Here is a 144179-nt window from a genome sequence, read left to right on the forward strand (position 1 = left end):
CTGTAATAAATGTCCGCCAACTCCTTCTGCAAGAGCATCCTGCCCAACTCCTCCTCCCATCTCAACTGTCTGGGGGATTTATCTGTCCCTGGGGTGCATTTGAAGAATCTATAGAGTTCTGTTGTCAAGTACGAGTCCGTGTGTTCCGTCACCAACCATTTCTCTGTGCTCCGTCCCGAACTTCTGACTGCATAACCCGATGCCAGATTTGAGGGTAGCAGAAGCGTTCCTTCTCTGAGAGGTTCTGTTGTATACGGAAGTTTGCAAATGATAAGTGCCCCTCAACATCAAAGAAATGTCCTGTGGACCGTCAGCCCTCTTTTGTCCATGGAGAAAATGCTCTTGTGTTGAGACCCGGGGGGCAGGCAGGATTTTGCACTATAGGCGTGAGCGGAGGCGGAAACGTTGTAAGCCCATGGAATGTGGCCACTCTGTCCCAAGCTGTTAGGGTAGCGTGCGTGACTTTCGATAGGTATAAGTTGAGTGGCCTTGATGCCTTTGTAAGAAAGGGGCTCCCCACAGAGGCTGTCTAGCTAAGGCTCTGTCCATAAACAACCAGTGCTTCTCGGACTCTGGTCTTGACCACTCCACCAGGGGACTCAATTGCAACGCCCAATAATAGTCCTGTAAGTTTGCAATAGCTAATCCACCTTTAATTGGGGGCCTGTAACATAGCTCTCTATGTAATATGGGTCTTTGGTCACGCCAAATAAAGCGCTCCAAATTACGCTGCATAGAGTGCAGCACTCCTGAAGGCGGGGCCAGTAGGAGGGTCTGGAAAAAGAATATTATCTTTGGTAAAATTGTCATTTTTATCACGGCTATGTGGCCCAACCAATACAGTGAGTGTGGTCTCCATCTACGAAGGCAGTCCCGTATATGTTGCAATAACATTGTGTAATTCAATGAGGTGGTGCATTGCATTGACGCCTCAGGGCAGCAGTGCGCTTTACAAGACACATACATACACATATGCTGGCTGCTAGTTGAATGACTAAGTAGGGGATGGTCTCTTGGGCCCATTGAATGTGGTGTGTGCGTTTGAGTACCTCTGTTGTGTCTGGGAAGAGGGACAGGTTAAGAGCTTGTGACTTGTGGCCATTGACCTTGAATCCCGACATTTGCGCGAAGCGTTCCAGCTTGGTCATAAGGGCAGGCAGAGAGACCCTAGGGTTTTCCAAAGTGGAAACTACGTCATCCGCATATAAACCAATCTTGTGTTCTTCACCCCTAAACACCACCCCAGATATCAAGATATCATTACACACTCTTTCGGCCATAAGCTTCATGTAAAGGGCGAATAAGAGTGGTGAGAGTGGACAGCCCTGTCATGTTCCCTGTTGGATAGGAAAGGGGTCTGAGGTGAGGCCGTTCACTTGGACGGAGGGGATAGTGTTGGTATAACTGCTTAGGACACAGCTTATAAATCTCTCTAGCAGGCCAAAAATGGCGCATGGTCCCTGTAAGATAGGGCGAGTGCACTCTATCGAACGCCTTCTCAGCGTCAATAGAGAGAATCATGCGTTCAATATCAAAACGCTCTGCCTTATCTATAATGTGCAAGAGGCGCTTGGTCTTATCAGAGCACTGAAATTTTGGCACAAAACCCGATTGGTCAAGGTCTATCAACCCCCGAAGACGGGGGGAGAATCGATGCACTAGGATTCCCGTGAACAATTTAAGGTCCACGTTGAGGAAGGAGACAGGCCGATAAGACGCGCAGTGCTGCTTGTCCTTCCTAGGTTTGGGTATGACTGTCACTAAAGCATAGAGCATCGTGGATGGGATGGAAGAGGAAAGCCCAATTGTGTTGAACACCCTCACAAGTATCAGGGCCAACGTGGTGCACAAGGTTTTATAAAAAAGGGATGAAAACCCATCCGGGCCTGGGGACTTGAGCAGATTTTGTTTAGAGATGGCCGAGATCATCTCCTCTACTTTGAGCTGGTATTCAAGGTCTTCAGTCTGGTTAGGTGTTAATTTGGCAGTGTTTACGCCATATAGATATTGGGAAGGGCCTTCACCAGGGTGTTTCTGAGCCTCCCCATAGGGTCACGTAGTACTGCGGGAATGTTTCTGCAATGTCCTGGTCGGAGGTCTGCTCCCGACCAGAGTGATTGATAATTGTGGGTATATTGGAGGCCTGCCGATGTGCCCTCAACCTATTAGCCAGGAGTCTCCCACTTCTATCCCCCCAGTGTAGAAAGAGTGCCTAAGACTCTGCCCTATCAATGTCCAGTTCTGCTAATTGGGTTCGCGCCACTTTAAGCTCCCTCCAGACCCTAGGAGAGCCCGTTCTCTGGTGTATACGTTCTAACTCCTTCACCTCAGGGGAGAGTTGCTCCCTTTTTTCCTGCCAGATTTTGTTTTCGAATGCAGTGATAGTAATAAACTCTCCCCTGACCACTGCTTTCAGGGCATCCCAAAGTGTTGCAAAGGAGGTGTCGGGCGTATCATTCACTTCTAAATAGTCCACTATTGCTTTTGTGACCCACTGCACTACTGTGGGGCGTTAGACCTTTGTTTCTTTGAACCGCCATGAAGATTATTTCTTGAAGAGAGAACAAAACAGAGTGTCTTGAACATAACAGGATTTGCTGCTTAAAAGAAAACCATCAGGTCCCGGCAGAATTGTATGTTTGTCTCTGGTTCTGAAGAAACAGGTTGAGATGGGTTTCTCCCACAGGAACCTCTGCCTGGTCTCTTATGAACTATCCATGACAAACTGTGATCTTGGGGCCATCACCGAAGGCATTATATTTACTTTCAACATCATATTTTAAAGCATCGACTCCTTCTGTAATTGGGTAAAATGATGTTTTCAGGACAGAAGTAATTTTCCTAAAAAGTGAACTGCTCTAAAAAACGTTTCTGGGAAGTTTTCTTGGTTACAGGAAAAAGTCATTTTTACCCTCAGTGTTCCCTTTTCAAAGGCCATCCGAGTCATAGTTGCATTGAAAGTCACACAATAGAAGATGCTTTTAATGGGAATACATTTTGAATCCTTCTGTAGCATCACTACATCATATGTCCCTCATTGTTGCGCTATTCGGATAAATAAAGTGATCTTTATTTAACAAAATTATTTTTGGGCCTTTTATCATACGTATTTCATAACTTTAATATTGTGTTATATGACCTGGCAGACCAGGATATATAGGGCCAAGGGTAAATTTGGGATTCCTCACAGAAATATGCTTTACTTTTAAGAGCTGGATTGTATAAGTTTGTGGAAGTTCTGCTACCGATCTAACCTTGTAAACCATACAAGCTAGCTTCTTACAGACGGCAAATGAGAAATTATGATTTGTTGGTGTATATTCTCTAACCTGTATGACAGTTAAGGTACTGCAAATTTCATGTGAATATACTATACTGAATTGAAAACTTTTGCTACTTTGTATGTGTGCTGTACAGTGCAGCATGCATACAAAAGGCCCGATTCCGATCTCGTTTGGAAAGCATTCTGACCGAATCGGTTCGGGAATGCTTTCCGGACGACTCAAATCAGGGGAGTCCAACCGAGAGATTTGGATGCATCCTGATGCTTCTGGATACGATTTGGTTGGACTCCCATTGTCTTCAATGGGTGCCTGTGTTCCGAACGAGAGCACAGGCTCCCATTGAAGAAAGGGGTGGTTGGGGAAAACCTTGCATCCTGTGGCGGGAACCTCATGGTGCCTGCCGCAATGTGCATGGTTGGAAACGGGGGTCATTTGGGTACCCCCACGGACCTGATTCAGAAGGCCCTGGGTGAAGGAGAGCATGCTAGGGACTCCCAAAGACATATTCTGGCAGCCAATTTGTTCCAGAGAAACTGAATCGGAACGGCTGTCCGATTCAGTCATCATATTTGCTCGCTCCGAAACCAAGTCCATAGAGCTGTACGATTCGGCTCCGAAAGACACGACCAGTCCGAATGCCTCTCAGAACCGATTCGGACAACCCTACCGGTTTCCAAGCATCGTACTCGGTCGTTGAGAAGTGTGTGATTTGGTCGGAAACTAGAGTTTCGGATCGGATCGGATTCGGCAAACCCAAATCCGATACAGAGCCCTTCCGAACAACATCGGAATCGGCCCCAAAGTCAGAAAAGAAATGGAGAAATGAAAGTATTTCTCCTTTTAACACCTGTTTTAAGGGCTGTTACTTTTTGGATTAAAACCCTGCCTACTATTGTTAGTAGATAGGGTTTTGCGCAAAAAAACATGGGTGGTAGCATGGGAACACCCTTGTACCATCCATGGATCGCCCTCTTGAGACACCCTGGATGCAGAGCAACTCAAAGCAGCGCTCTGCTCTGGTTTGCGTAAAATTTTCCTACAAACCAACACAAATACAAATTTGCGTTGGGTCATAAACCCCCCAAAATATTGCTTTGGATCTGTGTTAAAAAGTAATGCACACCGACGCAAAACCTTTCTAAATCTGGGCCTTAACTTCTTGGACTTTTGTAGGTAAATAACCAATGAAACAAAAGAGAGGGTCCCCACAATCCAAGAGGACGGCGCACAGTATTAAACAGAAAAATAAAAGATATCCCCTTGGGAAATCAAAGTTTTACACTCATGTTCTACAAACACTTATTCAAGCACTATTCTGGATTACACCACACCGCAGCCTTTTCAAGGTAAGTCATTACCACAACAATATATATTGTGGTACTGGTTTTGTGTGAAAAGCCTGTGGTGTGGTGTAAGTTTGAATTGAGCTTGAATAAGCGTTTGTAGAACATGAGTGAAAAACTTAGATTTCCCAAGGGGAGATTATATTTTACTGATAAATAACGAATTCCATTTTACAGATGGAGTGACATTATAGTATATTAATTCAAACACAAGAGATCCTGAACTCTTGTGTTTGACGTTTTTCTCATGTGATAATGAAGACGCGGATGCTCAGAGATGGCGCATGAGATTAGACTGTGGATGGTAGACAGAAGTCACATGAAAGCTCGTCTGGTTTTGGAGTAGAAGGTCCAAGAGAATCACGAGCCAAGCCAGAGCTCGTCTTTTGGCCAAGCTCAATTGCCCATTAGCTCGCTCCCCTCTGATCGTATACACCAAACTGTTGTGCTTCTTTCAACTTTACAATCTTTGAACTTTCACACTTTTAGCACTTTTCATTTTATGTTATGCATGCTTGGTTGTATTGTATTATAATGCACAATGCTACATTATTTGAGCAAACTTGCAGCAAGCTCAGGCCCTTCTCTCTGAGAAGGATTGGATACATTCATGAGGTCTCCATTATTTCTGTCTCCCTCTATAAAACCAAAGAAGGTAAATATCAAATAGGGATTCCTGGTGATTTATTAGCTCCAAGTTGTAATTTTCTTTAGTGAGTTTTGTCACCACGAATGAAGGCATCCTACCATGCTGCATGTGTGTCCCATTTTACTCATAAAATGAGAACTATTTCATTCGCAATGTAACACAGGACCACACTTTTACGAAAATGCCGCCCCCTCCCTTTTACTACCATAACTCTCTCCCTCTGTCATCCAGGCTAGAGAGGCACACCCTCTACTACCGAACACTTCTACGTTATTCTCATTTACTATCAGGAAACACAATCACAACAGTCAGTCCTGCAAACGACCTCAACAAAAGGCCCAGGCCAGACCGTTACGGTAGCCATACATTAACAGAACTATGTACATGAATGCCCAATAGAGCCTTGTGTTTAACTACCACTGAGGCGTCAAGTGCAACCCGTTTTCAAAACCATAAACAACAAAAATAGTAACTTGCATTGCTCACTCACCCAGAACCTGTCCTCAGGACCCATCAGTGAACACAGTCTTCTGTGCTCACTCGGCCAGTACCTGTCCTCGGTACCCCTCGATGAACACAGTTTTCAGAATCACTGTCAGTACCTGTCCTCAATACCTCTCAGTGAACACAGTTTTCAATGCTCACTCGGCCAGTACCTGTCCTAAATACCCCTCAGTAAACACAGTTTTCAATGCTCACTCTGTCAGTGCCTGTCTTCAGCCCCCTCAGTGAACACAGTCGTCAATGCTCCCTCGGAAGGTATCGGTCTTTAGTACCCCTCAGTGAAAACAGTCTTCAATGTTCGCTCGGTCAGTACCTGCTCTCAGTACCCCACAGTGAACACATGTTGTCAATGCTCCCTCGGTAGGTACCTATCTTCAGTACCCATCAGTGAACACAGCCTTCAATGCTCACTCGGTCAGTACCTGCCCTCAGTACCTCTTAGTGAACACAGTCTTCAGGGCTCACTCGGGCAGTACCTGCCCTCAGTACTCCACAGTAAACACAGTCTTCAGGGTCACTTGGTCAGTAGCTGTCCTCTGTACCCCCCACTCAACACAGTCTTCAATGCTCAATTGGTCTGTATCAGTCCTGAGAGACCCTCGGTGAGTACCAATTCTCAGTGCCAGTCCTTAATACCCCTCCCTAGTGTGCCAGGCCTCAGTGTTCCTCGCTCAATGCCAGCCTCAGTTCCCCTCAGTGCCAGTCCTCAATGACCTTCACAAATACTAGTCCTTGGACCCCCTACCCTCTCCCCTCATTAATAGTAGTCTTCAGTACTTCTTGTTGAGAGTCAGTCCTCTTTAAGCACCAGTCCTCAGAACTGTTCGCTCAGTAACAGTCCTCAATGGCCCTGCGTGAGTACCAATCCTCAGTGCCCTTCGCTCAGTGCCAGCCCGCATAATCCCTCTCCAGTGACAGTCCCCAGAGCCCCTCTGTTAGTAGCAGTCCTCAGCGTCAGTCTTCGGTACACCTAGCTCAGTAACAGTCCTCAGTGCCCCTCTGTGAGTACCAATCATCAAGACAGTCTGTGAGTACCAATCCTCGGTGTCAGTCCTCAGTGCCCTTCACCATCATTCAATCAGTGCCAGTCCTCAGTGCCTCTCCATGGGTAGCACCCCTCAGCACCTCTTGTTCAGTGACAGTCCTCAGTAATGTACTTGCTCTCACGTCACTGGTACCCCTTCCCTCTTGCAAGGATCACTGAACTCTCTGTCCTCGTGCCCTTCTCATCCCACATGCCGATGCCGGCACTCCCACCTTCACCCGGCAGCTCTCGCTTCTCCCACGACGCCTCCCGCTTACACTGGAGCACTCCCTGCTTCCTCCTTCTACCTTTCACTTCTTCTCCTGTGCTCCTTTCTTATCCCTGCAACCTTGGTGTTCGACGCCTCTCTTCCAGGAGGCCTCCTTCCGGATCCCCTCTCTCCTCTGCAGGGCTCTTTGCACCAGTCACTGCCACTCGGGTATGGCTCCCTGTGACCCTCACATGTCACCCCATGCGCCTCTCCTCCCGCGGGTCTTTCTCTTCACCCCTCGTGTCTTCTTCTGCACGTTTCCCTCAGCTCTTCTCATGCCTCAGTTTGCAGTTGTTCCTCTGCACCTCTCTCTCCCTTTGGTCCTCCTCTGCACCTCTCCTCTCTCAACTCCCCAGTCTTATCACCTCCTCTCCCGGATCAGATCTCTCCTCATTAAACTCCGCAGTGAATAGTTGCAGGGCCGGGACGAGCAGTCTGGTGGAGCTCAACAACGTGCAGCACTGATATGCGGGACAGAAAAATCATGCAGAACACACAGGGCACGACGTAGGAAGCCGTCGTGCAAAAAAATCTACAGGCCAGGCAAAAACGCATAAAGAGGAATGACGGCACCACAGCCTGTCCCTGGGGATATGAACAGTGAAAACGAGAGCTGTTCGCTGCAGCTCACCCACTTCTTCATGGAAAAATTACAGACAAGACACTTCCAGGAAATCTATCTACACGTTGACGCACCTGGTGGCTGGTCTCTCTACCCCTTATTTGTGTTCCTTCTTACAGAGCGTTAGTCCTTCCAGTGCAGTGAAAGGACTCTACTCTAGGTCAGGCCTGGAATCAACCGTGCTGGTGAGTCAGTTGTGGTGCACATACTCACCCTAAGCCCTTAAGACTGGATGGAAATTCATAGTTTTCCATAGTTTTGAGGGTTCTGGCGATGCAACAGGTTCTTCTTCTTTTTAATTTAGGAAGCGGAGGGGTTATTTTTGTTCAAAAGTCGGCGTATTTGAGTACGTATCCACTTTGCGGTTGGATTACCGAAATACATTTTGTTTAGATGCGAAATGTGCGTGTTTGTGAGATGTCTTGTATCACCAGTACTTTTTTCGAGTTTATCAATTGAGCGTGCTAAAGCACACTTCCTCTTCCGAAGCATTGGGTAGTGGTAGTCAGCAGCGTGCAGGCAGGACCGTTTCTACCATTAGGCAAGATTAAGCGGCTGCCAAGCTTTACTTTCGTAGGTTCAAATTAAAACAAATTCCCCCCTTTTGTCACCCTAGCCATTTTGCCGCCCTAGGTGGCTGCCTAGTCTTGCCTAATGGTAGAAACGACCCTGGGCCTGGAAGGATGCTCGTCCCGAGGAGGGTTTTCTCTCGCTCTTTTTTGTTGTTTTATATAGCGCAAACCCAACCCAAAGGTATCAGAGCGCTTTACATGAGCACCAATTGTTGCCATCACTCATTTAGTAATGCAATCATTTATCAAAACCCCTGCCATTCTACAGAATTGTCACCACTGGAGGGCACTCTATCTTGAAACAAGCAGCACCACTGCTCATAACTGATCTAAATATTGACTTAAGTGAGATTGGGACCCTGTCTACACCAACTGGCTTCTAACATCTTCCCTGACCTCTCTGGCGGGTATATTCTGGCACATCATCAGAGCTCTGAGGTAACTAAATGTGAGTTGCAGTGCTCTATCAAGCACCTTTACTATTAAATATTCATATAAAACATCCCTATTGCAAAAAGTATCTCAAAATGTGTTTTTCCCTCGTCATCATTTGCGAAAATGGAAGGCCTGTCATCGAACAGTATGCAGAAGACTCGTTTTTGAGCCCTCTCATATTCCGTACATCTCAGGTAATCTAACATTTTCTCGAATAGCATTCTCTGAAGCAATAAACTAAAATCAAACACCAGATGAGGAGACTGCACTGAGCCGGTAAACAGTGCAGCTGAAAATACACAATGAATATGCATGCAAATCACTGATGAGCAATGCCAGCAGGTGCCCGAGACAACAATGAAGGAAGGTGACTCACATACCATGAAAAGAACTGGGATGTACTGCCGACGTGAAGATTAAAAGGTGTGTGCAGATGACATATAAAAACCCCTAGAACACCCCACCGGAGCATCTTAGCTTTGGCATCTTCACTTTGGAGGAAGTGTTTGTGAGATAGTCACATAATTACAACACACCATTTACATCTGTAAAGATGGCATCAGGGCTGAGTGTGAAGGAGCTTTATGAGAATCATTTTGACCCAAAACCCGTTCTATCGCAATATTTCGCGCCGGAAGCTGAGTTAAAGCAGGATGTAGTCATTGAGCGAGATAAACGATTAGCCAGCTTCTTCAGTTCGGGTAAGTGCAGTGTTTTCACATTTTTACTGCTTGCGATCAATGATATGATGTGTATAGCAAGTACCTACACCTTTTGAAATTAAATGATCAGTATTGAAAAATATATGAATTGATAACGTCAATAACTATCAGATATTAAAGCCACAAGTGCTTCTGTTTTTTTTTTTACACCTCAGAATTTTGCAGACCACGCGTCTTGTCTATCACCACTCGCTTTCATTTTTACAACTTTCACAGCTGACAACAACCCAAGAGTCCTTCTGTGGGCCATCTCAGATTATCTGTTTCCAGCCTCACTCAACCCGTCTTCTGCACATGTGAGCCTTCGTATGACACTGAGCTCCCCTTTTCTGGTTGCCATAGCTTTTTTACCTCCTTTGCTAGCCATTAACAATTTTTACTGAGTTCCCAAACCCTTTTTTGCATCCTTAACAGACAGCACTCCTTGTCACCCATTCAGCTTCCAACCTATCTATCAATTTCCAGTCCCTCACCATCTGTTCCACTGTCAGACTACTGTGCCAGCATCAGACAGCATCTACTATCAATCAAACGCTAAGGTATAACAGTCCTGGCTTTTTATTAAATTTGCATGTACAGATTTTTCAGCAAATACTGACTAGTTCTATAATTTGAAAAAGGGGAAGGTTTCTAGGGGTTGTCAGCATAAAAATCATGAATAAGAACAATTTACAAAAGTGATATTCTTATGCATGTGACCTAGAATCATATGGGTGCCTTCCTGGTCTTTATCCTTCTCCTCCTCATCCTTCTATGCATTATGGTGCTTGTCTTACTCATGGTTCTGTTTCTTGTCTAGGTTGCTTTGGTCCTCTTGGCCTTGATCCCTGCTCTGGTCCAACTAGCTCTGTTCACCCTGGTGTGGTTTCATGAATCTGGTACTCCTGGTTCTAATCCTTCCATGTTCTAGGTCTGGCATTCACAGTCCTCTTGATTTGGATCATCATGACCATCCTCACCCTGATCGTCTCCTCTTTTTCCACCTTGTACTGCTTCCACTGGTCCTGGTCCTCCTTACTAGGTCCACTTGGGCTGCGCCTGGTCATTTTTGTCCTGCCTGGTCCAATTGGTTCTCGTGGTTCTGGATGTCATGACATCCCTGGTCCTCATAAACGTGCCACCTCAATTCCTAGTCCTCCTGCTTCACTTGCTATTTCATGTTCCGGTTACTTTCCATCTTGACCCCCTGGACCTCCTAGCCGTGTTCCTGCTTATCTTAATCCTTTAGTGCACCTAATCCTTCTCTATCTGGTTCTAATTACTCTCGTTCAGATTCTCCTCATCTGACTAGTTCTTCTGGTCCTCCTCCATTTTGTCATACTCTTTGCCCACCTGCTCCTTTCATACTGGTTCTGCAGTGACGTTTCCACTTAGCCCTGGTCTTCCGTGTTACGGTAATCCTCTTCTTAGCTACCCAGCTGGATGAACCCTTCTCCTGTCATCCTGCCCCCTCCATGTCTGATCTCCCTTTTTCTCCCCATCCTCATTTTCTGTGCTTTGGTATGTCAGATCTTTATCCTCCTGGTCTCTATGATTTGATCTTCCAGGTCCATTGGTTTTGGTCCTATTGGTTCCCCGTGAACTGGTCCTCTTAGTTTTAGTTCTCCTGACTGTGGTTGCCTAGGCATCTGCTCCCAAGCCTCAGAGTCCTAGTCCTAGATCCCGATCGTCATGGCCACTTAGTCCTGTTTCCAGTCCAGTAGTCATGATCCTTTTAGTATAACTGGTCCTTGTTGCTCTGGTCCTCTGGGTACCCTTGGTCCTGTTCCTCCTAGTCCCTTGCCGGCTTATCCTGGTCTTTTGGTGCTATTTGCCATTGCTCTCTTGCTCTTGATCTTCATAGTCCTCTTCAATCTGGTCCTGATCCTCGTGGCCCTAGTCCTCCAGCACATTGGTCTCATGGCTCTGCAAAAACATGTCTTGGCCCACCACAGATATTCCAAGCCTTTCCTAGTTCTGTTGATGCAGGACCTCCAGTTCATGCTAGCTTTAGAACTTCCTGGTCCTGTACATCCTGATATGTCTAGTCATAATTTTCATCTACTCCTGTCACTGGTCCTCTGGATCCTGAGCCTCCTGTTTCACAGGCTCCTAGTCCTAGACCTTTTCATCCTCCTCACCCTAAATCTGGTTCGTAATCCTTCTGCTTCTGGTCTACTGGTCCATGTAATCCTAATTATAGTTCTGGTGCTCCCTTGTCTGGCCCTCATGTATCGAGTTTTCTTGTGTTGGTCCCAATGGCCTTGGATCCTAGCCCTCCTAGTCCCTTGGTCCTCCTGCTGCAGTCTACTTTAACTGGTCCTCCTGGTCTCCTAGTTTGTCTGTTACACCTTGTTCTTGTCCATCTGAACCTGGTCCCCTCTGTTATGGTCCTCCTGGGTCTTGGATTCCATATCCCTATGGCACTGGTCCTCCTAGTTCCCTTGTTGTGAGTCAACCAGATTCATGTATTCCTAGTCACCATGGCTTCTTCCTGTCCCACAAATTAAGTGTGACCCTCAGGGACATTCTGATCCGGGTCTCACTTCGCCTTGACTTCCAGGTCCTTTATATTCCTCCTTGTCCTGCTGATCCAAGGTCTCCTGGTCCTGCAAGCCCTGGTCCTTTCTGGTTGTGGTCTTCCTGGTCATTTGTTTCTGAGCCCTTGGTGCTTCCTGATCTTATCTCTGTGATCATTGTTCTCCTGCCTCTGGTCATTTGTTCCATTGTTCACCTGATACTGGTTCTCTCTGGTCTGTCGCCCTAGGTCAGCTACTCCTGCCCCCGATCTTCATTCCTTTGGCCCTATTTGGTGCAATTGGGCTCCCCTAACCCTCCTCATCATACTGGTCCAGGGCCTTCTGTTCCTTCCACTCCTGTTCATTCTGTTCCCCAAGTCCTCACCCACTGTGTACTGATCTGCCTGATCCATATTCTCCTGGCCCTCTTGAACCTTCTCAACCTGGTCCTCCTACCCCAAATCCTTTTTTTCCTTCTCGTTTTCCACTTCAACTGTTTGTTCTTGGTCCCCTCTGGTCTTGGTAACATTGGTCCCCATGAATTAGGTGTTCTTCATCCTCATGGCTCTGCTCATTCTAACCTCCTTGTGGTCCACCTAGTGGTCCTTATCCTACCTCTGGTCATCATCCTCTTCCTACAAGTCCACTGCCTTTTAACCACCAGCTTCCCCCCACAATGACATGAGTCAGGTAAAGGTTAGCAGCCTGTCAAATTTTCTTTTGGCTTCCAGATTCCTTTTACTGAGACAACACTGTTAAGAACATAAATGAGGGAACTGCAGAGACAGGACCTTACACACTTACAAACACTGCTTAGCATGTTAAAAACGAAACTGCCATTTCCAAGATACATTGGGTGAGTGACTAAAATAGCAGTGTGGCTGAAGGAGCCACTCATGACATGGGACCAATAAGCATCTATGTTTAAAACCCACTCTACTGGGTGAATTGCATTAAAAAAGTGTTGTTATTAAGCTGGCAGCTGAGTGAATCCACACTCCTCTCAATTATCCAGATGCATTGCATTCCTGTCTCCTGCCTTTACTTTCCTTGTTCCACAGAAGCCCCATTACTGTCTCTCACTCAATTTAAGTCCTGTTAGTGCCCCTAATCACTGTGCACCCAAGCACCAGTTGCTTGCAATAAGTGTCCCTCCCTCTGTGGCCCAGAGACCACCTATCTCTGCCTTTACTGTTTGCTGTTGCTTGTCGATTGCTGCTGTGCTGCCAGGTCTGAAATATTAAGCAATTACAAGGAAGATTGTGACCATTAAAAAGACCAATTTATTCACATATGTGAAGACAACATTTATGTAACATGCTTAAAAATCATACTCAGTATTCTTTGCCTAAAGTTGAATACTCTTGTACGTCATCCCAAAGTATTTGTGTGCAATATCCTAAACCTTTGGAAACAGAAGTTGTATTTGTACATTTCTTATTTTAATATTATTGTAAATGTATTTATTCAAAATTAATTCTACTGTTCTTTCATCTGTAAAACATGTACCTTAATTCATGCACATACCTTTGTACATACTTTTGTACACTTATATACATATTAACTTTCAAATGCTTTGGATATGTTGCAACTGCATGGAGTCCCTTTTCTCTCCATGTGTAACTAAATAATGACCTCCTTCACTCTAATAATCTGGACACCAAACAAATAGTACATGATTTCTACTTTTTAGCCTGTGCCAGATAAAAGTAACCCTGGGCGGAGCATGCATAGTGGCAACCCGCGGAGTTCCATGGAGTTAAAAAAAAAACTCTGTGGAACTCCGCTCCACCCCAGTCCCACCAATGTTTTTTACAAAAGGTAAAAAAAACCACTTACCTCCTCTCTGGCGTCTGCAGGCTGCCTTCCTCCTTGCTGTGGGGGCTCCTCCTTGTCGTCGTCCTCCTCTTTGCTGCTTGCAACCCTCTACATTTTACGTCTTGCGTGCTCTCTTTCTCTCTGGCGTCTGCGGGCCTCCCTTCTCCTCGCGGTAGTGCCTCCTCCTTGCTGCGGTCCTCCTCCTCGTTGCCGGTTGCAACCCCCTACATTTTACGTTTTGCGTGGACTGCGCAGTCCCAGCGGAGCGGGGAGTTGGTAAAACTCCACAAACTCAACTGGCGTAGTGAAGTACGCCACCCGGGCTTAATAAAAAGTGAAGATTCAGATATTTAGCTGGCCTCTGGCTAAATAGCACAGATTATGTACTATTTTGCTGGATGCTGGGAAAATAGCAGAGATTATGTACTATTTGGCCATTGGTCTGAGACATAACCACAGCACAGACACTAGCATGATGTATAACAACTTGTAATGCGCACTCATTAGCTACCTTTAAAAGCAAACATCAGCACCAAAATTACAGAATTAGAATACCAACATAGCCCATATATGAACCCTCAGATGTATCATAGATTACAGCACTCTATGACAGTGTTATAAACATGAAGTCACAAGTTACATTGCAATGATTGTTTTAAAATATGCACATTGATGTTATCCTGAGCTTAAATCCTTATAAAGATGGCAGTCGAGATGACAATATACCCTTCATGGCTCTCAGTAGTTTCACAAGATCCAGAAATTAATATATAAATACATTGATCGAATTAAGTATTCATACATGTCAACAAACGAGAAAGATTTTGAAAAATGGAATGGAATGGAATTTCTCAATCAGCTTAAATTGAGGCAAAAGCTGTTTTATGCATGAGACACCTGAAATAAAGCCTTTTTTTGTAAAAATAAATCCGGAGTATACCGTCTGAATCGGGTATATTGGTATATATGAGTATTTCCAAAATCCTTGAATGAAAGCCAAAGTTTAAAATGAATTTCCTTTTTTTCCATTTCATTTGATTGAAGCATTGACAATGGTCCCTACTATGTAAGCATCCAGGGATATTTTTCTGGCCGTGGTCACATTAAATCACTACTATAAACTAAATATTAAAGACAAAAATGCAACATATTAAATCTGTTGTGATTTACTTTTAATCAGGTAACGTGAAAGGGGATATCCTGATCAAGTATGGTGGATCATTCGTACTTTCTTCACTTTTACCAGCCTGTGAATCCTTCAACGAAATCCTCATAATTGATTTTGTGCCCAGTAGTCTAAAAGTTATTGATCAATGGTTGAAACAGGAGCCTGGATCTTTCATTCCAAGTGAACTTGAAAAGAACAGGTATGATTACTGTGTGAAACCTATTTGTGTCTTACTTTCTTTTGGGTTTACTTTACTTAGTTGCAGAATGCAGAGGTCTGCCATGAGTCCAACGTAGTATTAATGCTGGTTACTATTTATACTTTTTCTCATGAACTTCCTGTATTTTTGGAGGAAATACAAAAAAAAAAACAAAGGCTGCACAGCTTTTTTCCCAAGGTGGGCTTTCACATGATAATCAGGACTTTCAGAAGCAATTTGTAAGGAAAGTGTTAATTATGATGGGTTACTCACTACTAAAGTATAAGGAAGTTATGTACTCACATGCAAACTGTTTGAGATCATAAAGCGCCAACTATTGCTCACAGAAGCAAATATTACAACAGCACGTGAGCATAGTAAAAATGGAAAGCTCCATTAACTATGGGTATGCCAATAATTTTGAAATACATGGTAATATGTTTACATAACAAAAACATTGCACGTCCAAATACACGAACAATAATGGTAAATAATAAAGCAGAAGTTTTTTGGAAAATGTTCTCAAAATAATCTTAACCCCTTAAGTGTGACCAGTCTGCACATGAGGTTGCATTTCTGTGTTGTAGAGTTATTTAGCCCTTTGGTTTGCTTAATTGACTCGAATAGGGTACCTTGGAGGAAGAGAACCTCAAGACTTTTTACTAAATATGAACTGGTTAGGCCTGGTTACATGATTGCTGACATGTTCATAGGGGACCCATAACTGATGTACTGCTTTAATATAACCAGTCAGACATTTTAAACCTCACTGCAAATCTCCTGCAAGATATAAAAATCATCATTCCTAAGCCTGAATTCTTAAGAGTTATTTCACGATCAGTCAAATAAAATGTAAAAACATCATCAATAGAATGAAGGAAGAAACAATTTGAAATGAAGTCAGGATAGGGGAATGCAGCAGAGAGGTTCAGTGAGTATATTTTCAATATGAATCTTGTGATTTCATGTCTTCCCATTGGGTAGGTGTACTATTTTTCTTGTACATATCACATCTCCTTCGTGTTTTTAAGCTGGCCTGTCCTGTTTCTTTGCTTCCCATTTCTCTTTCACATTGTTATGTGTTAGAAAAGACCATCAATTGTGTGAATTTCCCCTTGATTTTTGCCTGGGCAGGTTTTATTGGGCATACAACTCTGTGCACTTTACCCCTGCAAACACATGGTAAAGTGCTGTGTATCCCCTTTAACCCCTTCCATGCTGTGCAAATTCCGCCGCTGTGCTGACGGTTTCTTGCGCGGGCGTGGTCATGACGGAACGGTTCCGTCATGAGCACAGCTCAACCGTGGCTCATGACGGAACCGTTCCGTCATGAGCACCGAAGGGGTTAAACATAATGACATTGGCATACACCTGATTGGTATATTTGACTTAGCTATAAGCCCCATGTATTTGGTACTGTAAGTTAAATGTCACATAGGGTTATCCTTGGGAACCTTTACTCCACTGGTTAGAGAATCCCCAGAGCTCTGTCACAACCTACAATGTAGCTTGTGTACATAGCGCCAAACCCCATCATGTTCCTGGAGATTGGAATACAAAGACACATGCCTGGAAAAACTATGTACGTAAAAGAACACTATATTCACCTAGAAGCATAGATGTGTAGTAGATTTTTGGTGCACTACATCTGTTGGAGCAAAGTGCTTTGTGTGCCACATCTTTTATAAGAGGAGCTTCATTCTCCACTTAAAGAAAGCCCAGAGAGAGCCCAAAGACACACAGAAAGCCCAATCATTCAGGAAGCCGCCATTTTGGAACCAACTCTATAAAGGCCATGCTGGGTGGACTGCGTCTTGCTTGTCAATAGTCTCCATTCCTTCAGCAGCTGCCAGCCAGATCTTCTATGCTTACTTCTGAGTATCGAAGGAATCCAGGTTCTGGTTCTTCATCTGTGGCTTCAGCACTCCCCAGTACAGACCAGACTCTCTTCCCAACGCATCCATCTAATCTTCAACAACCTAGAAGACAAAATAAGAAAAAACATAATCAGATGAGTACAACTTTGGGCGATTGGCACACAGTTATTTCATTTAAAGACACATAGCAAAAAGAGCATGTGGCTCGAAGAGAAAGACGAGCTCAGTGCTTAGGAACTTAAAGAGAATTTGAACTGTGCGAAGTTGACTCTGAGTGTTAGAGAGCTATTGAGCTGGAGTCTAAGCCAAAGGTTGTCCAAAACAACTGCCAAAAACAATCCCACTTGCAAGGCAACAAGCTTCCTACACAAAGGAATATTTTTGACATAGTTGGATGTTACATTTAGCCCTGGGAGAAATATTAGTTATGCCGGAGTAATTGGAGTAATTACAGTAATTAAGCAATACTCTTCTGATGAAAAATTGCACAAGTACTCCAGCTTGATTAATTATGTGTAATTTGGGGCAAAAATCCCACAGCATGAGCAGAGGAACTGCAAACTAAAAGAGAGCAAGTGGCTCCTGGCTACTGCTGTACGTGTATTGTAGCATTAAGTGCAATTTTCTTAGCACAAAAGGCATCCTCAGGCCCATTTTGGACACACAGATGCATTTTGCACTAGGCAAATATTGCTAAATGCTGGATTACACTTTTCACACAATTATGCATAATTAGATGTAACTTTGCAGCAATGAGATGTTCCCAAATGAAGTTGCACTGTTTGGAAACGCGTGAAGAAACAATCCAGCTTCCTTAGTCCTCCCGAGGAAAACCAGTATGGAAGTTGTCTTTTTTCTTTCTCATCCCATTCCCCTCTTTCCCTTTATACCTTTCTTTGAGCAAGTGTATCAATATTCACCTGCTCGCAGAAGTGCTTAGGGGGATTGGTGGCCTATTGTCATCCATCGCTCTTGCTGTGCCAGAAACTTAAGGTTAGTGGCATTGTTTCCTTCTTAGTCTGAAAGGCTCATTCCCACCTATTGTAAGGTTTAACAGGGGCTGCGCTAGAGTCTCCATTTTAGCTAAAAGTTTAACTTGACATTTTTTTCTAATGGTAACTTTGTATATCTTTTGCACAGTACAAAATAATGTACTTAGAAATAATTCTGCATAAAGCACATTTCATAGTAAGCTTTTTTAACAAGTTGCATGTACACTCTGTCCAAGGCTAAGAACATTGTACGCAGTGCCCTTGCATTTGGATGTCTAATTGGAGACAGCTCTAAGGCTCAAGACTAACCATCGCATCAGCTCTGCACCTAAGAAACAGTGTGATTAGAACAGTGTTTTCATTATATAAACTGCCTCTGAGCCAAATGTAGCAGAGAAACACTTTTGCTGGGATTATCCTGTGCACTGTGACGGAGATGTGACGTAGATGCAGCCCTGCTGGCTCTTACTTTCTTACTGCAAAGGATGATAGCCTACTCTATACCAGATCGACTTTGTGACACATCATACACAGGTAAGTGGGGTTGGGCTGTCCCAAAGGATCTGGCAGAGGGTACTCCCACTATTCTCTCACTAGTGTAGGTAATATTATTTAGCACTATAGGTATAATCATAATCACCCAGTAATGTTATAATTGTTGAACTGTGTATCTTTTTCACTATTCTTGTGATGCTAGTTACAATGCTTTGTTTAATCCTACTCATAATTGCAGCTCACACTTTTAATACAAGAACATTATTGTTTCAATAAATGTTTGAAAAGCCTATGCATATCTTTCTTGTGTTTCCCTTGGGCATGCACAAGTAAACAAGGAAAGGGTAGATCTGTGTTCAACCTGTCACCCTTAAGGTGGCCTTCCCCCAAACATTTTGCCTGCTTACCGACTTTTTTGCTGATTTTTTTTGTTGGCCTTAGGACTCTGAGCCCTTTACCACTGCTGACCTGTGCATGTGTTTCACCCCTAAGTATGAAAACATTGCTATGTACACAATTGGCATTTTTAATTTACTTGTGAGTCCTTTGTCAAGTGATATACCATATACCCAGGGTATGTAAATTAAATGCTACTAGTGGGCCTGCTTATTCTGCAACAACAAGGGAACCCAAGAAAAGTCAACCAGGGACCTTGGGAGACAATTGTTTTCAACAACAGTGGTCACCAGAAAGTGAAATGGAAACCAAAGGAATGAATATAGACTCAATCATAGCTATATTTAGTGGACTTGTCCAGCCGGACAGAGGTCTGATATTTACTTGTAGGTTTAGGATATACTCATACAAAACAATACATAAAATGGGACACATTCCTGTGTTCTACTTAGTCAGTAGAGTACATAAACAAGGGAAAAAACAAACAACAGGGGGTTCAGGCAAAGCTTTTCCGGTTTGTTACACAAGGAGGATGTACAGTGTTACAAGAACAAATCACTACAAAACACCTTTACAGCGGAATGAACGAAAGGTTTTTTGCGTATAAGGTGTATTAGGGTGTCGACGGCGTTTCAATCCGTTTGAAGGATGAGCGGATCATCATCAGGACTTAAATAACATGCCTGTTAAATATGTTATGTTATGTTATGTTATGTTATTTGCTTTTGTATAGCGCACAGATGCCGCAGCAAAGAGGCGTCCTGGCGCTTTGGAGATAGGGACACACAACACCGCAGAGATGACCAGAGGGGACGAGACTAGGCTGTGGAGAATAGGAAGGTTTTTAACGATTTCCTAAAAAGGAGCAAGTCCGGAATAGCACGAAGAGAAGCAGGCAGCGAGTTCCAGAGGGTGGCTGCCAACACCGAAAAGGAACGACCACCTATTTGCGCTTTCTTAAAACGCGGAACAATAGCTAAATTGGACCCTGCAGATCGGAGGGATCTAGAAGGAACATAATGGAGAATAGTCTGGGTGAGAATAGGAGGGGAGGCTAACTTAAGAATTTTAAAAGTTACACAGAGTGCTTTAAATTTAATTCTCTGGCCTACTGGTAACCAGTGAAGGTCTTGGATGGTACGACGAACAGAAACAAACTTAGGAAGACCGACCAGAATTCTGGCCGCAGCATTTTGAACCCGCTGAAGGCGAGCTAGTTCTGCCTGATTAACACCCAGAAGTAGAGAGCTGGCATAGTCGAGTCTAGTAAGAACCAGAGCTTGCACAATAATCTGTCTGGTGTCTGCGTCAAAAAATTTAAAAATGGGCCGAAGGCACTGCAAGGCACCAAAACAGGTGCCAGCTACACGTTTGGTATGGGGGGTGAAGGAGAGTTTATCGTCAATCCATACACCCAAGTTTCTGACTTCAACTACAGGAGTGGGAACAGGACCCAACTCCAATGGCCACCAATTGTCTCCCCAGAGCCCAGTTTCCTTACCAAAGATGATAACCTCGGTCTTGGAGGCGTTAAGTTGGAGTCTATTTTCCGCCATCCAGCCTGCCACTGCCTTAAGAGCTGACTGAAAGGTGGAGGCGTCCATAGTGGAATCACCATTGAGTGCCACCGCCAGCTGCGTGTCATCGGCGTATGACACCATGGTGAGACCAAAACTACGGGCTACCTCCGCCAATGGCTGAACATATAAATTGAATAAGGTAGGGCTGAGAGCTGAACTCTGCGGAACACCCTGGGGAATGGGGCGAGGGGCAGAGACATAGGGCGATAAGGAAACCTTGAAGGTTCGATCCATAAGAAAGGAGCGAAACCATTCAAGAGCCAACTCTCCAACTCCTGCCTCCCCAAGACGCTGCAAAAGAATGTGATGGGAGACCGTGTCAAAGGCGGCACTGAGATCCAATAGGATCAGTGCCGCCGTCTAACCCCGGTCCAGCAGTTTCCTAATATACTCCACCACCACCAGAAGAGCAGTCTCGGTACTGTGGCCCGCGCGAAAACCATTCTGGGATTTGTCCAGTATATTAGCTTCCTGCAAATAGAGCCTCATTAGCCGCAATTCCAGAATGGGGGAGCTTGGGCGGGGAGACGAGGGCTGATATAATGGTGGCTCCAGTTAAGATGAAATCCAGCTCGGATACGGGGGGGAGTCGCCTTCACGTACTCTAACGGCTCGGTCGCCAGTATGGTGCAGGGAAGTTGCTGAGTAGCAGGATTCTTCCGGGTGTGATGAATCACCATTTCACTTTCTGGGGACCACTGTTGTTAAAAACACTAGTGGGCCTGCAGTACTGTTTACGCCACCCACACAAGTAGCAGTGAAGTTGCTGAGTAGCAGGATTCTTCCGTGTGTGATGAATCACCATTTCACTTTCTGGGGACCACTGTTGTTGAAAACACTAGTGGGCCTGCAGCACTGTTTACGCCACCCACACAAGTAGCCTTTTAAACTTGTCTCAGGCCTGCCACTGCAAAGCCTGTGTGTGCAGTTAAACCTCTACTTCAACTTGGCATTTAAAACCCTTTGCCAAGCCTTAAACTCCTGTTTTATTACACATACACCCCCCCCCCATGTAAGCCCTTAGTAGCGCATAGGACAGAGTGCTTAGTGAGCAAAAGGTAGGACATACACTTTTAAGTTTTGCATGTCCTAGTAGCGAAAAACACCTACATTTGTTTCTTACTACTGTGAGGCCTACTACTCTCATAGGATAACATTGGCAATTCTTCAATACACTTTTAAGCTGCCTTTCCTGCTTAGAAAGAAGTAGCTGTGTCATGTTTCATATCTTTGGAATGGTAATGATAAATCCTCTTACCTGGTAAAGTTGAATTTAACATTGCTATTTTAGAAATGCCACTCTTAGAAAGTGGTCATTTTTCTGCTTTTATAGCTCTGTGTACCTGCAGCCTGTCTCCAATACATGCCTGGGTTGGGTGACAGCTACACTTAGTGCGTTCCCTCTAGACAGCCACAAACACAGGAAGGTTAGGTGTGTTTGAGTACTCATCTGCATTCTGATGACTCTTCCTGAGGACAAAGGGAGGGAGGGTCTGGAACTTATACCTGAGAATGGAGTGCCCTATCCCCACTCAAAGGGCTGATTACTCCCTACTGATAGTCTGGAGCCAGGGCTGGGACGAAAGGACCTTTGTGCACTTCAAATGCCCTTCTTTGAAGTCACCCCCACTTCAAAGTCAGAGCTGGGCAGAAGTACTGGGTTTCTGACCCCACCAAATCAGACACTTCTGGACCTGTAACTCAGATGAACTGTTTTGCTGCATCAAGGTTTGGCACTCTGCTGGTCTGCTGATCTGGAAACCTTCTTTTCTGTTGTACAGTCCTACTGCCTGCTGCTCTCTAACCCTGCTGCGGAAGAGCTGGAATCTGCCTTGCAACTGAAGGGTACTCTAAGGGTTTGTCGGCTTGCCACCTGTTGCTTGAGACTCAGGGCTATGAAAAGTCTCTACCCCTGCTTCTGTGCCTGCTTAACTGGAAGTGGACCCAGATACTTTCACCAGATAAATCAACACATCTCCAGTCTGGATGTAGCAGAACCAGTGCATCGACTGTGTTGCATGAGTAGAATTGGGGAATTCACTCAGTACCGCTGCATCACATCTGTGGCCACTGCATGGGGAAGATCAACGCATTGCCCCTTCAGCATGGATTGCACTGGCACATCCGAACCGCCGTACTTGAAACTGTTGCTTCACTCAACAGATCCGATACATCGCCACCACTGCAGGAAAAAAATTGACTCATCATCTCAACTGTGGGCGTGACATGGATGCATCACTCATCTGCACCCTGTATTTTGCTGTTGTGACCCAGGATCAAGGTACTCTGTTCACTGGGCCAGCCTGGCTCTTGTCCCTGGCCCATGCTCTATTGTGGTCTGCTTGAACTGTTGACCTTGTCCCCATCCAGTATGACTAGATAGCCTCCTTAGGTGTTTATTGCTTCTAAGCACTAGCGCTTTCATTCTTTAAGAATTCATAACCCCGGTTCAACTTATTGGATTTTTGTTGTTTTGGTGTTGTATTATTTATAAAATCATGTTCTATTTTTCTAACCTGGTATGGAGTCTTTTTGTAGTGTTTTCATTGCATTACTGTGTGTGTGTGTGTGCTGTACAAATACTCCACACATTGCCTCTTAACTTTTGCCTGACGACTGCTCTATGCAAAGCTACCAGAGGGGGAACATAGGTTAAATTTTAGTGTGCATCTTAATTACCCTGATTAGAATTGTTGTTCCTGCTTGGGCAGGGTGCATACCTCTGCCAACCAGAAATCCAATTTCTAACAATCTATTTCGACCATGTCCCTGGGGAATTTGAGTTGTCATGTTCTGAAGTTGCAGATACCATCTGGTAGCCTAGAAATATCAGGGATTCATATGGGGCACTGTGAGCTATCTATGAATTGGGCCACCAACGTTCTAGGTACTTATTTATTGGGTCTACTCCGTGGTGTTAGGGATTAATCCTCCTCAGCTTAATAGAAAACCCTATTTTTGTCTGAAGGTTGTTCAAGCTTGAACCTTTAAAAGGATCACACTACTAAAGTACTTGAAATATGCATATAGCGGCAATTATTCCTATTAATTGCAGACATGATGCAACAGCACTATTGCAACAACAAGGGTTTTCTAAGAAAGGAGGAGATGGGACCTTCGTGGTTGAGGCCCACAAAGCATACAAAACAGAGCAATTCTATTTATATATCACTTTTTCTACAGTCGAAGCTAATGCACAAACATTCTACCAACATTCTACAATACACTCCAGCAGCCCTACCAGCTCAATAGAAGGCTTCTGAATATTTTTAAATATCATTAACATAGCAGGAACATCAGAACTGGTTCGAAGGTGCCCTCCCACAAACATTAAACAATGTAAGGAACAACTTGACCGGTCCTAATCGGCTCTACACCATACAAACACAGTTTGTTATGCAAACAATAATAGCAACCCCAGTAGGGGCTGTTCAAGCTGCTGTGCTACAGTTAGCTGTATCTACAATTAGTCCAGTAACTATCAATGCAATAATGAGTACAGTTCCTTCCAGATGGGTGGAAATTCCATTCTGGATTTCATAAAAAACATACCAGCCTGAAACAGTGTCTACTTATACGGGACCCCAAGACAAACATAGAATTCTCACAATGTGCCTACCACTTGGTATGGTTCCCAAGTAAATAATTGTGTCACCTGGAGCACAGACACTGCTGCCATATAAACCATAAGACATGGTACACGATTAATTGTTGTTTTGCCTAAAGTGCAATGGGCCGAGATAATTTGGGAGCCAGTCCAAATAAGACACACCTTAAAGGTAAATCTGATAAAGAAAACACCAAACATGCACCTTTGTCTTCTAAAAAGGAAAGTTGGGACCAACAGAAGAATAGAGGGAAATCAAAAACATGGGGTGGATCTCTATAAATGGAGTCCGCTGAAAAATGTTATAATTTGCTTAACTGGGATACACTTAGCCTGGTAGGTGTCAGTATACTGATACATGTCCTTCTTGTTCCTTTAGGACACACCGACAAACACTCAGAGAGAGGGGGATGATCAGAGTGCAGACAACTGTAGTATGTGAAACCGAGAAAGGACTCACAACGCTCATCTGACAAAATCATAAAAAAGGAAGAGTGGCTGGTATTTCCACTAAAAGAGAGTGGCTGGTGTTTCCACTAACAATGCTACACATATTGAAAACAATTCTGCTGAACAAGATGTGGGCATTGACACTGGTAGACAGCGCAACAGAGGTCACGATAGTTTGCTAGAATCTTCAAGAGTTTCTGGTTGCAAGAGCAACTAATCAATTTATTCAAGTTGAAAAACTTTGGGCTAGCCTTTCCAACAGTCAGTGTGATTTGGACATCCAAACTGAGGGTGACAAACACCGTACTATTAAGGTAATTTTATAGGAAAATTTAACCAACACTTATGACATTCTCTTGGTTGAAGTAGATTGGCCACCTGAGTTTGTTACAAAAGTCCCACAAAGGGAAGATAGGATACTACCTTCTTTCTCCGTTTTTGTTTCTGAAGTTGTAAAACAAGCATTTGCCACAGAAAGGGCTCTTGCACAAGCCCTGGCATTATACTGCAATCATGTAGGCTAGTATAAAGTCTCATCTTATCATGTTATACCTATAAAGTCTAGCCTGCAAGTGCAACCAAAATAACCAATTAAGCATGAAGCAAAATCCCCAGTTAGAAAAATTCTGACACACCTAGAATATCAAAGTGTATTTGAACCTTGTATCTCTCCTATGAACAATTTGTTTTTATAGTAAAACCAGATCATTCCTATCATCTAGTCTTAGACTACAGACATTTAAACAGTCATACATGAACCCTTGCAATTCAAAATTTACACAGCACAGCACTAATGAAGAACATAGTATGCAAAAAATAGAAAACTACTTTGGACATTTCAAATGACTTTTCCTGCCAAAGCTTGGCACCTGAAAGCTGGGACATAATGGCATTTACTGCTTTAGGGGTCTATAAAAGCTTCTGCTGACTTCCTCAGGGGTAGAAGGACAGCCCAGGTCTGTTGTCTGCCCGAGTAACATCAATTTTACAGGAAACTGACTCACATGCATTGTCCTAAGTTGATTACATATATCTTACGTATGATAACTTAGGCACACATTGAGCCATGGTAGATTACATAGTTTGGGGATTTGCTGAACATGACTACAAATTCAACTTTCAAAAAAGAAAAAAAAAATTCTCAGTGTCCCGGTTTTGTCAAATGGAGGCAAAAGCCTTCCACCACATTTCCTGGAGAAATGCGCCATTTTGTAACCACCAAACACCATAAAAAAGCTACAATCACTTTTAGGCTTTTCTCAATTTTAGTAGAACATGCATACTAGAATTTACACAAAGGGTAAAACCCTTTTATGGTTTAACTTCTCCTGACTTTTCCAGTACACATTGAACATCAGAACACACATAGACTCTAAGAACACTGAAAACAGCTTGCGTCCAGACACTTATGCACTCATTCAACTCAACAAATTTGGTGATCAGTTTAGTAGCGGGATGCACTAGCTGTACATACGTCTCTTTCAACAAAGGTATTACTGTACTGATTGTTTATAAATCACATTCATATTGATAATGAAGTCCTGAAATGCATTTTGTATCTTCCAAAAAATACTAACTGCAATTCAGATAGCTGTTATAAAGGTAAGACCGTTGGGTCAGGTGAAACGCATAATTGTGGTTACTCTCATTCCAGCCTTAGAGGCTGTCACTAGGAAAGCATTCCTAATGTGAAAGCCTCACATCCTAGATGGAAACAGTGGGCAGCCTCCTTAACAGCTACTGATATTGACTTTGTCTTTGACCCAACCTTGCAAACACAAGAATTTCTCCAATATGAACAAGAATTCTTCCTGATCAGTATGATTATATCATATATACTGATGGCTCAGCCCAGCCCACTGTTGTAACTAAACAGAAATATTCTGCTGCATGTGCAGCAGTATGTGGTATCATGAGGATTAAAGAATTCCATCCTCAAAAAACCTTTACACAATCCTTAGGGGTTTGTACCGCTGAGCTGGTTGTATTCAAAGCTTTAATTCTGGCACTAGAGAATACCGATCCTGAATTCCCACACTCATTGTGTGTGATTCCTATTATGTTGTCTGGTCTTTTAATGATCATTTACATTATTTGCACTTGAATTGATTCAGAGATTCCAAAGGAAACACTGTCAAGCATAAATTGCTTTGCAGAAAAGTCACATATCTTAAAGAATGCTTGCCATGAGCTCATGTAATTCATACATTGAGTCATGAGTGTGTCGGAATACACATTACAGCAAATTCACTGGGTGTTGAAGCCGCAAAAGCAGCAGTGCAGACTGCTGTAGTAGCTGCAATTGCTCATTCACATACAAGGGTGAATGGTGACATCATGGTTGCTATCAATGTTTCACTCACTGGCACACCATTATCTAAACAATTTCCAGCAAAATACTAATATATACTGAGTGCCCAAAACATAACCTTTTGCTCGCATTCCCAGATTGGGGATCGAATTATACCAAATAAAGACTATAGGCTAGAATTAATCATAGTTGCTCATGAGGGTTTAGCATCTGCTCATGCAGGCGGCTGTAACATTTGTCAGAAAATGTAAAGTTCTGCCACAGCTCGCGTCCTGCAGAGAGCACTCTTGGTCTCATGGAAACCTCTAAATTATATCTATCTGGATCACTGCGGACCTCTAAATTCAGAAGGTTCATTTAAATGTATTTTATTTCCATTTGATTATTTTCTAGATTTCTATGGGTGCGGCCACAGCAATCAGCTGACCTTGAACTTTTATAAAAAATGTGCAAGTCTTTATCAAGTCATATGCAGTAGCTACATTCCAATTAGACCAGGGCCCAGCGTTTGCCTCTAATGTTTACCGTGATATCATGGGAACTCTGGGTGTTGTGCATTATTCCTCCCACTATCATTCTGAGGGAAATTCAATAGTGGAATGGCAAAACTGTGAATTAAAGCAGCCCTTTACAGCTACAGTATTAAGTTCAGGTTGTGTATGGGTCCATCACTTATTAGGAGTCCAGAGAGCTTTAAATAATCTGCCTAGACAATCCTTGGGTGGCCAGACCCCCTACCAGGTCCAGTTTGTCATCGAGATGTACGTTCTAGGTGTCAAAAATCCAAGCACAGAGGCGGCAGACACTCTTTTTGACAGCAATGAATGCTTTGCTGTTTTACCGTAATTACAAGACCTCCCAAATGTGCGCTCAATTGGAACTACTAAACGTTCCACCACTGATGAAGTGAAGGTGCAGCCAGCAACTTCTGGCTGGATTCCTGAAGTTGGGGATCTAGTTTGAGAGAAGATTACTGATGAGAAGGAGTTTGGCCCATCATACAGAGCACCAGTGCCAGTCCTTGTTATTCAAGTAGCAGAACTGTGATTTTTCTACCGCTTGCTAGTTATAGAAACAAACTGTTTATTTCCATAGAGCTCATCAAACCAATGTGGCCAGTTCTACACAGTGGGCCACGAGGACTCTTGGGTAGTTACCTGTCACCTTTCTTACCATTAAGGAAATTTCTCTGCAAGCATTAAATAAGAAAGAAATTGTTCAAGAGTGAGATGCTGATGTTTTACTACTTCATTTTACTACTACAAACACAGAATGCATACCAACTGTGAGTTTACAGTCTTTTACTGCTACTCCTAACAATGAAATTGTTTATTATCAACCACTTTTGGAGATGTCTACAAGTTCTACTTTACCATGTGAGGTTCTTATTTTTTCACAGACTGCCTCTGGCTACTTTGCAGACATTGATGATTTCTCTTCAGATTTGTCACATACGTTACTGCATGGGATACATGCATTTATTTTCTGGCTGTTGTATCTGATTCCACCAAGGTCCAATATTTTGATTTCTCTTTCACTACTTTTCCCATTAATTTGGATTGGATTTATTACAGTATTCTTTTTGCACCTAAATGGACATTATTTTCCAGTACGATATGCTATTGAACTGGTAGCTGAGGTACTGAAGCCTCATCCTTCTCCACATAAAGTGCAAAAAGACATGTCCCTTGTGAACATTTCTGCATTACCTGTCCCTGATGGAATTGTTTTGGATAAGGTCCTATTTGATATTTTTGGTCCTACAGAAACATTACAAATTCCTTACGTGTATTACGTATCTATGGATGACATCATCTATTCTGGTAGTATTTCTGATGACTGTGCAGTTACCACTGTCAAAAGCATGCTTTCTAAATTAGTATTTTATACAATATTGCAAAACTGAAGATTTGTATTTAAATTCTGATAACTATGGTGAAATGTTTTAATGTTGTCTCTATGCACACCATTAGCTACACAGAGCTATTACTCCACGTGCAGTTTTCAATTGCACACGGTGGGAACACAAACACAGTGGGAACATTGCCCAACACCACCTGTGGGTAGTTCAAAAAACATACTTGAAAAAGTTTGCATATTTTTTGGGTAATGAATCTTTAGAGTTAGTGTCCTATTATTATAAGCTTACCCCTTCCCCAGCAAAGAAAAATCTAGCAACAAAACAAAATGAATCTATTTGAAGCCATTTAATTCACAACTGGCCACACAAGGCTATGAATATTGGAAGGACAACATTGAGTTAAAATCAATTTGAGTAACCTGACTCTAGGTAGTCCAGGGCAATGATGCTTTATTTAGAGCTTGTCTAATCCCTAGACAAATGATTTTTCTGAACAAGACAGTGAAGCATACTACATCCTTGGGTTTAGCTCAAATTAAAGACATGAATACACCTAACATTCCTTCTTTTGCACGTTTTGCCAAATGGTAAACTTTACAGAAGAACAGCTAATTATTATGGTACAGAATGGTACATATAATTCTTCACTTTCAGGTTCAGTTGGGTGGTTAGTGTGCCCAGTTGACATTAATCGCTGTCATGCACGCTTTTTACACACCTCAATGTGTTTTAAAGCCAGCAGATCAGACCCCCGATATCTGCAGACATAACATTCAGGAGCGTTTACTACCTACTGCATTAAGAAAGTTATGCTAGCAATGGTTACAGCATTAATCTTTATCTGCAGTTAAGGGACATATGTCTCTCCTTTCTGATAACATGGATTTACAAGATTTCTTTCTGGGTGTTAGGTCACCATGTTCTAAATGTTTCATATACAACATATACAATGGACTTTGAAAATCTTCTCAGCAGGAACCTGCAGAACTCTTGACAGCAAATGACAGGGCAAATTTGGAAAAAACATTGGTTGTTGTAGATAACACTACATTGTCAACACAAATTTATTCTTTGACTAATATTGTATCAGTTGCATTCAACCTCCAGCATGGGCAAAGTTAGCTGAGATTGATTATGCAATTGAGCTGGACATTGCAGGTTTTAAATTCAAACAATGAGTCATGGAGATAGCTAAATGCAACTGAGTTGTTTTTGCCTTTTAATTTAACACACAAATACTAATGGCAAACAATCTTGCGATTTACATAATGTTGAATGTAGAATATGAAGAAGAATTGCCCTTTACAGTAGCAGAAACGCCATCAGCTGTATGGCTGATCCTGGGTTTATTTCTTTGTCCATATCAACGTTTCATTTTACATCTTGTTTGAAACATTTTCAACTATGCAGATATGAAGCTTTAAGGGAAAGTTTTTACATGAGACATGGTTTTTGCTTTTTAATTACAGGTGTCTGAGTGGGGAAACCAAAGTCTTGTTTAAGCAGAAAAGAATGTGAAACTTTGATTGGCCATTCATTAGTATGAAAAGAGGTGACACTTCATGGGTTATGCAATGCATCCATGGTCAATCTGGCATGTTATCTGATTTGGCCAGTGTTCCGATTGCTTGGAATTTATTTGTTCCTGAATGACCAAGATTGTTGTGAAAGGAAACCAGGAGCGCCATTTGTGGTGACAGTTTCCAGGGTTGTGACCTTTTAAAATAATGTGTAATTATTCCCCACACACAACTAGGGACATTACCTTGTGGCCTTCAATTCCTAATTTTAACATTAACTTTGATAAGTTAAGCAGACTAAAAGCCTTATTATTTCAAAAGGACGCAGCATTAACATCAGCCCATGAAACCTTTGATCTTTAAGTTGCAAGGTCTTTCACTGAAATACAAACGCTCCGGTGCACAAACCTCCTGCAGCATTTTGGTGAACTTGTGCACCAAATATTTAATGCTTCAAATGCCCCAGGAGTGGTACACTTTTTAAAGCGATTTGGTCTGGTTTTGTTAGGACATGTTAGACTGTATTCAGAGTGATTCCATCCTTTATTATTCTTTGGTTTTCAACTAGTTTGAAGGCATACCGCAGGTACTATTCCTTATTGTTGGAATATTGGTACTATTTTTGCTGCTCCACAATGGATGTTCCACCTCGAGGCCGAATGGTGATGGAATCACCACATGTCCTGCTATGTTCTGAATGTATGATACAGTACTTTGGAGTGCCTTTAATACAGGAACTGAATGACAACTTGTCTTTGTCCTTTAGACTGACATGGTTATAATGTGTGCAACCCATGTTCCACTTGTCTGCTGTGTCCTTTTGAATATGCACTGGACATATGTCTTGCGATGCAACTAGTTTAATCTATGGATATGGTTCTGTAGGTGCACCCGCTCAGGGCTCATCTTCAGTGCTGCCTTATGAGACTACCAGTTCTACTAGATGCTTAGTATGAGCTGTTCCTGGATTCTTTATCTCCTGGATTCCTGGATTTTGGCTTTTCCACTGTGATTACACTGCCGGCTGACATGCCATTGGCATCTGCTGATTGGGCTGGATATGACCATGTTTGTTCTTTGGAACTTGCTTTCCAGGCTAATGTGGAAACATTGTCTGGGGATGCTGATTCCTTCCTGGATCCCACTGACTCTCTGAACATGGGTAACATTTAACGAGCCTTCTAAACTTTGAATTCAACCCCTTATTTTTACATCAAAATAACGTGCATTTGTTTTATTAGTGGCGTGTTTTAATTTTATTTCTTATTGGCATAATGGCTATCATTCACTTTTGGTATTAAAGTGCATTTTACAGTAATTTATTTAGACAACTTTAGGCAATTTTTATGCTTTTAGTTGAGAAAAAGTCTTCTTCGGCCAAGGACAGGGTGTTATAAGGTTTAAAAGGGTCCACGTTAGAGTCTCCATTTTAGCTACATGTTTAGCTTGACATCTTTTTCTAAAGGTGACCTTCCACATATTTTGCACATTACCTGATAATTTTGCAAGAAGGACATTTTTTAGTAAGTGTTATTATCACGTTGCCTGTACACTGTGTCAAGGCTAGGGACATTGAACTTGATGCTCTTGCATTTGGTTTTCTGGTTGGAAAGAGCACTACGGCTCCAGGCTGACAGTCATATCAACTCTTCAAATTTGACACAGTGTGATTAAAACAGTGCTTTTCTTCTATAAACTGCCTCTGAACTAAAAGCTGCAGAGAAGGAGTTTTGCTGGGATTATCCTGGTACCCTGTGCACTGTGACAGAGATGAAGCCCTGCTGACTCTAACCTTCATCCTGCAAAGGATGATAGCCTAGTCTACAACAGATCGGTTTCCTGACACATCATACATAGGTATGGGGGTTGGGCTATCTCCAAGTATCTGGCAGAAGGTACTCCCACTATGCTCTCATTGTAGGTAGTATTAGAAAGCAGTAGAAGTATAATCATAATTACGCAGTAATGTTATAATGGTTGAACAGTTTATCTTGTTCATCATTCTTGTAATGCTGGCTACAAATGCTTTGTTTCATCCTACTCTCTTTTGGCCATATCCTTAGGGAATTAGAATAGTCATATTCTGAGATTTCAGATACCCTGGTAGGGTTAGGGGTTCAGATAGGGCACTGTGAACTAGCTAGGAATTGGGCCAACATACTTTGGTGATATGTGAGGACTTAAACCCCAAATTCTGATAGTTATGTTGTATAGATACACAGCCCTCCTTCATTTGTTTAAAACATCTGACACACCCACTAGCTCCTTCCGGGCATAATGTAGCATCTCCAGACACCCACTTGATAAGACTCCTGGATCAGTGGAAGATCAGAAGAGGACTGAACCTGCTGTCTGAGATATGAGAAGACCCTAATAACTGGACATCCTCTCTATCTTGATCCCAGGACAAAGAGGTTGACTCTAAGGGCAATAAGGCTGACCTTCTGTTTAAGGTACAAGAACACACCAATCTACAAGAGGCTTTTTACGCAACTGTCTAGCTGATCATTGGCAAGTGGACTTGGATTGGATCCTACTGTTGGCTTATGCCAGACACATTGGGCCCGATTCACTGAACTAATCTAAGACAAGATCCTAAACTTACTACTTTTGGTATTCACAGAAGGCATTTAGTAGTAGTAAAGTTAGGATTTTGTCTTAAGTTTGACTTGAGACAAACTTAAGACAGACTTAAGACAGACTTAAGACAGACCTAAGACAGACCTAAGACAAAATCCTAACTTTACTACTACTCAATGCCTTCTGTGAATACCAAAAGTAGTAAGTTTAGGATTTTGTCTCAGATTAGTTCTGTGAACCGGTACCCTTATGAGTAAGTGCATTCCCAGAGGTACTGAGAGGCTTTAAAAGTCTACAACTTTGGTGGATTGGGATTTAAAGGACTAAAGTCAGATGATAAAATCTTTGAGTAGGATGGACCTGGTTAGTGTATCCGACCCACTCTCCATCACGGTCAATGTCATATTAGATTAGGCCTTATTCTACAGTGACTATCGGCTATCATTCATAGTTTGTGCTTCTTGGCGCTATTCTTACTTAAAACTTTTAAAGTTCATATCGCTAGCTCCTCTTATTGTATATTTATCATTTTGGTGTCATATTGTGAATTTAATTATATGCTACATTTCCAGTTAATGTACAGATTTGTATTGTTTTGCATTTCAATGTTATTTTTGTTTTAGTACTGCATAAATACTTTACACACAGCCTCTAATTTGCACCTGTATGGTCTGTGCAATATCTAACTCAGGACTGAGCTCCAGAATCATTTAGTGGGTTTAAGTGGGTTTACCCTGAGAAAGATTTTGGTTATTATTTGAGATAAAACCGATTTCTTACATTATATAATTTACAGGACACAACCTTTTATGGATGTCTTCTCTGAACTCACGCTCAGAACCTTGAGTGTTAATCATCCAGATTAGATGGTTGGTGATGGCATCTGGTGGCTACGGTTTTACTTCAGGAGGTGTGTCATCTAATCAGAGGTCCTTTTTGGTTTACTGGCTAATTGCTTTATACAATTGTTATATTTAAAATCTAAGTGATTTTAAGGATATCATCTTGCCTCTTTATGATCCCCAAAGTAATGGACTGGCAAAGCTTTATTCACTGTCTTCATGAGAGTTTCCACATTAAAAAATAAGAAAAGGCTAAGGGAAAGTATAATGCTATTGGAAAGTTAAGAAATTCTCACTTTGGGATAGGTGATTGGGTCAGCCTCCGTATCAAAGTTTCAGGATTTGCTGACAAGTATGGCTTTAACTTCAGTAAATCCAAAAAGGTGATTGGTTTTAATTAGGGAATTGTCCTCACAGTGAATGGTAAATGTTGAAATGTAAGGAGAGTTGGAAACTGCCCTGTATTAAGGAAGAAGAATGTAACAGAAAGAGTTAATGGTAATGATGATTGCCACATCTTTGTAGCTGTTACCTGAATTCTGCTTGTGCCAGTGATAGAAGCTTGATGCCTCTTCAATCAGACTCAAATGTGGGGGAACACTACTCTTTCTCACAGGTTTTCTGGAGCAATACACTAGAGGATACAATCAGTGAGTAAGCAGAAGGCTTTCACAGGGAGCATGATTGTGCACAGTAATTTTATTAAAGTTTTATGTAATGTCCAAGAGGCAAACTCGATCTCTACTATTGCAGATAAGGCAATACTTTCGTATTGGATGCTTATCATAGAGTGAAATTCTAAATGGTTAATTTTGTATTCACAGGTTGAAATAAAAAAAGTTAATTCCTTGCATCTAATCTGTGTATGTCAGCAGGCAAGCTTAATGTATTTAGAAATTTAGTAGCATTCAATTTAATGTTTTCAATGAATTGATCTTCTGTGGAGCTAGAAGTGGCTGTTCACCTAAACACTCCAGAGGTAGGACCATCTATAGAATTATTTTTGTGGTAGTAGCCACAGACATGTGCAGGAGGGCTATAAGTAACATAAAACTGATGGGGCAACTAGTAGTCTCTCTCTCTCCCTCTCTCTCTCTCTCACACTCTCTCTTTCTTCCTCACTCTCTCTCTACATCAGCTCCTTACTGGAAAAGTTTTATGTCATCCATCAAGCAGGCACTGAGAATAAAGAGGGGTCCCTAAATGCAATTTCCCCATTAATTTTTTCGTAGGTAAATTGAACAACGATTCAGGAAAAACGGCTAAATGAATTTACACCTAAATTGGCAGAAAGCTAGATCTTGGTCCAGAAATCCAGAAAGCATGATTTGATGTACATATGTTGAGATGTTTTTGAGAAATTTAGGTTTAATAACTTTGTATATCTGGATCTGAGTGACTGCACTTTTTTGGGCTATTTGGGGTAGTTCACGCTTAGGCCCCTGTAACTTTTTGACCACATAAGGTATCCACACCAAATTTGTGTCTTTTTTTTATAACATCATGAAGATTCTATAGGTACCTAGGGTTTGTGGATTCCCCTGGAGGGGACCCAGAAATGAGCCAAAATACAGCTAAATGTTGCTTAATAAATGGGAAAAAAGGGCCACAGATGAAAGCATCTGTTTTTTTCCATGCAAATGGTATCAAAAAAGGGGTTGTGGTGCTGAAATCACAATCTTCCCAGCTTTCAGGGACAAGCAGACTTTTGTCAGAAAACCAAAAATTGTTGCTATTTTTTGTGCTTTCAACCTCCTTCCAGTTAATGGTAGAAATCGGTATGAAAGTAATAATGGATCCTGGACAGCTATACATTTTATAGAAGTAGACAAAATTCTGAATTCGGCAAGGGGTATTTTGTGTAGATCCTTCAAGGTTTCTTTATAGAAACTAACAGTTAAATATAAGAAAAATTGAAAATTAGTTGGAAAAAACAGCAATTTGTGTCAACGTTTTCACCTGTCACTTCATCTCATTATGACAGCTATTTGAAAGCAATATACCGTTACATCCGCTGGACCTTTATGGTTGTGGGGATATATAGGACCTGTAGGTTCACCAAGAACCCGACGAACCCAGAGCCAATAACTGAACAGCAACTTGCAATGTTTTTTTAATATGTACCGGGTATATAGCAATTATTTTGGGAAAATGTATACATGGAAAAATTGGTATGAAAGACACCTATGTATTTCTGAAATGGGAACAAAATATAGAGTTTTGAAACAGTAGATATTTGCACATTTCCGAAATTGGGAGTACCCATACTAGCATGAGAATTATAGGTCATTTTTCAAAAAGACTCTTTTTCTTTTTTTACACATTGTCTTTCATTTGGAAGGCAGAAAAGCATCAAAAGTCAATAGGTAATAACAGTTGTTCTACAATTCTGTGTTACCCTAAGTCTTCTGATAAAATGGTACCTCACTTGTGTGAGTAGGCCTAGTGCCCACGACAGGAAATGGCTCAAAACACAACGTGGGCACACCACATTTTCACAATGAAAAATGACCCTTTTTTTGCAAAGTGCCTAGCTGTAGCTTTTGAACCCTAGCTCTGCTGGCACCGAGGGAAACCTAGCAAACCTATACATGTTTGAAAACTAGACACCCAGGGGAATTCAGGATGGGGTGACTTGACTGGCTCTCACCAGGTTCTGTTACCCAGAATCCCTAGCAAACCTAAACAATTGTAAAAACAAAAACACACTTTCCCCACATTTCTGTGGTGGAAAGTTCTGGAATCTGCGTGGATCCACAAAATTCCACCCACTCTGCATTCCCCAAAGTCTTCTGAGAAAAATTATACGTCACTTGTGTGGGTAGGTTTAATGCCCGTGACATGAAACGGCCCAAAACGCAACGTGGACACACCACATTTCCGCTGGGAAAAATGACCCTTTTTTTGCAAAGTGCCTAGCTATAGTTTTTGAACTCTAGCTCTGCCGGCACCTAGGGAAACCTAGCAAACCTATACATTTTTTGAAAACTAGACACCCAGAGAAATCTAGGATGGGGTGACTTAACTGGCTCTCACCAGGTTCTAATACCCAGAATCCCTTGCAAACCTAAATATTTGTCCCAAAAAAACAAATTTTTTGTGGTGGAAAGTTCTTGAATCTGCGTGGATCCACAAATTTCTGCCCAACCCGTATTACCCAAAGTCTTCCAAGACAAATGGTACCTCACTTGTGTGGGTAAGCCTAGTGTCTTGAACAGGAAAAGGCCCAAAACGCAACGTGAACACACCATCTTTTCACAGTGAAAACGAACCCTTTTTTTGCAAAGTGCCTAGCTGTCGTTTTTTAACCCTAGCTCTGCCGGCACCTAGGGAAACCTAGCAAATCTATATATTTTTTAAAACAAGACACGCAGGTAAATACAGGATGGGGTGACTTGACTGGCTCCCACCAGGTTGTGTTACCCAGAATCCTTTGCAAACCTAAAAGTTTGTCCACAAAAACACTTTTTCCTCACATTTCTCTGGTGGAAAGTTCTGGAGTCTGCATGGATCCACAAAATTCCACCCACCCCGCGTTCCCCAAAGTCTTCAGAGAACAATGATACCACACTTGTGTGGGTAGGACTAGTACCCGCGACAGGAAACCGCCCTAAACACAACTTTGACATACCACATTTTCACAATGAAAAATGACACTTTTTTTGCCAAGTGCCTAGCTGTAGTTTTTTAACCTTAGCACTGCCGGCACCTTGGGAAACCTAGCAAACCAATACATTTTTTAAAAATAGACACCCACGGGAATCCAGGATGGGATGACTTGACTGGCTTTCACCAGGTTCTGTTACCCAGAATCCCTTGCAAACCTAAAAATATGTCCAAAAAACTAATTTTCCTCATATTTCTGTGGTGCAAAGTTCTGGAATCTGCGTGGATATACAAAATTCCACCCACCCTGTGTTCCCCAAAGTCTTTTGAGAAAAATGGTACCTTACTTGTGTGGTTGGGTCAAGTACCCGCGACAGGCAAGGGCCCAAAAGCTATTGAGGGGACATTTAACAAACCAACCTGCTTTTGCAAGGGGAGTCCCATTTGTTTTTGGCCCGGGGCTCGACGGACATCTAGGGAAACCTACCAAACCCACACATTTCTGGAAACTAGACACCCGGGGGAGTCCAGCAAGGTATGGCTTGCATGGGTTCTCCAATATTCTACTACCCAGAATCCCCTGCAAACCTCAAATTTAGCTGAAAAAAATCACATTTTTCTAAAATTTCGGTGAGGAAAAGTTCTGGAATCAGCGTGGATCCACAAATTTCCTCCCACCCAATATTCCCCCAGGTCGCCCGATAAAAATGGTACCTCACTTGTGTGGGTAGGCATAGTGGCTGCAACAGGAAATGGCCCAAATCGTACTGTGGAAACTTCAAAATTACCTACAACAAAACAACCTGGTATTGGGGGGGGCACCTGGGGTTTTGGCCCCGTGTTTGGCAGCCATCAATGGAAACTACCGAACCCAAACATTTCTGAAAAATAGACACCCGGGGGAGTCCAATGAGGTATGGCTTGCGTGGATCCCCCAATGTTTTCCTACCCAGAATGCCATGCAAACCTCAAATTTAGCTGAAAAAAACACATTTTCCACATATTTTTGTGTGGAATCACTGTGCTGGCACAAATGTCCTACCCCACAGCGTTTTCCTTATTGTCCCGAGTAAAATGATACCTCACTTGTGTGGGTGTCCAATGCAGAATTGGCTAAAAACGTTTTGTTTTTTAAATGTAGCGCTTAGAATTTTTGATAGGGAAACCTACCAAACCCACCCATTTCGGTAAACTAGGAACCCGGGAGGAGTCCAGCGAGGTATGGCTTGTGTGGGTCCCCCAACGTTTTCCTACCCAGAATGCCCTGCAAACCTCAAATTTAGCTGAAAAAAAACACTCTTTTCTCAAATTTCTGCGTAGGAAAGTTCTGGGGTATGGCTTGCGTGGGTCCTTCAACGTTTTCAAAAATGTATAGGTTTACTAGGTTTCACTAGATTCCGACAGAGCTAGGGTTAAAAATCTACAGCTAGGCACTTTGCAAAAAAAGGGTCCGTTTTCACTGTGAAAATGTGGTGTGTCCATGTTGCGTTTTGGGCCGTTTCCTGTCACGGGCACTAGGCCTACCCACACAAGTGAGGTACCCTTTTTCACAGAAGACTTTGGGGAACTCGGGGTGGGTAGAATTTTGTGGATCTACGCAGATTCCAGAACTTTCCACCAAATAAATGTGGGGAAAATGTTTTTACAAAGTTTGAGGTATGCAAGGGCTTCTGGGTAACAGAACCTGGTGAGAGCCAGACAAGTCACCCCATCCTGGATTCCCCTTGGTGTCTAGTTTTCAAAAATGTACAGGTTTGATAGGGTTCCCTATGTGCCAGCTGCACTAGGGCCCAATATCCACAGGTAGGCACATTGCTAAAAAAAGTCTGTGCCTAGTGGCCTTTCTGCCGCCCTGGGAGGAATCGGGGAGGGGGGGGTTTGCCCCGATATGTCCCTAAGGGGGGCAGAAAGACTGTGGCTATTTTTTGAGGGGTGGGGCATTAGTATTCCTTCACGCATAAAAAAGCCAGCGAAAATGCTGGTGCCTAGTGTGCTTTCTGCCCGGGGGGGGTGGGGCAGAAAGACTGGAATTTCTCTGGGTGGGGGTATTGTCATGCCCAATTTGAGCAGCCCCCACCCCTACATGAATACAAAAATAAATTCCTGGTTTCTAGTGGGCTTTCTGCCCCTGGGGGGGCAGATTGGGGGCTTCTGCCTCCATATGCCCCCCAGGGGGGCAGAAAGCCTGGAATGTTTGCAGGCGAGGGGTGGGGGCATTGGCATGTCCGTGTTGGGCAGCCTCCACCCCTAATTCAAATTGGCAAAAAATATCCCTGGCATCTAGTGGGCTTTTTGCCCCCCCGGGGGTCAGAAAGGCTGTAATTTTGGTGGGGGGGTAGGGGCATTGGCATGACCGTTTTGGGCAGCCATCCCACGCCATATGAAAATTGCCTCCAAAAAATCCCTGGTTTCTAGTGGGCTGTCTGCCCCCCCTGGGGGGCAGATTGGGGGCTATTGTCTCCATCTACCTCCGGGGGGGGCAGAAAGGCTGTAATTGTGGCAAGGGTGGGGGCATTGGCATGCCCATTTTGGGCAGCCCCCACCCTAATTAAAATTACCCCATAAAACATCCCTGGTGTCTAGTGGGCTTTCTACCCCCCCCCCCCGGGGGCAGATTGGGGGCTGCTGCCCCCATCTGCCCCCCAGGAGGGGCAGCAAGACTGTAGTTGTGGCGGGGAAGGGGCATTGACATGCCCGTTTTGGGCAGCCCCCACCCTCATTGAATGTGCCCCAAAAAAAATTCCTGGTGTCCAGTTTGCTTTCTGCCCCCCAGGGGGGAAAGAAAGACTGAATTTGGCCAATATATCTTTTGGGGGGAGCAAAAGCCCTTGCCCAAGCGGCCGCCCCCCCCCCGGTGTCTAGTGGTGGATCCCTGCTTGGGGATCACCCTCCTGGGGCAATCCCCAAGCAATTATACCTCTCCAATAATGAGCTGTCCCGTCTTTCTATGTGCTCAGAGGGCCTAAAGGCTCATTTCAGTTTCTGGTTTCCATGAAATGATGACAGTGCGACGTGCGCGGTGATCGTCATTTCATAGAAACCACGGGGGGCATCGAGAGCTGGGCCCCGAAGCTTTGGGGAAGGATTTCCGGTGCCATGTGCCAGGACAGTCGGGACCTGTCCTGTGCACACGAGCACAGTTGCGCACGACAGCTCCCGGCCGTCGAGCGCACGAAAGGCTTAATGTAGCTGCCCTGACAGTCAAATATTCTTGTAATTTGTCCACACAGATTGATTTCGATATGATTATTGAATCCATTCGACTTAACAACATGTTTGGGGATATATCCAGATTAAAAGTTCACAATTTTAAGGTTCTTCAGGACATTTACAATACACCAAACTGACTATTTAAATAGAGCCAATAGGAAAGCTCGGAATGCTTCCGGTGTGGTGAATCAATGGCCGATACAGTACATATTTTTTCAACCTGTAGTGAGTTTGCCCTTTACTGGAAAAGTGTATTTGAGGAAATTTCCAGGGTAATCTAAGGGTCAATATATCCTAGTCCACAATTAAATATTTTGGACATTTAAGGGCCAGTTCCCATAGTGGTTAGGAGGTATTGCGTTTTTCATGATGATCAATGCCAGGATACAGGAAGCACGGTTCTGACTTGAACCAAATTCTCCATGGGCAGTTAAGTGGTAGAAGCAGTTTATAGATATTAGTGCGTATGGGCCATATCTTCTTTTGGGAAATATGGGGAAAAAACTATATTTGTGACAAATGTGGAGTTCAGTTTTGTAGGATAGGGCCTTATGTCTTTGAATGGTTGCTGGATTGGTTTATGGGGTTGCCTTACTTTCCTTTCTTATATTTTCTGTGTGCTACAGTGTTCTTGATTGTATTAACAGATTATTATTTTTTACTACTATTCTCATGCACCATTCATGTCTTGAAGAAAATAAAACTATGTTTAAAAGAGACATGTTTGGTGACATCATTAATAACATTACTGATCACAACTGAACGGGTATTATTGACAACACTATTGAGCATGGTGGGGGTGCGAGTTATAGTTTTTGAAATCCACCAGCCTTCACCATTATCCATTTAAAAAGAAAAATAATAAAGAAAGATAAACAATAAATAAAGTTTCTAATTCGAATCAGTGTCTCCTTTTAGCTGTAGTTTGAAAAAATATGTGGTAACACGTATTATGGTCCTGTATTGCCATCGCGTTTTTATGTATTTAACAGCGTAAATGTATATGCTTCTATATTGTATATATTTATCAGTTTTTAGGTTTATGCTTATATCCATTTTATGTAATTTAATAATTATTCTGAGTGTTATGTATTATTTTCCTGTATTGCCATCTTAGTTTTCTGGTGACCTTAATAGACCACTTGGTCTTCAGTCCTGTGTTTACTCATATCAAAAGAATTCAGAAAGAAAGATAGATAGATAGATAGATAGATAGATAGATAGATAGATAGATAGATAGATAGATAGATAGATAGATAGATAGATAGATAGATAGATAGATAGATAGATAGATAGATAGATAGATAGATAGATAGATAGATAGATAGATAGATAGATAGATAGATAGATAGATAGATAGATTTCCCCACAGATGACTACTTTGCAACCTTGAGGCTTCATGATCAAGATGAATACAATTCCAAGCTCTGACGATGGTGCTTCTTCCACAACAATGTTTGGAAGCTTGTGTATGAATGCAAGCATTCAGCAGGAAAAATTGTTTGCTTCAGAATTGTGCATGACTGAAGACAAATTTCTCCTCATGAAGGTAAATTTTTAACAGTAGGGTTCCTCAAACCAGTGCTACGTAACCTGAAAGCAGCCAGGGTTTAAAAGCCTGTGAATATAGCCTTACAGCCCGTGAGGTAGGCTATACCAGCCATTAATGGCCCGCGTCAGAATTACAAAGCCTAAGCCGAGGGCAAGGGCCTTTAACAAGGGGGCAGGCCTTTACTGGTCAGTATAGCTCAGCTGCGATGGGCTATAAAGCTTTTATAACATGACGCCACTAGAGGACAGAATGTTCTAACAAGTGAAACAAGGGCCTCAGTAAACCCGAGGGGATCAGTGGCATAATGAAGGTTGAGGGGACCCCCCTGCCACGTACACGGAGGGGCCCCCACTCCGGGTTTTATCCGGAATTCTTGGGCCTGATTATCATGCTGAGGGGGCCCCCTGCAGCTCGAGGGCCCCCCTGCACCGGGGCCTGTGTTACGCCCCTGGAGGGGATTTGAATCCTCCTGGGCTCCCTGAGGCCTTTGTTCACAGCAACGGCTATGAACTACAAACATTGGAATGCTGGAAGTTCCGGGCTTTTACCGGCCATTAGAAGCCTGGAGCAAATCATTGTCTTCTATGGAGCTCCCAACATTCCAGTGTTCTAATTTATTTAAAAGCCGGTGCAATTGGCGTGGCTTAGCGAGCCGACATGGCGGACGTGTGCTAGCCAGCTCCGTCCAGCCCAACATAAATCCGACAATTATCCTGGCTCCCTCAGACCCTCGATGAGTCCTGGAGGGAGCGTGGCGGCACCGGACATTGGAGAGGGCGATTGGTGGACGGTGGCGGCGACCGGTGTAGCGAAACACGGAAGCCGGCACACGCGCGAGGTGCGGCCTGGTGTTGGGAGGCAGAGCCGGGGACTCGATTCTGGTGCACCCGGGCCCCGACGCGAGCCACGCGGCGGCTCCTGTGAGCCTGCGGCGGTGAAGTGCAGAGCAGACGGCCCGGTGGCGGCCGTGATTTTCGAGGGGCATGTCGGCCCCGGGGACTACATAGATGTCATAGGAGGCACCGGTGAGGAGCTAGGGGGAGGGGCGGCGTCCCGGCCAGCAGAGAGCCTTTGCTGTGTTTGAACATTACGCCCGGAAGCGAGGCCAGTCCCTGAAGCCCTGGGTGCGGGGGGCCCCCCTCCCGGACATTTGGCAGCGTAAGTGCGGAGGTGGCAACGGTAAGAGTGAGCGCCCCTTCCCGCCCCCTCTGGGACTGATACTGGTACTGGGGGATCGGCGGCTGCATCGGGCCGCAGCGGTAGGGCTAGGGTGGCCTCACAGGAACTACCTAGTTGCTCCTTGCTCCTCGGGGTCCCGGGGCGTGGTCTGAGATCGGGCCCTGTGGTACCTTGGCCTGGGGGAGCCCTGGGCTGCCGCTGAGATTCGCCGGGCAGGGAGTGTGCGCCATCGGGGGCGCCCCGTGACGGGCCAGTGGCACAAGAAGGACCAGGAGGGACAGCGCGGCCGCAGGGAGTGGACGGCGGATCTTGAGGGACCTTCGCTGCTGTGTAAGCCCTGGGCGTGAATGCAGGTTGGTTGGCCTGTATTGGTGTATGTTCACCTGCGTTGATTGTGGCGGCGGGGCCTGTGCTCGGCGGCTGCATCGAGCCACGCCCCTTGAGACCGCGGGCGAGCGGTTGGGGTTTGGAGGACGGAGTGACGGGGGGGCCACACAGCCAGGGTGCTTGACGACTTTGATGGGCAGATTGGTGTGAGGTCGGTGTGTGGACTGAGGCTTGCACCGGTGGATTTCCGGGCCCCGGGCCGGGGGTGCTTTCCCGCCTCTCTACCTTCCTTCCCTCCATTCCTTGGGCGCAGGATGGGCAACGGCTCTGCCTATGGTGTGCCGGCACAGGGGAGGCGCTGGTGCAGGTGTCCAGTCCACCTTGGCTTGAAGGTGTGGAGAGTCCGCCGCAAGCTGCCATGACGAGAGACAAGGGTGGTGGTGGATCCACGAAGCATGGGCCTATAGACAAGTTCACTGGCCCGGGGGCGACGGGTGGGGCCGCCGGGGCTTCTCAGGATGCCGTACCAGACAACGCGGCCCTGTTGGCGGCGATCACCCAGTCCTGGGATATGCTTGATGCAAAAATTGGCGCAGTGGGTGCGGATGTTATGTTGCTGTGCCAAGATCTTCGGAACGCGGTGTCTCGCATCATGGAGGCAGAAGCCCGCATATCAGGGGTGGAAGATGATGTCGGGGTTTTTAAGCAGAAAGTGGCAGGTATGGAGAGTATCCAGAAGGGTTTGGCGCTTCGGCTCGAGGATGCGGAAGGGCGGGCCCGGAGGAACAACCTGCGTTTTGTTGGCTTCCCGGAGGGGTGTGAGAATGGCAACATGGAGCGTTTCCTTATGCAGTGGTTGGAGAGTTGGCTTCCGCCTGATGCGCTGTCCCGGTGCTTCGTCGTGGAGCGGGCTCACAGAGCACTTCTACAGAAACCCCCGGTGGGGGCTCGCCCAAGACCGGTGATTGCAAGACTATTGAATTACCTTGACCGAGACACTGTGCTGAAGCAGGCCCGCGCCAAAGAACCCTTGCTCTATAATAATCAACGTATCCTGGTGTTCCCGGATTATACACGACTTGTGCAGCAGCAACGCCAATCGTTCATGGCGGCGAAGGCCAGACTGAGAGACCTTAATCTCCCGTATGCTCTCCTATTCCCTGCCCGCTTGCAAGTGGTCTTTCAATCCCACACCCACTTCTTTGATTCTCCGGAAGAGGTCTTCAAGTGGACCGACGAAACTGTCCGAGTGCGGGTGCGTACGCCGCCTGGGCTGCAGTCAGACTCATCCTTAAGTGAGGGGCGGTCAAGGAATGCTCGTGGACAGCGGCGGAGAGGGCATGGACGATCGCGATCCCAGAGGCGCTCTGTTTCCCGTGGAGCCCCGGCCCAGGAGGACCCTGCCTCCCAGCCCCTGACATTGGATCCTTGATGCCTGTGAAGAGGGTGGTGCCGGGGTGCTTCCTTAATTGGACTATGTGACTGTTTGCCTACATGGGTCTGGAGGGAGCCCCTAGGAGGGCTGTATCCCCACCTGTTCAGGGTTTGTGGGGGGTGGGCCTGGGTGACATGGGCTGTAAGTTGGGGATCCATTGGTGGGTGCGGACCGTGCCCCCCTGTTAGGGGCCTGGAGTCAACCCCGCCGCGACAGGTACTTCAGTGTTTTTGAGGTATGGGAGGGGGTTTGTTATGGGGAAGGGGTTTGGTTAGGGGGACGAGTTGCGCTTTTACATTGTGCCCATCTGGTCATACACACCCGCGGTTGGGACCTCATATCCGTGCTACATCAAGGCTGGTCGCCCCATGGCTATTGGGAACGTAGAGGTTGCGATGTCCCCGGGCACCCTCGGCATTGTTAGTTGGAATGTGCATGGGGTTCTGGACAAAATTAAGCGAGGTGCTGTCCTGCGTCAGGCGAAAAGGGTCGGAGCTGACATTCTCCTTTTACAGGAAACTCATCTGATGGGCTCTAAGGCCCTGTGCCTGCAGCGTTATGGCTTCCAGCAGGTCTTTCACGCGGGATTCATGCAGGGTTCTAGGGGAATGGCGGTCTTGATACATCGTAGGGTCCCATACGTGCATGCGCAACAGTGGCTTGACCCGCAGGGGCGGTACCTGTTTCTTCGGGGCAAGATTGGGAAGGATTCTATTGTAATTGGCTGTGTCTACGCCCCTCCCCCCCTGCAATGGTCCCTGGTGGAGCGGTTGCTCTCCTTGTGGGCGGCCATGCCGGACGTGGCTGCAGTGGTGGGTGGCGATTGGAATGATGTTATGGATATGGGTTGGGACAGGGACAGGGCAGGAGGGGGTCTGGGTGGCACCCATCCCACGAAATTGCATTCTTTGGTTAGGAGCCTCAATTGGGTCAACACCTGGTGACACGTACATGGAGATCGGAGGGAATATACATACCTCTCAGCGGTTCATAAGTCTTTCTCTCGTTTGGATTATGTCTTCGTACCCTGGGCGATCGCAACGTGATTAATGTCTGCGGGGATCCTCCCTAGGGGGTTGTCGGACCACTCCCCGGTATTCGTGGCGCTGCAGTTGGGTCGGGGGCGGCAACCAATTCGCTGGCGACTAGCAGTGTGGAACTTGCAGAATGCTGACTATGAGAGGTGTATGAGGGAGGTGATTCCGGACTACTTTGTCACTAATGCGGGGTCGGCCCCCAGTGCAGTAATACTTTGGGAGGTGTTGAAGCCCACTCTACGAGGGGTGGACATTTCATGTTGCGTGGCGGCCCGTAGAAAGCGCCGAGATGAGTTGGTTAGGGCCGAGGCCAAGGTGGAAGGGCTTGAGCGTCGGAGCCGGGGGGCAGGTGGCAGACCGGAGGTGCGACAGCTACTGCTGGCGCGGCAGTCCTATGCCTCTCTCCTTATGGATGAGGCTCGCCAAGTATGGCTTGCGACGCGCAGCAGAATTTATCAATGGGGCGACATGTAGAGCAAGTTGCTGCATCGGCTCTGCCAGGGTATTTTTTCTCCCCAGGTCCTCCCGGGGGTGCTGGATGAGAAGGGAGCGCCGATCATTGACCCTATGACCATAGCGGAGAGTTTTGCCGCCTACTACGCAGATTTATACGCCCCTAGGGAGTGCCTATCGGAGGCAACGGTGGTCAAGTTTATTGAGGATATCCCGCCCAGAGCAGTGTCCGACGAGACAAGCCAACAGCTGGAACTCCCCCTCTCAGTGGAGGGACTGAGTATGGCCCTAAGTGGGCTTAATTCGGGGAAGGCACCGGGACCCAATGGGTTCCCCAGCGAGTTCCATCGTCTTGTACAATTTACAACTAGCATCCTATTATTGGGCGGTGGTGGAGGAGACCAGGGAGGCCGGTCGTATCCCACAGGACTGGCGACATGCAGAGGTGGTGGTGTTCCATAAGCCGGGTTGGCCTCCGGAACAACATGCTTCATACCGCCCTATTTCCCTCTTCAATGTTGAGGCCAAGGTTTTGGCCAAGGCCCTGGCTAATCGCCTCCTGCCTCATATTTCGGCTTTGGTCCACCCGGACCAGGCCGGGTTCATGCCCCAATGGATGACGCTAGACAACATAAGGAGGGCACACATAGCACTGGCGGCGGTCTGACAGACGGGGGAGCCGGCGGCGCTCCTACTGGCGGACATGGACAGGGCATTTGATTCTCTGAGCTGTGTTTATTTGTTTGCCCTCCTTCGCCGGATCAATCTCGGCCCTCGGTTCCTGTCATATGTGATGCTCTTGTATACCGAACTGACAGCCTCAGTCCGCGTGGCGGGAGCGATCTCGTCCAGCTTCCCCATTCGACGGGGTACTAGACAGGAGTGCCCCCTGTCGCCCTATCTCTTCGCCCTTGCCATGGAGCCGTTGGCGGCTTGGGTGTGTATAGATGCACAGCTGAAGGGCTTTGAGTGGGCCCCTTGCCTATCGGACAGGATAGCATTATATGCTGATGATGTCCTCTTCTTTTAAACAGCATTGGACAGGTCGGGGCTGCGCATCCAGGAGATAATGAAAATCTTTGGGGAAACGTCCTGGCGAAATATATGAACCCCCGCAAGTCCACACTGTGGGTCTTGGGTACTCGGGTGAGAGTGGGCGCGTGGGCATCTGTGCTTCAGGTAGCGGAAGGAGGACTTTAATACCTGGGAGTATTCCAGTAGGAAGTGCCGGAGATATCGTGGGAGTGGAACTTGGCACCAGTGTGGGAGCGCGTCCGTGCAGATATCACGACTTGGTCCCGTATGCCGCTGACTATATATGGTAGATCGGCGATCATTAAGATGGTTGCGCTCCCCCGCTTGCTCTATCAATTACAGAATCATCCGTATCCGATCGCGCCTCGCTGGTTCCGACTGGTGAATTCGGTTCTAGGCCGGCTTCTTTGGGGGCAGGGGGCGGTGCGTGTGGCATTACGCACATGCTTTCTTTCCACCTATTGTGGAGGTCTGGCGACCTCATATATGCTTTCATACTACCAGGCCTCACACCTGTTGGTCCTCAACGAATGGTGGTATGGAGACCGGGGGGACCCGGCTTATGCATTGGAGAGGCACCTAATGGGGCGTTCCACTCTCCACCCAATCCTCTACTCGGCGACGCTGCGGAGTGCGCTGCCGCCGGTGTCCAAGGTAGTCTTCCAGATCTGGCGACAGTCTCTAAGAAGAAATGGGTGGTGGAACACACTGACGGGGGAGACTCCTTTGTGGCACAATGGACGCCTGCCAGAATTGGCGGCACTACAAGGTTTTTGCGGATGGGATGCCATCGTCATTTCCACCCTGGGCGACGTGATGCGGAATGGGTCCCTTAAATCGTTCCGGGATCTGCAGGAAGAATTTTGCCTGCCTCGGACACAGTTCTAACGGTACCTCCAGCTCCGTCATGCGCTTTCCCCCAGCCTGGAGGGTCTCGCCACCATTCCCGAGTTTAGCACATTGGAGGCGAAGGTCTTCATGGGTGATCTTGTAACCAAAAAGATTTTGCGGATATATCAGTCCCTGGTCACCCACAGTGTGCCTCTATTGGACAAGCTACAGAGGGTGTGGGAGGAGGACGTGGGTACGTTGGAGAAGGAGGATTGGAGGGAGGCCCTGGCTGCCCCTCGGGGAGCAGCCATAGCGATGCGCCTCCGCCTCATCCAACTCAAGTACCTTCACCGGGTTTATTATACTCGGGTTCGACTGTATCGGGCGGGCCTGGTTGCCTCCCCGGAATACCTCAGGTGTGGTGGGGCAGAGGGCACATTCCTGAATACGGACTGGCAATGTTCATCGCTGGAGCGTTTCTGGAGGGGAGTCTTCTCTTTTCTGTCTGAGGTCCTGGGGTGGTGGCTCCCGCGCACGCCACAGCTCGCACTGCTGCATGTAATGGATGGTATCGGGGGCAACATCTATAAACGGCATCTTATGCAGCTGGGTCTTACGTTGGCGAAACGTGATGTTGCCAAGATGTGGAAGGATACGTGGGCTCCCTCGGTGGCCACCAGGAAAAATGGCCTGGACTTCTGCATGGGGCTGGAACAGCCCATCTTTGTGGCCCGGGGCTGTCCGCGTAAACATTATAAAATATGGAAGTGGTGGGCGGACTATAGGGGCCTGTGGCTGGAGCCTCCAACTGCGACGGAGGATCTCCTAGTGGGATAGGGTGGTTGGGTCTGATACCTGGGGGGTTGCCTCGGGTGTGTGTGCTCAAGGTGGGATGGTCCTCCACTAGATCGGGTAGATCGTCTGTTTCTTTCCCCTTTTTGGTTCATGATTATTAGTGGGTGGGCGGTCATCAGTGGGAATTTCGCAACTTAGGGGGGGAAGTTGGGGGGAGTGGGGTAGTTATCCAGGACGACATTCAAGGTCAAAGATTGTGTTTGTTTTGTTTATAAAAAAAAAGGCAATTGCGGTCCTATCAATGTATAACCTGATGCTGCAGTGACCTCTGGGGTACAGAGCCCTGCGTATAATGTGCAACTACAATAAAAATCTGTTTTTAAAAAAAAGCCGGTGCAATTGTAAGCAAGGATTGTATTTACTAACCGTCAGCCATTGTGATGGGGCAGACTGGGGAAGGAGGAGGAGGAATGAAGCTGAAGCCCAGGGTCCAAAAGCCCCATCTGGTAACATCATAGTGGGATGTAGACCGTGGTCAGTACATGGCGACTCTGCTGAGTGGCCTTAATGAGAAAAATAATAAATCAGGTGTAAATTATTCATTCAAAATGACATGACTATATTGATGGCATGTATCTGTTTTTTTGCAGGGAAATGTGGATTGAGAAAGAAGGAAAGATAAGAAAAGCCATAAAACAAGTTATCCCGGCCAAAATTGTCGAATCTCACTTGGTAGCCCCAGAACTTTCTGCTCAAGCTGACTGCATTTTGAGTGAATTTTGTCTAGAGTTTCTGCACAAGGATGAAGATGGCTACTGCAAGGCCATGAAAAGTATGGCATCATTGCTAAAAATAGGTGGTTGTCTCATAATGCATGCTTTTTTTGATTGCACCTTTTACATGATGGACAGCATCAAGTTCCCAGCCATGTGCTTGAGTGAGGAATTTGTGAGAAAGGCTGTTATAAGCTCAGGCTTTGCCATTAAAGAATTACATGTCACTCCCAGAAAGATTAAAACTTTATATTCACTGACAGATTTTTCTAGCACGTTGTTGCTTATTGCATTTAAAGAAAAAGTCGTTTCATAGTTGAGTAGATCCATAGGAGCCTATAATGGAAATACAGGTTGAAGCAAGAAGGCAAATTCTATAGTGGTTTTGTTGAGTTGTGTTTAGTGATTTGTGTTAGAGATCAACTGATATTATCCACAAGGATTTTTGTTGTTTATCAAACATCAAAACTAAGGCCCTTATTATGATGGCGGTCGGGGTTTGACCGCCAATCGCCATCGCAGCAGGCAGGAAACCGTCCGATAATCAGTCGGTGGTCCCACTACCCAATTAGGATTTGACCGCTGTACTAACAGTAGAAAAAGTGCCCTTTTCCGCTGTGGCTTGTGTTGCGGCCCAGGAAAAGGGCCGCAGCACAAGCCACAGTGGAAAAGGGCACTTTGTGCATATCCATGCACTGTGTGCCAGGCACCACATGGTGCCTGTCACACGGTCCATGGATGTGTGGGGGGACTACATGTGCCTCCATGGGGGCCCAGCTTGGAGACCCAAAGTCCTTTTCCGACTGCCTTTTCATGCCAGTGGGACCACCATGAAAAGGTAGTCGGAAAGGGACATCGTAATGCCTACCGCGGGCCTGCGAAGGCACCGTCCCCATTGTAGGGATACGAGTCCGACCCCTGCCTCGACTGGATCATGGATCCTGTCAGAGGTGGCGGTCTTTCCCCCCGGCCTCTACAGTCCGACCACCTGCATTGTAATGCAGCAGTCGGACCGATGGCCTGTATGTCGGTGGGACTGCCACCGCCAGTCTGTTGGTGGCGGTCCCACCGGCATTATAATCAAGCCCTAAAAGGCTGCTAATACGATTTGATATGGCTGTAATTTGTTTTAAAACAGAAAATTGATTAAAATTCTTTGTTTAATGTCATGAGCTATACAAACAATGTGTTCCCTAGATATCACAATGTAGATGTTGAGAATTTGGGGCAGGTTTTTGCGAAAATTGGCCAATGCATTGCAGCTATCACAGGTGCTGTCCTGTATTGTACAAGAGGGAAAACACATTACAGAACAATATGTACAAAGATATAGCACTGTTACTGTCATTCCCTTCACTGGAACTTAAACAGATAGCCTCATGCTATGCATAAACCTTTGCAAAAAAGTGTGCAAGTCTAGCATAGTCTCTATACTTGAAGGGTAACCTTTTGGTTCAAAATACTATGATTAGACTACATTTAAAATGTTTCCTACATTGTGTGTGTGCGCTGTATAATGAGGCACCTATGAAATGTGGGAAATGTTTGGAATAAATAAAAGATGTCTCCAATTTAACTCCTACATTGATGAGGACTTATTATATGTGCTGAAACATATGTACAATTGTTATTAGACGTGTCTTTGTTAAAACATTATGGGTGGTAGCGCTGTAACACCTATGTGCCACCTATGGACTTCCCCTCAACACAAACTAGCACAAAGTACTGCATATCAGTGTAAAGCATGATTTATGCTACTTTAAGCCTATGTTTCAGCATAAATAGCATTTTGCATTGGAAAGGAAATGCTACATCACCATTCTGCTCTGGTTTGGATCAGTAGTATCAACAACATACACCAGCAACCTAACACATCCTAAAAATACACTAGCACATGACTCTACAACAATTTATTTTTCAATATACACAACAATGTAATTCACTGGACAGACAAAATGCAACAAAACAATGATACAGTAGCAACAGAAAAATGCAACACAACAATAAAGCAACACACTCGTACCAGAGGTAGTACCAACACAACATCCCAACAAAATAACACAACATAATAATATACTAACACAAAACAACACAGCAGCAGAAATGTACATGGTTGTTATGTTGAGATTGTGTGCCATGGTTCAGGGCTAGTGTTATTATGTTGTGTTGTGGTTGTAATTTTCTGGGGTTTTTTCTGTTGTGTTGTGCTACATATTGTTGTGCTGTGGAAATTGTGAATTATTTGTATTTCTTTGGTTAATGTGATTGGCGTATCTGTTGTGTCTGAATGTTGCTAGTATTGTGTTTAAGTGAGTTAATTTGTGTTGTGCTATTATTATTTTTTTAAACAGACTTTTATTGAACTTTACAGAGTAATACAAGCATATCTCTCGTCCCACAAGGCATCTGTGTCATAATGCAGATCGTCCATAAGAGTGGTCCATTAGCACAATGCAGTACAAGCAAAAGGCCCCCCACCCCGATCCCCAGTAAACCTCCCCCAACAATGCCCCCCACCCCAGCCACCCCCCCCAAGCATGTCGCCAGTAGCTAATGGAGCCAAGTGAACCCTGAAGCCTCCCGCACCGCCTGATAGATTCCCCTCCCACAGGGCACAGCGAGTAAACCAAGAGATCAGGGGGAAGCGTCCTATCCCGGTTCCAAAGTCCTCCCCCCACCCTACACTCCCATTCTCATGGAGAAATGCTCACGGGTCCCCTATCCCATCCCCCTCCCCAGGCTCCCCCTCGCCATCCTCATCCATTTGTTTTGTGCTATTATGTTATTTTTCTGAAATATTGTGTTGTGTTTTGAAGCTCTGTTAGTCTATTGTGTGTGTGTGTTTTATTTTGTTCAATTGAGTTCCATTTTGTTTTGGAGTGATTCAGCAGATTGGTTTTATTATGCTACTGTGTTTTTGTGTTGCATTATTGCATTATTTTGTTCTTGCCTTGTACTATGGTTGTTGTGTTACATTCTGTTTTGTTCTGCAGCAGTCGGACCGATGGCCTGTATGTCGGTGGGACTGCCACCGCCAGTCTGTTGGTGGCGGTCCCACCGGCATTATAATCAAGCCCTAAAAGGCTGCTAATACGATTTGATATGGCTGTAATTTGTTTTAAAACAGAAAATTGATTAAAATTCTTTGTTTAATGTCATGAGCTATACAAACAATGTGTTCCCTAGATATCACAATGTAGATGTTGAGAATTTGGGGCAGGTTTTTGCGAAAATTGGCCAATGCATTGCAGCTATCACAGGTGCTGTCCTGTATTGTACAAGAGGGAAAACACATTACAGAACAATATGTACAAAGATATAGCACTGTTACTGTCATTCCCTTCACTGGAACTTAAACAGATAGCCTCATGCTATGCATAAACCTTTGCAAAAAAGTGTGCAAGTCTAGCATAGTCTCTATACTTGAAGGGTAACCTTTTGGTTCAAAATACTATGATTAGACTACATTTAAAATGTTTCCTACATTGTGTGTGTGCGCTGTATAATGAGGCACCTATGAAATGTGGGAAATGTTTGGAATAAATAAAAGATGTCTCCAATTTAACTCCTACATTGATGAGGACTTATTATATGTGCTGAAACATATGTACAATTGTTATTAGACGTGTCTTTGTTAAAACATTATGGGTGGTAGCGCTGTAACACCTATGTGCCACCTATGGACTTCCCCTCAACACAAACTAGCACAAAGTACTGCATATCAGTGTAAAGCATGATTTATGCTACTTTAAGCCTATGTTTCAGCATAAATAGCATTTTGCATTGGAAAGGAAATGCTACATCACCATTCTGCTCTGGTTTGGATCAGTAGTATCAACAACATACACCAGCAACCTAACACATCCTAAAAATACACTAGCACATGACTCTACAACAATTTATTTTTCAATATACACAACAATGTAATTCACTGGACAGACAAAATGCAACAAAACAATGATACAGTAGCAACAGAAAAATGCAACACAACAATAAAGCAACACACTCGTACCAGAGGTAGTACCAACACAACATCCCAACAAAATAACACAACATAATAATATACTAACACAAAACAACACAGCAGCAGAAATGTACATGGTTGTTATGTTGAGATTGTGTGCCATGGTTCAGGGCTAGTGTTATTATGTTGTGTTGTGGTTGTAATTTTCTGGGGTTTTTTCTGTTGTGTTGTGCTACATATTGTTGTGCTGTGGAAATTGTGAATTATTTGTATTTCTTTGGTTAATGTGATTGGCGTATCTGTTGTGTCTGAATGTTGCTAGTATTGTGTTTAAGTGAGTTAATTTGTGTTGTGCTATTATTATTTTTTTAAACAGACTTTTATTGAACTTTACAGAGTAATACAAGCATATCTCTCGTCCCACAAGGCATCTGTGTCATAATGCAGATCGTCCATAAGAGTGGTCCATTAGCACAATGCAGTGCAAGCAAAAGGCCCCCCACCCCGATCCCCAGTAAACCTCCCCCAACAATGCCCCCCACCCCAGCCACCCCCCCCAAGCATGTCGCCAGTAGCTAATGGAGCCAAGTGAACCCTGAAGCCTCCCGCACCGCCTGATAGATTCCCCTCCCACAGGGCACAGCGAGTAAACCAAGAGATCAGGGGGAAGCGTCCTATCCCGGTTCCAAAGTCCTCCCCCCACCCTACACTCCCATTCTCATGGGGAAATGCTCACGGGTCCCCTATCCCATCCCCCTCCCCAGGCTCCCCCTCGCCATCCTCATCCATTTGTTTTGTGCTATTATGTTATTTTTCTGAAATATTGTGTTGTGTTTTGAAGCTCTGTTAGTCTATTGTGTGTGTGTGTTTTATTTTGTTCAATTGAGTTCCATTTTGTTTTGGAGTGATTCAGCAGATTGGTTTTATTATGCTACTGTGTTTTTGTGTTGCATTATTGCATTATTTTGTTCTTGCCTTGTACTATGGTTGTTGTGTTACATTCTGTTTTGTTCTGCCCTGATATGCTTTTATGTGCTATTTTGCATTGTGTTATATCATTGTTTTGTATTATGTTGTACTCTGTAGATGCTTTACAGACGTCATCAAATGCTATTACTTTTCCAAGCTAAAGCAGCACATTCCGCTAAGGTACAATGACAAATAACCGTCTATCACTGTATAGGGAGGTAAAACCCCCGTCCTCCAGCTCTTCATATATTTAAGATATCCATCAGATGGAAACTACAGCAGAAATAAAGTCTTAAATTAGATGTATTTGTTATTCTGTATTTTGTGTCTTCTCACTCACCATCTTCCTTATATGGCTAAATGTATTCTAATTTCGCCTGTGAAATATCAAGAATGCAGAATGATCTATCAAGATATCATGTTTGAAGTTATTTCATCTTCACTGATTTCTAGTAAAAGTAATGATGTATTTGTCAAGCACGTGAAAATAAAGTGGTGGTAAAATATATTATTTGGAGCAAGTGTAATAATTAAAAACTGCACATTTATTACCTCAGTGTCATTGTTAAATCTATGTTATCGCTATTTTGCAAAATAAATGTTTTGAGAAAACACTGCCATATCACTTTTTTATGTTATAATGACTTTGCACAGAAAGCAAATCTTCTAATAGCCACGTGGTCTACACAGTGTGATTTTAACTCAATGGATAGATTTAACCCTTTTATCTCAATTTTAGTTAAGAATTTGTATTATTCTAAATACATCAAAGAAAATGATGGCAGATCTGTATTGAGTAATGTACCATTTATTAGATTCATAGAGGAAGGGGAAGGGAATCATTACCCCCTTGAGGTCAATGCCTCATATGACTTAGCGCCCCCTGCCACACTCAAGAATGCTGATGGATATTCTCTGTGTATCTTTATGTCTATTTTGCCTTTCATCTCCTGTTTGCGCCAGGTGTGGGTCTTAACATAGCTGGCTGATTAACCATAACCCCTGCACAAATTCTTTATGAATAAAGTTTGAAAATGTATTCCTGCAAGAGCTGGCCCACATTTGGATACATTTTGTTCTGAAATCCATGTACTCCTTTATTGAGATTGACACTGCTTTGCAGGCATATTCGATTAAGCGTTCCTAAATAGGTATGTGTAACAGCAGGCATAAATGCATGCTTGCAAAAGTATTATCCCTACTCATTTGCAAATTGTTGTTTGTGCACAGACAGAGATTACAACTATGGCATATATTTTATAATAACTATGAGTTTCTTCTCCTTATAAATTTTGTCAAGTGGTCAGGTGAAACTTTTGTTGAGAAAAACTGCAATATCATGCGTTTTGCAGCTTTGAACATGGCAAAGCCTGCAGTGTTATCACATTGTCCCTGATTCTGATGTTTAGAACCTTGAATAGAGTTGTAACACAGCACATGAGTAAAACCAAACACAATAAATGTGGTGTTTCTGCATCCTATATTTCCTTCCACTATTGCCTCTGCTCTTTTAACAATTTCCTTAGAGCAGGAACTATGATTAGGGTTATTCTTAGGTTATGAGTAAATGTTTACTATAAAGTTGGGTTTGGAGTAATGTTATTATTAACTTTCAGTTTTAGGATTTTTCTTTGGGGCAATTTAGAGTCGGTTTCAGGAAAAGATTTAGGGTTTGAATTAGGAAATGGTTGGGTTTAGGGTTGCGTTAATAGAAATTTTAAGAGTAAGCCTTAGAAATTGGACTCAAGATATTTAGAGTAGGTTCTAGGATTAGGACTAGGTTTAGAACTAGGTTTTTGGGTAAGGTTTAAAGTTAGGGTTGTGATAGTGAGAACAGTAATGTAAGTGATAGCATTTGATGTCCAAATCATGTAGCGTAGGGTTAGAATTAGGTTTAAAATCAGGTTAAGGTTAAGGGTTAGGCTTAGCTTTGAATCCGGATTAGGCAGAATAGTAAGATTACTATCAGGATTTAAATTTAGGAAAAGTTCATGTTACTGGTTAGATTATGGCTAGGTAAAAGATAATGATTAGGTTTAGTATAAGGGTTTGGGTAAAGGGAACAATAAGAGTATGTGACAGGATTTTGATTTTCAAACACTTTATAGCAGCAGTCAGGATTAGAATTATGTTTAGTTGTAGAGTGATAAAGAATGGGTATTATTTAGAGTTTGGCAGATTAGTTACTTCATCACAAACATGACAGGTATCCTATCCACCTTATTACAAATGCCATAGAAAAAAATGCACTTTTGATAAGGCAAAGGGAATATGCTAGGGTTAGTGTTGGGGTAAGGGGCCCAATAATATTAAGTATTATTATTTGGTTTTAGAGTTACAGTATGGGTTCAGATAATGATTAAGGTAAATTACATTAAAGATTTAGGACTAGGCTTTGACCAAGGATTAGTATAGATTTAGCAGCTAGATTTTGGGTTTACACAAGATTTGGTTAAAGATTGTGTCAAAAATGGGGTTTCTTTCTGGTTGGCTAGGGTAGTCACCTAAGCCAGACATAACACACCACTTCAGTCAGGGCAAGTCAGATACCTATATAAGATAATCTGTGCTCACCCTCAAGTAGCTTGGTGCAGAGCAGGCCGCCTTATCAAGGAGGCAATGAGTAACGCATTTGAGCAACCTCTTTGTACAGTAACACAGTGAATAATATGACAAAAGACTCCACACCAATATAGAACAATAGATAACATTTTATATAATCATGATCAAACAACAAAAATCCAATTGGTACTTTTTAGGTGAAACCATGCAAAATTAATTAGTATTAAGAGATCCTCACAGAAAAGATTTGTACATTAGGGTTAATTCTGTCAAGGCTAGTAGCTCTAGCACGTGCTCCTTAAAGGAACCGATAGACACACAAACACCTCCTCACAAAGGGAGTACTTTGACAGTAAAGAGAGCAATAATTCAAGTACGGGTATGCAAGTTATTCTCCTTTTGATATTTCCCAAATTGTACTTTTGAGTGTGGCTGCTTCTAGAATCTTTATGATAGTTCAAACATGCTCAGTATTTAGGGACTTGTAGGTGGTTAATGCAGAGGGAGCTCAGTGTATGATGTTGGGTCCGCCTGGGTCAGTAGTGAAAGTGTACCAGTTTGGCCTTATAAATTAATTAGGCAATCTAGGCTAGCAGGGGAGTGCCTTTGAGTTATAGCCCGAAAACAATCCATTCTGGGCAAAAGGTAACTGCTGGCACTCTCTTTAAGGGATTTAACACAGTATCTAGCGGACACACTAGTCACCTCTGCTGCAGAAATTGAGGGACCGGAATGCAGGAGAAAAATGCTGTGGCAGCATTTGAAATCACATGAAGGGGGCCAAGGCTCAGTGCCTCCAAGGATGTTGATCCGTCAACTCATGTAAATTTCACCACATGCATGCACTACTTTAGTTGCAGCTACCGCATGGTGGCAATTACCAAGACTGCATGGGTCCCGGAATCACAGTACCTTTTTGGTTATGGTATGTTGCCCGTTGGTGGGTGCAACGGCCTCTCACAATGGTGGTTGGAGGTGGGGCTGATGCAATGCTTGTCCCATCCTACAGACCTGTGGGGCTGCAATGTATGGGGAGAAGTGTTGCTCAGCTGGGGGATGGCTGACGTGGTGTATTTAGCTGACAGTTCTCCACTACTCAGGATAGTGAAGTGACTGGGAAGACCTCCCTGTCGCCTGGGTCCCCAGTGAGGTTTATACTGGGAGTTGATGGCCCTCGGTGCTCCCACCTGGGGTTTGATAGTCCGGGATCACTAGGGCCAACAGCGAGGACCAGAGATGGCTCAGTACATCTGGAGTAGTTCAGGACTCTATTGAAGCACTGCACTGGATTGCAGACTGTACTCCCTATAGGCTCAACTGAAGCACCGCACTTGAGTCCCTTGTAGTGACCAAACAAGCTCCTGCAACTTGGAGTGCACAGCTTAAAATCAGTTGAAGCAAAAGGTCTTTGATGTCCCTGAGACCTCTATGAGAACCGAGGGCAAGCCAACAAGCCCTTGGAGTTCTGGGGTGCAATAGAGGATGTAGAGGGCAAGATCATTCCTCCCACACTGCAGAGGCAGCAGGACAACACACCAGAGCACAGTGCAAAGTTGCAGTCCCTCATGGCAGCACAGTGATCAGCATGCAGTAGGCCAACATTGCAAATCAGCGGCAAAGTGGCAGTCCTTCCTGGCAGTGTAGCTCCTCTTAGGTGCAGCGTCTCCCCAGGACACTAAATTAACTAGTTTGGGGGTGTGAGAGGTCCAGTATTTACACCTATATATGTCTTTGAAGTGGAGGAGTCAACAAAAGAGGTCTTTGATCCTCACAAGGTCCCTGCCCTTCCTTCCCTTGTTCCAGATGCACTACAAGGGAGTATGTAGATATTTGTGTGGGGACAGACACAGCCCTATTCAGGTGAAGGTGTCAGCCTCACCCTCCTAATCTACCGGAGGAAGGCCCATCAGTCTGGTGATAGGCCAGTAGGATGCAAATGTCATACCCCTTTGCCTGACTGTCTATAGGGACTATACAAAGCCCAGCTGTCCCCCTAACCCAGAAGTGTATTCAGAGACAGACAGAGGCACAGAATGGTTAAAGTAAGTAAACGCCAACTTTCTAGATGTGGCATTTTCAGACCTGCAATTTAAAAACTGACTTTACCAAAATATGTGTTTTTCAATTTTGAGTCCAGAGACACCAAACTCCAATTTTCTATTTACTCCCAATTGGAAGTTACACTTAAAATATGTTTTCAGGCAATCCTGATGTTAATCCATGGGAGAGATAGGACTTTTAGTAGTGAAAAATTAATTTAGCAGTTTTCACTACCAGGACATGTAAAACTCACAAGTACATGTCCAATCTTTTAAATACACTGCACCCTGCCCTTGGGGCTGCCTATGGCCTACTTTAGGGGTGACATATGTAATAAAAGGGACGGTTTGGGACTGGCAAGTGGTTTAACTTGCCAGGTGGAAATGCAGTTTAAAATTGCACACACAGACTCTGCAATGGCACGCCTGAGCCATCTATACAGTGGTACTGAGTTGGTGGCTAATCCGTGCTGAAGGCTCACTAGTAGCTTTTAATTTACAGGCCCTGGGTACATATAGTGCACTTTACTAGGGACTTAAAAGTAAATTAAATAAGTCAATTGTGGATATGACAATGTTACCATGTTAAGAGTGCCCAGCATATGCACTTTAGCACTGTTAGCAGTCGTAAAGTGCCCAGCATACTAATACCAACACAAAGAGGGTCAGATAAATGGGAGCAGGAAGGCAAAATCTTTGGGGATAACCCTGCAGAAAGGACCAAGTCCAACACAACCCCCTCCAGCCGAAAGCCAGGGTATTCTAATAAGTTCCTTGATGGAGTTCCCTGCTTAAGGTGATTGAACTGGGACAATGGCCCACTCTGCAGGAGTACTTGTCAGTTCTACACCTCTCTGAACCCAGTTGGATCCCTGGGTCCAAACCCTCAGGGTCCACTGAACTGACCCATGGGTGACCATTCTTCTCACCTGTGGACCCCATCTGTGTAGCACCTAGCCTTACTTTGTACACAGATGCATCCTAGTAGATAGACAGTACCACTATGGCCAACAGTGTGGTGTGGCCTATTCCATCCTTTGGGTCTTACTTCTGGTCCCATCCAAGGAAAAACTCTGACCACAAAGACAACACCTCAAGGGGCCACTGACAGCTGTCAGTGACACAAGCCAGTCCCAGGCTATCCAGGGCTCTCTGACTGTTGTAGTTCCCCAAAGTGGGGGGCAATAGTCCCAGGCTCTTGCACTATTTTTCCACCTGATCTCCCACAAGTTCAGGGGTGGTATCCTGAGACTAGTTTTTCAACTCATGATTAGTACCCTTAGGCTGAACCTGTGCCTGGCAAGACAGGACTTCCTATTGAGTACCCCTAACCCCCTCAAGGGAAACACCCTCTGGTTTTGTTGTGCAAGAGTTTCCTGGTGCTGGTCCACAGTCCTCTGTACCTCTGACAGTTCATTGAGACCCCTCTAGCCAGAAGTGGCCTCACCAGGGTCAGTCTTGGGGGTCCTCTGATCACAGAGCTGACAACCCCTGACTCATTGGTCCTCCTACTATGGACTGTTACTACCTCCTGCCCCTTCATCTGGGTATCTGGACCCTCCACTGTGAAGTAGTATCCCCAGAAACCAGAACTGGTAGGATGCTTTTTGCAGCCACCACCCCAAGTTCTCCTGACACTGCGGGACTCCCTTCAGTGGATGGTCTTGTCAGAATGGGTGAATATGGTGTCAGTGAATGTCATGATATGTGCCGGCCCACCAACGGCAATATCAATAAATGCAACGTGAACGTATGCCACCGCTTGTACCCGCAAAATGCCCATCATTGCAATGTCAATATATACCGTAGCTTGTTCCAGCACAGCAACGCGGATATCTGCAATAAGGATAGCAATGTATTCCATGAGCCATACTCATACGATAGTATTTTTGTTGCAAATAAGAATAATCTCAATGTATATTCAGACCATAACAAACATAACCTCATTAATACCAGTACAAACGGTATCAATGTACAAAATGACATCTCTTGATACCAGTGGCTACCATATTATTTTTAGGCGTTTCAATGAACTCACATCATTGCTGTCAGATTCACCTAAGGTGACCACTCCATCAACCCCAAGTCAGAGATATGTGGTCAGGCAAGTTCTGTGAGCCATGCCCATGCCTATTGAGTTACACATCACAGGTGGGGTCCCTCATAAACCAAAGACAAACAAGCACCCAGGGAAAACCCTGACCGATTCCAAAGATAGACAGTTGCACCACAAACAAGTCTGAGATAATTGGCCCCAATAAAACCCATATGGCCAAATGGTCACATTCCTCAGAATACCATAAAACTAGATGTCACATGTAGATAGGCACACTCAACCAATCAGGACTGGGCAGGCACACCACATGTGGTGATCACACACTCCTCAGGCTGGATGGCTAGACGCATACACATTGGTCTGCACATTCTCTCCTTGAGGTCGAGAGCCTTGTGTGTCCTTATCAGATGGTCGCATTTGTTGATTTGCAACTGGGATGCTTCTTTGTAATGTAGAAAATTGTTTTATTGTGCCTCATTAAATGTATAGATTGGTGGCCAAAACTTTGTACATCGCAAGATTTTCAGCAGACGCATTCTGTCCAGGCTCACTATGCCACAGCGTTTAATTATACCTACTTTGTCCTGTTTTGCCAAACGCCTCTTATCTTTTCATTTTTTAACGTGAATTCATATCCGAGCAACAGTCTCCTGGTAAAGACCAGGTCAGCCTGCTTGTGCACCCCACAGACCAATCCAAGTACTGGGGCTGAAAATAGGGCACCCTAGGCCTCTGCCCACCCCTTTCCCTACTTTTGGAAAGGACATGGGACCGTTTCCCCCACTACACTGGGCCCTGTCTGGGTCACTTTGACCCTCCCCCTGATTCTGATGTGGAGAACATGATCCCCCCTCCTTGGGATCACTCCCCAATGCCATCCCAGAGACTCTGGTACTCACCCAGAGGCCTGTCTCCTTTGCAAGTTCCCTGGAGTCAGAGAACTTACAATCCCTTGATGGGCTTCCCTGCTTAGGGAGATAGAACTTGGACCCTGGGTTGCTACTGCAGGGGCACATGCTAGTTCTATGCCTCTCTGAACCCAGTTGGATCCCTCTGTCTATGCAATCAGGGCCCACTAAGCTAACCCATGGGGAATCCTTCTCCTCACCTGCAGACTTAATCGATGAAGCGCCTAACTTTAAGTTGTTCACAGATGCCTCTCAGTAGGCGGACAGTACCACCATGGCCAACAATGTTATGTGGCCACTCCACCCCTATGGTCTGACTTTTGTCCCAACTCAAGGACAGCTCTGTCCATGAGGACAGTAGCCAAAATAGGCCACTGACAGCTGTCAGCGTCCAGAGCCGGGCCCCAGGCCCTCAGGGGGTCTCTGTCCTCTGAGGTTTCTCAGATTGGGGTGAGGTAGCCCCATGTGTATCAAATCCTTTCACCAGACTTGGGTAGTATCCTGATACTGGTCCTCCAGTCCAGGGTCTGTACCCTTGGGCTGGATAGGAGTCAAGGGCAAGACCTTCCTCCACCTACCCCTCCTTCTGGGTTTTTGTACCCTCCTTTCGGGAGTGGTACCACCAGAATACAGAACTGTTAGCCGTCAGGCATTCTATCCTGCAATTGGTCTTACAACCCTGGGTCTGTATCCTTAAGTTGAACAGGAGTTGGGGGAAAGTCCTTCCATCCTCTCAAACTCCCCCATCTAGTCTCCTGTATCCTCCTCTACGTAGTGGTACTGCCAGATACAAGAACTTGTTAGACGTTTGTGTCAGCCGCCTTCCCAAGTTCTCCTGACAATATGTGGCTCCCCTCAATGGATGGTCTTCCAGTACAGACTGGATTTACCTCCTGGTGCCCCCTTAGGGTACTATCGAGGAGATGGATACCCTGGGAATTTGCCTATTCCCACATCTTCTCCTACTCTGAGAAGGGACATGGTACCCTTTTACCACCCTGTTACACTGGGAACTGTCTGGGTTGCTATGCACCTCCCCACCCTTGTTTGGGGGAACCTGAGCCACTCCGTTTAGGATCCCTTCCAAATACCTTTTCATACCCTCTTGTACTCACACAGAGGTCTGCCTTGTATGCCTCCTTTGCAAGTTCCCTGGGGTCAGATAACTTACACTCCAACAGGTGTACAGGTGTTGGCATAGCCCTGGAAAACAGCAAAAGGTCATGTGCTCTCTCACAATCGGATTGTACAGCCCTTCAAAATTATTTACCGTGCTATCCTTCAACTTTCCATTCAGTGCTTTGCAAAAATCCTCCACAAATCCCTCCCAAGAATGGTGAGACAGATTCCTACTGGTCCCTAACCTCAACCTATACTCTTCAAGGGTGACTCCATATTTTCTTACCAGTGTCTCCTTCATAGGGTGTACTTCTGCCTGTCACTCTCTTCTAGGGCCTGTAGGGCATCCCTCCCCCATCAGGAATATAATTCCCCAGGTCAGTTCCTCTGTCCTCAGGGGTCCTGCACACTGCCAGAGCTCTCTCATACTCCTGCGACTACTGATGTATGTCATTCCACTCCTTGTAGCTAGCCACCAAGTCTATGGGTTTGTGAATGGTACTTTCAACACTAGACTCTATATTTCTGCCACCACTGAACTCTACCTGCAATGCTGGTAAGTTCAGAACTCTCAAACTATGTTCATGGGCTATTTTCCTTTCCTCAAGAGCAAGTTTTTCTCTATTGATGGCCCTGTCAGCCCCTGCCATCCTCTCCTCACCTAAGGCTCCCTTAGCCTCTGCCCTTCTATCCTTTACAGCCAGCAGGACCAGCAGTAACCTCAGGTCCCTAACAGCCTATCTCCGAGCTCCTTAGAGGGCAGGGTGTGAGAGGTGACACTGTTCCTGGCACTTGATCCAATAAGGGACTACCTATCTATGGGGTCTTCTTTCTCTACTGGCATCCCTGTCTAGTCATTGTCCACCTCCTCCTCACTCTCTTCATGGCCACTGCCCTTTAGGGGTTCATGTTCTGAACCTTTTAGAAGGTTCCATGGCTTAGGATTCCTAACTATATCAAAGGGGTACTTCTCCTCCTCAGGGTCTGATCCTCTGTTGGTGCCTTTCCCCAGATCGCCTCCTCAAAAGCATACAGGGCTTTCTTAAGATGCTACCTTGTGGACCTCCTAGACACAGTCAGCCCCCTCTGCTTGCAGAACTTTTGCAGCTCACTCTTAATATAATATGCCAGGATACTGAGATCAAGGATTAACCCCATTCTGCTAAGGCAATACTGGTGCAAACAACAAGATTCCCAGGTATAAGCGATGAGGCTGGAGCACACAATAAAAATGAGGGAACAGGAGAAAACATATAATGGTCTCCATGGTCTTTAGTTGTAGTGCAACAATGAGTTACTGTGGTATCACACAATCGCAAGCCGTATTGTAACTGCTGATCACCAATTTTAGAAATGGGGTTTCTGATTGGCTAGGGCATACACCCATACCAGGAAGAACCCACCACTCTAGTCACGGAAAGTAGCTTACACACCACAGATAAGCTGTGCTCGCCCTCTGGCAGCTTGGCACAGAACAGTCAGGCTTTTCATCAGAGGGAATGTGTAAAGCATTTGCACAACACACACAGCAACACAATTAATGCACCACAAAAAGAGACTCCACACATGATTTTATAAAAACATATCTAGTATATTGTATATAAAACAAGACCATAACAACATTAATCATAAATACAGTGCATACTATGCAATTGCAGAGATAGCACTTGTTATCCTGGACAATGCAAGAATCAAAGCAACATACATCATAAGAACAATGCATGTAATGCCAGTTAGGTTAGAAAGAAAACACATAAATCACCAAAGATCACCATAAGCACATCAGTAACAGCAAGGAAACATGGATCCAGAAACACCTGCCCTCCTATTAGCAGAGTTATGGTAATCACTGTGGCCTAGCTGAAATGAGTGCATCAGGAAATAGAGTAGGACGCAGGAGCACCTGTGCACCTACTAAGTATATTACCTTAATTTCAGGCAGTTTGCCTAACTGTGGCAAATTCCTGATCTGAGGTCTACTTCAAGTTCTCGCTCGATAATGCCAAAATCCATTAAGTGATCCACTAGCCCCAAAATAGGGCACTTGTGTGCAGGTGAAAATAATACCCCCTTCCCCCGGGTCCCATTACCACAGGAGAAAAGGGGAAGAGACGCCAAAATAGGCAACCACATGGGGAGAGTCGTGCTCCGAAATGCCCTGGTGAGTGCTCCAGTGTCTGGCACACAAGGAATGCCCAACGCGAACTCTGGCAACTCTGCAGCATTTCATGGCCCCGCAGACTCATGATGTCTTGCAGAAACCCAGTAAAGATAATTGGGTAACCCTGTGCCCCAGAACCTGGGTATATGCAATATAACCTACAATGTGTTCTGTTGGGTAATGCAATTACTTAGTATAAACAGGAATTGATCTAACGGAAAAGCAGCATAATCATTTGTTTAAAGCAATCAATGTTTCCCAATTATATTGACATTAAATGTGAGTCAAACATACCACAGACATTTTTTATTCAATAAATATTTATTCCATTTTATATTTTTAAATAATCATTCCTTTTGCATATGGCTGTCATATATATGAGTAACAGAACCAACAACACGAAATACGTGACATTAGTGAACCATGTGACATAAAGTGCAACAGTGTTTTATAAAGAATAACAAAAAAACACAAAAAAATCATCGAAACATAAACACTACATGTAGGCCAATGTCCATGCTTTTTATACAAGAGGTTCAGCAAGTACCCTCTATGACCATAAGTTTTGAATATAGGGTGACGTGACTAAGTATGTTGACTGATACAATAGGAATGTTAATTTAAAAATATAAAATGGAATATATATTTTGAATAAGAATTGTGTATGGTGTGTTTGACTGATATTTAATGTCAATATAATTCCCAAACATTGATTGTTTTAAATAAATTATTATGCTGCATTTCCACTGGAACAGTTCTGGTTTATACTAAGTAATTGCATTACCCAATAAAACACATTATAGATTAAATGTATTATATTATATATATTGCAGAAATCCAGGGCTGCCTGAGAGCACATGGGGAGCAGCAGGCAGGTCCGCAAATATAGTCAATTTGCAGGGTGGCAGTCCCTCCAGCAGCCCAGCAAGCAGTAGGCCCTCACAACATGAAAACAGTCCAAAATGGTGGTTCCTCCTGGCAGCACAGCAGTCCCCTGGCAATATGCAAAATGTATAGCCAGCAGTGTCATGAAGCATAAGGTGCATACAAGATCAAGGACACGCTTTCCCATAAAGCGCCTTGATTTATCCCCTTGTAAAAACCCACCCCTGTCCCGTGCAACCAGCACTCCTTTGAATGTGATCTGTAATGTGTTTAACGATGTGGAATCATTTAATGCGTTATTGACTGTAAATGACGTATATAGGTTATGCTGATTGAAGCTTTATGTTTATTAATGTACTTTATTTTATTAATGCTTAATTGTTCATGATTTATGCTTTTTTGGAGTCCGTTAGCAATTTGGTGCCTTTGTAATGCAGAGCTGATGCGCAGCGATCGAAGCGCACTGCTCACTAAAGCCGACCCGATCTCAAACCGGGATCGGTAAGACGTGTCTTGCGCTACGTGCGTGAGACACGTAAGGAAGGTTCTGGCGTTCTGGGTGTGGCAGGAGTATTTAAAGCCACACCCAGCTATCTTCAGTGCTTAGCCTCCTGACTTCTATGACGAACAACTCACCTGGATCTCGAAGGAGCCGCGTCTTCTGTCTTCATCCACAGGAGGGCACCACCACTTCATAAAAGGGACCTAAGGACAGAGGAATTCAAAGAATGAAGAGCTAAGTAGTAATTTTTAGTTTCTGGCGCCCAACGCAAGAAAGCTTGAAGTCAATTTACCATTGTAAAGAAGACAACAGTTTTTGGAACTTTCAGCTGATTAGCATAGATAATTCTTTTGGAACTTTCAGAAGATAGTTTTAAGACTTTTGGACTTTTAACTAAGGAATACGTTTGTTTAAGAAAAGCGAATTCATATGTCTGTCGTGCAGCTTGTTTTACTATTATTACTACAGGTCTGCTGAAGGTATAAAGATTTGTTGGTGCACGTATATAAAGTAAGTGACGCTGTAATAGTTAAAGAAAAATGTAAATCGAATATTTAATTGCAAGAATAGAATGTAAAGGTTGTGTTTGTTTATTTAGACACAAGCAAAATAACCATCAAGGTACAGCGCGTATTTGCAGCTTCACGTCATCAATCCACACTCCTACACCTTCGCAAGACTGCTGGACGCAATATCAAGAACTCCCCAGATCGCAGGTAGGAATAAGTTCTGTTAGCAAAAGAAGGTGTCAAAAAAGAGTAGAAGTAACTTAGCGCTAAACTGGAAAACAAGGTTGCATAGTTTACACCTATGTTCTGTTGCCTCGCAGGTCGACAACAGGACTTCTACGTGCGTCCAGTATCCAGCCCTCCTCCCGGGGCTCTATGTTATAGCCTAGAGTAAGGTAAAAATTCATAGGTTATCCAATAGAGTTCTAGGAAGTTGGCTCATAGCGTCTCTGCGAAACAATCAAGTGCTCCTGAAGGTAAGAGAGTGCTTGCACGTCCTGACAGAAGGCTAAGCCCACGAAGAAGGTTTCGCCCGGACGCTATGAATCAAAATCCACAGATCTCGTTACAAGATATAGCTGCATTGTTAACTGATATTAAGACAGAAAATGCAGCTTTATGGAGAGACATTTCAGTTTTACAAACTAATATGCAGGCCACAGCTTCTCCTACTGTAAATCCTTGGAAAGGTCCGTCTACTGAAAAGCCCATTTTAAAACCATCCAGTTTTTCTCAAAATATGCAAACTTTGCATAGCGCTTCGGCCTCAACCCCTACACAAATTCAAGTAGTAACACCAATTTCAGTTCCATTAGCTCCCCCGGAACGATTTTATGGTGACAGCGCAAAATTTACTATTTTTATGAATCAATGTCACCTTCATTTTATAGCTAAACCTACAGCTTTTCCTGACGACTCTTCTAAGGTGGCTTTCATTTTGTCATATCTAGGGGGAGATGCAGCTTTATGGTCTGTACCAATCGTGGATAGAAATGATCCGTTATTATATGATCTTAGACGGTTTAAAGAGACCATGAAGAAATTATTTGCTAAACATGTCTTTGTTCAGTCGGCCGATCATGCACTTCTTAATCTAAAACAAGGATCATCCGATTTAATTCATTACATCTCTTTATTTAATCGGCTAGTTATAGAAGCTGAATGGCCAGAAGAAAAAAGAGTGTCATTATTTTACAGAGGATTAAGGGATGAATTAGAGGATATGGTTACTCAAATTTTAGACCCACCTGAAGACTGTGGAGAATTTATTGATCTGGTAGTTAAGTTGAATCACAGGTTAAGTGAACGTAAGGGAGAAAAGACCAAGACTGACTCAAAACTGTTTGTCTTCAAGGATAAGGCTACACTGAGAAATGAATTATCCCCCAAACTAGATATGTGAGAACCCATGCAGATTGGCACCGTGAGAGGCCCTCTCACAAAAGAAGAAAAAGAGAAACGTAGAAAGTTAAATCAATGCTTATATTGCGGAAAATCTGGACACTTCGTAAAAGAATGTCCGACCCGTCCTAATAAGACAAAAGGGAAGAGTAACGAGGTGGCTCTTTTAGATCAGTCGGAAAACTAGAATGCTCGACAAAAAAGGAGGCCGCTTTGTCGAGTAAGCAGGCAAGTTTGGCCTCTACTGTTCCTACTATGACTTCAAATCATCTTAGTATCAAAGTGACCTTGCAATCTTTTGAAAATAAATCTGTGATATGGTCACTAGATGCCCTAATTGATTCTGGAGCTACTGGCAACTTCATAGACACAAAATTTTTACGTGACTTAGGATTTTCAAAAGTACAAAAAGATAACCCTGAAATAGTAAGAGCAGTAGATGGAAAAGAGTTAACGTCAGGCCCAATACAATTTCAGACAGACACTTTACTCATGATTTCTTCAGCACACTCTGAGAACATATCCTTTGACATCATTGATGCACCACAATTTCGCTTAATTTTGGGAATTCCGTGGTTAGCTTTACACAATCCTCAGATAGATTGGGTAAAGAAAACTTTGCTATTTAAATCTGAACATTGTCAAGCCACTTGTTTACAACATCATGTTCCAGAGTTATTAATTCATGGTTATGATTTCCCTAAGACATCTGAAACTGTGTTGGCCATTCAAGGAGTCCCATCTGAATATTCAGATCTTTTGGACGTTTTTGATAAAAAAAAGGCTAACACATTACCGCCTCATAGAGACTTTGATTGTCGGATAGATCTCGTGCCAGGTGCAACTCTCCCTTGTAGTCGCATATATGCGCTTACCGAGTCAGAAAATCAACATTTGAGAACCTATCTGGATGAATATCTGGAAAATGGTTTTATTAGACATTCAAAATCTCCAGTCTCTTCGCCTCTTTTCTTCATACCGAAGAAGGGGGGAGATTTGCGCACGTGCATAGACTATCGCGCCTTGAATAATGTGACAATCAAAAACAGGTACCCTTTACCATTGATTCCCACTTTATTGGATCAGATAAAAGATGCCACAATATACACTAAACTGGATCTGCGAGGGGCATATCACCTTGTACGAGTCCGAGAGGGAGATGAATGGAAGACCGCATTTCGTACTAAATTCGGTCTATACGAATATCAGGTCATGCCCTTCGGACTCTGCAATGCCCCAGCAGCATTCCAGTTTTTTATCAATGAAGTCTTACGAGATTTTTTAGACATTTGTTGCGTGGTGGATATTGATGATATTTTGATTTATTCAAAAAACAAAGAAGACCATGTAAAACAGGTAAGAGCCATTCTTCAACAACTTTTACAAAATTCTCTGTTTGTCAAACTTGAGAAAAGCATGTTTCATGTTACTAAAGTTGACTTTTTGGGTTATATTATTACCCCATCTGGAATCGAAATGGATCCAAAGAAAATACAGTCTATACTCACCTGGCCTAGCCCAACATCTGTGAAGCAAATCCAAAGTTTTTTAGGGTTTGCTAATTTTTATAGACGGTTTATTCATGATTTTTCAAAACTCATAACTCCAATCACAAAATTATTACGAAAACATGCAAAATTTGAATGTGATCATTCAGCCGAGCAGGCGTTTCACGAATTAAAAAATCAATTTACCACAGCTCCAATTTTAATGCATCCTGATCCATCTCAACCCTTCATTGTTGAAGCGGATGCTTCACAATTTGCTATTGGAGGAATTTTGTCACAACGACATAAAGAAACTGGGCAAATGCATCCAATAGCCTATTATTCTCGGAAATTAACTTCTACAGAACAAAACTATGCCATAGCTGACAGAGAATTATTGGCAATAAAAGCTGTGTTTGAAGAATGGCGCCATTACTTGTTGGGTGCTCGTCACCCGGTCACAATATACACTGATCATCGTAATTTACAATCGCTACGATCAGCCAAAGCTCTTTCTGCTCGTCAGTTACGTTGGACATTGTTTTTCAATGATTACAATTTTATCATTACATATCGTCCTGGAAAAGAAAACAATAAGGCGGATGCTTTATCCAGAATCGGAGTTACTGAAGATTGTCTTCAGAATCAAGAAACATCACAAAAGATCTTACCTGATCAATGTTTTCAAGTCGGCATAATTGATAAAGACATCATATGTGAAATAAGGAAAGAACTAAAAGCTAAAACTGTGCAAGAATTGAAATCTGAATATCCTATGTTACAGTTTAGAAATGATCTTTTGTATATGGGTGATCAGATATTTGTACCAAATGTATCTTTACGTGAGCAGGTAATGCATTTACATCATGATAACATCTTGTCTGAACACCCTGGTATCACAAAAACTTATCAGTTGATTAAACGAACCTTTTGGTGGCCTACCATATTTGAAGATGTAAAAAAGTTCGTCAAAACATGTGCTGTATGTGGGCAGAACAAGGTTGTACATCAATCCCCTAGTGGTTTATTACACCCTTTACCAATACCTCCACAACCTTGGCATACCATATCTCTTGACTTTATTGTAGAATTGCCAAAGACTTCAACTGGTTATACTACCATTTTAACTGTTATTGACCAGTTCACTCGTATGGCTCATTTTATACCATTGAAGAAACTACCCACAGCTAAAGATTTTACTCACATTTTTATGAAAGAAATTGTAAAATTACATGGAATTCCCTCGGTTGTCATTTCAGATAGGGGCCCCCAGTTCATTTCTCATTTTTGGCAACAATTGGGAAAAAACCTACAAATGGACATTCGCACTTCATCCAGTTATCATCCACAAACTGATGGGTTAACAGAACGAACTAACCAAACCATTGAACAATTTTTACGTTGTATGATAAACAGTTGTGAACAGGAGTGGTCAAATATTTTGTGGGCCTTAGAATTCACATATAATAATTCTGATCATGTGTCTATTGGAATGTCCCCATTCTTTTGTTCTCATGGATATCACCCGCAAGGTGTTTGTATTGACAAACCTCAAACTAACTTAACTCCCTCGGTCTCTACTTATGTGCAAGAATTAGTGTCTATTCAACAACAAGCACGTTATCATCTAGCAGGTGCTAAAGAAACACAAAAGAAACGAGCAGATTCTCATCGCTCGGTTCAACCATCTTATGTCATTGGTGATAAGGTATGGTTATCCACAAAAAATGTAAAGATTCAAGGTGGAAGAAAATTCTGTCCTCGCTTTATAGGACCGTTTGCTATAGAGAAGGTGTTAAATCCAGTTAGTGTTCGCCTAACCTTACCACCTCGCTATCGATTTCATCCAGTCTTTCATGTTTCTTTACTAAAGCCTTTTCATCCTTTAACTCGGATTAATGCCCCTCCTCCAGTTGTAGAAATTGAAGGGAGTCCTGAATTTGAAGTTCGAGCAATTCTTGATTCAAAAAGAATTAAAAAGAAATTACAATATTTAGTGGATTGGAAAGGTTATGGCCCAGAAGAAAGATCATGGGAACCTCTTGCAAATCTTCAGAATGCTCCACGGTTGGTGAAACTTTTTCACCAAAAATATCCTGATAAACCAAGACCTGTCCCTTTAGTCTTAGGGGGGCTTTTGAGAGGGGAGTACTGTCATGAAGCATAAGGTGCATACAAGATCAAGGACACGCTTTCCCATAAAGCGCCTTGATTTATCCCCTTGTAAAAACCCACCCCTGTCCCGTGCAACCAGCACTCCTTTGAATGTGATCTGTAATGTGTTTAACGATGTGGAATCATTTAATGCGTTATTGACTGTAAATGACGTATATAGGTTATGCTGATTGAAGCTTTATGTTTATTAATGTACTTTATTTTATTAATGCTTAATTGTTCATGATTTATGCTTTTTTTGAGTCCGTTAGCAATTTGGTGCCTTTGTAATGCAGAGCTGATGCGCAGCGATCGAAGCGCACTGCTCACTAAAGCCGACCCGATCTCAAACCGGGATCGGTAAGACGTGTCTCGCGCTACGTGCGTGAGACACGTAAGGAAGGTTCTGGCGTTCTGGGTGTGGCAGGAGTATTTAAAGCCACACCCAGCTATCTTCAGTGCTTAGCCTCCTGACTTCTATGACGAACAACTCACCTGGATCTCGAAGGAGCCGCGTCTTCTGTCTTCATCCACAGGAGGGCACCACCGCTTCATAAAAGGGACCTAAGGACAGAGGAATTCAAAGAATGAAGAGCTAAGTAGTAATTTTTAGTTTCTGGCGCCCAACGCAAGAAAGCTTGAAGTCAATTTACCATTGTAAAGAAGACAACAATTTTTGGAACTTTCAGCTGATTAGCATAGATAATTCTTTTGGAACTTTCAGAAGATAGTTTTAAGACTTTTGGACTTTTAACTAAGGAATACGTTTGTTTAAGAAAAGCGAATTCATATGTCTGTCGTGCAGCTTGTTTTACTATTATTACTACAGGTCTGCTGAAGGTATAAAGATTTGTTGGTGCACGTATATAAAGTAAGTGACGCTGTAATAGTTAAAGAAAAATGTAAATCGAATATTTAATTGCAAGAATAGAATGTAAAGGTTGTGTTTGTTTATTTAGACACAAGCAAAATAACCATCAAGGTACAGCGCGTATTTGCAGCTTCACGTCATCAATCCACACTCCTACACCTTCGCAAGACTGCTGGACGCAATATCAAGAACTCCCCAGATCGCAGGTAGGAATAAGTTCTGTTAGCAAAAGAAGGTGTCAAAAAAGAGTAGAAGTAACTTAGCGCTAAACTGGAAAACAAGGTCGCATAGTTTACACCTATGTTCTGTTGCCTCGCAGGTCGACAACAGGACTTCTACGTGCGTCCAGTATCCAGCCCTCCTCCCGGGGCTCTATGTTATAGCCTAGAGTAAGGTAAAAATTCATAGGTTATCCAATAGAGTTCTAGGAAGTTGGCTCATAGCGTCTCTGCGAAACAATCAAGTGCTCCTGAAGGTAAGAGAGTGCTTGCACGTCCTGACAAGCAGTGCCTGTTTACAAGTCTGAACAAAAATGTGTCTTTGTTCACGGTGTGCCTTTAAAGGAACCCTTAGAGGTGCGCAACAATCCCTTTTAACCCAACTCTTGCTCCAGACAATCAGTAGGGGGTAAATCAGCACATTGTGTGAGGGCAGGACACAATTTATACAAATGTAAAGTGTAAAAGACCTCTCCCTCTCAGACAGAGGAAGAACATCAGTATGCAGATGAATGCTGATGTATCCACTTTAACTCTCATCCCTTCCTGTGTTGTGGCTGTCTGGAAAGCATGCACCAGGTGTAGCTGTCACCTAGGTCAGATGTGGATTGGAGTCATGCTGCATAGCACAAAGGAACATAAGCACAGAGAAATGCCCTTTTTCTTAAAGTGGCATTTCTAAAATAGTAATGTAAAATCCAGCTACACCTGTGAGTAGGACTTATCACTACCAGTCTAAACATACCAACATGGCAACACCACTCCTTTCAGAACAGGAATTATCACTTAAACATATACAAGGGAATTGCTAATGGTAGCCAATGAGAGGAGTAGGCCTTTCAGCAGTGAAAAACAAAATAGCCTGTTTGGCCCTATCAGGACATGCCACACAATAAAGGCACTTGTCCTACCTTTAACTTACACAGCACCCTGTCCATAGGGATTCCTAGGGCCTACCTTAGGGGTGACCTATGTGTATTAAAAGGGGAGTATAAGGCTTGGCAAGTCATTTTAAATGCCAAGTCAAAGTGGCAGTAAACTGTGCAAGCAGGCTCTGCAGTGGCAGGCCTGAGATAGGCTTTAAGGGCTACTACTGTGGGTGGCACAAGCAGTGCTGCAGGCCCACTAGTAGCTTTTAATTTTCAGGTCCTGGGTATATGGGATACTACTTTACAAGGGACTTACAACTGAATCAAATATGTCAAACTGGTGTAAACCAATGATGCCATATTTTAGGGGGAGAGCTCATGTACTTTAGCACTGATTAATAAACTGCCAAAAGTTTTAAAGCCAATAAAAAGAGAGTCAGAAAAATTGAAGGAGGAATGCAAAAATGTTGGGGATAACCCTGCAAAAAGGGCCAGGTTCAAAACTAATATCCTGAAACATCTTTCCTTGAATAAAGTTCTTGGAATATGCACTAGCTGCCAATTAGAAAGCTCATGATCTTCAAGACACCTAGGGGCATATTTACAAGCCCCTATCGCCACCATAAAGTCACTTTTTATGACGTTGTATTGACGAAATGGGCTTCGCCTTATTTACAAGGCAATGTTAAGCCACATACCATGGCTTAATGCTGCCTTGTAAATAAAGCAAAAGACACACAATTGATGGAGGGAATGCAGAACAAATCAAAACATTCACCCCCAGTCAAGAGATCTGGGTTAAATCCATCATTCTTTTGCTCACCATGCCACCCCAGTTTAGACCTGGCTATACGCAAATCAGTCTTGACCCTGTGCCTCATGGTAACACTCCAGCCCGAACTGCCAAGCCAGGTCCTCCCTGGACCGGAAACGAGCATCCTAGGACCGGTTTCGGGGTTTCAATCCTCTTCAGCCAGGATAGCTTGATTCCAGTGGTACAGTGAGTCCAGGACTCACGTCTGAGCATACATGGCGCACTTAGGGCGAGAAAGTAAAAGACACACAATTGATGGACGGAATGCAGAACAAATCAAAACATTCACCCCCAGTCAAGAGATCTGGGTTAAATCCATCATTCTTTTGCTCACCATGCCACCCCAGTTTAGACCTGGCTATATGCAAATCAGTCTTGACCCTGTGCCTCATGGGAACAGTTCAGCCCGAACTGCCAAGCCAGGTCCTCCCTGGACCGGAAACGAGCATCCTAGAACCGGTTTCGGTCCTCTTCAGCCAGGATAGCTTGATTCCAGTGGCACAGTCAGCCCAGGACTCACGTCTGAGCATGCTTGTTTCCAGTCCACGGAGGACCTGGCTTGGCAGTTCGGGCTGGACTGTTCCCATGAGGCACAGGGTCAAGACTGATTTGCATATGGCTGGGTTCAAACTGGAATGGCATGGTGAGCAAAAAAACGATGGATTTAGGCCCAGATCTCTGTACTGGGGTAAATGTATGACATTGTTCTGCATTCTGTTCATCAACTGTTGTTTTTGCATTTGTCACCCCGAGTGGGACGGGTATGCTCAGACGTGAGTCCCGTGCTCTCCATGCCACTGAAATCAAGCTATCCTGGCTGAAGAGGGGTGAAACCCCGAAACTGGTCCTAGGATGCTTGTTTCCAGTCCAGGGAGGACATGGCTTGGCAGTTCGGGCTGGACTGTTCCCATGAGGCACAGGGTCAAGACTGATTTGCATATGGCTGGGTTCAAACTGGAATGGCATGGTGAGCAAAAAAATGATGGATTTAGGCCCAGATCTCTGTACTGGGGTGAATATATGACATTGTTCTGCATTCTGTCCATCAACTGTTGTTTTTGCCTTGTAAATAAGGCACTCTTTCATGCTATACTTAGCGTGAAATGGGTGGACAATGGGTGTTGCAGGTAGGTGTTCCACTGCAACACCCATTGATTTTGACGCTGTCCCTTATTTACAAGGAGCACCAAAATTAAGACCAGGGAAAACCTGATCTTAATGTGACGAAAGGAGGAGAAATGCTTTATTTCTCCTCGTTTTTGCTGTATCTATGTGTTCTGCATTGTGCAGCAACATGGAAACAGCAGAACGCCATTCATTGTTAATGGGCAGAAGAGTGTCCCTTCCTGCCAGTGCTTGATTTGTGCCGGTGGTTTCCGGTGCTCAGCACCAGCACCTATTTATCACCAGAGTGCCAACTCACATCAACGACTACACAACACAAAATGACTATGGTGTTCACACTCGTACTCCAGAGTGAAAAGACGTGCTGAGGCAGTGCCCAGCTCCAAACATTTGTTATGTATGGAGCTGTAGTGGGGGCAGGAGACCCTGGCTGACAGATCAGATTTTACCAGGCGAAGAGATTAAAGGTAATTTTCTGTGCTGACTTACACGCTGTAGAATTCCATGATCACTGAAGTACGGAGAGACTCGCAGTATGGCTTCTGTGTAGGGTACATTAAACAGCAAATAATTTTATTGTGAACGTGGGGGACTTAATTATTTGCATTGGCAGTGTCAAATGTCCAAAGGATCACGCTGGTGATATTTACAAAAATAATTTCCCGCCGTAATTGAGGCCATGATAGGGCCCATTACTAGAAGGTGGCACACTTGCTTGGAATAGCAGTTTATGCTTGTATATTTTAACATGAAAGACAGAGCCAATGATATATGCATGCCATTTTGCTTTCAGTCAGTGTTGCCGGTGGGCGGCCTCTGATTGGGCTGGATTTGGTACTGAGGGGTTGCGGCAGGCACAGCAGCAGCGTGCATGCATAACCTTTTTTTAAATTCCATGACCCCGGCACACACTCGTGAGTCACAAAGCTTTGGCACGGGCAGTTCAGCGCGACAGCACTATTATTCGAAGCAGCCAGCATGTCGTGGAGTGTGCAGCAGCAGTCCTCTTCTCAATAAAGGCAGTAACCCAGTAACTAACCAACGCTGCTTTTTAGGTCTCGCCTAGCAGCGCGCATGCGCTGCATAGGCAAAAAGACCTTTAGCCGTTGCTTTTGCTTTTCAGCCAAAAACGTGCACGCGTTCCATTGCCTTCAATGGCAACGCATGCACGTGTGGTGATTCACTTGCGGGAGCGCGCGGCGCCATATGGTAGCAATTATCTCTCCTGGCGCTGCTCGCGCTCCCAAGTGAAACGGATAGACTTTTATTGCAGAGTTTCACGCGCGCAGCCAATGCTTGTTGATTGTTTGCAATGCAAATGAACGAGGCTGTACGCCACAGCGTCGTATCTATGGGAACCGGATGATGACAAACGTGCATTACAGCCTGGGGGAAGTGGGGTTTTGCTCTCCGTGTGTTACTAAAAGTGTGTTACGCAATACAGGAAAAGTGATAGTGTATTTGAAGAAAGAAGGTCACTTGGAACTGTTCAACCTCACCAGGCCCCTCCTCCGTTTTTATCCGCTCAACCATCATTCACATAATCTAAAGTACTTTTTTCCCTTTAGCTAGACGTGTAAACAAATGCAAACTATTTCGCCTGCTGTCGCCGCCAGCTCTGACGTTGCAAGTTTCAGCCAGACTTTTATTGCAGAGCTTCTTTGCGGGCAATGGGATGGGAGCGCCCAAACTGTAAGCAGTTCCGAGCGAGACATACTCTGGGCTCCCGGGCACATATTCTGTAGTACAGCACGTTCTGACATCCAGCAGACAGGTCAGTTATCGCTTTTGATCTCAGCATTCTCTCAAGCAAGTTAGGTTTCTTTTCAGCAACGATGCTTTTGTACAAGTGTCAGTTTTTCTGTTATACGAATCCTGCATCGAAAATCACACGAGCTCAATGAAAGTAACATCAGAGTTCATTTGAAAAGCTCTAGTTTTCATCCTGAGATGATTTGAGGCGCTGCCCTTTCCTGTAAAGTGCACTGATTTAAATCAAAATGTTATTGAGAAAGTTGCTGTTATTATGAATTCATTTTACTTTCCTTGAGTGGTACCGAAATGAGCTCACTTCAGGGAATTCTAAAGTGACACATTTTTTAAGTGTGTGTTATGTGTTAAAATTTGCAAAGATGCACTTCAGGCAACGTGCATGTTACCCCTCATATGATCAAAATGGAAATTCTATTTAAGAGTAATTCTACACAGAACTCTAACACTTAACAGTACTAAACATATCGCAAATGTGTATGCTGTTGATAAGAAGTAGCGCCCTTAAATGTATATGTGCGAAATTCACATTTTTATCTAGCAGGTGTGATGACTCAAGTGGCCACCACGTCCACATCATGGGACTCTCTTTTGCTTTCTGGTCACCAGTTCGAATTCCTGTAGGTTTATTAAACTCCTCTCGAAAACGATAAAATGAGAGCCCTCGAGACGGTTAACAGTGAACATGTTCTCAGCGCGAAGAAACACATGATGAACATGCTCTTTACAAATACATGCATTATGTTTCTTCTGTGTTTCTCTGCATAAATATTTTTACTCTGAATAATATTGTTATTGTTAGTATGGTCATAGATAAATACACATTCACTTTACCTCCCTGGCCTCTTTTTTAATTCCTACATTTCCAATACAGTTCATATTTAGGAAGATTGTTTTATGCTGAGAGAAACGTGCTCCATCACAGTGTTAGGCATTTCTTCTTTTTAGCTAAGTGTATTCTGTACGCATAATCATAACCGTGCAGCATTTATAGATCATGTGCTAAACGCTAGTGATCTTTTTTTCAAAAGAGAAAACTTTCCTTGACTTCAAATTACTGACGATGGTGATTGTAGCACACTTTTTAACATTTATTTTTACTTTTTCAGTATAAATCTAAAAGTCTAAGCAATACATCTGTGGATGTTGGTCAATATAGTACAATTGAGTTCTGTGGTAGTGGAATTTACAGGTAAAGAGGATACCAGCATCAACCCCAGCAGGTGCTTAGGTTGGAACCAAGGGAGAACAAGGGCCTGACTTTAGCCTCCTTTCACAGTTCTTGCTGTGTTCATTAGGCCTGGGCTAAATTTCCGTTCCGCTCGCGGAAATTGCGATAATTTGACATTTTCGCGTTCCGCGGAGAGCGCAAAAATGTAAAAATATCCACATTCCGCAGCTTAGCGATAATTTGTTTCTTGCTCGCGCTGTAAAATAATACATTCTCGCGGGCACGCGATCGCCTTACCTGAATCCCCGCGTTCGCCGACAAGTTTTCCCGATCCGGTCGCGTTCTCCACAAGATGTTGGATTGTTGCTAGCCATTTACGCTGTCTCGCGACAGTTCGCGCCCGCAGTAATGTCATTGGTCTGTTCGGTCACGTCTTTCTTCTCGCGATCATGCACTGCGAGAAGAGTGAAAACAAGATGGGCGCGCCCGCAAGCAACCGCATGGGTAAGTTGGCGAGCCACGACCATGCAGAAAATACCGCGAACGGGCGGGAAAAAAACTTCCGCATCTTCCCGATATTTCCGCGTGTTTGCGGAGATCTGTAACATTTTCGCGATAATTTGCGAAAGTCACTTTCGCAAATTCCGCCCACCCCTAGTGTTCATGCGGTAGCAACTGTCAGGCACACACCGTAGAAGCTATGAAAGGAACTGATACTTTGGAGGCACAGGGTGGTTTCAAAACCCCTATTGCTCCAGGGTGTTGGTTTTCATTTATTAGGACATTTGCCCTCATGGGTGGGATGTTCTAATAGCTTTGGGCTATAAGGATAGAATAAAATAGAATAGAATAGAAGATCATGTCATCTTTTACATCTCGCCTTTGGGACCTTATAAGTATTTTGCCATGCAACACTTGATGTTGTTGCACCAAGGATATTGTGCTGCATAACTAAATACTTATAAGGTCCCAAAAGCGAGACCTATTGGCTATGCCAATACTTGTTCTAGTGTGTGGTCACCGTGATGGTTGGTAAACTTGGTATGAACCGACTCCAAGAAATCATGCCACCGGCACTAGACACCGTGTGCAATCCCCCGGGCAGGAAAGCCGGAAGTGCTGGGCCTTAGCATTTTCCTCAAAACCAATCACATACAGCGAGGCACAAATGCAACATGTTCTTAAAGATCAGTGGAAAGGAGGCGAGTCACAGCACATAATACTTGAGAAATATGTGAACTGAAGAACATATGTGCTGCAGAAGCGGTTTAGCAGCGTTTAACCTAAGGCACAAATCGCTTCACATCAACGCCTAATTTAAACGGGATGTAATGTTATGCAAATCTGAGGAAGGAAGGTTAAAATCCGCGGGTCTCATCCAAAGTCATCGTGTCTCCCGGTTCTGGGATTTCGTGAGTGTTGGTGCGAGCTGGTTTCCATTTTAAACACGTGTGCATTATTGTCTATGCAGGAAATCTTGCAGAGAACGATGTGAAAAGGAGGCACTGGTCTTCACTGTTCTAAATCCCAGCTTCTCGAACATGCCAATTCGCACAGTTGGCAGTGTCACCCTGGGTTACCGAGAATTGCATCCTGTGTAAATACGCCAGCCTTGCAAGTGAGTCTTTCATCACCTGTCATCTTTCACAAGCGCAAGGCTCGGATCTATCCCACTAAGGGCAGGGCATGAAATCGGTTCCTCTGTCCCTGTGCAACAGCTTTTTGGGGGGTGAAATTGGTGTTGGGCAATTCTTATGCTGATTGAGTGTGCTGGGGCCAGTACGTGCTTTCACAGGCAATACCATGACTTACTAATGATTACAACATGCTGTTCTAGAAGCCAGGGGTTGTGTTCGTGATGCTTGAAGTGCTGTGGTGATGATGGTAGAAATAATAATAACACTTATGTAGCACACAGTGCCAGTTGTCTGGTCTCTAGGCCCTGATAACTATATTAATACTCATCACACTTATGTAGCAAAAAGTTCCACTTGTGAATGTTTATTTGTGTCAGACTGTGTCTCGGATCCAATTTCTCTGCCACCTCCTGAAGTAAGCCTTGACTGTTCACTAACTAGCCCCTTTTCTTGGTATTCACAGAGCCCTGTTTGTGCCTAGTTGCTGCTGGTTATTTCCTTCACCTGAAGTTTTTAAAACAAATATATATTGTCCCCAGCGCCATATAACCCATCAGGGTATGGCAGTGGTTGGGGGATCTGAGAGGCACGACTTGCCCATACTTTTAAAATTTTAGACAATTAGTTCCCCTACTTTTTCTCAAAAGACAACCATACCAGGACGGTTAAGGAGAGAAGGCATCTCCAACTAAAATGAAATGTTTGCAGCTGCTGCTCAACTTATGGTATTCCCATAACTACCACAAAACCTACCCCCACCCATCACTTCCACTGCTTGCTTAGTCGTCCATGTAATCCCTCTGACTCTCAGCGTGACCTGCCCTTCATAACTACCTACCAAGACATCATCAAGCACTTCTTTCCTGCTGGGATGGGAAATGGAATTGTATATTAACCTGGTTCATAACGTTGGCTTGGCTGGAAGTGCTTTTTATTGGAATATCAACATTTTTAATTAAAAAGTAACATGGTGCTTTTTATAGTATGTAGGGAATAAAGCTTGTGGGTATTAAAATTAAGGGGCAGGGAGCTTGACAATAGACTAAAGAAAATTATTGCACTTAGTATGGTGTGATGTCCTCACCCCACTACTTGACCCAATCAAATTGCGGGTGAACATGGAATTGAAACATTTGGGGGTCAATCATACATTTGAATTGGTATAACAGTTCTATATAGTTAGACACACTTGATGCTGAGATGCTGATGCTATGCTGAGATGCTGCCAGATTTTGCTGAAATCTGACTGAAGAATCCAACACTAGGAAAAGTTGCGGAACAACCGAGGAGGCACATCTAGGAAGGGGTCCGTACGAGCCCGAGCCGGAGAGAGTAGCAACAGAGAGGGGTGTAACGCTGGCGTTACACTAAAAGAGGTCACCTTCCCTGTCCTGAGCTGATCCTGAATCTTTGACACTCTGATGTCGGGGTCCTCATACCATTCTAGGTAAATATAATTGTAAAGTAAATGCTCCGTACTTGTTCTCTATCCTTTCTCTCTTCAGGTACTGTCATTGCAAGAATTTATTAATGCAAACTGAGTATAAGCTAGCTGTACTATTTCTTCCTGATGGAGAATTCTGGTATATTCATGTGTATTTGATTTGACTCACAAAATTATTAATTCAGATAAACTTTTGAAACTCCTTCTGAGTCTGTGGTTCTTTTAAATTAAAGGTTAAATGCATTAATGTATTTTCCTCCCTATTCTAATTTACTACTAGATCTTTCGACAGTGCATTTATTCAGGGGACAGGAATGGTAACTGTTAGATTTGGGGGTCTCTAGTTGGCATAGGTAGGCACCTGTAACAAATAGGGACCCTTGCGTCTAGTCAGGGTAAGGGGCTACACTCCTAAAATAACCCCTGCTCACCCCCTTGGTAGCTTGGCACGAGCAGGCAGGCTTATCTCAGAGGCAGTGTGTAAAGCATTTGTGAACACATACAGTAATACAGTGACAACACTACAAATAAACACCACACAGGTTGCATTATAAAAATAAGTATTTTTATATAGACCAAACGACAAAAATCCACAATACTGTACTCAAAAATAGTCTCTTAAATGTTATAAAATAGCTCAGTTCTCTCAAGTTGTAAATGCAACACTTTACTCTCAATGTGCCTAAAATACGTAATGCAAAGAAAACAAAAGGGTTGCAGGGAAGGTGATGTGTCGGTTCCTTACACGAAGGGGAGTGGATGCATCGGTTCCTTATTGCTGCTCAGGGCAGTTGATGCTCACTTCCTTACTGTGTGTGGAGTTGATGTGTTGTTTTCTTACTGCTCTCCGGTGCGATGCGACATGCTGGCACCTCGATGCGATACTCTTCTCATGTGTGATGCGACAAAATGGCGTCTTGGTTGCGATGCGACAATGTTGGTGTGACGCATGCACGCTCGACGGCCGCGCAGCGACTCGATGATCTTTGGAGCCACGACAGGCCCCGCTTCTCCAGTGATGCAGCGATGACCTCTGTGGCAGCGTCCCGCTTCTCCGGCGATGCGCCGCGCTTCGGCGATGCAATGATGACAGCGGCAGCGGCTGCTCGCTTCCTCGACGATGCGATGACAGTGGCTGCGGCGGCGACACGCTTCTCGTTGTTGCGTTGTGCTTCCAGCTCCCAGGGACATGCAGTCTCTCAGAAGGCCCAGCACAACAGCAGGCACTTCAATTCCCAGCAAGGAAATTCAAGGGAGAGCTGGTTGGTAAAGTCTTGTATCCCTGAGCCTTCAGGCAGGAGGCAAGCTCTAGTTCACGCCCTTGGAGATTCTTCTTCAAGTTGATAGAAAGCACACTCAGTCCTTTTCTCCTCTCTTTGGTAATGAAGCAACCACTGTAGGCCAACCCCCAAACACACAGCACAGGGGTAGTCTCCTCCTTCAGTTTCCTGGTTCTTCTCCTCAGCAAAGGTTTGTCTTGATTCCCAGAAGTGATCTAAAGTTCTTGGGTCTGGGTCCCAATGTTTATACTACTTTTCTCTTTGTTCTCTGAAGACAGAGAGGCCTTTACCTAGTCCAAACCAGTTGTGGTCAGTCCTAGAGCACTTTGTTGACATGTCTCCTACTTTCTTTTCACAGTGCAGGGCAGGGACATCAGACACACCACAGGAGGTGGAGCCAGCATTGTGGAGGGAAGGCCCATCCCTATTCAGGTCCCAGGTGCAACCCCTCCCACCCATCTAGATGCAGATCTCTCTATTCAGCCTTGTGCTGACTCACCCTGTCTCCTGGAACCCAGCCCCTGTCACTCAAACTCCAGACAAGGAATACACAGCCTAGCAAAGGCAGGTTTGGATGGTTAGACAAGAAAATACCTACTCTCTAAAAGTGGTATTTTCAAACACAGAATGTTAAAACCAACTTCCCTAACATATGTATTTTATCATTCTGAGTTCAGGCATACTAACCTCGAATTTCTACCATGTTCCCTGAGTCAGTTAGGATTATAAAATGTAATAATCAAAAAGCCCATTCTGGCCTATGGAGAACAGGTAGCCTTGCAACAGTGAAAAACGAAAATGGCTGTAATTCACCATCAGGACATGCCACACACACCAGGGCATGTCCTACCTTTTACCTACAATGCACCCTGCCCTTGGGCCTACCATAGGGGTGACTAATATGTATAAAAAGGAAGGTTTAGGGACTGGCAAGTGGGTGCCCTTGCCCAGTCAGCATGGCAGTACCAGACTGCACACAGGCTCTGAAATGGCAGACCTGAGACACACTATACAAGCTGTACAAGTGGGTGGCACATTCAGTGCTGCAAGCCCACCAGCAGCATTGGTTACAAGCCCTGGGTACACGCAGTGCACTGTACTAGGGTCTGACAAGTAAACCAATCATGCCAATCATGGAGTCACTAATCCATACATCAATTTACCATAGGGAGCACTTGCACTGTGGCACTGAACAGCAGTGGCACAGTGCCCAAAGCATCTATAACCAGCAAAAACACATGAGGCAACAGCAAAAAATGGAAGGGAGACTCACGCAAATGGAGCCAGGTCTAACAGTAAGAACACTGGTGTAAAGGTTTCCTAGGGTAAACAAACTTGATGACCAGTGGATATTTACTAGCTAATGATTGTATGAAGGTATATGGGCCCAAATTAGTGTTGCATGTATGAATGTGTAGAGCTGGTAAACTCTGCTGCATCACACCTAGTATTTACAGTGCTTTAAAGTGACACAGTCAGCAAGCACTATATAAACAAGAAATCACGTTTTATTGTTCTAATATTTAAACCAGTCATATAATATAACACTATTGTTTAGATGATTGTATAGGCACAGACGTTATTCACTTATTTGCTTCAGAGTCAGAAGGCTCCCTTGCTGAAAATCAGATTGGGTATTACATCTGACTTCCAGCAGTGTAAGTTGAGGATGTGGGTGGAACCAGTGGAATAAGTGGGTGGAGCTGGTGGAAATGGGTGTGGCCTTTGACAAACATTTAAGCACCTGGACTTCATATTTTACAAATTTAGCACTGCTTCCTGCACATAAACAATCTTTTTTATAAAAATGAGGTTTTGCAACGTCTATGTGTGGTGCATTGAGCAGCACACATAAGTTACAAAATGCCATTTGAAGATTTTATTATGTGTTGGAAGGCACACCTTCCTGCACCTAAGTAATCTTCCCATTCCACCGTTTGGATTTATTGGGTTAGTTGTTCCTTCCTTTTCTCTTTTTTATACTTTAGGCAGTTTTTTTTCTATATCTGGGGGATCCTGTATGGCGCTTTACAATTCATTAGGTGCAGCACCTTGATACCTGAGGGTTAAGAGCGCTTTATAAATCCCTTTTTCATTTCATTTCATTTCATTGGAGTACAGTGGAGTGTTGTTGAGTGAAGTATCGTAAAGTACAGTGGAGTAGAGTCTTGTACAGTGTAGTGCCATAGAGTGTTGTGTAGTAGAGTGATGTGTTGTACAGTGGAGTAGGGTTGAGTAGAGTGGTGTTGACTGGATGGGCATACAGTTGAGTATAGTCATGAAAATTGGAGTGGGGTACAGTAAAGTGACGTGTTGTAGTGTACAGTAGAGTGTCATAGAGTGGAGCAGAGCTTCATAAAGTGGATCACAGTGGCGAAGAGTGGAGGTGCATACAGTGGAATTGAGTTTTCTAGGATAGGATTGGTGTACAGTGAAGTCGCTTGTTGTAGAGTGCAGTGGAGTGTAATAAAAAGGAGTGGACTGTCGTAATGTGTAGTGTCATACAGTGTAGTGTCCTCCAGTGTTGCTTTGTTCAGAGGAGTGTTGAATGTTGAGTACAGTGTCGGCGAGTGGAGTGTTTTCGAGTACAGTGTCGTAGACTGGCAAAGAGGGGAGAAGAATATTGTAGAGTGAAGGTGCATAAGCAGAATCCCTGCAACATGGCGCACCTAACGTTTGGTCTTATGATCTGAGACGCTTTAGTAGTACTTGGTGTTTGGTCCACAACTACCCTCACTCTCGTTTCCGGAAAACAGGTGTGACGGTTTAACCTACCTAGGTTTTGACTAAAGGTTCTATCAAGCTTGAAAATTAAAAAGGTGGCAACTTTTGAGCCCAAGTGCTACTGTAAATATCGTTGTTACTCTTTAGTGTGTCCTTATGGCGGTTAATATTCCCGCTCATAGTAGGGTTCCTCTACGCACTCATTTGAGGGCTTATGGGGTCCCTGATGACGGGATGTCCGTGGTCTTTGTGGTCAGTGCTGATGCCACCTACCCTTATGAGTTGTTTTACTCTTGGGTGACCTTTGAGGAGGTGGATACGGATGATAATTTGTTCCACGAGTATACAGCCACGCCTGTGCCTGCAGTTTATGCCCCATATAGGACGCTAGAAATACCTATTTCTGCATGGCAGCATACAATTTGGTTTAATGGCGCCCTCTCCCATGAGGTCGTACCGGCGAGAATGGGCTCGTTGTCCATTGCAGGGGCCACTTGGCCGGTACTGGCCGGATATACACCACACCCACGCTACCTAACGGTGGGAGTGGGTGAGTTACGAACGCTACACACAGCCCTGATTACGGTCCATAGGGCTTTAGTGCAGTATGTGTCACGCACAGTACAGGTGGGAGCACCTGCGGTTGCTGGACACGGGGCTGATCACCATCACGCGGTGGTGATAAGCCCTGTTATGGTTAATGCGGTTGTCGGCAAGCGCCCCCTCAGTAAGGATGAATTTCCTTACTGGCTTGCGGAATAATTTTATCAATTGGAAGCCGTGTTTCCAAACACTACACCTGTGGATAAACACAGGATACTCACCATTACTTTGCCGAAGGACCTGGTCCCTGATATTGTTGATTGTGACAATTGGGGCAAGGTCTTTGCTGCAACCTATTCGAAGTGCTACGGCACTCCGTCTATGTCTGTACTACCCTCCGTCATCAAGAAAGTCCAAGACAATCATGGTGCGGAGGCAGCTATTGAGTTAGGATTAAGGCTTGTCGACAGTTTCGATGTGGTTTGTTCCATGGTAATGGGCAACCTCAAAGGAGATGCCATGCAGTTCCAAGTTGGTAATATGCTGGAACTTGTGGATGATGCCGATAAACCCAGGGAGTTCGCAAAAATTATTGCAAAGGCCTATAGGATGGTTGGACGTAGTGCCTTAGGCGTGAAACCCAGCATCAAAATTCCTGATGTAGTACAGCAAACTAAGGTGAGTTCGTCTACGAAAGACGAAAAGCCCAACTTTCCTAAACAAAGTTGGCGAGCCAAAAAACAAGAAAAACAGCAACAGAAACAGGTTTCTCGTTCTGCCTCACCCGTAGAGTCGTATAGTGAACGCACTTATGATTTGCGCGATCGTACTCGTATTAAGTCACCTGATAGGTTTCAGGTTTCTGAACAACGCTCTCCTCGTTCTTCACAGGAAACATCGACTTCTCATACTGGTGGTGGAGAGCGTGGGAGAGGACGGGGTACTCAAGGTCGAGACCAGCCCCGCCAGACTGACGGTAAAGGCAAGCAGGAAGACAGTGCCAGACAACATCCACCGTTTCAGAAAAAGAAAGTTGCTGCAATCTCAGCGAGATATGCCTCAGATGGTACGGACACAGCTTCGGAACCTGACATGGGCACTAACGCTGCTAGACAGCGCCGCGGAAGTTACAGTAGTGCGGCAAGCATTGCGTCCATTTCTGGAGGCGACAGCAACTGACATTATGTGACAGTTGAAACTGCTGATACTCGCGTAGCTCCCCCAGAAAGATTATTTGACATAGTCCTTAATATTGAGGGTGACATACAACGTAAAATTAAAGTGGTTTTTTGGGACAATCTTACGACCACCTATGATATTCTTTTGGCGGAGAAAGATTGGCCTCCGGCTTTCATTTTGGACGATCCAAGGGGAGAGGAAGTAATTCTTCCTTCCTTTGGGCACGCAGTGCCCACGGATGAGTCTAATAGGTTAGCCGGGGAGTGGGCACAGGTGCTTGCGCCTGCGTTATATCGTAATCAGGTTGGCTGGGATAAATGTTCTCCCAATCATGAGATTCCATTGCGGTCCGATCCCCAGCCTCAACCCCAATACCCCATGCGTCGCGAGGCAAGATCTCACGTCGCGTCCATCCTTGAACAATTGGAATATCAAGGAGTGATTGAGACATGTGTGTCAACCATGAATAATCCTTTATTTACTGTGACGAAGCCTGACGGGTCGTACCGCCTAGTTTTGGATTACTGGCATTTAAACTCGCATTGCCGGACATGTGCGGTACAAAATACTCATAGTTCGGCTCTCGTCGATAGTCTTGTGAGAAAACGTTTCAAAACCACGCTCGACTTGTCCAATGGCTTTTATTGCCATAACCTGGCCCCTCATAGTTATGAGTGGACGGCATTTACTTCGGGTGGAAAACAAAAATTGTTCAAGAGGCTCCCGATGGGCTATAAAATCAGCCCTGGAGTTTTTTCCGCTCGCGTGGTCTCTCTCTTGGAGATGGTAGACCCGGAGGCATACTCGTATGTTGATGACATCTATCTGACTGACGACGAGTTGCTTCCACACCTTGCTCACGTGGATAACATAGTGACTATGTTTGCAGACTTCGGTTACAAGTTTAACTTTAAGAAGTCCCACATTGCTGAGTTTACAGTGTTATTCTTGGGGTACGAACTCAATAATGAGGGTCGAGGCTTGGCACCGCACTTCCTTGAGAAATGCGCACGCCTTTGTATCCCTACGACACTAAAAAAAATACAATCCCTGCTGGGCTTTCTGAATTTCGGTCGATCCTACATTCCTGATTATGCCCAGCGTATCAAGACACTTTATGCCTTGGTAAACCAACTTTTACCAGATCTTGCTGGCTGCCAGAGCATTCATCTGCATTGTATTCTTTGCAGACTGATCTTCTTACTGCTAAATATTTAAAAACTCGTGATAACCACACCAACCTGGTCATTAGAATTGTTCCAGGCACGGAGGGTTTCACGTACTTAACGTTCAATGAGGGCGACACAGTCCCCATTGCATACAAATCTCATCTGTACACTTCGGCTGAGCTGCGTTTTTCCACTGTTGAGAAAGTCTTAACAGCAGTTCAGATGGCGATCCTGAAAGAACGAGCGCTATCACAAGGAAAGCGCATGCTAGTGGTAACACCGTTTCCTGCTCTGGAAGCAGTCACTAAAGCTAGTGTACCGAATTCTAAGGCTTTGCATCCAAGGTGGATACAATGGGCAACCTCCTTAGCTTCGCCTGACGTCGAATACATCTTTGACTCGGCGTTGCAGACTCAGGAGAGTTTGGAGTATGAATTCGTTCATCCTGCTCCTCTGTCATTGCGCCCCATCGAGGAATACCATTGTGTCATATACACTGACGGGTCGGCGCAACCCGCAACTGGATCAAAGCACGCTTATTCAGCGGCTTGCGCAATTGTAGTCGGTACTTTCGTAAATGGAGAGTTCCAATCTGATGCAGTGCATACGCAGTCATAGGGTGATTGTACCGCGCAGTTGGCGGAGCTTCATGCTCTAGTGCTTGCGCTTGAGTTTGCTGATCACAGGGTCACTACTCTTATAGTGAGGGATTCTTACTATTGTGTTCAATCTTACAACAACAATTTGCTTTTTTGGATTATGAATGGTTTTCGTGATTCCAAAGGTGGCACAGTGAAGCATAAAACGCTTTGGGCTCGAGTGGCAGAACTTAAAGGGAGTCTGCAACTTGTGAATGTAATTCACACTCTTGGTCACCAACGAGTTGGTGTCCATGCTGTCGGTAACAGTTTGGCTGACGAGGCAGCAAAAACAGCAGTGGCAACATATTTAGTGGCAGCAGTTACAAGATCAAAATCTAAGATTGATGCTGACATCTTGGCAGCTATTGCTGCTTCTGAGACTGGGACAAACTTCCCTATAGGTTGCCCTTCTCGATACCATTATCACTTAAGTCCTGATAACGTCCCGTTAGTGAGGATTAACGACGTTGGTGATAGATTGATTCCCAACGCGGACAGCAGACCAGCTTTGATAACGGCTGCCCACGAAGGTGTTGCGTCTGCGCATGCTGGAGTGTCGGCAACTGTGTCTCTATTGCAGCAACGTTACTGGTGGTACGGTTTGTATAAACAAGCGCGGGCTTATGTGCTTCATTGTGACATTTGCCAGCAGATTAAACCTTCTTCTGTTGCGCGTCCACCTCCAACGCAACTGCATATATCTCATCAACCACTTGCGTGTGTTTATTTAGATCACTGCGGTCCTTTTACCTCTGATACTGCGTACAAGTATATCTTGGTTGCAGTGGATTCGTGCACACGTTTTCTGTGGGTGTGGCCACAAAGGAGTGCTGATGCCAGGACTGTCATCAAAGTATTGCGTGTCTTTATAGGGAGTTTTGCATGTGGTACCCTTCACTCTGATCAGGGCCCGGCGTTCGCCTCTAAGGCGTACAAACAAGCAATGAGGAGTTTGGGGGTCCAAGTCAAATTTTCGTCTCCATACCGGCCTGAGGGCAATAGTGTTGTGGAACGAATGAACCGTGACCTAAAGCAATCGTTGACAGCCAAGGTATTAGGTACAGGCCGGAACTGGCTTGCCGACTTGTATGACATCCAACGTGCACTTAATAACCTCCCTAGAAGGTCTCTGGGTGGGAGGACCCCTTACATGATGCTCTTTGGAGTGAGAATGTTTGTTCCAGACCTTGACGGTCTAGACATGGCGGCGGCTGCCGCGCTTTTTGACCTAGATGACCACTGTGCTGTATTGCAGAATCTACAAGAAGCAAGGGACACTCTAGCAAAGGAACACGTGCCCTCTACATGCGAAGAAGCGCTCCAGATTCCGGTGGTCGGCTGGCTGCCTCGAGTTGGTGACCTGGTCAGTGAGAAGGTGGAGAACAAGAAGGAGTTTGGCCCCTCTTATCGTGCACCAGTCCCGGTGCTTGGTGTACTGGGTACACGTACAGTTGTTTTGCCTCCACTTCCTGGTCGGAAGGATAACAGGTACATTTCGATTGAGAATGTCAAGCTACACAGGGTGGCCGATTCTCCATAGTATGACACCTTCGGTTTCCTGCCCTTCGATGCTGAGAAACTCTGTTGTGGTGCCACCCTCTATCATCGTGCCTGAGGTTGCCATTGAGATGCTCACAGTTACTGATCCGCCTGTGCCACCTACTGCTGGTGGTTTGCCTGATGATCCTGAGTATGCTTATCCTGCAGAAGTCCCTTTGCCCCTATTACATACCACAGCACTTACCCAGTCCCATTCTTCCTTTGAAACTGAATCATTGACTTCCACTGCCCCTTCCAAAATTTCTATATTTTTTGCCTGGTTCAAGAGACATTTTTTGGTTGCACCTTGGACTTACATCTGGCTGGTGCTGATTTGTATTTTTTATTCATGACAATTGGCTTTGTGGTAGTGGACACTACCTGAATGAACGTTCTACAATTCAATTAATTGATGGAACTTTGATGGAACTTTGGCCCCCCATTCCCCATTCCTCATCACACATCATGAAAAGAGACCTGACGTTTGTGAACATCACCGCCTGGCCTGTACGTGATGGGATTGCTTGGGATGCAGTGAACTTTCAAATTCATGGTCCCACCGAAGTTATTAATGTGCCAACTGTTTTTCATGTTTCTATGGGTGATGTAGTTAAACAAAACATCCGATCAGATGATTGGGATGTACAAGCAATAGAAGCACTGTTTTCTGATTTAAAATATTATGCTGCATTTGATGCTGAAGATCTGTATTTAAATACTGCAAACTACGATGAGCAATTTTGTTTTCAACATTATGGCACACATTTCCTACACAGAGCAAATACTTTTCGAAATTTTGTTAATTTCACTCAATGGGAACATTGTCCTGTCCCTATGCTTGGCAGCTCTGCCACTTTATTGAAAAAATTCACATACTTTTCGGATTTTAGTGTGTCAAACCCTGCTTCTTTTTATTTTAAGGTGGCGGTAGAACCCACGTCTAAGGTTAGATTGACACACACAAAATTATTATATTCCAAATCCTTTATGGATGAATTGGCTATTGGAGGTTATGACGTATGGAAAGCTACTATCGATCTTAAATCGGTTTGGGGAACTAAACCGTGGCAGGTACAAGGAACAGAAGCTTTGCATCGTGCCTGTCTTATCCCAAACCATATATTATTTTTGAATTCGTCTATTTTTCAGACCACCTGTTTTGGATTGGCTATATCTAAAAAATTAGTTTCCCCCTCGATCCCGGATCTGGGTGCTTATCCTGGTTGGGAGAATCTCTCAGATCTGTCCCTTACTATGTTGCAGTCCCTTGTTTCCAACGGCACCTTCAATATTTCAACATTGAATTCTAAGGGTTGGTTGGTTTGGCAAACAAGCTCAGACTCCTGTCAACGTCGGTTTTTGGATTTGGCTCCGGGGTATACACAACTTAGGGTTGACCCTTGTTTTACATCTTCACACACAGTGACTACCTACTCTGTAGGTAAGTTATGTCAGTCGTGGCTGCAACATTCCACGTTAACTTCAGTTAAGCTTCATTTATCACGATTAAATGACAAAATAGATTTGAATGATTTTATTAAGGGTCCTGCAAATGGCAGGTTCAAACGATGGGCTTATGCTATTTACAATGAAATTTGGAAATTGTCGCACATTGAAGCTGCTTCTAGATTATGTGCTATTGACCAGGCCAATATAGAAAAAGTATTGGCTGTGATAGATAATGAGTATTAATACTTTGTCTTCTAGAATTTATACATTAGATAATATTGTTTCTTCTGTCGTAGACATTGATGTATCTGTGTTGTATCATGGCCAGAATCAGTTGCGTTCAATTATACAGTTTGCATGGACATTACAAACGTTAAAGGCAGGGAAAGTCCCTTGGGATTACATGAATATTTCATCGTTGTTCCTTCCTTTTAATTTGACAGCAAAACAGCAGTTCATGTCCATGAAAGACGCAACTTACGCACTGCTACACATTGAAAAATTAGAACCTTTACCTTTTTCTGTTGCTGAGTTAAATTCAGCCGTGTGGCTTATACACGGATTGGTAACTTTACCTTTTAGTCTGTTTAAATTTAGTTCGTGCATGAAGCATTATGCCATTGGCAGATATGAACAACTTGGTGATGCGTTCCTGCACGAAGTTTGGTCACTTCCATTCACTTATAGATGCGTAAGGGATGGCAAGGAGGTTTACTTAAAAGGTGAAGAATGCACTTCCACTCCTGATCATTCTGTGGTTTGTAGACATATACAGTTACATGGCGCTTGCAGTATACACGCTCCTAATTTGGCTAGTGTCCTAAAGGGGATTCCAATGCCAGTTATAACGTCTTCTTTTAAGCTGCTTGCCAACGGTAGTTATTTGCTTTTAAATAGTGAAGCTTGCTGTGGGATGCTAGTGGGTATTCCTTACATAGTCACTGTTTCGCAAAAAGTGGTTTGCTGTAATAACGTCCTTTTCCCACCCCCGCAACGCCGACTCGATATATCTATCTGGCCGGCGATTCCAACCTTGAACGCAGAGTTCAATAGGATGAGCAGAATAAGGGCTCTTTTGTCTAAGAAGGAAGTTGCGTTGACTTCGTCACGTGAAACTTTTCTTCTTAATGTGGCGAACACACGCACTGAGGTACAAGCTCTGTTAAATACTGACCTCCCCCTCCATTTTGGAACCTTGATTCAAACTATCTTTAATGCTTCGTCTACAACTGGCCTTGTTCATTTTTTTAAAATTGTGGGCTCGGGCCTCGTGACATCTTTCCAAACAGTTTTTGGTGTGATCCCCGCATTTTTACATTCTATTTTTTCAAGTGTCTTCGGAGGGTTACCCTTGCTCCTCGCTTTGGTGGCTGGGATCCTCTTGTTGATTTGCGCACTTCGATATGGCTGCACACCAGGAGTTGCAAGACAGCATGCTCCGCCTGCTCCATCTTCGTAGCTGGATGCTTGATTACTACGGCACTTTACCTCTGGCGGTCTTAAGCGTCAAGTATGGATTGCCTTTCCGGTTTCCCTTTTTTACGTGTGTGCAACCTGTCTTTCATTGCCTAGATTGTCCCTTCCAGTGGGCTCTGGACTTGTGCCTGTCAAACTTGGCGTCACCTGACCCGGATTTTGATGAACTAATGTGTCCCTTAGTGGCTCATGAATTTGATTGTTCTGGTGTCGGGTTTATGGCTTTGGGTGCTGCACAAGGAGTCCTTGGTAACTGGGATATCGGAGAGGCGGCTATTGAATTCCTTGAAAGGAGTTATATCGAGGATGCTGACAGTTGTCCTATCATGGTGCTGGATGCTCCGATAATTGATGCACACGTGTGTTCCTTTCCCTTGTTAAATTGGATGGCAGATACTTTTGCGGAACGCTCCAATGATTTCCTCTTGGAAGCTGTTGCAACTTACGGTGCATATACCTTTATGGATTGACTGATTGACATTGTCACTCCGGGGTGCATCCAGGGCTGTTAATTTTTCATCGAAATTTTTTACCGATTTTTTTAAGACATCGTTTTTTTCTTTTTAACGATTTTTTTCTTTTTTTTCATTCTCGGACTTTACACTTACCTTATATGGACTTATAGTTCATGCCCTTGGTTCCGTTCTATATCACTTGAACTCTGCATTCTTGATAAGTGTATCCCTATTGGTTCGTGCTCCGATCATGGAGGGGTGTAGGATGGATTAAGCCACGCCCTATTTACAACACTAAGTTAGCATAACCGAGGTAATTGTTAGCAAGCCAGCTTGTCGTTTCTGCTGCGCTGCACACGATACTGTTGTCATGTGTTATTAATTTTAGAAATGCTAACTCGACTTTGCCTTACAGGATAACAAACTGTTGTTTCACATTCTTAACAGTGAAATGTGCCCTTGGTCTGTACATCATGTAAAGAACGAGTCTGGGTCACTAGAAGGTACAGAGTGTTGTGATTAGATTGATCGTACCACTTTTTAGACATATCATACATACAGCTGCCAATATCTGAAGGACAAGCGTCTTTAATATTGCAGAACAGTTTGGTTTTACATTCATTCGAACAGAAGAGCTGATGCATGACAGAGCTAGCTGATCCTTTGATGTGATTCTACTAAGCTGATCTATACGGCATGGGGTCCCCCCTGCTAACCTAGGAGACCTTCTAATAGTCTAATAATAATGTATTAGATTCTAGAGGAAGGAGTGTGGCTGTATACCACTGTCATTATTAGTATGATTGCTCCTTTCATTTTGTATGGTATTGTAACAATGTTTATGGTTCTGATCTGTATCATTTGTCTGCTAGTGTTAGCCAAAGTACTGCATCTTAGGATGCGAGGTTTATAAAATAAACTCTTTAAACTTTACCGTGTCTGTATTATTCTGTTGTGGACTAACAAATAGATACGAACAGGTATTTCGGATTCCCACCACTCCTGAGAAATATCTAAGTCGCTTGTTCTGGTTTGTCTATACATTGGGACCGCCTAGCTAGATCTAGGCTAACGAATGGGATACTAAGCTAGTCGGGTAAGGGGTTCTTGGTTCGGAGGGGAGTTTCTGGTACACCACAATTCTCCGAGGTCCTGGTCTCCTGCGCATAGTTCTGTGCATAAGCAGAATCCCTGCAACAAAGGATCATACAGTAGAGTAGGGTCTTTTAAAGGTGAGTGGACTGTAGTAGAATGGAGTGTTGCACAGTGTAATGTCGTACAGTAGTTTGCCAGAGGAGTGTTTTTTGGTGGTGTGGAGTGGAGTGTTGCTGAGAAGAGTGTCGTAGACTGGCATAGAGTGGAGTAGAGTGTTCTGCATTAGAGTGGCATAGAGTGGAGTAGGGTGGTGTAAAGTGTTGTAGAGTGGAGTGTCACAGAGTACAGTGAATGTGAGTATCCTAGAGTGCAATGTTGTTTATATAGTGGAGTGGAGTGTCATAGAGAGGAGTGGAGTGGCAGGTGGCAAAGTGTTATACAGTATAGTAGAGTGGAGTAGAGTGTCGTAGAGAGGCATAGATTGTAAGAGAGTGTAGTAAAGTGAAGTTGCGTACACTGGAATAGAGTGTCATACAGTGGAGTGGCATAGAGTGGCATATCGTATAGTTGTGTGGAGTTGTGTAAAGTGTAATTGAGTAGAGTAGAGTGGAGTAGCATAGAGTGGAGTAGCATGTCATAGAGTGGAATGGTGTGTCATATAGGAGAGTGGTGTGGACTGGAGTGGAGTGGCGTAGAGTTGAATACAATTTCATACATTGGAGTGGTGTGTCATTCAGCAGAGTGCAGTGGTTTGTCACACAGTGTTGGAAAGTGTAGAGTATATTAGAATGAAGTTCTATACAGTGAAGTAGAGTTGAGTGCCATAGAAGGTCATAGAGTTTATTGGCATATAGTGGCATAGAGTAGAGAGGCATACCATAGAACAGAGGAGTACAGTGGAGTACACTGAAATACTGTGTCTTAGTGTAGAGTGGAGTAAAAAAGGGTGGAATGGCATATACAGAGTTGCATAGAGTCTTGTAGAGTGCAGTAGAATATCGCACCGTGGCATAGAATACAGTAGTGTATTTTGTAGTGGAGTGGAGTGCCATAGAGTGTGGTAGACTATCGTAGTGTGGCATTAAGTGTAGTAGAGTCTTTTAGAGTGGGGTTGCAGAGAATGCTGTAGAATTGAATGGCTTAGAAAGGAGTGTCGTACAGTGGCATAGAGTGAGGTACAGTGGAGTAGAGTGGAGTGGAGATGAGTGAAGTGGCATAATGTAGAGTGCGCAAAGTGCTATTGAGTGGATTTGAGTGTTGTAGAGTAGAGTGGAGTGGAGTACAATGGAGTGGTGTAAACTCCCATAGAGTGTAGTGGTGTGTCATATAGTTGACTGGACTGGAGTGGAGTGTCCGAGAGTGTCAGAAAGTGACTTAGAGTGAAGTAGAGTTGAGTGCCATAGTGTAGACTACAGTGTAGAGTGGATATAAACACAATAGAAAGAGGGCAGAGGCTATAAAAATCCGCACCCAACAAATGACAGGTGTCTTTGAGTCCACACAATAGCGCAACGAACCAAGGAGTACTCCCCTCTATACTCCTTATTTAGGAACAAGTCCTATCATAAGCACAAAAAACACAAAGGGTTCAGCGCCACACAATGTTCATATGTCACTTCAGACTCATGTTTACAATCATAGAATAAAGTATTCAAGAGTCTTCCTTTCTTGATAAAATAAATTTCTTCTTTATTTCTCTTTAAAATATTTTCTTTATTTTCAAGAAGCCAGAGATCATAGCCAACGCGTTTCGTCTCACATCGAGACTTCTTCAGGGCTATTCAGATTAAAATGAAAGAAATACATTACAAATCCATAATTTGAAATTTTACATCTTTCACATACACAAAACACAAATGCAACACATTCAGGACCACAAACAATACAAATTTACAACATAAAGAACATGATTTAATAATTGCCACTTGAGGCATTCAGTAACCTTTAGAATCCATTATAGCAGTTTTTCAAAGACAAAAATTGAAAATTGTTTTTAAACTCAATTGTAATAAATAGTTTTTTTGTCAAAGAACAGGGATTAGGAAAATGTATGTGCAAATGGTCATAAGCATACCTTGGCAGTAAAATATTGCGTGATCCCATCAATATATAATCGTTTCGTGTGTTCTGGACTTCATCAAAGATTCAGAAACTCTATATAGTACACAGTATCTATAATAATGGATATGTATAATCAAATTAGGAATTCCTGTCAGTTATTTATATATATATATTATGAACATGAGAAACCATCACACATTTCTAATGTCTATCTTGTAATGCCAGTAAAACAGTTGTATATCATCTCTGTGTAAACAAACATAGTCTCAAGCGGTAGATGACGAGGCAAAGAATAGGAGAAAATCAACATTTACCAGATGTCTCTATTTGGAAAAGCAGAAAAACCGAGAGACCCAAGTTGGAGCAACAATCAGAGCTCATTTCCTAATAGTCCAGTACAATTATAAAGCAATCTGTCTACTTAATATATTACAATAACCAATTTTTTATGCGTCGTTTGTGGGTCAACATAATGAGAACTGTTAAATGTCTAGATAGCAGTCAACATTATAGAATAGCATCATAGTTAAACAGGAGTATTGCCGTTACTCATATAAGAGCTTTGGTCACAATTATGAAGGACTACTAAAAGCATCACTTTATATACATTGAATTGCAAATGTCTTTGACTAGCATGAAAGTTTGACATTTTAACATACCATGATATCATGCATCAATGTGGTTTAGCACATAGATTAGAAGAACAGGTCACGACATGTTACTTATAATATGTCCAATGTCTATGGCGTTTCACTATATCACTTCTATATTAGACGCTATTACATGTCTGTCTATCATTGTACAATATCCGGTCTCGGTGTAAACAGCGTCGTGCCTCTAACATACGGTTGGTCAAAAAGAGCAAAAATAGTGACTGATGCAGTGCCAAACTATATTGAATCTGCGGCAAACATCTATCAGTTACGCCAGTAAGGAGCACAGTGGAATAAATCATAATACGTATTCAATATGAAACCACACCGGTAAGGTACCATGTTACGTCTAAGCTGAGGCGGACATCTTTGAGTTGCTCCACCTAGGTCACAACGAACTCGGTCATGCGAATACCAGTAACCACACTATATATAAGCATTTAGCATTGTCTGCATTTCAATACAACATTTTTTCAAAAAGCACAGACTGTCAGTAAACCGAAGTTTATAAGGTTAACTAACATTGAAAACTCATTAGAGATCAGAATAAAACAAAAACAGCCTCGAAAGCTTTTGTCCGTTGCGAGACATACTAACAATCACACATGGATTTAGACTCACCCCGAACGGCACGGTAGCCCAAGATGTACGTCCTTCGTGTTTTTGATGTGAAGACGAGCAATTGCAGCCGCGTCTTTTTTAAATCACCCACCCGGAAGTGTCAGTTAGCAAAAGTTTAGAAGACGGACAAAGCTTAAAATTGGAGTCAGGCAATATCGTAAGACGATCCTAGTATCGCGGCCATTTTTGACTTGATAACGCGCTCATCGAACGTGTATCAAAATTTATATATTCGCCAAATTATGCTTTCCGCTAGGCCTGATGATTACTAATTTGAATTATTGTTCTCGATCTACATGTTTCTAGATTTAATTGCATGATTTTTTCAATAACGGAAATTGCGCTAATGCTTGTTTATTACTGCTGACCAACCTTATTACGATTTATAAAAAATACCCAATAAGGATAAATCAATGTGTCTTGAGTATGTCGACATCATTATTCACATGGTGTTTTCAATACTGAAGTATATACATCTGAAAACACGTCGTGTATATCGGGAACAAATCTCGTTCAAAACGGCAGCCATCATTAAGTATGTATATAAAGTGTTTTTAGCCTAAGAGAGCCCAAACAATTTCAGGGCTCTAATGCGTCCTTATCATGACAGTTTTTCACAATTGGTCAAGTGTATCATAGGCAACATATTTTTTTGAAAAAATCATTGTTAAGGCGCGATTTTCAGTGTAAAATTAAAAGCATTTGAAAGCGCGCCACATATGACTTAATTTATTTTGGTTCAAAACGGCGGCCATGTTTAAATAGATATATGAGGAATATTTTTACCTGGAAAAATCTGAATGGTTTCAGGGCTTTGAATATCATTACCGTGTCAGTTTGCATAATTATCAAAAGATTGTGCAGTTATCATTGAGAACACAATTATTAGTTTATGAAGGAGAATCAATTAAGAGGGCATATTACGCTTTATTCCAATAATCATAGTATAAACAGCGCCCCGAGGGACAAATGTATATAGGAACAAGCACATAGATCTTATCACTAGGTGTTCTCATGTTCACCTAGGCTATATAGGTAGTGAATAGTAGTGAATAGGATTTCAGACTTACAATAATTACAGAGATAGATGTAAATATAAGTGTAAGTCACTATAGCGTTCAGCAGAGAGTGCAACTAATCCATATCTACAGGAAATGATGCAGCTCAGTATTAACATTCAAGCCAAATTTAACAGTCCTGAGACGGCATATCCAAGATGCTTCACGTTGCCTGAGAATCATTTCCCTGTCACCTCCCCGTTCTGGTGCCTTAACATGGTCAATGCCAAAAAAAGTGAAGTTCTTATCCTCAGGATGTTCACAATGTATATGCATAGCTATTGGATACTTAGCATCAATATTTCTTATTGCCCTGGCATGCTCTTGTATCCGCAATTTGAGGCTGCGGATACTGCTGCCGATATATTTCTTTTTGCAGGCGCATATGACCATATATACTGTGAATGTCGTGTTACAGTTAATAAAATGATTAATGGAGAATTCCCTAGATTGGCTACCCATGAACTTTTTGATTTTATTAACCCCATATCTACAGACACAACAACTCCCACATGTGTGAAAGCCCAAGGGTTTGCTGGGCAACCATGTGGTGGAGGGAGTCTCGATTTTTTTGACATAACTTGGACTTAGTATATCTTTCAGTGTCTTACTTCTTCGATATACTACTTTAGGTTTTTTAGATATGGTGTTGCCTAGAGAACCTTCTTTCTCTAAGATATGCCAGTTTTTCCTCAGAATGTTATAGATATGGCTGCTGAATACATTGTATTCTGTAATGAATAAAGCCATAGATTCCTGTATCTCATTATTTGGCTTATTTCGTGATTTCGGTATCAATGTTTCCTGCCTCTTTAGGGACATAGCTCTCTTTTCGGCATTGTTAAGACAGGTTTGATTATAACCCCTTTTGGTGAAGTTCTTTTTGATTTTTTTGATGTTAATAACAAAATCTTCGTCTAGGCTGCAATTTCGTCTTGCGCGGACCATTTCACCATATGGAATGGCAGCAATGGTTGGTGGAGGGTGCGCACTAGAGGCATGCAAATAGCTATTGCATGAGGTCTTTTTTTTGAAAATATCACTGTGTATAAGATTATCTTTTACAAACAGTTTCAGATCCAAAAATTCAATACTTTTGTCAGAATGTTGGATGGTCAGTTTCACATTGAAATTATTACTATTCAGATAATGATGATAAGAATTAAGATGATCCACTGTTCCATGCCAAATCATGACAATGTCATCGATGTAACGTCCGTAGAAAATCACATTGTCACTCCAAGGTTGTGCTCCAGGACCCCAGACATGCTCCACCTCATACAATCCCATAAAAAGGTTTGCATAAGATGGAGCAAATCTGGAGCCCATGGCCGTGCCCTGCTTCTGCAGGAACCATGTGTCATTATGTAAGAATGCATTCTGTGTCAGGATCATCTCAGCCATAGTTAGAAGCATATCAGTGTGTTCCAGATGTTGTGCTCCCCTCTTAAAAAGAAAGTGTTTGAGAGCTCTCATGCCGTCCTGGATGTGAATACAAGTATATAAACTTTCAACATCCATAGACACAAATAATAAGTTGTCATGATCCCAGTTAAAGTCCTCTAGTTTGCACAACAAATCAGAGCTATCCCTAAGATGCGATGGCAGACAAGAAAGGAAGACTCTTGAATACTTTATTCTATGATTGTAAACATGAGTCTGAAGTGACATATGAACATTGTGTGGCGCTGAACCCTTTGTGTTTTTTGTTTACAGTGTAGAGTGGAGTGGCATGAAGTAGAGTAGAGCAGGGGCGGTGGGTGAGATTTTAAAGTGGTGGGGCGCAAACGAATTCGCATACAGCACCGTAGCGAAATTTTCCCCCCCAAGAAAATTTTGAAAAAAAAGAAGAAAAATCGTGCATTTTCAAGCAAATTTGAGAAAACAGGAAGGTTAATAAAGCAATTGTGAAAGTGCAGTTATTACATTAATAGATGGCATAACATAGGTAGCTGCTTATTCAGTATTACCACAGAGCTTCATACATTCTGTCCTATTATGCTCAGGTGCTGAATTCAGACTATAAGACTCATGGAAATCTCAGCTCTAAGAGTAGATGTGTCCAACATAGTTCCAGGAGGGCCAAATCCACGCCAGATTTTCAGGATAAAATAAATGTCGGTAGAATTAATCTAAAGGCTACTCATTTACATACTAATTAGATATTTTGAATCTGTGATGATGGATCCGGCTCTCCTGGACCCCTGCTTTAGAAAATGGCAATTTTGTGTAACGTGTGTTGCTTTTTGCTGCACCCTAAAATGGATACCTTAGCTACCGTTAGGGAAGCGCCAGCCTCAAATCAGAGATAACATCTAATAGAAAATCATAATAGTAAAGGGTACACTTATTTAAAGACACAGCATGCATTTTACACAGGGCCGTCAGACAGAAGGGGATTTTGATTTGGGACTGTAATTTACAAGGCCATTCGTTGCTGCTTCAAATGTATACATTATAAAAACAGGTCTTGCTTGCTTTTGTGGCATAATCGCAACATGGCAGATAATGGCGGCAGCCTATAAATGGCAGCATATATTAGTGTAGCCTTCAAACTTACATAATTTATTTCTAGTCTGAACGACATGGTCGTGCTGCCGGAAAACCATCTTACTGCCTGATTTTACTGTCTTTATGATTACCAAAAGCACACGGTACTCCTCTGTGAAGGAAGATTTCAAATGGAGTCCCATCTCTGCTCCCAGAACCCTCGGGAATATTTGTGTTGAGTGTCAAGCAATTAAACGTTAGTTGGAATGGTGCTTCAACATAAAACAAAACCAGCATTTGTCACTATGTTTCTGGCGTTTAGCACGAGGGAAGAATAGAGCAGAAACTGGAAACCCAGTGGGATTATCCTGCTAAAAATGTCATCTGCCAGACCCTTGTGTGTTAAAAAAAACAGTAATAAATACATAAAAGACTTTAGAAAAATTGTCTGACAGAAAAATAAAATTTAAAGTCCTCCTTCCCCTGCTTTGTTTATCATGTCTGTATGGTGGCCAAAAGCATCTCAAAGTAATTTCCTCTGGCTCATTACATTTAATTAAATGCTGCAGGAGGTGCTCAATATTTAGTATAAATGCAGAAAAAAATGGATGAGGACGCAATAACCTTCATGTGAAGAAAAAAAGAAAATTAGAACAACCCATACACTGGCGAGGCATTGTGCATTTTTGTTTCCAATCGCCACCGTGCAGAGATGCACACGGAAAAAATTGCCCACCAAGCATATAGTTCTACTCATGTCCATCCGTTTGAAGTATAAAGCCGAAAATAAAACAAACAAACACTCAAAGAAAAATGTTCGTCATTCCATATAAAACATGTAAGAAAAACAAAGAAATTATACATATGAATCAATTGCCGCCATGAGACTCACTGAATCAAAGGGCATAGCGAAAATCCTCCTGTTCCCAACTCGCGCAAACTCGTGTCAATATCCAAACATTGCATTACATGTTGCCGGCCTACATTTTAAAAAATTCATTATAGCAGCCAAATGCAATTCCTATCACGTGCATTGTGCGCAGCATTCAGTGAAGTTTCCCATGTGGCGTACAGCTCGATAGCCTGGTCACATTAAAAAATACAGGCAAGTACCGCAACATGAAATGCGATGCTTGGATATTGACATGAGTCAAAAGGGCCATGTGAGCCAACACCAAAGTGTCTTCGAACGTAAACTACTGCTGTGGAGTGGCATGTAAAAGGCTTAGTGAATCAGGAATACAACACCCAGAATGCAGCAGAATGCAATAGGTAAATCCAGGGCCGGAGTTCAACACGAGATAGAAGACAACCAATCCCAGGTTCAAAAGTCAAAGGATTGAAAGCCAATGGCCTCAAAGACTCAAAACAATGCCTACCACCCAAGCATAAACAAAAACGCCAAATTAACAAGTCCCACACTCAATCCAAAGACAGATGGCATACATTCAATCAAAGACAACGCGTAAGAAGAACCAATACCTCAGAAACCCACGGACAAACCGCAACTTTAAACGCTCCGGAAGAAACACCTTGCTGCAATAAAAAAAAACATGAACTGGAGTCACTCTTGTCTGAGTATCTGTTAAGGAGTGCAGACATTAAAGACCATCTGTCTGGTTCAGAAGGGTGTGCCTGATTCCCGCTCAAATATCCTGTTCCCAACATAAAAACACTTGTCTAGGAGGAACATTCTTCTATTTCCAGAAAACATAAAATTTGAAAAGGCCCTAAGGACCAGTCTTTAAACATACTGACTGATTTCAACTGTTTAGTTCTGGTCCCACTCAATATAGCAGCAAAATGTCCACAGGCACACATTTGCACTTTCGAAAGCTCAAGATAAATATATAGGTAATGAAATGGTCTGAGGTAAAAAAAAAACGATATTAATTACACCTGGGGTGCGGTATAATAGCTTGGGAGTGGAAAGGGATATACGGTGTGGGAAATGTAAGTGAAGGTGACAGAGGGGAGAAACAGATATGGAAAAACAGTACAAAAATCCCTGACCACCAACATTCCTATGGTCTAAGGCTCACAATAAATACAAGCGAACATTTCCGACATGGTTTTTATGCAATAGCACACCTTATCTTATCTTATCTTATCTTATACGGAATTTGTTAAGCGCACGGTCACCCAGAGGTTTCATGGCGCTGAGGAAACCGATGGTGGGAGGTAAGTAAAAAGGCGGATGGAATAATGCCCTAACCGTGCGCTTGTTTAAATAACCAGGTCTTCAACGCTCTCCTGAACTCTGAGAGCTTGGCACAATTCCGGATAGACAAGGGCAGAGAGTTCCAAGTTTTAGGGGCAAGGTAAGCAAAGCTGGATCCACCAAGTCGTTTCTTTATAAATGATGGCACCGTGAGGAGGGACAGATGGGCAGATCGAAGGTCGCGGGTCGGTTCATGTTTATTTATAAGTTGATTGATGAACCTAGGGCTTTTACTGTGGAGGGCCTTGTAAATTATGCAACCTGTCTTGAAGATAATCCGATGGGTGATGGGGAGCCAATGGAGGGAGGCCAGCAGAGGCTTGGCAGACATCCTGCGATTGCTCTTGAATATTAATCTGGCCGCTTGATTTTGAACAATCTGCAGGCGTTTGACAATGGTGAGGGGAAGACCCAGATAGATAGAGTTGGAGAAATCTAAACGCGATAGGACCAGTGCGAGTACTACCTGGATGAGAGCAGGATGGGTCAGCAGATGGGCGATTTTTTTAATCTTTCTCAGTTGGAAAAAGCAGGAGGAGATCACTGTACCGACCTGGGTTTTCAATGTTAGGTCGGCGCTGAGAGTGACCCCTAGGCTTTTGGCTGACTGGGAGGGGGATGGGGGAGTGCCCATTGAGGGTGGCCAGAAATGGGAGCCCCAACTGAGAGTGCTGTTGCAAGGGAGTACCAACTCAGTCTTTCCTGGGTTCAGCTTAAGATGGTTCCGATCCATCCAGCTCTGAATGTGCAGCATAGTTTTTTGAAATTCCTCGACGGAATCTGGAAAGTTAAGGGGGAATACCAGCTGGAGATCATCTGCGTAGTTGTAAATAATAACTTTTCTATTTTTCAGGGAGTGCAGTAGGGGTTTGAGATATAAATTAAAGAGGAGGGGGGATAGTGAGGAACCCTGGGGGACGCCGCAGGTGGTTGGGAGTGTGGGGGCCGTGAAGTTCTCCAGTTTTACAGCCTGGGATCTGTCCGTCAAGAAGGACTTAATCCAAGCGAGAGCTGCGCCGCTAAGGCCGGCTTGTTCCACACGGTGTAATAGAATAGTATGGTCCACCGTGTCGAACGCGGCTGATAGATCGAGAAGTACGAGGGCTTGGTGAGTTCCATTGTCGGCGTTGGTCCTTAAAGTGTTCTGCACGGCGAGGATCACAGCTTCGGTGGAGTGAGCCTGGCGGAAGCCCGCTTGATTGGATTCCAGGTAATCTGATGTTTCAATAAAATTGGATAAGCAGCTGGTTACATAGGCTTCCAGCAGCTTTGCGCCGTAGGGAAGGAGGGAAATGGGGCGGTAATTTGAGAGGTTAGAGGGATCAGCCCCCGGTTTCTTGATTAGGGGGACCAGGGTGGCATTTTTAAAGGAGTTGGGTACTATTCCTTGTGATAGAGAGGTGTTCAAAATGGGGAGTATGCCCTGAGGGAGTGCAGTGTAGACTTCTTTCAGTATATGCGGGGGGCAGGGATCATTAGGTGAGCCCGATTTTACTCGGTTCATTAATTCCAATAATTTAGGTGGATCAATGGGTGGGATATCCTGAAGGGTATTAGGATTCCTGCTAATGTCCGGGTAGTCTGCCACAGCATGGTTGGTATGGATGCTATTTTTTATAATGTCTATCTTCTCCTTAAAAAAATCGTTAAGGCGATTGCACATTATTTGTGAAGCAGGTTGAGAGGGAGAGGTTCTAGAGTCATTGCATAGATCATTCACGGCTCTGAAGATTTCCCGTGATTTGTTTTTAGCGTTGGAGATTTTGTCTGAGAAAAAAGTTGCTTTGGCAGATAGGATGAGGTCTTTGTAATTTTTCCGGGCTGTCTTATATGATGCTCTGTCTACGGCATGATAGCCGTGTCTCCACTTCCTCTCTAGTTGACGGAGTTCAAGTTTCTGTTTTTTTAAGTCAGCGGAAAACCACCTGTGGGCGTCCACGCGACGAGCGCGGGAGAACCTGGTAAGAGGAGCGTGCTCGTTACATGCAGAGCGGAGCCACTCGGAGTGTGCTTTGTCCATCAGATTGATGTCTGGTCCCTGGGTAGGGATGGAACTAGTCAGGGTAGAGAGGAAATCTTGGAGATTTAGAGATCTCCATTTCCTGGCTGACCCCCCCAGGGGCGCTTGATTTTTTGGGTGACCTTGAGTGGTGATGCAGAATTGCAATAAGTGGTGGTCAGACCATATGCAAGGGGAGGCAGTAGGGGAGGAGATAGAGATATTGTCAGACCAAATGTGGTCTAAGATATGTCCCTTTTCATGAGTGGGGAACGAGACATGTTGGTGGAAGTTTAAATTCGAGAGAAGCTCGAAAAGTTCTGTGGCGTGAGGTCCAGCTTCCGGGTTATTGTACCAGTAGTTGAAGTCCCCTATGACCATGACCTTGTCATAGTCGACAACTAGGCCTGCTATTTGCTCAGCCAAGGAAGCTGGGAAGGAGGGCATAGAAGAAGGTGGTCGGTAGATCAATACTAGCGCCATGGTGCTTGTATCGTTGTTAGATTTAAAGACTAAGTTTTCCGTATCTGGTAAGTCTAGCGAAGGTAAGATGGTAAACGTATGGTTCTTATGAATAATGGCGGCAACCCCTCCCCCAGCTTTCCCTGATTTCCTATTTGCTGACAGGATGTAATAATCTGAGGGTAAGGCCGTGAGTATGTCTGGCAAGGAGTCTGTAGTGAGCCAGGTCTCCGTGACGAATAATATGTCAGGACTGTCCGACTTCAGGAGCATAAATATGTCTAGTTGATGTTTAACCAGGGATCTGGTGTTCAGATAGAGACATCGGAGGGTCCGGAGGTTGGGTTTAGGGGGGGGTTTATTGGATTTAGATCCATGAGGTAAGATAGAGGTTGATTCTTGAATATAATCGAGAGAAAGAATATTGTTTGCCTCTAGGCGAGCATATGTGGTCAAGTCGAGGGGTTGAAGAGCAGGATTATGAAGAGAGTGCAAGTCGAGGGAGGAATACCTAATAAGTTCTTCATTCTGCCTGGCCCCTGGGCCCGTGCAGGCGCGGACGGGCGCAGACGGGCTCGCCTTAGGCGCGCCTTCGGCGCGCAAACGGCGCTCCCGCTGCGCTCGTCCGCTGCGCTTCCTGCCCAGGCACATGATAAAGGGGAAGGAGGGGGCGTGGCCTCAAGGGGGCGTGGCTAGCGAGCGCGCCTGCGATGGCGTCCGCTGAATGTCAGCAAGCAATCAATCACCGCAGCAGCGTTCAATCGGCTGCGAGGTGTACGGGCGACAAAGAGTGTCAGGTGAGCCTTTAAAAGTTCTTTAATCAACAGGTTTAAAAGCAATTACACGATTTTCAGCAAAATGACGTACCTCCAGGACCCGGCTTCCGCCTCAGGTCTGGGTATCTGGTTTCTGTGGAGGGTTTGAAAGCGGCGCTTTCCATCCCTCAATAGCCTAACAACAATCTGCCCAATATTGTAACACTTGTTCAGTTAATTGTTTTTCAACATGTCACATGAGTAGACGAGGGGAAAGAATCAGCTGGGAAATATCGAGTCTTTTTGTATTTTCTTACCATTGAATAAAAGTCTCCTAAAAACGAGTACAAATAACTGAATGCAAAATCAAAGTGCTGTCATTTCTCATAAGTTCGGAAAAATATGTTTTTGTTAAAATTATTTTATGTACTGCAAGGTTACAAAGTCAGCTCTCTGGTCAGTCCATGATTTTTTTTAAAACTGCCTTTGTAATAGGTAATCTAACAACGGTCTCTTTTGCTGTTCGATGGAACAACCAACCCTCTTACAGAGTGGCGGCACTCGCGGCACGCAATTCTCGGGGGCGGGGGTTGGGGTTTAATGTAAAATAAAAAACTTGACTTACCTGATCCCAATCCCGCGCGTGCCACCTCTGCGTCCAGTTCCTGGGTCGGTTCGGACTCCGGAGCAGGAGAAGGTCTGGGCAAGTCCGTCTGCAGCAGGAACAACTTCAGACTGCGCGGCAGGTGTCTGCAGCGTCTGGATTGGCTGGCGCCACTGGATTTATTGGCTAGGGCACAGATACGGCCCGCCCACTAGGAGACCGGGGGGCTGCGACGGCCTCTCGGGCAGCCGCGGTGCGTCCATTGGGGCGCTGGGGCGTAGCCCCACTAGACACATTGCCCTAATTTGTGCAAGCACCACTCTGAATTAACTGAACAAGTGTTACAATATTGGGCAGATTGTTGTTAGGCTATTGAGGGATGGACAGGTGTGCTATTGCATAAAAACCATGTCGGAAATGTTCGCTTGTATTTATTGTGAGCCTTAGACCATAGGAATGTTGGTGGTCAGGGATTTTTGTAATGTTTTTCCTTATCTGTTTCTCCCCTCTGTCACCTTCACTTACATTTCTCAGACCATTTCATTACCTATATATTTATCTTGAGCTTTCGAAAGTGCAAATGTGTGCCTGTGGACATTTTGCTGCTATATTGAGTGGGACCAGAACTAAACAGTTGAAATCAGTCAGTATGTTTAAAGACTGGTCCTTAGGGCCTTTCCAAATTTTATGTTTTCTGGAAATGGAAGAATGTTCCTCCTAGACAAGTGTTTTTATGTTGGGAACAGGATATTTGAGCGGGAATCAGGCACACCCTTCTGAACCAGACAGATGGTCTTTAATGTCTGCACTCCTTAACAGATACTCAGACAAGAGTGACTCCAGTTCATGTTTTTTTTTATTGCAGCAAGGTGTTTCTTCCGGAGCGTTCAAAGTTGCGGTTTGTCCGTGGGTTTCTGAGGTATTGGTTCATCTTACGCGTTGTCTTTGATTGAATGTATGCCATCTGTCTTTGGATTGAGTGTGGGACTTGTTAATTTGGCGTTTTTGTTTATGCTTGGGTGGTAGGCATTGTTTTGAGTCATTGAGGCCATTGGCTTTCAATCCTTTGACTTTTGAACCTGGGATTGGTTGTCTTCTATCTCGTATTGAACTCCGGCCCTGGATTTACCTATTGCATTCTGCTGCATTCTGGGTGTTGTATTCCTGATTCACTAAGCCTTTTACATGCCACTCCACAGCAGTAGTTTACGTTCGAAGATTCTTTGGTGTTGGCTCACATGGCCCTTTTGACTCATGTCAATATCCAAGCATCGCATTTCATGTTGCGGTACTTGCCTGTATTTTTTAATGTGACCAGGCTATCGAGCTGTGCGCCACATGGGAAACTTCACTGAATGCTGCGCACAATGCACGTGATAGGAATTGCATTTGGCTGCTATAATGAATTTTTTAAAATGTAGGCCGGCAACATGTAATGCAATGTTTGGATATTGACACGAGTTTGCGCGAGTCGGGAACAGGAGGATTTTCGCTATGCCCTTTGATTCAGTGAGTCTCATGGCGGCAATTGATTCATATATATAATTTCTTTGTTTTTCTTACATGTTTTATATGGAATGACGAACATTTTTCTTTGAGTGTTTGTTTATTTTATTTTCGGCTTTATACTTCAAACGGATGGACATGAGTAGAACTATATGCTAGGTGGGCAATTGTTTCCGTGTGCATCTCTGCACGGTGGCGATTGGAAACAAAAATGCACAATGCCTCGCCAGCGTATGGGTTGTTCTAATTTTTTTTTTTCTTCACATGAAGGTTATTGCGTCCTCATCCATTTTTTTCTGCATTTATACTAAATATTGAGCACCTCCTGCAGCATTTAATTAAATGTAATGAGCCAGAGGAAATTACTTTGAGATGCTTTTGGCCACCATACAGACATGATAAACAAAGCAGGGGAAGGAGGACTTTAAATTTTATTTTTCTGTCAGACAATTTTTCTAAAGTCTTTTATGTATTTATTACTTTTTTTTTAACACACAAGGGTCTGGGAGATGACATTTTTAGCAGGATAATCCCACTGGGTTTCCAGTTTCTGCTCTATTCTTCCCTAGTGCTAAGCGCCAGAAACATAGTGACAAATGCTGGTTTTGTTTTATGTTGAAGCACCATGCCAACTAACGTTTTATTGCTTGACACTCAACACAAATATTCCGAGGGTTCTGGGAGCAGAGATGGGACTCCATTTGAAATCTTCCTTCACAGAGGAGTACCGTGTGCTTTTGGTATTCATAAAGACAGTAAAATCAGGCAGTAAGATGGTTTTCCGGCAGCACGACCATGTCGTTCAGACTAGAAATAAATTATGTAAGTTTGAAGGCTACACTAATATATGCTGCCATTTATAGGCGGCCACCATTGTCTGCCATGTTGCGATTATGCCACAAAAGCAAGCAAGACCTGTTTTTATAATGTATACATTTGAAGCAGCAACGAAGGGCCTTGTAAAGTACAGTCCTAAATCAAAATCCCCTTCTGTCTGACGGCCCTGTGTAAAATGCATGCTGTCTCTTTAAATAAGTGTACCCTTTACTATTATGTTTTTCTATTAGATGTTATCTCTGATTTGAGGCTGGCGCTTCCCTAACGGTAGCTAAGGTATCTATTTTAGGGTGCAGCAAAAAGCAACACACGTTACACAAAATTGCCATTTTCTAAAGCAGGGGTCCAGGAGAGCCGGATCCATCATCACAGATTCAAAATATCTAATTAGTATGTAAATGAGTAGCATTTAGATTAATTCTACCGACATTTATTTTATCCTGAAAATCTGGCATGGATTTGGCCCTCCTGGAACTATGTTGGACACATCTACTCTTAGAGCTGAGATTTCCATGAGTCTTATAGTCTGAATTCAGCACCTGAGCATAATAGGACAGAATGTATGAGGCTCTGTGGTAATACTGAATAAGCAGCTACCTATGTTATGCCATCTATTAATGTAATAACTGCACTTTCACAATTGCTTTATTAACCTTCCTGCTTTCTCAAATTTGCTTGAAAATGCACGATTTTTCTTCTTTTTTTTCAAAATTTTCTTGGGGGGGGTAACCCCCCCAAACGCCCCTTTTGGGGTTCGGGCTCGATCGCTGCGCTCGCTCGCTACGGTGCTGTATGCTAATTCGTTTGCGCCCCACCACTTTAAAATCTCACCCACCGCACCTGCTCTCGGGTCCCCCCTCCCTCGCTCTCCTACTGAACCTATACTAGTGGCTGACAATGCGCATGTTCTGGCTGGTCACAGCCTAAACCCGAGCATGCGCACTACGTTCTGCTATCAGATACAGTCTGACTGTCTGTCACTCAAACCTTGTTGAGTGCTGCCGCAGCCCCGCCCCTACCCCCTTCAGCGGCCGATTGCCACGCATGTTTAGAATAGTAGCGTCTGCCGTCTTTTATCAGCGGCAGCACGAGAGTGGTGCTTGCACGAATTAGGGCGATGTGTCTAGTGGGGCTACGCCCCAGCGCCCCAATGGACGCACCGCGGCTGCTGGCAACTGAAAGAAGAAAAATGTGAGAAAAGATTGAAAATGAAGTGAAAGAAGGAAGGAAAGGGAGATATGATTAAAGGACTAATTTAGGAAAGATTAAAAAAATGGGAGAAAGGACAGAATGAGAAAGAAATGCAGAAAGAGAGAAATTAACAAGAAAAGAAAGAAAAAAATAAGAAGAGAGTGTGTGAAGGGTGAGAAGTTTGATGGAGGAAAGAAAGCAGTGGAAGGAAAGAAAGAAATGCAAATGCTTGAAGATTGGAGGAGGAAATTCTCGCTGCGGTTTGGCGGCTGTAAAGTAAATGTTTCCTACTGTTTAGTAGGGGGCATGGTGGATGCAGGGGGCACCTTCTGGTTTCAAGAAATGGAAGAAGTCGTAGTTGGGCAGGCAGTAATTCGAAAAGCACTGACAGGCTGCACTCAGGCGGCAGGACATGAGGCTTCCCCAAGAGCCATGCAGAAGTGAATGTAGCACCGAGATAGAAATGCAGGGATGAATGAGTGTGCAGACATTAATTAATGCATGAGTTCACAGGTTGAATGACTATGGCATGCAATTAATGTGAATGTGTGAGTGAAGGGGTGGATAAGTACATCAGTGAAAGACTACCAGAATAAATTAGTGCACTTGGTGAATGATTGCAGTAGTGAATGACTGAATGAACCAGTAGCAGTTAAAGTGTGAGTACAGAAGCGAACAAGTGAGGCAGTGAATTTTGAAGTGTGTATGGTGTAAGTGTAGAGAATGCGTAGAGTAATTAATAGGTGTGGTGGAGTGAATGTGTGCCCATGCAGAGTGATTGAGAGCAGAAGTGAACGAGCAAGTGATGGAGCGAGTAAAATGTTTTCTTTTTATATACCCAATCCATTTATATAAGTTTATATTAAAATGACTAATAATTAATTTAATAATTAATTGATTGATGTAATGATACTAAACCAACCTTATTAACAAAGAAAATACACGTGGGAATGCATTTGCATGGCTAAAATTAATAGGTGAACTAAATTGTACGCATATTAAAATGATAAGTGTTGCTTAGACAGTGTTAATGTGATTTTGCGCTTAAATAAACCAGCATTAACGGCTTTGAATGTTGCATATGGCTAGATAAATGCATACACATAAGGGTATTAGCAAGGGAATAACACTGTTTTAATCATTTCTATGTATTTATTACGATTTTGTGTTTCTTTGCTTAAAGTTGACTATTCTGGCCTCCCAAAAGATGGCTGCCGACTGAATCCTAACTAAAGTACATGACTTCATGAATTGAGCAATGGAGAAAGGCGCCTGCACTGACTTCGTTCGTGGCCTTTCCATGACCCGTCAGACCAGGCCCATGAAGACTACCCTGGGCGAGGTGCCAATGTCCCTGAACATGAAGCTATTGTTGCCAATGTGGAAACATGAACTACCAAAAGCCACCTATTTACAATAGACTGATACTTTCTTGACCTGGGAACAGTTTTCCCATACGCCTAAATTTGATCTTCGTCCACATGTGAAAATTTGAGAATGTTTCTTAATGTATTGAAACCTAGTTAAATTCAGCCAATCAGTGACCTGGGAATAAAGAAAATGTTACTGTTATATGTAAATTTTAGTATAAATATAAGTAGACTAGAGAGGGAAATTACCCTAGCTGATCGATGCTACTCTATGCGACACTCCATGCTGCTTTTAGCTAGAGATCCTTATGCTGACGGAAGAGGACGGGACTTTAGGACTCTGATGAACTTTCTGAGGACCAGTTCTGACTTAGAAAACGACAATTAGCCAGAATAGGTAAATATGACAAAAGATAATATTGCCTTATTAGGATTTAACCTGCATTTTGATTAGATAAAGAAAATCATTATTTGAAGAACTGTGTCGGGTGATTATTTCTTTGAAATGTGTATTGATTAATATAAGAGTTAAGTGCTTCATCAAATTCATTATCAACTAAATGATCCAATCAACCCCCAGATGGAGGAACTGTTAGCGTAATTCAGTAAATGTGGTTTCCTCTATCCAAGTAAAGAACTGTAGTTTGGGATTTGAGATCCCTCTGTAGGCATGGATAGTTTGAGAGAATGAATGTTGGTGTTATGGGCCCCACCAGCGTGTGATGTGTGTATGTGCGTGTGACTGAGAAATCATTCTGTCCGTGGAAGCAAGGGGGAATTTTGTGTTCTGAACTGCACCACAAGCACAGGAATGAATATGTGGGTGTATGGGAGTGAATGAACGCAGCATAAAGTGAGAGGATCAGTCAGCTAGTGCAACAGCGAGAGAATGTGCAAGTGCATGCAGCAGTGAATGAGTACACAAATGAAGTGGTGAGCAGGAGTGAGTGCAGCAGTGAATAGGTGCTAGAATGAATGGATTAGTGACTGTACATGAGTGAACATGCTTAGCAGCGAGATAGTTTCACAGTGAGTGAGTGGATGATGGAAGCACTGAATGACTGCAGCAGCGACGAAAAGTGTGCACCAGTGAGGGAAACTGCGAAGGAGTGAATACACGGTAGATGAATACGTATATTTATGTAGCGCTGTTGTCACTTCCTTAGGAGTGCACGTGTGTGATATGAACTGGCACGGTGTGTGTGCATGCGAGCTCAGCACAAAAGGTTATTTATATTGTGATAGATCGAAGTGGACGGTCTCGCAAGCACTCTCTGAGGCTCTCCTTCTGGAACGGTAGAGGTGAATGGGTCTGCTGGGGAAACATCGTGCAGGCAGGGTGTCGGCAGGCAGTACCAAACTCCGTAGGGGACAGCAGCCATGAAACTCCACGCAGCACCTGTTTTGAGGCTGGGTGGGCGCGGAGCCATGCCAGACATCTGACCTTTCTTTTTTATAAGAGAACACTTAAATATCCAATCTCAGCCAGGGCTATTAATATTCCTTGTACATTTACAAGATGCCGGTGTGTTTCCTACTGGCAGCGCCCAGCGGAAGGACAGTGGCAGGCAGGCTGCGAGCGGAGGCTCTTCCGATACCCAGGGAGGGAGAAGGGGCTCCTGGAAGGAAGTGTGTGCGCGTGAGGGGCTGGCAGCGGCTATCCGAGGGAGGGACGGAGTGGGGAAGAGAACAGTGACCGGAGACAGGAGATAGTAAAACTGCCTGATTGGGGCTGAATGTGGGGAAAAGGAACAAGCCAACAGATAATGGAGGGAGGGAGAATGGGAGCAAGCCATCAGAGACCACGAATGGAGGAAGAATGGAGAAAACTAACAGGAACAACAAACGGAACAAGCAGCGATCAAACATCAAAGCGGCCGTGCGGCTGCGAAAGTGATAGTAATCGCGGCCAGGCGCGGCGCGCGCGCCCGCGCACATGCACTGTAGCTCTAGGCTGGCCTGGTAGCACTTTTTGGAGCCCTCTCAATAAGTCTCGCCAGACCAGCGCATGCGCTGGGTCAGGCGAGACCTAAAAATATCACGGCATGAATCTTGTACCTCTGGTGCTGTCTTTATCGAATCCGTAAGTGAAATTCACTTCCGAGCTCTCGTCTACTTTGGAGGTGGATAACTCATGCCTGTTACCAGGGGCAGAGCTTGGTCAGTAAGATTAGGGGAGGGGGGGTACGAGCTTCAAGTCTTCCGATAACCATACTGGCATATCATGTTAAAATCCCTTATAAAGGAAAGCAGTGCCAAAGGGCAGTGTAAGAGGCAGTGGAAAAGGAGCAGAGTGCAGATTGTAAGGGGTACTTAAAAAAACAATATTTTTTTAAATGACCAACATTGTTTAAGATATTTAAAACATAGACGAGAGCCAGTGTGTGTGTGTCCGTGTTTTTCTGTGTGTGTGTGTGTGTGTAAGAATCCCAGTTGAAATCTGACAGACTCCTTATCACACACGACTGAATACTCCTGTACCTAACTATTTACTAGAGAACAGATTTATTAGGGGGTTGTAGCACCCCAAACACTCCCCCTAAAGCTATTCCTCTGGCTGTAACCCTAAACCGGAATAAGACGTAGAGAGACAGAGAATCCTCCTGCCTAAACTAACAGGGTCATGGCTACTCCTTATAAATCAATTTCAGCAAAACATTTTAAGCAAGGCAAAGCACACACAAGAAATCCAAAAATACCTAGGGCTAACCTGATTCCATAAGAACATGGAAAACACAAAAGCCCTACAACCGATTCACAATAGATGTGATATCTCATCACAGTAAAAAGCATACCAACAGTTTTCTAGCAGGGATATCTATCTACCATTAGTGGACCTGTTCATATAATGTGGGCCTGCTGTGTGCCAATGACAACTGCAGGATGAATACATTACAAACATGACAAGGAAAACAAGTTAAAAAACAAACAGCACAGCTCTAACTGGATTCCATATCAACATGAACAGTGCAAAAGCCCCACAATTCAAATGAAAATAAACTGCTAATAACACAAGAATACACACAAGCCTTGCTGGGTACTCACAGGTATGTAACATTTGTGGCTTGGTTCGTCTTGTGCATGTGGCAATTATTCTACCTGACAATTCTTGATAAATTAATGAAACATTTCATAACATTCAGAGTCTTGTAGCTCCCAGTGGCGGCTCAGTTTGTGGGTGTCGTGGGATCAGGGGAGCAGAATTGGTTGTTATGGACCCGGGCCAGGAAGCTCGGATGCAGAGGGTCTTGGTTGGCTGGTCCGCGTGCATCAAAGGCATCCACGGCTTTCGGTTAGACCTTCAAAGGGGGACAAAACAGGACAGGTGGGCCACTCTCAATGCTGGCGTCGGCAATGCTGACATCCCTCGTTGGCTGGTCAGTCTTTGCAGTGTTGTAGTCCGGATGGACTCAAACAAACTTTAGTTCCTGTAAGTAGTCTGATACCCCAAACATTGGTGCAGGATGTCTCCCGTTGGTTCTGGAGTCTTCACACGTGGTGGGGAGATACCTCTCACCCCTTGGAGCATGGTGATGTTACGAAATGTCTTTATTTATCAAAATGACGGCAGACAACAAAGTTCAGCTGGAACAGAAGTTTATTCAACCTCTCCACATCCAGTACAAACGATCAATGCCTAACATTTCCCCTAACGCTCACCACCACCCGAGACACCCTGTTTGAACCACAACACTCCGCGTGGTCTCCACGAGCAAGATGCAAGATTGCTCGTGGACACCACGCGCCATGAATGAATACGTATGCAACACATCTCCCCCCCTTTATTTATTTTTTTTTTTTATTATTTTTTTTTTTTTACAATATTATTCGTCAAACTAAACCATAATGTAATCTTTAAACCTTCCCGGACAATGGTGTTCACGTTTTCTTCTAGACAAATCCATTCCCCAATGAGAACACCCTGGTTGTTGATCATATCTCATATCATTGTACACATTCTCCAATCGTGTGTTATTTTTAACATTCCTACATGAAATGTCATTGCTTACATCATCCAAACACATGTCATTGGATGCATTTCCAGATGGTTGAGTAGAACCCTTAAACACAGATACTCTGCTCAAATTCCAAACACTTCCACCCTCTATTCTCACCGCATTGCTGAAAACTTGTACAACCCTCTTTGGGTCTGACCAGCTTTGGGAACCCTTAAGAACATTCTCTTTCCTCTTTATGTGAACCAGATCACCCACTCCAATTTTGTGTGTGCTCATTGGACCTCGTTTCTGGTCCATAACTTCTTTCATTTTTTTTTTATACTCACTGACCCTTTGTCTAACTACATTGTAGTCAACAGCAACCAACTTCTTGTCATCCATACCCTTCTTTAACCACCACGGAACCAAACAAGTGCTGGGTTTCCGTCCTCTCAAAAGTTCAAAGGGACTGATTAAAGTTACTGAATTAGGAGATGTCCTATATGCCAGTAGCATGGACTGTAAAGCATTGCTCCAATTGAGTCCACCCTTAACGGCAAGTTGAATCGCTTCCTTCACCACACGATTAAAACGTTCCACCTGACCATTAGACTCTGGATGGAATACTGAAATTCTCCTATGAGTTATGCCACATTTTCCAAAAAATGACTCTATTTCTCTGCTAATAAACTGGGGACCATTGTCTGTGACAATCTCCTGAGGAATACCTTCCCTACGAAATATACCATCAAGAAATTCAATGACACTTTGTGACGTAACTTCTTTAACCATCTTGATTTCAGGCCATTTGGAAAAATAATCAATTAAAACAATTCCAAAGCATTTATCCTTGGGCAAAACATGAAATGGACCAATAATGTCGAGCCCTAGTTTCCTCCATGGCCCAATAGGATATTCCACAGGACACGACTCAACTCTTAAAGGCACCGCAGATTTATCACTATTTGAACATTTATCACATTTGCGTACAAAATGTTCAACAGCAGAATCAATGCCAGGCCACCAAAATGCCTCCCTTATTCGCCTTCTAGTAAATGAGACTCCTAAATGTCCCTCATGGCCAATTTCCATAATGGTTTTCCTAAGAGAAAAAGGGGGAATTATTCTGTCCATCCTCATAACCAACCCATTCTCAATGGCCAATTCATCATGGACTTTGGAATAGCTCATCATATCACCAGATAATTTTCTTTCTTCCGGCCATCCCTGCACAATGTAATTCTTAACATTGCTCAATTCACTGTTATTTCTCATTGCTTCCATCCAAACTTTTTCATCCAAACTCGCCTTATCACCATGTAAAAGGTTGATATCATGTGTTGGGAAAGCAACCTCACAATCATCCTCCTGATAATCCTTATCACTATCCAAAGGCAACCTGGACATGCAATCTGCATGCATATTCGCTTTCCCCTGGACATATTCAATGTGAAAGCGAAAAGATTGTAACCTTGATGACAGTCTAGCTAACCGTGCAGACATGGATCTACCACCACCAGGAGACATTAGAAAAACTAACGGTTTGTGATCAGTCTTTATTATGAAATCGGTCCCCCACAAGAAACTTCTAAAGTGTTCTGCTCCCCATACGCAAGCAAGTAACTCTCTTTCAATGACAGAGTAGTTCTTCTCTGCATCTCTCAACACCCTGGACGCATATGCCACAATCCATTCACTAGAGTTATCTTTCTGCATTAAAACACCACCCAGACCTAAATTACTTGCATCTACCATAACTATGCATTTTTTCCCTGGAACAAACGGTCTTAAGCAGGGTGCATTGACTATGAATGTCTTCAATTTCCCAAACGCCTCAGTCATCATGTCATTTGTCCACACAAACTTTGCATTTTTTTTTAACAGACACCTGAACGGTTCAGTCTTCATGGAATAATTAGGAATAAATTTGGCATAAAATTCAATCAATCCAAGAAAAGCAACCAACTGTTCCTTCGAGGACGGTAGAGGAGCGTTAGTAATGCTCTAAATGTGCTTATGTTTCGGTTTAATCCCCTTTCCACTGATGGTGTGTCCTAAATAATCCACTTCCTTAGCTTTTATTTTGCATTTATCTAACCGAAGAGTGAGGCCTTTTTTTGCTAAAGCTGCAATAACGCTATGTAAATTCTTATCGTGCTCCTCATCATTCTTCCCAAAAACTAAGTTGTCATCTTGGAAAGCGATGGCTCCTGACAGCCCTTCCAGAGTTTCTTTCATCAACCTCTGGAAAACAGAGGCAGCACTAGCCAACCCAAATGGCATGCGACGATACCTGAATAGACCTTCAGGTGTGATAAACGCCGTATAATTTTTTGAGCTGTCAGACAGAACTACCTGGTGGTACGCGCTTGCCAAATCAATGCAGGAGAATACTTGCGCATCAGATAGAGTGGATACCATCTCATGCAAATTAGGAAGAGGGTGTGCATCTACCCAAATAACTTGGTTCAAACTGCGCAAGTCCACACATAATCTAAGTTCCCCTGAAGATTTGACTGAAATTACGATGGGAGAAACCCACGGGGAAGATTCAATAGGTTCAATGATGCCATCATTACACAGTTTTTTTAACATACTCTTCAATTTATCCCTGTATGACAATGGGACATTTCTTACTTTTTGACGTACAGGAATGGCATTCTCATGGAGTTTGATTTCATGTTCAAACCCTTCGTATTTCCCAAGCTTACCACTGAAAACACTAGGGAATTCCTTAATGAACTCACCCACAGTGACCGACCCATGGTGAACTCCATGGTCAACAACAAAGACTGGAGGATTGGCTCTAGGGTCAAGTTTGATGCTTAATTCATGTTGATGTGGCCACCCTAAAAGTGATTTCCCTGACCTTGCAACATAAATTTTGCTGTAAGTTTGCCGTCCTGCGAATTTTATGTTCGCATGAAAATAGCCAACCAAATCAATCTTGTGCCCTGTGTAACCGCCCGGAGAAACATCGGGGTCACTAAGTTCCCTTTTTGGCCAGTTATCCTCGAAAACCTTCAAAGAAATATTAGAATACCAGGCGCAAGAGTCAACCAAAAATCTCAAAAAAACGCCATCCACACTGATGAGACAAGAAGGAAATTTCGAAACATTGTCATCACTACATACATTAATAACTGTGTTAATTTCATTTTCATCATTGTCATAGGACGGTTCATAATCATCAGAAAACTGTATGTAATTTACTTTCTTTGTGGGTGTTTTGCAAAACCTACTGAAATGACCTTTCCTATTACATTTAGAACAAACTTTCTCAATAGCAGGGCACCCTTTGAAATTCGCTAGATGGCTATTGCTTCCACACCTGAAACAAAGTAATGATGAATTATGTTTCTCAACTCTAGAATTTGGATACTTAGGCTTGTTCCCATTTTTCCCAAAATTCTCAGATCTTTGAGTAACAAATCTTTTTTGTTTGTCACTATCTTTTAACTCTTTGTTGACACTGAATACATCTGTTTTCTCATTTCCTCTAATTTCTTTCATGAACTCTTCAGAGTGTTCAATAGATTTTGCAATATCAATAGCTGCATTTAATGATAAGTCAGATGTTGACCATAGTTTTTCTTGAACTTTCTTGCTGTTTGTGCGCATTAAAATTTGATCTCTCAGTACTTGTTCGTATGATATATTCTCAAATTTGCAAGAAGCTGCCAACGATCTGAGTGCTGAGACATAGTCTTCAATGGATTTATCGCTGCGTTGTTTACGGGAGTAAAAGATAAATCTTTCCATCACTACGTTTTTTTTTTTTCCAAAACGTATATTAAGCTGTGTCGAAGCGTACTGGTAAACATTAATTCTCCCTGGGCTAATTAACGCAGGTAACGTTTGAAATTCTTTTAAGCCAAATCCACCTAAGCAGTGTTTTAACAGTGACAATTTCCTTTCTGGTTCACAGTCCTCGCCTTCTAAAACCTCCACATATGCCAAAAATACTGGTTCCCATACTTCCCATGGCATGGGAGGATCGCCTGATGATGATAGAAATGAAGGGGGAGGTACGATGCCAGACATATTGCACTATAAATGGTAAATAAACTTTAAATTTTACATGCACAATGGTTGTTATTCTGAATATCAATGACTTATGGTACCAAATTATTATGCGCCCCAACCTTACTTTCAGCAACTCAAGCTGAATTTTCTTGCTTTAAGTCTTGGTTCTTTGTGTTGAATCAGGCAATCCAAGAACAAAATTATATTTACTATCCTTCGCGATGACACAATGCGCTTCCTGTGACTAACATTGAATTTGCACGGGTATGTTGTCTCGTTTGCTTTTGTTGAATCTGGAAATCCATAATTAAAGTCACATTTACAGATTCGACGAAACACGTTACGCGCTGATGCAGTGTGCGCATGCGCATCAAAACTGGGAAAATCCAAAAGGAACAAATCCAGGATTCCTCTGCAATGGTGAGTAAAATATCTCTTCTTTCTGTTGAAATCCTCGTTTTTCCTTAAGGTAATCACTTCCTTATTGCCTTTTTTACACGATTCCGCGCTGTATTCAAAACTCTTAAACAGCGTAGAACAGGTTAAGTATTCGTTGTAATACCTCAGCTGCCGACACCCTTTGTAATCCAAGGAATACTTGAAGTTGTTTGAGTCGTCCTTTTCAAACCGCCCCTTCCGATGTCAGTTTCATCTGGGCAGAATAGTTCCTTTAAATAACTTTCTTCTTTCAGCATGTATAGGCGGTCCGTGCCCGATCGTCGCCAATGTTACGAAATGTCTTTATTTATCAAAATGACGGCAGACAACAAAGTTCAGCTGGAACAGAAGTTTATTCAACCTCTCCACATCCAGTACAAACGATCAATGCCTAACATTTCCCCTAACGCTCACCACCACCCGAGACACCCTGTTTGAACCACAACACTCCGCGTGGTCTCCACGAGCAAGATGCAAGATTGCTCGTGGACACCACGCGCCATGAATGAATACGTATGCAACAGTGACCTCCTCCTGGGCGGTTGCAGCGCCAGTGGACATGGTGGTCAGCAGAACGGTGAACCGGGCATTGCGGTGGGTGCATGCAAGTTAAAGGGAAGTGGCTCCTCCACTTCAAGGGAAATGCTGTCAACTTGGCAAAGTGCTGGAGGCCCTCTGAGGTGTTTGGAGGATGTACAGCTACAGGGTAATTTGCATTGTCGCAATTGTCAGGACAGGAGCGGGAAGGGCTTGGTGCCAAAGTCCGTCAGTTGTACGCAGTTCTTACTTCTTCAGCTCTTTTTGCTCCTTTTTCTTTTCTTGGCAGGTGAATGTGGGTTCCTGGTGTCAGGGGGAAAACTAAAAACTCAATTTAGGGGTGTTAAGGGGAGGGAAGGATAGTAGCCAATGGGCTACTTACCCTTGGTGTCACTGCACCCCGTATATGATCACTTCCTGTGGGGACGGGCATAACCCTGTCTCAGTATTCCTATTTCCACCAAAATGATAATGGTGGAATTCTTTGTTATATTCCCAAGTTAGGCCCATGTAGTGAAGCAGCTTATTCTTACGTTGTCCTCACAAATAAACATTTCCCAGTTGTGACCTTTAGCGCATATTTGCACGCATGGCAATGCTGGATTCGTTTCTCTAAAAGTAAACTCATTTTTACATCTAGCTTCGCACATTAACACAACGCCCTGAACATTATACACTATCTATATATCCCTAAAATCACTAATCGATGTGCACATCGCAAGGCTGCTTTCAAGTATAAAAGACGAGCCTCCCGACAGATTAGCAGAGGAGGTACTTCCGCTGACACCGTGGGTCCTTTCATGCTGAGAAATCAGCACACAGTGTTCTGACATCTTGTGAGGGGTGTCCAGTTCATGAACAAGACAGTGTCCTTCACTCTATTCCATAAGGTACTGTGGTTGGATCGTCCCTTCGGGAGATTCTTGAATCTTCACCAACACACACACTCTAGGTACACTTTGGGAAGGGTCAGCATAGAAGGAGTACACTAGACTACTGCCTTGTTTCTATGCCTGCATATATACATTGTTTAGCACCATGGTAGAACTATATCTACAGTGTTTGCTTTTGGTGCTTGTGATCACGTATATCTGCTTCTGTCTACTAATCATTGCATCACACTATTTTATGTAAGAATAACATTGGTTCAATAAATATTGAAAACGTACCCCTGTGTATCCTCTGTATTTTGTATGAGTAACCGAGCGGAAGGTTCTGGACTGTTTCCACGAGCCCTGAGGGTTCATGACTGTCATCTTCAGTGGTTGCCAGAAAACCATTCGCTCCCTGGTATGGGTAGGGGGCTTACGGTGGCACTGTGAGCTAGCTGGTCTATAGGCCAACATATCCTGCAGGGGTGTCTGGAATCAGTCTTGACACCAAGTCCCTACTTTGGGCCTCATGTAGGTAAATAAATTTTACCGGTTCTTAAATACCGAGCCGTACCGAATCGGTAAATTAGAATCGGTAAGTTATATGTAGGTAAAAATTCGGTAACAGTTACCGATTCGGTAACAGTCGGTAAATACGAATCGGAATTCACCGAATCGGTAAATACCGAGGTGGTATCCACCGAATCGGTAAATACCGAGGTGGTATCCACCGAATCGGTAAATACCGAGGTGGTATTTAGCGATTCGGAAAATACCGAGGATACTACCACCTTCCCTCAACTAAGTAGCCAATATCACAATCATGTCATCACAGAAGGTCTCTCAGGCTTGAATAGGGGACCCCATACCTCAAAGATCAGCCTAGTGAAATCACATCACAGGAGCATCAGGAGTCTCCTCGCAGGAAGGCTCGTCTTCGGTCTGAACAACAAACATGATGTCTGCAATATTAAAAGCACCAACTTTCAGGTATGTGCAGCTGCGCGTGTGCCATGGCTAAATCGTGGGTCGAACAACCTAGAGTGGAAAACATGCATTGTGTAAAATTCCAGACTGTGTGTCACATCATGTACAGACCAAGGTCGCTGCGCAGAGCTTGGGATGGGAACAACAGAATGCACTCGTCTGAAGGAAGTTTCGAGTCAGCAGTTTATTCAAGAAGGAACATGTAAACGCAGTGTCGTGTGCAAAGACACAAATATGGCTACATAACATTCAACGTGGTCATGCCAACTGAACAATGCATGTTCGTATTCAGGGAGAACTCACTACACGCCCCCTTGAGCGAAGCAATATGTAATAGGCAAGAAAAGAGAGAACGCAGAGTACAGTTGCGTCAGAGCAGGACAGGGCGTAACCAATGCAGCGCCAAAGTCCTACAGTCCAATTAATTGCAGCATACAATTGTTAAAAACACAATGCAAATATAGTAAAAAACTCAAGCAGACCATCAGGAAGAGATCAACGAGAAATAAAAGAAATGAATGTTGCGCCAGGGTGCTGTCCAGTAGCACAGGCGCAATGGACGACTATCCAGTTAATCCATGAATGTATAGGCAGCATATGTGGCCACGGCTTCCAACAAGCAATCGTTTTCCGGGCCACTAAAAGTCTCAGCCATCCAATTGAGTAACGAAAAGGAACATACGTGTTCTCCAACCAACGGAGCCTCTAGCACAATCAGAGGGCACCCGGAATGTTCCTCCAAATAGCTCATGGACAAGAAGTCGTAGGCTGCCGCTGAGATGTCCCAATTACCCAGGATACCATGCGCCGCTCCACACTCCATGATCCGGACACCAGAACAGGACAACTCGTGAGACACTAAGGGCCGCATCAGTCGATCGAAATCCGGCACCGGAGACACCATGGTGGTCAAGCACAAATCCAGAGGCCATTCAAAGGGACAATCCAGGCAGTGCAATACAGGTTGTACGCAGGTGAAGTAGGAATACCTGAAGGATAATCCATAAGCCAGGCTCAAAGTCGCCAATGGCAAAGTACCATAGCAGTCAAGCATCCTATCACGAAGAAGATGCAGACGGGACAGGCGCTCGTGTGGCACAGAAGGAGCAGCCATTCCGTAGTATGAAAAGTAAAAGCAGCACACCTTCCACCAGCGCCAGAAGCAGCGGAACACCTCCAAAGATGCTCGGGAACAGTGAATGAACAATGCCGGAATTACACAAAAAATAGTGTGGAAAGAGGTCACGAGACCCGAGCCCCACAAGTTCAAAAAAATTGAGCCAGGCCGGTCGTGGACGAGGCATTGATAATACTTTGGATCAAAGAGCCGAAATGCAGGGGGAGGTCAGTATTCAGAAGCGCCTGTTCCTCAGTGCGCGTAGTAGCAACGTGAAGGACAAATAATTCACGAGGGAAGTCAAAGGCACCTGTTTGTGGGACAATGGCGCTCTATTCTGCTCAACTAGTTGGACTCTGCTTTCAAGGTTGGAATCGAAGGCCAGATGGAAACATCCCGCCGCCCATGCGGGGGTGGAATAAGAACAGTATTGCAGCAGACAACTTCATGCGAGACAGTTATGTACGGGATTACCACTCACATCCCGCAGCAAACATCATTAATCATATTGAAATGAATACCGTTTGCAAGCACAGTGAAAGAAGGTGTAATCACAGGCACTGGGATACCTCGTAGGACGCACGCCAAAATCGGGGCTTGTACATTGCATGCGCCGTGTACTTGCATGTGCCTATTGTCTCATGCATGAATCCTAGGAGTGAGAGTGCTAGTGCTAATATCTATAACGGCTTAGGCCTTCTCCATGTTCGCTTGGTCAATAGCTCTCAGTCTGGAAGCCGCCTCACTGTGCGACAACTTGCAGACCTCGTTGTAAATAGCATACGCGCACCTTTTGGTTCTGCCACCCACGGGACCTTTCACAATATCATTCCATTCGGTATGCACATTGATGGAGTGGGTGGACTTCCTGATCCTGTAGATGTGCTCTGTGTCAGCTGGTGGACAGAGTGGGATGTGTGTCCCATCAATGCAGCCAATGTAATGGGGGAATAAATTCCTGAAGGAACGGGACAGGCAACTCTGGGATACACCACCCACCGCAGCTGTCACCACCTGTGAAATGCCGGATGCCAACAGATGTAGGCTGCAGAGCACCTGCACATGTGGGGGTCTTGCGTGCGCACTTCTTATTGGCTGGTCCAGGAGTGGGTGCGGGTCCCTGATTGAGGCCATGATGGTTTCGGGGTGTAGCCTGTACCTCTCATGTATCTCTGCATCAGTCAGCTGGAATAGTGTGATGCGCTGTCTGTGGATGCGTTCCTTCCGTCGCCAAACCCTCAGTCCTGCTGCCTGTAGACGTAGGCGCATTGCAATGACGTACATAGCTGCCAGGGTGTCCACGCTGTTGCATTTTGGGATTGCTGAGCTGCACTGTTGTTGGTTACCACCTGCTTTCAATCCGTGTTGATTACCGACTCTTATTTACCGATTTTCCTGGATTTCTTATTTACCGAGTGCTCCTACATGTCATTTTAATTTTTACCACTTCATATTTACCACTTCATGTTTACCGATTCGTTAATTATGTATTCGGTAACTATGAATCGGTATTTACCGCCTCATATTTACCGAAAAGTGGTTTTTGGACTCCTACATCTCACTTGTCTGAATACCGGTCGGTAACGGGATATTTACCGAATTTCGGCCGTTACCGACCGGTATTTGGCTACCTACATGAGGCCCTTTATGTTGTCCAAACTACACAACACCTTCTTTCATGGGACACATCAGGCAGCCCACCTTGATATGAATTGATATGAATTGATTTATAAAGCGACAGAATCACCCCCAAAGTGGCATCTCAGTGCTATTGGAGACTGAACAACAGACCAGCGGATTTAGTTGCAGAAGAGTTCAGATTTGAGTAGGTTCCTACAAAGAAGGAGATCTGCGCACCTTCAAAAGCGATAGGGCAAGTGATTCCAATAAAGAGGAGCTAGGTAGGAAAAGGCTTTACCCCCTCGTGCAGGATTCCTACAACACAGAGTGATAAGGAGGGATTTCTCCCCAGAGCGTAAGGATCTCTGTGGTTGATAAGGGATATGTTTTCCAGTTAAATAGCTAGGTCCTTTGCCATTTCCCGCTTTCTGTACTTGAACTAGATTATCTGGCGTATGGGGAGTCAGTGTAGTCATCGCAGAAGTTGAAGAGAAGCTGTTCTGGATGGCATATCCTGGACCAGTTGGGCCGCAGAGTACTGAACCACCTGAAGTTTATTCAATAAAGATTCATTTGCTGCAACCAAGAGTACGTTACAGTAGTCTAGTCAACTAATAACCAGTGCTTAAGCAAGAGTTTTTCGCACAGATAATGAGAGAAGAAGGAATACTATACGCAAGAGACTCATCATATGAAAGCAGGTGTCAGTGGTAGCCACTACCTGATCTTTCATAGTAAGAGACTGGTCCAAACGGACACCCAGATTTTTAACCACAGTCTTGGGAATCTGTGACGTGCCTAGGTGTGAAGGCCACCACTCTGCAGACCATAGCGTTTAGATATTGCCAAAAACCATACTCTCCGTCTTACCAGAATTCAGTTGGAGAAATGTTTCCATCATCCAAACAGTAATTGATTTAATGCCTTCTGAGAAACAGGATTTGGTGGATGTAGTGCTATTGTTAAAAGATACAAGAAGTTGGGTATCATCTGTGTATGAAAAGGGGGTGAAACCGAATTCTCTGGCAATCTTAGCAAGGGGAGCCACATATACATTAAACAATGTAGGGCTAAGACAAGAGCCCTGTGGCACTCCCTTGGTGAGCTCAATGGTACGGGAGCGGAAAGGTCCCAAATTAATGGTCGGCATGTGCTGAGTTAAGCAACTCAAAAACCATTGTAGAGCTCATCTGCAAATCCATATCTCCTCCAATCTTGGGAGCAGTTTGTGATGTGACACCCTGTCGAAGGCTGCCAATAAATCCAACAACACCAACAGCACTGGCTGGTTGTTGTCAAGAGAATATCTGATGTAATCTGTTACCGCTATCAGAGCTGATTCAGTACTATCCGTTGGTCTAAAACTGGACTGTGAAGGGTCCAGCAGCCACAGGACTCTTTGTGTTCTGTAAGTTTTTTTGTTAATATAACCTTCCAATAGTTTGCTCATCAGAGGAAGAAGGGAGATGGATTGATAGTTTGGCAAATCGGATGCTGGGAGGTTCACCTTCTTGCAGATCGGGATTACCCGTACGGCCCTCCACTTGCGTGGAAGTTGACCATCACCCAATGATAGATTCTACGTTGGGCAGATGGATGGGGCTAGCTGTATAGATAGCAGGGAGGAAATCTTTGCTCGCACAATATCAAGAGGCAACCCAGGTTTGGCCGATTTCAGCAATCCCTCCATGGTTTGCACCCGGAGAGGGATAAAGCTTTCTTTACCTTAGGGGTGTGACTGGCTTAGGAGTGAAACTTGCCTTCTTGCATAGGTAATTTCCTACCTGTCCTGGTGCCAAATGGGCCTCAGGGCAGTGGGTGGCATCTCCCAGGTCTGGAGGAAGCTGGGGTCGCATATCAAAGACAGCAGGTGATTTGAAGTCCCAGGCCTTGGTATGCAGATTCACTATCTATCCCGCTGGAGGAGGTGTGAACACCTTTGTTAGAAATGGGATCTCTGGTTGGCTAAGGCTTGTGCCAAAGCCAGGCAGAGACCACCACTCTAGTCAGGGCAAGGGAGTTACATGCCAAAGCTAACTCCTGCTCACCCCCTTGGTAGCTTGGCACGAGCAGTCAGGCTTATCCCGGTGGCAATGTGTAAAACATTTGCACACACACACAGCAACAACATCCCAGGCACACTACAAAAGGAACTCCACACAAGGTTATATATAAAAATAGCCTTTATATTATCATAACACATTAGAATAGTAAACACATATTATACACGGTGCCACCTGGCACTAGATTATATTTACAAGGGATTATTTACACCTGGCAGGGCCAACTGGACCACTGTCAGAACCATCACAAAGTGAACTTAGTAGATGTAGAAATTACCATAAACATAGAGCACAACCAGTAACTACTGGTAACCACTGTACTCAGCATCATTCTGTAGCATAAACTACATTATGCACAGTATCACATCAGGCGCGAATTACATTCTGCGCCAACCTCACCAGCATAAACACATTCTGCAATCCTCTCATAAGACTAAACACATTAGACCCTAACCTCCTAAGTATAACTCACATTAGGGGCATAAATCACACAGTGGAACATAATCTCACTAGCATAAACCATAATATGCGAAACAACCTCATAATCATAGAAACCATTTAGGGGTACAGAACAGGGTGCGTAAATCATACTACATGAATCACATTTCCTAGCACCACATAATCACATCAGGGCCTGCCGCCCAACAAACCTAATAGTCCCCCTGGCCAACTGGCCATCTCAAAAGGGCTCAATCGCCCTATGTCCAACAGTCAGGGTGTGCTGCCAAGGCAGCGGAAGTCAAGGGTGCGCCACTGCACAGACCTAAACGTTGCAGCTGCCCACTACTTGCTGGGCAGCTGGGAGTATCACATGAGGACCTAAACGAGGCAGCTGGCACTAAGTGCTGCGCAGCTGGAAATTCAATGAGGGGCACTGGTACCGACTGTGCCCTGGAAACCAATGTGCCCAAACAATAAAAGCATGGGCCCCTCTGGGCCTTCCTAAAACAATTATGGCCGTCGTTGGAGCCACACGGGGCTCTGAAAACAACTACGCCCCACATTGGAGCGACCTGGTGAAAATAAACATGCGCCAAAACAGAACTTGCCCCCAAGCGTTGGAGCGGCCCGCTGTTGTAAATTGGCAGCGATTGGGTTAGCATTAGCGGAAGCCATCTTGTGTTTAGAGGCTATCTTGTCCGTTTTGTGGAATCCATTTTGTATTTCTGGCAGCCATTTTGTTTGCCATGTGCTGCCACGTGCTCACCATGTGCTCTGTCCTCCCTCAGTGTTGAATGCTCTTGTAATCTGCCTAGAAACAAACTATATTTAGCATCTTCCACCTTCGCACATGCCCAGTTGAGTTTGCAGCTGTCCTTGTAGCTGTTAGTAGTATGTAACTGTCAGGATGTGTTTACTAGCATTGGCAAACTGTTAACTCCTCCTACTTGTCGACTGTGCATTTCTATATGACCTTATATGTACTTAAAACCTTCTTCTGTACTTGTACCGCCTTCTTTTTAGCCCCTGTGTGGGTATAAAAGGACCATGCTCCTTCTGTTCAGTGTGCTACTTCATTCATTAACGAGGGGTGCTGTGTGAATGTAATTCAACCTCATGAGGTTTATTAAACTTTGTATTTTCTATTCCAGTTTCTGTGCCAACTTCTTCCTATTGGTCTGAGGACTCTGTGCAGAGAAGGGCGAACCCCTTGCACTGGTAGGCCTAGCTGAGGTCCACTTCTACAAATTGGCACCCGACACGTGGGGATCATCGGCGACTCGGATGACTGAAGGATTGGTCGCGATGAAGGATTGGAATCTCGCTCTGGACGCGATCGCTGCCCGATGAGACCCGAGTCTTGGCAACCACGACGTTTTTCCTTTCTTTCTGATCTGACCATCCAGGTGGTGCCGGTCCTCGACTGAGATCTCTTCTGTTGATTCGCCGTGCAGTGACCATTTGGTCGATTTTAGAACTTGGCAGTTGGAACCTGGACACCAAGTGATTGGTAAGAGTCGTTCTGCGGCGCTTGCTGTTGGTTTTTATGCCTGGGATTGGTAAGGTAGTTTAGTAACACTTACTGCGGCTTTTGTATTTTGGAATTTGTGTTGGCCAACTTGGATTCCTATGGGATTCATATATAAATTGCAATTTATATAGGCAGGTAATGAGGAGAATTTTCTCTATTTGAATTTATTTGAACGGCACATCGTACTAAAGGTACCTGAAGTGCTACTTTGATTATAATACTGCATATTCTGCACTATTTTTGGCATGCCTGTTTTTAGCACACTTCGTAGGATGTGTTGCTTTTGTAGTGGTACCAATTTGAGACTCGATGAAGCACAACCGGCCCCCCCGGAGAGGACGCCTAATAGGGATATGTATATTAAGTATGGTCTTTCTTCTATAATGTATAGCACATTATGGAATAAATACACTCGTAAGGATTCTGAGTTGCGTTAGCCTATGCATGGGTCATTTGATTTACGAAAGATTGAGTATGTGGAACAATGTATGTTTAAGTTAAAGACTAGGCAAGATATGTTTGACTGTGTACGAATGTGGGAGAAAGAAGTGCGTGAACGAATGAAGCGTGAGCAAGCCTTGATTGAAAAAGAACAGCGAAAGAACAATTATGCGAAAGCATTAGAGTTGAAAAACAAAGAAATAAAAGAGTTAAGAGAGAGAGAAGATAGGGAGCTCAATTTACAGGTAACTAGCCAATACGCTGTTTGGCGGCCCCTTTATCCTATACTTAATAAACCACAAGATGATTTCTTATTATTAGATCATCCTCCACCTCCGTATACTGTTCCTTCTGTCCCTCATGAGTCAGATGAGGACTCTGGTTCGGAGGAACACAAGGCACGAGTAACTCGTTCTATGTTGACCGCTGAGCGTGCGTCCCAGCTTAGATCTGCTGCTCGTAAAGCAGTTCATAGCACTGCCCCTGCCTCTGAACTTCTAGATAGTATGAAAGGGTGGCAGGAAAAGGAGCAGCTGTATTTTACTGAGGTGTTTGCCGCAGAGGTCCTTGAGCTGTTTAGGAAATATTCTGAGGAGTTAGAGCCCGACGATGTAGCAGATAATTGGAAGCAAATGCGTGATGGTCTTTTTGTTTTCTCCCAGGTGACTGATACAATCAGGCATTTGGTTAAACTGCGTGTTGATGCAGTCCGTTTGCGAGAGGAGAAAAAGGCTGCAGACGTAGCTGCACAGACATCTCAGACCGGCATGGCACAAGCTTCTATCTTCGGAACAGATAAGACTATGATAGTTCATGCGAAACCTATGCGGGAGGCCGCGCCTTTGTATGTTCCTCCTAAAGGAATGGGTACAAGTGATGATAAGGCTTCTATCGATGCAAAGGGTTATTTTATTTATAATTGAGTTTACACTCCTTGGAATAGGACAGATGTCATGGCACTTAAAACTGCATTGCCTGATCCGCAGAAAAATCCAGCCGCTTTTTATGAGGAAGTTGAGGATGCTATTAGCTCTTGTACTATGACTTTGCCTGATATTGATTTCTTTTTCGGATTGATATTACCGCCTGATATGTGGAGAACTGTTCGTAAAATTGATGATCGTGCAGCTTTTGGGGCGTTATGGAAAGACTTAGAACAAATGGATGTAGAAAGGGAACCCGCACAGAAGCCATGTCAGTTAATTTTAGATCTTCCCGCAGCTATATTAGTTAAGTTAAAAATGATTATTCCCCCTAAAAAGATAGATTGGACTGTTTTAGCGTCTTGTAAGTAAAAGGCAGATGAATCGGTCTTGGATTTCTTTACATGCTTTAAAGAAGCATTCCACGATTTTAGTGGCCAGTCATTGACAGGTGACACAGGCAGACATCTGTTTGTCGATAAATATGTCACAAACCTGTTGCCAGGAATAGCTAGTCGCCTAAAAGCCAGTGAGTTAGAAGCAAAGGGTAATGAGGATAAGAAGACTAAAGAATTAAAAACAAAGGTTATGTTGGCTCAGGCTTATGGTCCGCCTTTTAGAGGTAGTGATAGAGGTGGATGTGGATCTTATGGTTCGTCTTTCCCTTCTTATACTCGTTCGAATTTGTCTGTTGACCAGTGCGCGTACTGTAAAAAATGTGGGCATTGGGCATTCGATTGTCCTGCACTGCGTGCTCAGCAGTGTCCACGTGGTCGGGGACAAATGAGAAATCGTTCAGGATATTCAGGGCCTAGAGGGAGCACAGGTGATCGTGCTAGGTTTGATGCTAAAATACGTGGGCAGGATGGGTTTAACACTTTTGATAGAAGGAACCAATATCAAATGTCCGACTATGTACCGTCTGATTTTCAAGATTCTGCTTATGCATAGGATTGCATAGGATGGGGTAGAGATTCAGTTGAAGTTCCAGTAGATCAGAGGGGTCCCTATGTTACAGCACATGTTTTGGGTTCTACTGATCACTTTCTGGTTGATACAGGAGCTACTCGTAGGGCCTTGTCTAAACAATTCGTTCCAAGGGCTCACCTGTCTGGCTTAACCATTACATCGATAGGTTTAGATGGAACCCCTTCCCTTTGCCCACTGTCGCAACCACTTGCATTCCATGTGGATAAATTTACTGCTCCATGTCCATTTTTGCTTTCCCCGAATACACCAGACAATATTGTGGGTCTTGATATGCTGAAGTATTTCAGGGCTACGATACGATGTTCTCCAGAAGGTGTACGTGTTATCTTGAATGACAACCATCCCGTGACGGAGAGAGCTTGTCTTGTTAAAGAGGATATTGCATTAGCTTCACTCTCTAGTACTTTGTGGGCAAATGGTTATTCCACCAGTACATATTAGTGTCAAGGAGGGCGCTGTGCTGCCACGTTTGCCTCAATACAAAATTTTACAGGAACGCGAAGTAGCACTCATACGTATTGTCCATGATCTCATTGAAGTGGGGGTTGTTGAGCAAGTTCCTTACAATGTTTGTAACAGTCCGATTCTTCCTATTCTGAAAAAAGATACTGACACTAGGATTTACCGATTCAGTATTGATTTGCGAGAAGTTAACAAGATTGTAGTACCACAATACCCCGTGGTTTCTGACATAACGACACTTCTTACTTTGGTTCCTCTGACAGCAACTACATTCTCTGTGATAGACTTGAAGAATGCTTTCTTTTCGATCCCTATTCATCCTGATAGCCGATATTTGTTCGGTTTCACTTTGAATAATCGATCGTATAGATTTTGTAGAGTTCCTCAAGGCTATACTGAGAGCCCTAGTATTTACAGTCAAGCATTAAAAAGACAACTTGATTCTTTCATTTTGCCTGAAGGTGTGGCTCTCATACAACATGTCGATGACATCTTGTTGGCAGCCGATGCCCCTGAACAGTGTGAAAAATGTACTTTGTCCTTGCTTTCTTTTCTTGCTTCCCATCATCACAAAGTGTCACGAAAGAAATTGCAATATTGGAGACCGAAGGTAACCTACTTAGGTCACCTTCTGTCTAAGGAGGGACGTGCACTCACACCAGATCGCATTCAAGCTATTTTAGACATTCCAGTGCCCCGTACTCAGAAAGATGTCTGTGCATTCATTGGTCTTACTTCTTTTTGTAGGCAATGGATATTAGGGTTTTCACATATTGTTAAACCCCTGTTGGCTCTTTTGACGAAAGATATTCCAATGCCCCTTCCATGGACGACTGAATGCCAGAATGCTTTCCAACAATTGCAACAAGCCCTTTGTTCTGCACCAGTATTAGGCACTGTGGAGTACACCAAGGCTTTTACACTCTATGTACACGAAAGAGATGGTTGCGCACTTTCAGTTTTAGTGCAGCCACACGGTGACAAACAGCGTCCCTGTGCATATTTTTCAGCAGTACTTGATCCTGTTGCTCGTGCGTTGCCTGGATGCTTCAGTTCAGTTGCAGCAACAGCTGTGTCAATACGTCAGAGTGAAGGGATAGTTTTGTCACATAAGCTGTTGGTGCTAGTACCCCATGCGGTTGATGCCCTTTTAAATCAGACGCAACATTTAACTAGTGCTCCTCCGACAGGATACAAATTGACATTGTTGGCCCCTCACATTACACTGAAGAGATATGCGACACTAAACCCAGCCACTTTGTTGCCATACCCGGTGACTCAGTCTCAGTCACAGGAGTCTCATGATTGTATATTCCTTACTGAGGAACAGACAAAGGGTTGTGTCGATTTGCAAGACACGCCCCTTTCAAGTGTTGATGGGGAACTATGGGTTGATGGGTCCTGTTTGAAGTTACCAGATGGTACAACGTCAGCTGCATATGCAATTACAACACTTCAGACGGTAGTTGAGACAGCTCGTATTCCACAGAAGCCAGCTCAGGCAGATGAGCTAATAGCTTTGACACGAGCGTGTGAACTTAGTACTGACTTATCTGTAAACATTTATACAGATAGCCGCTATGCTTTCGGAGTGGCTCATGATTTTGGGTTACCCTGGAAGGAGAGGGGCTTTCTTACATCCCACGGGATGCAAATAATGCATGGAGAATTAGTGCATAATCTCTTGACTGCTTTAACATACCTGAAGAGAATAGCAATTGTTAAATGTAGCGCACATAAGAAAGTAATTGATAAGATAGGCTAAGGCAATGCTTTTGCAGACCAAACAGCCAGTGAAACTGCCATGCAGCGAAGCACCACGTCTATGTACGTAGTGAAGTCACAGGCTGAACGCTGGCATGATACCAAACAGGAAGTGCTAGATATGCAGAGATCTGCTTCTGCAGAAGAAATTGAGCAATGGTCTAAGGAGGGAACATTGGACGATGAGGGCTGTTGGAGGAATAAAGAGATGAGCAAGTGGAGATTGCCTACAGCATATTTACAACCTATGATTCATATGGCACATGGGCCGGCACATGTTGGAGCCTCTTCGATAACGAAATTGCTCACGCAAGTTTGGGAGCATCCAGATTTTGCCGGCACAGCTAAAAAGATGGTGCAGTCTTGTCTGATTTGTCTTCAGCATAATCCTGGTAAAGGGACACAAACTCCTACAGGAGGGTTTGCTACGCCAACCGCACCTTTTGAAGTTTTGCAAATGGATTACATCCAGCTTGAGCGCTGTAACAACTTAAAGTATGTTTTGGCAGTTGTATGTGCCTTCAGTAAATGGATAGAGGCATACCCTATGAAGGACAATACAGCTCTTACTACAACAAAGGTACTTTTGAAGGAAATCTTCTCTTGATTTGGTGTTTGTAAACTTTTATGGAGTGATAACGGACCCTATTTTATTGGGCAAGTTGTCGAATATGTCTTGAAGGGATTAGGGATCAAGCAGAAATTTCATGCTGCTTTCCATCCACAATCAGCAGGGCTAGTGGAAAGGTATAACGCCACACTTAAATTGAAACTGGCTCAAATACAGGCTTCCACGTCTTTGAAATGGCCTGATGCACTACCCTTAGCTCTGTTGTCCATTAGATCAGTGCCACATTCGCGATCTGGTCTTACACCATATGAGGTGGTATTCGGAAGGCCCATGAACATTTGGGGAATTCCTAAACCACGTCCCATACATGATGTACCATGTGTATTGATGAGTGACTACCTATCACAATTGACTGACAGTTTAATTTCTATTCATCAACAGGTTCGAGAAGCTCTCCCTGATAGGTTTGCAGGTGAAGGCCATGGACTTCGACCTGGAGACCAGGTGATGATCCGATCTTTCCAGAGGTCGAGCAGCTTGGAATCGAAGTGGCGCGGCCCAGAGCAGGTGCTCCTTTCAACGAGAACTGCGATCCGAGTGACGAACAGGAGGAACTGGGTGCACTTCACCCACTGCAAGAAAGTGCCGTCTACCTTGGTGGATCCTGCTGCCTTCATCGACCATCGGGACATCCTGGATACAGAGAGAGGCCAAGCCATATCACCTGACGAACCTGAGGAAGTCTTCCCGGACCACACAGTTCCTGGAGTATCCCGATACCAACTGAGACAACGGAAAGAGCCTACATCGTCGAAATAGACTGGTTGAGCAACTGCCCTGGGTTAGTGAAACAGAATGCCGATGTGGCAAGGGGGGGATCAGTCCTGTATAGTGTAGCGACACCCGTCTTGACCCTCGGTGAAGAAACCAACAGCTGCCCAGGAATAAGAGCTCCAACGATTGTTTCCAACGGCAAGCTGATCATGTCCACAATGAGATCAACTGTTGCTAAGAGAAAGATCATTTGTGCTATAGGGTTTGTTGTTGCTATGGTGGCTGTAGCAGTAATAACCTGGTTCGTTGAGAAAATGGCTCCTGCTCGAGAGCTTTTGATCGCCACTACTCCAGTATCAGTTGAACACCACTACTTTACGCTTCCATACCATGAGCAGAAGCATCGACAATCCTACTTAAATAATACCTTTATCCAGATGTTGCATCATACTCATAATGCCACAAATACTATCAACTGTTGGGTGTGTGGGATGATACCTGCACATCAAAAGAAAGGAGGAACACCTTTTATTCCTCTTCCCTTTTCTCATAATGGTTCTTGTCAAGCTTTGTTTGCATCTGGAAGACGTACAGTAGGCGGGCTTCTTTTTCGCCTTAATAAAGTACGCTACCAAGATAAAGATGGTTATCCTCAAGCCAAAGGGACCAAATGGGAATGGGAAGAGTATCAACCGGACAATATTTCAACACCATATGTCTTCACAAATAAGAGAACTTTTACCAGTAATGAACAATTTGTGATTTCTGTTACTAGAGCTAAAGCAGATCTATGTATAAGCAGTATTGGGAGAATTCCAGTGGGGAAAAGCGAATGTACTGTAATTCTGACTATTGAAGGTGTAAATAACAGTAGTTTTATAGCCTCGCATAAAACTTACTTTATCTGTGGTAGCCAAGGATATTATCAACTACCTGCTGGGTGGTCAGGTGTGTGCTATGTGTCCTTTCTATTGCCCCCTGTGTTTCTGGCACCTGCATCATACCACCGGGACCTTAAATTATTTGACGATATCTCTAGAAATAGATACAAAAGGACAATAAGTGCTGACGTAGTAGACCAAACTGATACCACTCTGCAACAATATGGCGATTTTAATTTAGGTTTGTTCTTCTTTGTGGGTACTGCATTAAACAGTAGGAAAATAAGACGATTGACTAGAGTTGTGGAAGCTGTTATCAATCAGACAGCTATGGCACTTGGGAACATTACGGAGGAGCTGCAAATTGCAAGGATTGTAGCTCTCCAGAACCGAATGGTTCTAGATGTGGTTCTGGCTGATCGAGGTGGTGCATGTCGCATCATCGGTAGCAGCTGTTGCGTATTCATACCGGATAACTCACCTTCAGTATATGACGCAATATCAAAACTGCATAAGATTGCTGCAGAAATTCATCCAGAGACTGGTACTTGGACTTTTGCTGGATGGTTTTGGACTCTTGTTTCTGCTTGGGGCTGGAAGCTACTGACTATCCTGTGTGTAATGATTACGATACTTTTTACATGCTGTGTATGTATCCAATGTGGTCCAATGCTTTGCTCCATTTGCATCTCTGTCTGTATAGCTGTCAAAAGGAATGTTGCAGAAACAAAGGCCCAACAAATGTTGAATAAAGAGGTGGCCGAAATAATGCTAATAGATGTACGGGATGCATATTTAGATTACCCCAGAGGAACGAATGTCTTCAGCTAATGCTAAAAGAGTCGTCTGTTGTAAATTGGCAGCGATTGGGTTAGCATTAGCGGAAGCCATCTTGTATTTAGAGGCTATCTTGTCCATTTTGTGGAATCCATTTTGTATTTCTGGCAGCCATTTTGTTTGCCATGTGCTGCCACGTGCTCACCATGTGCTCTGTCCTCCCTCAGTGTTGAATGCTCTTGTAATCTGCCTAGAAACAAACTATATTTAGCATCTTCCACCTTCGCACATGCCTAGTTGAGTTGGCAGCAGTCCTTGCAGCTGTTAGTAGTATGTAACTGTCAGGATGTGTTTACTAGCATTGGTAATCTGTTAACTCCTCCTACTTGTCGACTGTGCATTTCTATATGACCTTATATGTACTTAAAACCTTCTTCTGTACTTGTACCGCCTTCTTTTGAGCCCCTTTGTGGGTATAAAAGGACCATGCTCCTTCTGTTCGGTGTGCTACTTCATTCATTACCGAAGGCTGCTGTGTGAATGTAGTTCAACCTCATGAGGTTTATTAAACTTTGTATTTTCTATTCCAGTTTCTGTGCCAACTTCTTCCTATCGGTCTGAGGACTCTGTGCAGAGAAGGGCGAACCCCTTGCACTGGTAGGCCTAGCTGAGGTCCACTTCTACACCCGCAACGGCGGGACCGCTCAGTTACTAGCACTGTGCCCTGAGATTCGCCAACTCACTGGGGCCCTCGGGCCGATCACTGAATAAACTTGCCCCCTCATTGGAGCGGCCCGCTGCCGGATGGGGCCGTTCAGCACATCTCGCTCCCGCCATCCCCCCTCACCGGGCTATGCGGGGAGCTCCTCACTTGGATGTGGCGGGGGCAGGCACCGGCAATGTGCCACGTGCCCCCTCCGCGGAAAACATGCTGCTGCGCTTGCGGGGCTCTCTCCCCTCACGGGAGCCCCGCTTCACCATGCGCCAAGCTTCACCCGGTCCCCATTCTTGGGACCGGGACTTTCGATATGGAGCACGCGAGGCTCCAGGCTGCTTCCTTTTCCGGTGCTAGGCGGCAGGACCCGCCCCTCGTCAGGTCGACGACTTCCCGGTTGTATTGGGCAGCGGCCCGGCAGCACCACTCTTCGCTCGGGCCGCGGCGGTGATTTCCATGGCAAACATAAAAGCAAAATGCAGCATTAAAGCGGGGTGGGCACCCGCAGTCAAAATAAAATAAATGGCCATAGTGGTAGTATCGCGGGGTGGGCACCCGCAATCCCAGTAATTTCGGGGAAATCCCTACGTCGGGATTCCCTTGGTTCACGGCAGCAGCGCGCTGCATGCCGTCAGCTCCTCGCTCTCTCCTGGGGCAATAATTCAAATGTGGTGCTCCCAAGGCGCAAGAAGCAGGGACAAAGACCTGGTCTCTAGCCAGAAAAGCACAACGGTCCCAAAAGTCCTTGAGGTCAGGAACAGAGCAGGCAATGTCCATGGAAGGGGTTCAGGTGCAGAACTGGGCCCAGGGGTCAGCACACAGGGCACTCCAGCAGGAGGTAGCCCCCATGGCGGTCCCTCCTGGGCCCCAGCAGCAGCAAGCCCCCCCCATCCTCCAGTCAAGTGAACAACTGAACAACTTTCATGGGGTCACAGCCCCTATATTTATATGTCCTTTTCCTTAGTGTCACAGCACAGGGCTTGGGGATACCAGTCAGAACTGGTTTAGGGGAGCTTTGGAGCATTTTGTTGTGCTCGGCTCCTCTCTCCTTTGTCAGGTGGGGGCTAGGTGCTCAGATGCACCACAGGGAGCGGAGCCAGCATTGTGGAGGGAAGGCACAGCCCTATTCAGGTCCCAGATGCAACGCCTCCCTCCTATCTGCATGGAGATCTCTCTATTCACCACTGGGCTGACTCACCCTGGCTCCTGGAATTCCCCAGCCCTCTCAGCTCCTGTCAATCACAAGCAAGACATGGAATTCACATCAGGCAGGCAGACACACAGCACACAGAAAGGCCAACTCCTAAAAGTGGCACTTCTCCACCAGTCACCATAAATCTGCACACACCATTAGGCAACATTTATTCTCACGAGTTCGCACATACTAAACTCGACCCTGCACTCCTCTCACACCAGGAATTACCGTGGACACACATATGCCCCATGCATTGCACTTTACACTTGGCCACAGTGATAAAGTGCACAGGGGCCTAAAATCACGACTACCATGTCAGAGCTTAAGGCAAAAAGTTCAGGGCTGAACCTGCCAAGAAGGGCCAAGTCCAACAATCTTCCTCTGGAGCAGCCATTGTTTCTGGCCTTAAAGAGTGTGGGTTCTCACATACAAGAGGTTATAAACCTGTCAATAGTGGCAGACTGGATGATACCAGTCACCCAGCACACTAAGAGGATGGTAGGTGTTCAGAGGGCACCTCTAAGGTACCCTCTGGGTTCATATTTTAATAAATTCACTAATGGCATCAGTATGAATTTATGAAGGCAAGGTGTTCGATACCAAACACCGTATGTTTCAGTGAAGCCATCATGTAGCTGCGGAACTCGTAATGACCAGTGCCAAGTACATGTACTTAAGGTGGTTTCCCTATTCACTTGTACTGTCTAGCAATTGAATTAGACAGCACAGAGGCATATTTGATCATGCAGATATGTCCTCACATATAATAAAATGCATCCTGCCAAGGGCTATAAGGACTGCTGTTGGGGTTCCATATATTGCATGCAGTGTCTGTGGGCATGGCACCCAGGGTATGTGCCATTTTTGTTTTTTTACATTTGTCTGCACTATTTCAAGCAGCCTGCAATGGCAGTCTGCATACCCTAGGTACCAGGGGTACCACTTCATAGGGACTTACAGAGGTGCTAAAAGTCTTGCCAATTAGGGAGCAGTTGAACACTTACCTTGTTTTAGGGAAAGAACACTGGCACTAGGGACCCGGTTAACTGGAACCCAGTGCACTTCAGTCAAAATTGCGTCAAACACCATTCAAAAAGTGGGGATGAGCATGTCAAAAGGGGCTCTTTCCTACTCCTCTGTTGTTCCATGTTTAGCATTACACTTTCAATTTATGTTAACTGTAATGCTTTCTTCTTCGAACACTTCCAATAGACTGCTCTCACTGGACACTTCATGTCATATGGTACAAACCTGCATCTTCGTGTTGACGCCTGGGGTATTGGATGCTACCAGTTGGGAACATTGTACTAAACTTTTTAGGAGTTAGGTATGCTCTATGTAGAAAGTTAAGTTGCAAGAGTCTGAATTGACTATTCCTGGATACTCCAGGTGTATATTGTAGCAGTTGGCACCATTCCTCTTCATTAAGGTCCCTTGCAAATCCGTTCACCTTTACCTCATAATATACTTCCACCCAGCATTGAGTAAGTTTCCATAGGAGACTGTAAAGAAGCATCATAGTTTTACTAGCTACCACAATTATGAATATGACAAGTATTATAGTAGTACAGATCCATGACTGGGGAGCCTCAACTACGACTGCAGAGGTTCTTTGTGAATCAGGCCCTCTGTGTAGTTGTGCGCAGCAACATATATAGTCTGAAGTCTGGGACATTAAAGCTACCCTCCTCCAGCCGAAGTTTTGGCAGGTTCACACTGTTCCTGTCTGTGCTCCAAATCAGGGAGATCAAGATAGAATCCATTGTCTCAAGAATGTGTCCTGCAGAAACACAGACACGTTAGTAAAATAGTACAAGAAACGTAGCAGCGTAATCATCTTGGCCAATAATATCCTGCTCAATTCCCATTGAAGACCCTGATAACAAATCTGCCTGTCAGGTCCAACAGAATTGTGTTTATCAGGGAAAATGCAAGACTTCATCCAATTATCCCTTAATCCTGACACCTCACCGAAGGTCTGTACTACTGCCAACACTGGTGGCAATTCTGATGTAACAAGCCTAACCTAAAGCAGTATGTTGTCTGAGTATAGTGACATAATATGTGTGGTGTCGTATATCACATCTTATTTCATCAGCCATGCCCACCATCTCCATAGAAAAAATAAAGGCTGAGAAAGCATACATGGTGAGTCCACTTCTTTATCAGGTATGACTGCCACACTGTTTACCCTGTCTTAAAGCATGCGAGGGGTTGACCAAATATGAGAGCGACCTATTGCATGATATTAGGCCTGTCATCTAATATTCTCCTGACTGTGAAAATAGATCGGAATGCTATTGTACCAAAGTCTTTTTCCAGATAAGTTATGACCACTACCGGTCTTAATACAGTACAGGAGGTCATGTCCAGGTTTTGACAGAATCATCCATTTTTTGGTGAGTCTGGTAGCAACAGTGCATACCTCTACTAGTCTCAGGGTTAGCTCCTTCATGTAAATATCTGCTGATAGTCTATTGGCAACAGGGATTTTGCCCCCTGGCCAACTCAATTATCACTTTCCTGACCCCTTGGATAGTTAATACAGCCTCTAGAGCTCCTTTTAAGCTCGGAGTTAAGGACCCCATTCCAGATGCGCCACAAAGTTTTCTAGAGCCAAGCCAGAAACCTCAGTACTCTCCTCACACCAACTCAAGAAATGACCAAAGGAAACTTGATTAATACCCTTTTGGGCTTGTGTCACCTGCCCCTCATTATACCATATTCTAGTGCTTTGTCTCCCTTTGGATTTCGATTTGGTCAATCAGGCCAGTAGCCTCCTGGATTTACCCCCCTCACTACTCTGTTTAATCTAGTATGTTTTACCTCTGTAATCCTTCCATTATGGTGGTGGTGGCTTGTTTCTCCCTGTGTACAAGTGGCCCTTCTTGCATGCCCAGGTCTCATAAGGGAGCCTGTTACCGTTCCTGGGAGCAGTGGTCTAGTGCTGTTATTTCCCTCTCAAATTATTCCCTGCTTCTCTATGTCGTCCTGATGATGTTCCTCTGATCACCATCTTGAAAGGCTACCATTCTATCAATCCGTCAGAGGATGTCCCGATGTTCTCCGTGAAATAGTGGCCTATCTCTTCACTCATAGTTTCCCTAAGCATAGAGTCCTCATGTGCAGCAGATTGAAGTATCTCAGTAGAGACTGCTGATCTGAGCCTACTTCTCCCAAGTCCCAAAAGGAGGGGGTTATGGTCAGAGGAGTATATTATAGACTTATGGCCCTGAAGAAGCCATCTTGG

At 44.0% G+C, this 144179-nt stretch overlaps 1 protein-coding gene across 4 annotated transcripts; it reads left to right on the forward strand.

Annotated features, from left to right (window-relative positions):
* The first annotated feature begins 9174 nt into the window (after positions 1-9174).
* On the forward strand, positions 9175-114340 carry LOC146861503 (nicotinamide N-methyltransferase-like). Of its 4 annotated transcripts, none has more exons than XR_014978993.1 (4): positions 9175-9405; positions 14923-15109; positions 49731-50455; positions 50526-51427. XR_014978993.1 is itself a non-coding variant. In XM_085645835.1 (4 exons), exons 1-4 carry the CDS (start codon positions 9258-9260, stop codon positions 113727-113729), a joined length of 591 nt encoding a protein of 196 aa, XP_085501961.1. In that variant the 5' UTR covers positions 9175-9257; the 3' UTR covers positions 113730-114340. The 4 variants fall into 4 exon arrangements, 3 of the variants coding, with proteins under 3 accessions (XP_085501961.1, XP_085501962.1, XP_085501960.1); XM_085645835.1 differs by lacking the exon at positions 50526-51427 and adding an exon at positions 113680-114340 and having other exon boundaries at positions 49731-49936; XM_085645836.1 differs by lacking the exon at positions 50526-51427 and adding an exon at positions 113680-114340 and having other exon boundaries at positions 49731-49912.
* The last annotated feature ends 29839 nt before the right edge of the window (positions 114341-144179 follow it).

This window comes from Triturus cristatus, chromosome 3_1, assembly GCF_964204655.1.
Source record: "Triturus cristatus chromosome 3_1, aTriCri1.1, whole genome shotgun sequence".
NCBI classification, from domain to species: domain Eukaryota; kingdom Metazoa; phylum Chordata; class Amphibia; order Caudata; family Salamandridae; genus Triturus; species Triturus cristatus.

Coding starts and splice junctions, on each gene's coding strand:
- LOC146861503 (XM_085645834.1), top strand. CDS start 9,258: ATGGCATCAGGGCTGAGTGTGAAGGAGCTTTATGAGAATCATTTTGAC. Junction 9,406..14,922: donor AGCCAGCTTCTTCAGTTCGG/GTAAGTGCAGTG, acceptor ACTTTTAATCAG/GTAACGTGAAAGGGGATATC. Junction 15,110..49,730: donor AGTGAACTTGAAAAGAACAG/GTATGATTACTG, acceptor GTTTTTTTGCAG/GGAAATGTGGATTGAGAAAG.